The 144,179-nt window shown below is 41.8% G+C and overlaps 2 protein-coding genes and 6 pseudogenes across 2 annotated transcripts; 4 read left to right on the forward strand and 4 right to left on the reverse strand.

The window, feature by feature from the left end:
• Positions 1-13,172: 13,172 nt before the first annotated feature.
• Positions 13,173-14,232, forward strand: LOC117703698 (ribosome biogenesis regulatory protein homolog; annotated as a pseudogene).
• A 19,195-nt stretch (positions 14,233-33,427) lies between these two features.
• LOC117702791 (uncharacterized) lies at positions 33,428-50,873 on the forward strand (annotated as a pseudogene).
• Positions 50,874-61,604: 10,731 nt separating this feature from the next.
• On the forward strand, positions 61,605-62,661 carry LOC117703699 (ribosome biogenesis regulatory protein homolog; annotated as a pseudogene).
• Positions 62,662-65,091: 2,430 nt separating this feature from the next.
• Positions 65,092-83,100, forward strand: LOC117702792 (uncharacterized). Its single transcript, XM_076928208.1, has 6 exons — positions 65,092-65,209; positions 66,041-66,200; positions 67,363-67,494; positions 68,181-68,367; positions 82,437-82,609; positions 83,016-83,100. Exons 1-6 carry the CDS (start codon positions 65,092-65,094, stop codon positions 83,098-83,100), a joined length of 855 nt encoding a protein of 284 aa, XP_076784323.1.
• Positions 83,101-88,472: 5,372 nt separating this feature from the next.
• Positions 88,473-97,194, reverse strand: LOC143441128 (disks large homolog 5-like). Its single transcript, XM_076928228.1, has 5 exons — positions 97,007-97,194; positions 96,013-96,175; positions 94,705-94,836; positions 93,832-94,018; positions 88,473-89,247 (listed from the first exon to the last, which is right to left on the reverse strand). The coding sequence occupies exons 1-5, from the start codon at positions 97,122-97,124 to the stop codon at positions 89,242-89,244; spliced, it is 606 nt and encodes a 201-aa protein (XP_076784343.1). The 5' UTR covers positions 97,125-97,194; the 3' UTR covers positions 88,473-89,241.
• Positions 97,195-99,526: 2,332 nt separating this feature from the next.
• LOC117702631 (ribosome biogenesis regulatory protein homolog) lies at positions 99,527-100,584 on the reverse strand (annotated as a pseudogene).
• Positions 100,585-102,474: 1,890 nt separating this feature from the next.
• On the reverse strand, positions 102,475-139,089 carry LOC117702793 (disks large homolog 5-like; annotated as a pseudogene).
• Positions 139,090-139,224: 135 nt separating this feature from the next.
• Positions 139,225-140,302, reverse strand: LOC117702923 (ribosome biogenesis regulatory protein homolog; annotated as a pseudogene).
• Between the last annotated feature and the right edge of the window lie 3,877 nt (positions 140,303-144,179).

Raw genomic sequence — 144,179 nt, forward strand, 5'->3', positions numbered from 1 at the left:
CTTGCTCTCACACACTGCTTCCCTCTGGCTTTAAGAGAAACACTTTTCTCCAAAAGGAGCTCTCTTAACCACAGAGCAATGAGGTCAGGAAACTAGAAAATCTTCATAAACAGGAGGCAAAGTAAAATTTTAATCACTGTAAGGTGATTTTTATCAGGGATTTGATTGGCTAACAGAAGGCTGATGATCTCATGTCCAAATGATGTATGATTTCATACCGAAATATATTTCATGGAAGGGCTGGACCACATTGTACATTTTCATTCTTTGACTGATGAACATTAAGATAATCTCAATTTGGGGCTGCTCTGAGGAATGCTGCTAAAATCCAAATATCCCCTAGTTTCTGTGTGGACACCCACTTCTCATTCTGGAATCACTGGGTCACCTGGAGACTGTAGTTAAACTTTCTGAAGAATGGTACATGACTTCTGGAAGGGCTCTATCATGCACTGCCAACAGCAATATCTGAAGGGTCCTCATCTTCCCCAAATTTCCAGGAAGTCAATTTTAACACAGTGTGAACATGTTTGGGATAAAAGAAGGTACTGAGTGCTGCAGACACAGAGCTTTAGTGTATCAGGAGCCTAAGTGGGCTGCACTGCACTGAGACAGACCTGTTCTCACACCTCACCATGGCTATGTGAATTCCGCTTGTATTGGAAGCACCTGCAAGCACAGGGCTACTCTAATCTCTAAAAGAACAAAATGCAGGCCAAGTTCTAAAGACAGGATAACTGATTCAGTGTTAGGCAAAGGTGGAAATAAAATGCTAGCTGGCATTGGGAATGAGAAAAAACAGGTTGTAGGGGAGATACAGTGAACCCCTGACCATCCAGTGAGCTGTTACCATTTACCCAGGATAGAGAAGGGACACAACATCACAGCTACCCTTTCTGCCTCCCCTGGACCTTGATTTGCCACAGCAGCCTCCTCCTAACCTTTGTGTACCCCATTGCTGTGGTTTCCACCAAATGATTTTATTGTAAATGAACATATTTTGCCTCTACAAACTCCGGAGAACTTTTATATTTACAATTACAGGTTTTGTTTGTTCCAGGGTGGACATGTAAAAAGTTGGGTGGCTTCATGCAATGTTTGATACAGAGTGGTAAAAACCTGAGTGGCCATAGTACTTTCTCACTTAAGGTGGGTACAATCATTGTTAAAGATGTTCCTTCCATGAGCAAGTGAACATGAACATGTGCAGAAAACCACAAACATGTGTATGAGAAAATACATAGAAACACAGTCAGACAGTCAGACAGTCAGTCAGACAGACAGACAGACACATACACACACATTCAAACATACAGAAGCAACCACAACCACAAAAGCTCATACAGGCATCCACACCTACACTTATACTCAACATGAGGACACAGATGCTCACCCACACTTGGGAAAGAACATATATGTGAATGCATGTGTGCTCATACACACATACAATATTGTACAAAGACCTTCACACATGGCCATATGTGCACACACAGATACACACATTCACAAAAACACATAGAGAGAGGCTCCCATCTATACTCATATACCCACATGAACACCATTGGTAATGCACTAAGATCAAGAATTGAAAAATGAGACCTCATAAAATTGCAAAACTTCTGTAAGCCAAAGGAGACTGTTAATAGGGAAAAAATTGCAACCAACAGATTGGGAAAACATCTTTACTAACTCTGCATTTGAAAGAGGGCTAATAATACAAAGAACTCAAGAAGATGGAATTGAGAATCAAATAACCATATTAATAAATGGGATACAGAGTTAAAGAAAGAATTCTCAACTGTGGAATACCAGGTGGCTGAGAAGCACCTAAAGAAATGTTCAACATCCACTACTGGGCATATACACAAAAGATGCTCCAACATATAAGAAAGACACAGGCTCTACTATGTTTGTAGCAGCCTTATTTATAAAAGCCAGAATCTGGAAAGAACCCAGATTCCTTTCAATAGATGAATGGATACAGAAAATGTGGTACATTTACACAATGGAGTACTACTCAGCTATTAAAAACAATGACTTCATGAAATTCTTAGGCAAATGGATGGAACTAGAATATGTCATCCTGAGAGATGTAACCCAATCACAAAGAATCACATGTGGTATTCTCTCACTGATCAATGGATATTATCTCCAAAGCTGGAAATACCCAAGATTTAATTTGCATACAAGATGAAGTTCAAGAAGAAGGAAGACCAAAATGTGGATACTTTGGTCCTTAGAAAAGGGGACAAAATACACATGGGAGTAGATACAGAGAAAAAACTGTGGAGCAGTGACTAAAGAAAATGCCATGCAGAGACTGCCCCACCTGGAGTTTCATCCCACATACAGTTACCCAACCCAGACACTATTATTGATGCTAAGATAGAGGATATAACTGTGATCAACACCCTGCCTCTTGCAGACTTTCTCTGCTGAACTAACTCTATGCCTAGCTACAAAAGGAAGGTCTTAGGTCTCCACCACATCTGGCTGGACTGTAGCTTCCCCTCCAGTTTAATGGAGCAGGGACCTTGAATGAGTCCTTATACTTTCATTTTAAGCCCAGCCCACCCTTCCCAAATCTTACCATGTGACCTCAGACTCCCTTTCCAGCCCTTCCCTCATTCATTACAAATTCCTATCCCTGGGTTGGTAGGCCCACCCATTTGCGGAACAACCAGGGAGCAAACATGGTACTCATGGAACCAGAACAGGATATGGGGCACAAAGGGGTGCTCAACAACAGCTGCACATATGAGACAAAAGTTGTTTTCAAGGTTTTGGTGGTCCTATTTAAATGACCCTTTGGAAACTGAACACCAGCCTCTCATTCTCAAAAGGGACTATGAGGCTCTTAGAGGGAAGAGGGCAACAGTCCAGGAACCCCAGTGGCACATAGGATGGTTCCCTAGTCTGGTGGGAAAGCAGTGGATTTGGTTGACTGACCACTGAGGCCATCTTACCTGGGTTCTTATAACTGGCCATCTGTTGGTCTTCAGTATCCAGTGGCCCCAGATACCAAGCTTCTGCCAGAATCTCCAAGTCTGGGTCCCTCCATGACCCAGGGACTTTCACACAGCACTCTTCCTCTCAATGCATACCATATGGTGGCAGCAAGAGGAGCATCTGCATCTCCAACACTCAGGTCATGGGACAGGTGCCCCGGCTGGAAATGACCTTCCTGGCTGTTTCTGCAAGAGCCTCTCTCTCTCTGCTCTACCTCCTAGGCTGCCAATGCTACACTATCACTCTAGGCAGAGGAGCTCCTGGTCCTGTGACCACCACCCCTTCCAGCTCTATGGAATGAAGAGGTGTCTAAGGATGCCACTTCCAGAATTATCTAAGACCCAGATCATCCCTCCTGCTCTATGGTGCCTCAGTCAGAGTGGCTCTGGTCCAGCCTTCTCCCAGGACAGAAAGAAAGGTACCCAATTCATTGTTTTGTAATTAGAGTCTTTTATAATAAAAAGTTTTAAAATATACTTATTATAAAAATACAAAGTTAGACTTCTTTGCCTATCCTGTACTGAGATAACACCCTGGAAATTCATGGTGTGTCTTATTGGCTTCACCATGAGGATTCATGAAATCCTACAGTGCATCCCTCTGCTAACATTGTTTTGCTGAGTATTTCATGGACATGACTTTGCTTCAGGACACTTCTCCCTCACAGTTTTGTAGAGTGCTGCATTTCAGAGAAATCACTGCATGCTAATTCCTTAGCTTGCTTTGAACGTCATTAGGGATGTTTTAATATCACATGAACTGTAATGTGTTGTAAAGTTCATGGATAATAAACATGACTAACTGTCTTTTTAATGGTGCTACCAGGGTCTTCTGAGAGGGAGCCAAGGTAGGTTTAGAGAGCAGAATATGTTTCTACTTGAAGCTTCCTGGAGGATGTTCTTGAAACCCTCTTTTTTTAGTATCCTGAATTGTGTGGACCAGCCTATCTGTATAGAGCTTATTAATTCTTGTAGGATCAGCAAGTATCTGCATGGGAAAAGTTCCTGAAACAGAAATAAGTACAGGCCTGACCAGCAGAGCCTGGGTTTGTCTAAGAGCCTACTACACAGCTTAGGTCCAACTCCCTTCTCAAGTGTCAGGAAATGTGCTGAAACATAGCAATCTTTGGATTGATGTGTTTGTCTCTGTGTGTTTCTGTGTGTGTCTCTGTGTGTGTGTCTGTGTGCTTTTGTCCATGTGTGTGTTAGCAGTTTTATGTTGTGTATTTCTGTATTGGTAGGTGCTTGTTTTAGGTGTTTGTAGTATGGTTTCTTGTACATACAAGTGTGTTTTTAGGTATGTCTCTGTGTGTGCATGTGTGTGTGTGTGCATGTACGAAGGCATGAACTTTTTTGTTTCTGAACATATGTGTACATATTCATATGTATCTATACATATATACACTTGGTCAGCAAACATCTTAAATGATAACACAGTCCAGCTTTAATGAGAAAGTACTCTATCAGTTCACTTTGCATCACAGAAACATCAAATACAGTAGCAGGTCATCATGCCTCTCCACCTAACTCAATAGAACTAAAGGAGACAGATAATGGTGTAAAGTCAGATATTCAACAGTTGGTAGAGAAAAACTATTCATCACTATTGAAACTGGTTGTAGAGCAAATCTATTTATCTATATTGAAATCATTTGTAGGAAAATAAAAGACTGTGGTACATGGAGGTGAGTAGGAGGCTGCCATGTCAAATCCATGAGCTTGAGAGTCAACAAGGCTGGCTAAGGGTCTTTGTCCCATCTCTGCTCTTCTCTCTTAGCAGTTGTATCACTTCTTTCTTCATTAATATCTCTTTTGCAGTTCAATGCTTTCTTCTGTGAAGATTTGTATACTGCACATTCTTGCTGATTATAGTGTCTCTTCAGTGAGCATGGATTCTGGGAGATGGATTCTCTGGGGATTCAGAGATGGAGGGGTTCACAAGAGGAACCCAGGCAGGTTCCTGCACTCTAGATATAATAACAGCCTTCACTTGAATGGTTGCTAGGCTCCCTAGAAGACCTCTGTACAGTGCTCTATTCAGACATTGTTATGCAGTTATTTTTCAATATACTATATATGGACTATTGGAGAAATGTGGTGTTTTATTTTAGCTCCAGCACAGTGTGTAGTTCACAATTAACTTGTAAGCTGTGTATTAAATCTGAGAAAAAATTTTAGGCCCAGATGCTCTGTGGCACTGCTTCTTTGGGGATACAAGGAAAGACCTTAGCTCAAAGGTCATACTGGATTGTCCTGCTGAATAAGCCTGGTGTTTGCTGGATAGCTGACATGACAGGTCCTCACCAGGCCTTTATGTCTTGCTCCCCTATGTCTGAAATACTCCAACAGAAACTCAAACAGGGCACAGAATAGGTCAAGGTATCCCACAGACACAATTCTTCACCAGGAGCACTGATTGTGCAAAGCAAATGAACCACCATTGCATCTCATCCCTATAACCATAGAAATCTTGGGCTGAATTTTTTTCCTTTCTTTGGGTAAGTATATATCATAAAGGCCTTTATTTTGTCTAGCCTCTGTTTCTGCAAGAGTGCATGTTTGGAAGGCTTCAGAGATGTGCTGAGGGTCATTAAGATCTGCTGGTCATCCTGGAGGGGCCTGAGAATGCAAATTTTGCTTGTCCTCATGGGTCATCCTGAATAATTTTATGGAGATAAGTCAAGCAAAGTTTAAAGACTTTGAGGTATTGTCTGAATCATGACTCCTGCTTTGCCTTGCAAAGACTTGTCCAACAGCACCCCACCCCAATTGGGGCATAGCTACATTCATCTTGAAGACATTATTACCATTAGTCACAGCCTTTGCACTATATTTCTAAGGCCATCAACAGACATTTCCTTGAAATGTAGCATCGCTTATAACTGCACAGCAGAGATCATGAATTCCAAGATATTTGGTAGATGTTAGGATATTTGTTTGTTTGTTTGTTTTGTTTTGGTGTTGGTGTTGTTCTACTGATGACGAATTTTGTTCTCTTGTCCTGGACAATGTATTTGATGATATTTATTAATTTGGTTAGGGTGTTGTTTCTGTTTTTGCATTATTTCATTTATGTGTATGGGTGTTTTTCCTGCTGTATGTCTATACACTACATGCATGCAATTCTCCTGAGGCCAGAAGAGGTCAATAGATTACACCTGGAGCAGAAGTGACGGAGGCTTTTTTTTTAATTTTTATCTCATGTGCATTGGTGTTTTGCCTGCATGTATGTCTGTGAAAGTGCCAGATCATGTAGTTATAGATGGTTGTAAGTTGGCATGTGGATGCTGGGAATTGAACTTGTGTCCTCTGGAAGAACAGTCAGTGCTCTTACCTGCTGAGCTATCTCTCCAGCACCCGAGATGGAGGATTCTTAATGCCACTCTTTAGATCTTCTAAGAAACAAAGTCTCAAATGGATAAGCCATCTATCCAGCACCTGCCTGGACTTTTTTCTTTCCTTGTGTGGTGTATCAGCTGCACTGGATCACACCCAACCAAAGACAGAAGATTCTTGAGACCTCTAGGGTCACATACTTGGGGTAGGCATGCTCAGTGTTTAAACTCTGAGGCCTGCATGTAGGGCATTAGAGTGGGTTCCTGATCATGCCTCAGGATCTCTTTTTGTCAGGGTTGGAGCAGATCTCTCCTGTCTCATCCTGCATGACAATGCACATTAGGCTTTATTAGATGAATTGCATAATTGAAAACTCTCCTAAAGGTGGAGGTGGTAAATAAATCATGTTGAAGTACAATCAAAACAGTGTTTAGATTAAGCTTCAGACAAGTCCAGGGGGATGGAACCTGCAGCAGAGGATACAAGTCTGTGATGGTAAATATTTCAGTTCAAGGCTAGCAGGGAGAGGGATGGTAGATGTTGCCTGTATCTTTGCTCTACCTACTGCCTTTACTCTGGGTAGTGACTGTGCTACCAGGCCCCTCTTAGCTTCCCTTAAATCTGAGCCTAACACAAACACAAACACACACCCACACAATTTTACAAAAATACTTTATCTCAAAAAGATTAGGGCATCCCATACCCACCATGACCTTTTACTCTTGACAGTATATTGATCTGTAAGTACAACCAGAAGTTAGAAATGTATAAGGCATTCAGTGATTAGCGACAGGCTTTGGTCCTGGCTGAACCCCAAGGCTGTACAAAGCATTCCTGATCTGCTTGCCATGCTATTTTCTTTCCCAGCAGCCACATCTCCTGCTCAGTGTCATCATGATTTTCTCCAATGCTGCACAGCAATTGTCCTGTCATCTCCTTAAAGTCAGAAGTCCTACTGAGATTTGTTGAAGGTTTCCTCTTATTTTGTGTCAATAATCAAAGGAAGGTAGTCTAGAATAAAACCTGCAATTGGGTCATCTCCAGTTAGACCTCTTTTATGCCAGCTAGCAAAAGACAAAGTGTCTTGACCTTGATCTTCACTTATTGCCAACCCCGGTTATGCATGCTGACCTCTGCAGGTGTCTTTATACTAAAGGCTCACCCCTATATTCTACATTCATTGACTCAAAACTCCAAGAATGTGACTGAGGCATAGGTGTCTTCAACAAAACTCTAATGGTCATTCTAATGCTCAGGCATTGCTGTAAGCCACAATATTACCTTCTCCCTCATTAGAGCAGTATTCTCTAATACCAAGAAATACAGTTTTGGTGCAAACTAATAAGAGGTCATCAGGTCTTTGAGACAGTTGGTCTAGGGAGGAAAGGGCAGGATTAGAAATTTTGCATCTGGCTCTCTTCAGGGGTGTTCATCATTTCAAAAAATTTAAAAGCCCTTATACAAAGAGCAAAGACACAAATCTGGTGTATTTTAGAGGAAAAAAAAACAGATCCTCTGTCAGTGCAAGCTGACATCACTGGTAGTATGGTCAGAGAGCACCTCGCCATCAGATCCCATGGTCAAGGGGGTGAGTCCCGGGTGTCCTTTGCAGGCAACTTGCTCCTCTCATCTGCAGGCCTTGGGAATCTGCTCAGGGCTGAGGAGGGGTGAGGCAGGTCTCAGGAGTAGGCAATCGGGCAGTGGTGCTCCAGGCAGCCCAGGTCTGATCGCCCCTTCAACCCCTCCCAGCTCTAGGCAAGCCCCTCAGGGAGCAGGTCTCTTGGTCCTGGTGCTAGAGCATAGGGTGCTGGTCAACTTTGCAGTCAAACTGGGTTCCACCACTAAAGTTTGCCAACTTGGTAGTTTCCAAAAGTTTGCCTAGATGGATGAATGACTGGTACCTCATTGTACCATTTGGGCTGGTTTCCTAAATTGTAGATTTTCTTTCATTTTAAGTCCTTGGAACACCAGTCCTACTCTTTCGGGATCTGGGTAGGATTCAGGGTTTCTCCAAAATAGTCAATACTTTTAAAGATTGCACTCTGGTGAAAGCAACTAACAGGCATTTGTAGTGGTGGAATTTAAGTCCACTTCAAATTTGGTTATGGTGTTCTCTTGGGGTAGGGCATGCATCCCATCCACATCTCGATATTAAATCAAGGCAATGTATTTAATATTAACATTAAGCATATGGGGAAGTAACGCTTTAAGAAACAGCACTTCTGTGAACAGCTTCCCATCTTCCAATACTTAATTGTGACAAAGCAAAAAAACATTTGAAACACTCATGAGACATGTGCTGCAAACCACTATGTATTCCAGTCATTGGGTTTCTTGGAATCTAAACTCCTGGCCATACACAAGAGTCTGTGGGGCTGTGTCAACATTTAGTAGCAACAGCAAGCCAGCCATCCTATTCCAGCAAAACAGAATTCACTGTTTAACTTGGAAGGAGGCTGGTGCGTGTTGGTTCAACTCTGGGAATTCTTGACATCTCTGCACTATGATGTTTCCTGCTGGGTTTGCTGTGCAGACTGATGAAACCTTCTCTCCTGTAGAAGTTCAATGATAGTTTTAGCTAATGTCTGGTGAAAGAAGGCATGTTTCATTCAACTGGTACTTTGGTTTCTCAGTTTGGGGCACACAGTCAACAATCACCCTTACTGACATGGGTTCTATTCCTTAGTGATGTTCCTCAGCATGGTACCATGCAGACATATGGCTGGGCATCTCTTCTGGGCCACTCTGGCCTTCCACCCACAATCTCTAGGTAGTGGCTGTCTGTCAGCAAGCACCACAACTCGCTGCAGGTCACCACCTGTCTATAAAGTGTCATCCTTTAAGATGCATTGCATTACCACACAGTTCTTGCTGGACTGTTTGCCTGTCCTGCACCAAAAGGTTTTTGAGAACAGACATATCATTTGACTTTGTATTTGCTGTGTCTCCCATCATTGTTCAGTTTGGTTAAGAAATTAACAGTGAACACCTATATATTTATGCATCACTGTCTGCCAGCTTGAACCACCAGACTTAAAATACACTCTAAACTTAGAGTAAACTGTTTCTTATACTTTAGTACAATGCATGCTACTCTATTCCTAGGTACCTCATGCCAAACCACTCACTTTATAGTATTGGTTAAAGTCAGCAAATGACATGGAGTAATATATCCTGAAGACAGACTGTAAGCGTCTCACAGGCAGGCTTGAACTCTCATTCTCTTTCTCCTCTTTAATGCCTATGTAATAATCAACCTTCTAAGAACTTGTTGAATGGCATAGATTTTACCCAGAAGTCTTTCAATGGCAATGGTCAATACACAACTGGACACAAGCAATCAGTCAAACAAAAAAGAGGAAGGTATTAACTATGTAACTGAGTGAGAAGTGACCTGTCTCCCGGTGCTTAAACTATTGCCAGCAGGATTTCTCACTGCCCTTCTTTATTTCTTGTTTGGCTTTTCTGTGTTTGCTTTCTTGTGTTCACGTGAAGACATCTTTTGTCTTACATGGGTAGCGTTTTAACTTAGCAAACATGTTAAGGGTATCACTTTATTCTCTTCCACTGGAGATGATATCAGAAGAGGACTGTAACTTACCAACTAGATTTGGCTGCCATCCCTAAGCATCTCAGTGTGATCACAGGAGTTAACTCTTGATGGCCAGGCCTGTGTCATTTGCTTGTTTCTATAACCAGAGGATGGCTGTTACATGGGACAATCAAACCAGATTTGTGGATCTTACATTCCAAATCAGCACTTAGAACCACAAATATTTTGTGTGGTAGGGCTTTTTAAAATCTGTGGATTTTAATATGTAACATACAAATGTAATAATTTATATAATCAAAATAAGAGACCTTGCAGATAAGATAAAAGTTTAAACAGGAAGCTCATACAGGCTTTGCTTACACTTTATATAAATATGCTTAGCCTGAAGATAATTTAATATACATATTATGACTTACTGTCAGATGTGGTGGTACACTCTTTTAATCCCAGCACGTGGGAGGCAGAGACAAGTGGATCTCTGAGTTGGAGGTCTGCTATCCATAGCAAGTTCCAAGTCAGCAAGGACTATATACTGAGAAGCTACTATAAAAATGTACAATTAGAATATATTTACTATGCCTGAAATTTCTGTGCAAACCCTCATGTGAGGTCCACTTGTGTTTCCATGAAGAGACTCCCGTTTTGCACTTTGGAGCATTTCAACACTGTGAGTTTTCACGTGAGGGATGCTCAACCTATAGTCTCCTCCAGAATGTTCCAAGATAGGGAACTCTGGAATTCCCAGAGCACCTTAGTAAGAAAATACACGATACTGCTGTCAGGGAAAAAGGTGACCTTTAGAACTTGGAAACATTCTAAGTATTATAATCTACTCCTGAAAATAACTTTCCACTCAATAAGGCCTCACAGGTGGTCCAAAATCCCAAAGTATTTGGAATATTTTCGAACAACCTACCTGTTGTGTGCCTAACTTGTTTTTCTTTCATTGGCCAAGGTACAGATGGGAGGTATAACCTTCTAGAAGTGAATTACAGCTCATTAAAAATGATGGAGTCTTTGACCTCCTGTTTGTCATGCATAAGATGTGCAAAGCCAAGACTAGATCAGGCTCAATGAAGTTCTTAAGGAATAATTTTCTTGGTTTGGGAAAATTTTTAACAAGCTCCTCTCCACAGGGTTGACTGAGAACGTGGGCTTGTCAGTGACTGAACACAACTTATTACCCATCGGAAATAGATGAGCAGCCACTTTTACTAACAGGAATTGTCCAAAGAACACTTTGGCAGTGCAGCCTTTTGTGCCTTGAAGTAACTATTGGGATTCAGCTTCATGATTGTATCTTTTCTCTTTCCTACCTTCAGGAACGTTTCAGCATACAAAGCAGTTCATTTTTCTCACAGATTCCATCATTAACGTGGAAGCCTAGGAAACATTATCTTCCTGAAGTTCTCTATCAACTGCCTCAAGCCTTGATGATAGAATCAATGCCAAAACTGAAAAATCCATTCCTAATTCCATTTATCTTTAAGGGGAGCAGGCTTTTGTCTAATTGAGAACTTGGAGTAAAATCTTCCTGTAGAAAAGAGAAACAGGCAATCCTATATGTTTCCTATAAGTAACAGGTCTCTCATTGAACGAATAATTGACATTAGTGAACTGGTTGAAGGCTAATTAAATGTGTAGCTTATTTACTATTTGAATTTTAATTGTGTTTTTCTATTCTGGTTCTCAACTGAGTAAGTACTTTACATTGTTCCATCAAACAAAAGTATTGTTTGTGGACAATGGTGGTGTATGCCTTTAGTCCCAGCACTTGAGAGAGAGACACAGACATATCTCTGAGGCTGAAGTCAGCCTGGTCTACAGAGCAAGGTTCAGGACAGCCAGGGATACACAGAGAAGAGAAGCCCTGTCTCAAATACAAACCAACAACAAAACAATAGTATCATAAAGGGAACAGACTTCCATTTTCTTTCTTTGGTGGCTGAGGCCACAATATTTTATAGCATTCATGGGGGTCAGTAAAGATATTACAAACCCAGAACAACTGTGGAAAATGAAGCCTCAGCAGAACCTGGAAGATGACAGTTACTTGGTAAAATAATGCCTTTAAATGGTAATAAATAAAATCTATATACTTCAAGTGTATTCTGAATCTCCTAGTGTTGGGAAGGGCACTCTTTTCTAATCTGCTGATCTCTGTGCTCAGGTGCCTGTAGGTGAAGCTTTATAGTACAATTGAAGTGACTTGACCAATTATCAGTGCTTAGCTGTATAACCTCCATGGGTCCCTGAAAACCCTGTGTCCTGCATTTCTATGAATCAACTGGACCAGAACATCCCCAGAGCCTTTGGGTCCTTTCTAACACCTGTGCTTCTGAGTTTGAAAGCAAAAGTCATGATGGCCTGTATAATAGTAGTTTTGTAAGCATTTTATAGGTAGATTACTAGAGAGTTCATCATGTAATCAGTGACTGACTGCTTCAACCAAATAAACTGTTTTGTGTAAAGAATCAGTTGTCTCACTTTAGATCAATAGCAATGTTTCTTGCTACATCATTTAAAAGGTGGCAGGAATTTTTGGTGCCAAACAGTTACCGTTTGAAAATATTCAATGTGCAATTCTAAAAGTCACAAGCATATACGCCATAAAACAAAATTATTTTCATTTTTCCATTTTGCTCTCTTACTTGGTGTAAGGTAATGTTTAATCAGAAAACTGTCTTTGCTGGTTCACTCAGGCTGTTTTAAAATGCAGGAATTACAGAGCCATTTTCTTTCTGGGTGGCGTGATTAGAAAGATATTGGATAGAAGAATGATTTATGTCAGGTGACAAGAGAACTCATCCTTAGACACTGGCAACTGTGGGTACTGTGGGGATGATTCTGTGTGCAATGAGGAGGAGAGCCTGAACATCTGACAGCAGTGGAAGCTTCTCCTCCAGCACACTTGGAGCTATGAGAAAAGACGTAAGTATGCAAGCGGTTCAAAAAGAACATGATAGGAAACACTCTGTGGAATTCATTTGAGTCTTTAAAATTTTTATTTCTCGTTATTCCCTGTGGAAACAACAAATTGTTCAACACACTTTTTATGAATTGCTGACTGGCACAAAACACGGTGGACAGAGAAGTATAATTTGTTGGAAAGCAGATTGTGTCTGCAGGAGTTCACTAGATAGTTAAATAGCTTTTTCTAAACTTTCTGATCATTAATTCATCTCTTTTAGAAATATAAAACAGAGTATCGCTGTAGTAGGGACACATTCTGCTGTTGCCCCAAAGTGAGGGAACACAGGTGTGCATCAGGAGCCATGGATGGCAAGAGAGTGGAGGAGCTGCTGGCCAAGGCAGAGCAAGAGGAGGCGGAGAAGCTGCAGCTCATCAAGGTGCACAAGGAGCTAGAGCTGGAATTCGACCTGGGCAACTTGCTGGCTTAGGACCACAATCCCCGGACAGTGCTGCGCCAGGCTGGACCCTCACTGGATGCTGAGCTGCGGGCCCTGGCTACGGACAACATGCAGCTTCTCATCAACCAGCTACTGGCAGCTGCAGACCATGGAGTGCATGGAGGAGGCGGTGGTAGTGCGCTTGCTGGAGCCTGCCATATGCCTGCCCTGCGAGAACCTGCTGCCCTGGCCCCTGCCCCTCACCCGCTGGCCTTAAGGGCATCCCATCCATTCCCAAAAGAAGACCAACCTCGTGTGGGACGAGGTGAGTGGCCAGTGGCGGTGCCTTAGGGCTACAAGCGCACACAGGATGACACTAAGGAATGGCTCATCAAGGTGCCTGGGAGCGCGGACCCCATGGAAGACCAGTTCACCAAGAGGATTCAGGCCAAGAAAGAACGCGTGGCCAAGAAAGAGATGAACCTTCTGTGGAACCTGGCCCGCGAGCACAAGATGCAGATGCCCAGCTCAGCTGGGCTGCACCCTAAGGGACACCAGAGTAAGGAGGAGCTTCGGTGGGAAGCTTCCAGGAGCGACTCCCCAAGGAGAAAGCACCCTGACCCTCTGGCAAGAAGAGGAAGTTTCAGCCCCCCTTTGGGTACTTCCCAGCCAAGAAAAAGAATCAGTGGGAGCTACTTCGAATCATGAACAGTAATAAACCTCAGCTGGAGGTGACAAGGGCCACCAACAAGCAGATGAGGGAAGAGGTCCAAGAGGAGCCTGCTAAGAGGAGGAAGATGAGCCAAATGGCAAGAGAAAGAGGGGCTGGCCAGGACCTTCCTGCAAGAGAAAGGGCAGCCTGCCTGCTGGGTCAGGGAGAGAAAAGGAAAGGAGGCCTGGGAGGCAAGAAGCATTCCAGGCCACCTGAGTCAGGGGGCAAGAAGACAGGAGTGCCCCCCCCCAAGGTGGGAAGAGGAGGAAGTAGTGTTGTAACCTCTGGACCTTTTCTGAAAAGCTAGGACTGTACTAAAGGTTAAGTTGTGCGTGCTGCAGGCTGGCTCAGGAGGTGGCTGCTGTCCTCAGTGAGATTGACATTGAAGTGACAGGTTTGCCTTCCCAAGAGAGTCAGTGCTGGACTATGAACTAATGGAGATGCTGACTGGAAGTTAGTGTATTTTGGAACGTGAGAATTATAGAAATGATATGGTCAGAACCAGGAGTAAGTTAAGGCCTGCATTTTTTATCTTGACTTTGGATAGTGGGTAAGAGTTGATCAGATTTCTGAGTTATAGTAGATTGGTTTCAACATTTTTGCATTATTTTTGTAACAAACCTTATATATTTATCAAAGCAAAGGAGGATGGGGGAAAATTACGTCCACCTGTGATTTACAAGTATTGTAAAGGTATGCTTTAACCTGATGTTGCTTTTAACTTTTACTGTTGGTAGGGGTTGTATGTGAAGTCAGTAACCTGGGTACCAGTACGGAGTGTGCTTGAGAAAAACAAAGTTTATAAAAACAATGGTTATAAAAAGACCCCTCCCTGGGCAGTGGTAGCCCATGCCTTTAATCCCAGCACTGGGAGGCAGAAGCAGGCTGATTTCTGAGTTCGAGACCAGCCTGGTCTACAGAGTGAGTTCCAGGACAGCCAGGGCTACACAGAGAAACCCTTTCTCAGAAAAAAACGATGAATAAATAAATAAATAAATAAATAAATAAATAAATAATAAAAAATAAAAAGACCCCTTGTATTAGGAAAACTTTGCCACTCACAATTAATATTAAAAGTATAGTGCTTTCTGATATTGGTTCAGGTTGTGGATTTGGCCAGTGAATTGCTTTAAGTGATATATTGGAACCACACTAAGTAATGGCAATTAACCTTGTAATGGTAATTAACTCCAGAAAATGGTTGTCATTTTGTTTGTAACTGATGGCTTTTGTTTAATTGGCTTGAGTTTACCAAGTGCTGGTTTGGAATTCAGTATGTAGCCAAGGCTGAGGTTAGAGAGGAGCATCCACACCCAGCAGAAGACTTCATGTTTATTTCTGTCCTGGATGTTTTTCCCCATTTCATCCATTTCATTGTTTTATTTTTGGTCTTAATAAACTTATCTTTGCAAAATTATATATATATATATATATATATATGTATATATATATATATATATACATATATATATATATATATGCAAAGAGTAAGACTATACAATGAAATTCATACTTTCATTTATTGAAATCACCCTGCTATTCCTGCTGTTCTCATAAAACCACAAGCACATAAAGGAAATTCATTTCTATACTAGGATTGACTATTATTCCAAATCCTTTTCATTTTACCTAATAAATCCACTGCTGTTTCTCTGCAGAATTGCCACCTTTGATCATTGTCACAGTGATACTACCTGGCTGAAGGAAGTAGCCCAGGACAACACAAACAATTTGGAAAGGACTTACATGATTTTTTCACTCTTACACCTGAGAGGTTAGGTCACATTGTACCATAGATTCAGAAGTCAGAAGCCACAGATGACAGTGCCAAACACAGTCCTTCCTGAACTACTGGACACATTTAAATGGAGGTTTCACTGGATCTCAGTGAACTCTTGAGTTCTCACTGGAACACAGAAAGGTAGATATTGGAGAAGTGATGGCTAATGGAACTACAGAGCAGCAATCCAATGTCCCTGTTGACCTTTGCTCAAGATGCCTACTATGTCTGGTTGTAATGGAGAAAGGGAGAAAGTGGGGTTTTATCTTCTGAAGAAGAGACATAAACTTTACAATTGGATATTCCCTTGGACCTGAACTCCTTCCTATATTGCCATGAACAAGGGAGTTTACATTGCAAAAATGGGATTGTGGAAACACATGTCTGAATATATTGAAACAATGTCTCCTCTCAAGGCATGTGCACAATAATTAGATATAATCCAACTTGCATACAATTAAAAGTGCAGGAGAACCATTGTTGCATTTGGGAACCAGGACACCCTGGTGAACTGGACTGTGGTACATGAATGGTGCCTAAGGGTAGATTTATCATGGAGAAGAATCTCCCTCAAGCAAGGACCCTAGACCTTTGGTACTAACAAAGATGAGCTGCCCATGCCAAGGCCCTAACAAACTCTCCCGTCCAAAGTGCTTGCCTTGTAATGAAGCAGAGAGAAATCTCTAGCTTTGAAGGAAACGTTGTCATTGTATATCCCCTGAGTCAAAAGAGAGACTCCAGGAAAGGGCACCTCAGAAACTGGTCAATGTGGGGCAAGCTGGTCAGCAGGTAGGCCATGGCAGTTTCCAGTGATATCATCAGTCGTCACTTCCCTGGACAATCTCTTGTATCCAGGAAAACCCGAGAATCTTCTGTGATGTCACCAGTGTTGTGGTGACACCAACTGCCTGTGGGGTATTCCTTCAGAGCCTCTGGGTTCACAAGCAGTCATGTTGTCCATGCTGCTCAGGCAGTTTCATAGGGACAATACAATACAACCAGAGACCAGACCTAGGCAGAAGGCATTCTGTAAAGCAGGAAGAAGGAGATGGCCCTGGGGAAGACACAGTGAGTCCTAGGCAGTTCATGGGGAAGCTTCCTGGAGGAGGGGTGCTTGAGCAGGTCCTTACAGGAGAAGTGCTTACCATCTGGAGCCTCAAAATTTCTCAATGGCAGACTCAGAGTCCAGAATTTCTGATGATTACTTTCGCAGAGATCCAGGAATTGACAAGCCTTCAGTTGCTTTGCTGAGAGATCTGAATTTCCTGCTGAGTAGCAAAGGATGCCAGGAGAAAGTTCTGTGAGAATAACAAAGCCTTACTCTCAGGATAGAGTGCTGAAGCATTTCATCCTCAATAGATTCCTGTAGGTTACATGAATATGTGATGCCAAGAACAGAGAGGGATAATCCCCTTGTCAAGTATCAAGGTCTCAGAGACTTTGGTCTGGAACACACATGATGTGGGCTGAATTACAGTCTGGGATAAGTGTAGTAGTGTGTGGTTTCTCATCATGCATTTAAGAAGCAAGGATAGGTGTTGGCTTGTGGGAGATGTTTCGTGCTGGTGTTTATGGTCAATTTTTTTTTGTGCTAAGCAGTACAGACTACATCTTCAGATATAAACTGACAATGCCCTCAATTTCTTCTTGACTGGGAAAGCTTAAGCACTTCAGGGTTAGTGGGACTGCAGTAGGGACTGAGCCATATGTTTAGTGATGTTGGTTGGGAGCAGGGACATAGGTGAGGAGTCCAGCTTGAAGATAGTGAGTGGATTTCTGGCAAGTCATCACTGCTTTTTTCTAATACTGTTCATTTTACACTGAGATAATGTCACATCACTGTATGTACTTGACATTGTGATAGTCTATGTGTGTATGTGTGTGTGTGTGTGTGTGTGTATGTGTGTGTATTTATGTCTGTGTGTGTGTATTCCACATATGATCCAGGGAGTCTGTGTAGTGTGATGGGGCTGGAGACTTTACCTGACTGACTTTTTAGGTAATGATAGTGATGAGGCCATGGAGGGTCACTTGTAGCATCACAGCACATGATCTCTGTGTGCACCTCTGATGGGCATTAGAAAATCTGGATATAGGCAGTAAAACCTTTTCCCTGTAAATACTGAAGTGTGGAATTTATGTAGTGATAGAACCAAAGATTGAGAAAACCTTGTCTACAAGGTGAAAAAGTGTCATCACAGGATTAATTTGGACTCAGAACTGTGTCATAGGCTCCTGGAAAGTTCTTGGAGACCTAATCTATTCCTTCAAGACCCCTCATGGAGCCAAAGCAGGTCAGCTCCCATTTTTTAGTTCCCTAGCTCACTGTGCCCAGATCAAGTGTAACAAGTTTAATAAGCACCAAGAGGACCCAGTACAAAGGCATTAGGTTGTGGTATATATGGGCTGGGGTAGTTCACGATTCAACTTGAATTGATGTAATCCTTGAATCCTTAGTTCAGGGATTATTTGCTCCTTGGGCCACACCCTTCCACAGGTTTAACTTTGAGATGATCATGCTGGAGATACAACACAACCAGGTGACGCGCGATCTCAAAAACATTCCGCAGCAGATCAGTGAGTTCTTGTATAAGTGCCAGGACTTGACTAAAAATAATCAACTTTATAGGTGAGTGACTAACACTGTTTTTTCCCAAGCACTAGACACAGAATGTGTCTGCTCATCATTTTCTTTAAAACAAAGTGAGGACTCTGGTTCTATACTGTTTGCCTCTCAACAGGAAGCTTCCTCCCTCAAAGAAAGGCTCTAGGATTGTGATCTTTTGAAATCATTTTGATCAAGTGTGATGACTCTGTGAGCCCCTCCAATCATTGTCCTTTCCAAGTCAGTATCCTCTAAATAGAAAAGGTGTGCACCTTGATGGAGACATCAATCAACCTTGAGTCTCTGGGGCACTGAAAACACATTTACAGATCTGGCTTGCATGAGACACATAGAATGATGTGTACCTGTTGGGTCTTCTCTCTTCTAGAGAAGCTTTGCCTTTTCTCTACCTAGAGGTGGTTCTCTAATACCAAAGACATATATGCAATCATGGGTCCCATGTCCTCTTCTGGGAGATACATGAGTCCCTGTTGGTGTCAGGGATTTCAGAAGTACCTTGAGTCTTCTGGAATGTTGCTTTCTTCTGGATTTGACTTTCCTATATGTGAGGTCCCATGGCTACTCTGGTCTGTAGTCTGGGGCTGTCTGGGAATCAGGGCCCATGATGAGAAGGGATGGTACTTGGAGAAGTGGGAGGAAGATGGATGGTGCCTGGGAATAATCACCATTTCTTCTTTGTGGTTCAGCATCAGGAACTGTCACCTCCTGACAGAATCTCTTCATATGAAGAGTGAAGTAAAAATGCTCTGGAATGAAAACAGGCAGCTGCTTAAGGAGCAGATTACACTGGAAGTGTGTTCTAAGGAAACAAGGAGGCTATGTGTGGAGGCCAGCATGAAGATCTATGACAAATTTTCCAAGCATATCCAACAGGTAAGATGCATGGAGGATGCTTAGGAGCAGGTTGCCCTCATGTCTAACCATAAACAATGTCAAGCCCAGATAACCATCCTCCACCTTGTCCAGGCATTCTCCTAATTCTTATCCTTTGTTCTGTGATCATTTACAAGATATTCTGTGGAGTTAGGCTCTCTCAAAAACTGGATGATTAGCAAGCACACACTCCTGATCAACTACAAGCTGAAGTTCATTAAGATAGATGGGGTGAACACACATTACACACCTACATGCCATTGTACTAGAGGGGTTCTATGTGGCTGCCTCCTTTGCAGTAGCACAGAACATTGGGTGAGGAAGTCAGGGCCTGTAGCTCGTTTGCTTTGGACCCATGGCTCCAGCTGCATATGTAGGGGAGGATGACCTTTTCAGACGTAGGTAGGAGAGGAGGTCCTTGGTCCCATGAAGGCTAGATGCCCCAGTGTAGGGGGGAATTCAAGTGCATGTAGCTGTATGGTAGGCTCAGTGGTGGTACATCCTCATTGAAGGAGGAGGAGGGAGATGAGATAGGGGGTTTCTGGGTGGGGAAGATGAAGAATGGGGATAACATCTGAAATGTAATAAAATATCTAACAAAAATTATTTAAGAAAAAAAGGTGGGGGGAGAGGTCTTATATCTTTTCTCTTCCTCAACCCTGCATTGCAAGATGGTCTCCTAACTGAGCCTAGACCTTGGTTCATACTGACAGAGCCTGACAGATAGCTCATCCATCAGTCCTGGTTTCTGTCATTGTTGCTAGAGTTCTTTCCTATAGCTTGTATTCAGGAGCTGACTGGATGAACAGGGGTGTTTGAAAGACTTCTCTCAGGCTGAGGGTTGGGTTGAGAGATGTGAGGCTTCAAGAAAAAGATTTCTCAAACTCTCTCAACCTAGTCTGCAGAAGTTACTAATTTTTTTTAGTCCACACGGAATGGATTACAGAGTCCTGGGTCTCACATGTAACATCATATATTTACAGTCTACATTCAGTGGTTCCTCCTGCATTTTGGTCTCCTTACTGTTTCCTGCTAACTTATGATTTCTGGTATGTGTGTGTGGGGAGGGGGGAGTCATATGCATGTCTGTGACAATATGTATATAGATGTGCCTGTTGAGAGGCCAGTTAAATACGTGTGGTTTTGATCAGTCTTTCTGTTTTGGTTAAGCTGTCTGACCAGCATCTTTGAATCTTCTGTCACCTCCCAGGCAGAGCTCCTCCAATTGCTTTGTCTCAAGTAACTGCTACAAGGTTTCATAACTCACAGAGAGGAAGAACATGTTTATATGTTTCATTGTTTTTATTTTTCTTGTTGCTGTTGTAAGAAAACAATTTCTTAACTTAGAAGAAGCTAATGCTGTCTGCTCCACGTGTCAGATACACAACTTGGACACTGTGCTTTCTTATGAGCTTTCTTGTCATTCAGTTGAAATCAGCAGAGAAAGGAGGAGGGCGTTTGTTTGCCAGGATGGGTCTTACCCAAGACACCTAGGCTCACATAACCCACAGTTGAGTTAATCAACCCTTTATCAAACAAACAGAACCCATGTTGCCAACACTTAAAAGTCAATAATTTCAGATTTAGCCCAGCCCACCCTTCTGAAATCTTACCATGTGACTTCAGTTTCTACTTCCCAGTCCTTCCTTCATTCATTACAATTTCCTAGCCTGGGTTTGGAGGCCCACCCATGTAAGGAACAACCACAAAGCAGACATGTAACTCCTGTAACCACAGCAGGATATGGGGCACAAAGGGCTGCTCAGCAACAGCTGGGTGCACACATGAGAGAAAAGGTGGCCCCAAGGTGGTCCTATTCAAAGGAAACTTATGGACATGAACACCAGGCTCTTGTTCTAAGATGGGAATGTGGGGCTCACCACATTGTCAGTGTCAGTTCACTTTGCATCAAGGAAATATGAAACAGAGCAGCAGGTCATCCTGCTGCTACACCTAGCTCAATAGAACAAAAGGAGACAAATAGTGGTGTAAAGTCTGATTGTCAATCATTGGTAGTGGGAAATCTATTTATCACTATTGAAACTGGTTATAGAGGGAAATCTATTTACCCATATTGAAATCATTTATAAGAAAAAAAGTACTTTAGTACATGGAGGTGAGTAGGAGGCTGCTGTGTCAAATCCATGGGCCTGAGAGTCAACAAGGCTGGCTAAGGGTCTGTGTCCGCCTCTCTGCTCTTGGTGGATAGTGACTGCCTGCTGGAAGGTCAGGTGGCTCATTGCATCTTCTCAGCATCCTAGTTTGTTTTCCTCATTACCTCCTACCATTTTTTCCAGCTTTGCCTAAGCTTGACTCAGTTATCTTTGGCCATGGATTTTGTCCTGGGTATAACTCTGTGAAACACTGAGTTGCTTAGTGTTGCATCTGCATCAAGCAGAAGGCCCATACCTATGATGAGGTGCTAGAACAGGGCTGCCTCAGACAGCCCCTTAGGCTCCTGGTAGTCTAAAGCACTCACCCTGTGTTCTGTCTGTAGCACTCTGTAAAGGCTGTCATTAAAAAATGATCTCCTTTGAGTTAAAATCATCCTCAAGTAGAGCTAGAGTAAATGAGGAACTTCAGACATGGCTGATGATATAAAATGGGGCAGCCCTGTGAAAAGCCATGTCCAACTCTTCAGAAACTGTATAGTTTCTGTAGTCCCCATTGACCTACCGACTCCAGAAAAAGATGTAGGTGTCCACAGAGAAGTTAGGGCAATTCATGGTTGTAGTGGTACTCCACAGAGGTGCCCTGAAGTAGAAACTATCCAGATGTTCTTCAGTCAAGGAGTGAACAAGTATACTGTAGTCCAGCCCTTCCATGAACTATTGCCTAGGATGATCACACCTTTTGGTCTTGAAGTACTCAGACTTATTTTCCACAAAATATCCCTGACAGAATCTCCTTATGTGAAAAAAAGTCTCCCTTTCATCCTGGTTACAGAGATTTCCTAGTTGTCTGGGCTCATAGCTTTGGTTACAAAGCCACACAGGCTGTGGAAAATGGAGGGTCTGTTGGAAGATGCTGTTTACTTTAGAGTCCCTGAGAAACAGTGAGCAAGATGAAGGAACTGGCTTGTCCTCCCTGATCCCATATGCCTTTGCTGGGAACCAAGCCTACTGTGCACAGCCTTAGGAACTTCCTAAGCAGGCTTGCATACCAGGCCAAAACTCCATATTTCCATCCTTTGTTTATTAGGGAAAAGCATTTATTTTATTGAGCTGTCTATAGGCTATGACTACCATGTTCATGTCCCATTCAAGGTTTTCTTTTCTTTTTTCTTTTTTTTTTAATTTACTCAGATTATGTTTGTGAGTACACTGTCTCTCTCATCAGACACACCAGAAGAGGGCATCTGATTTTACTAAGATGGTTTGTAGGCTACCTTGCGGTTTTGGGGAATTCTACTGAAGACTTTCAGAAGACAAATCAGTGCTCTAATGGCTGAGATATCTCTCCAGGATTTTGTCAATTCAAGGGTTTATTTCTTATGGCTTTATAGTGTCCTGGATGATGTCTTATATTAACATGATCAGGGAAAGTCAAAATGTTTCTGCAACTGTATGTATGAACATGTGCTTGTGTGTTCAGGAATGTGTGTGTCTGTTTTTGGGTGTGATTGTGCGTGTGTCTATGTATGTGTTAGTGTGTGTGTGTGTGTGTGTGTGTGTGTGTGTGTGTCCATTGCTGTGCTCAAACAATGCAGGATCATTTTTCTGTCTCTGAGGTATGAGGTACTAGGATGGGATAGCAGGAGCCAAGAAGATTTCCTATACCTGTATAACTGTATTTTTGGGTCTCAGGCCTTCCACATGATTCTCTGCCTCAGTCACCTAGGAGCAGCTCAGAATATTGTTCTGATCTAGTTTAAAAGAAATCCTGTCCATGATCATTCTTGTGATCCACAGAGTTTGTGTCGATTGTGTACTCTTCACTTCTTCACTTCTGAGCTCTCTGGTATGACCTGAGCCTATTGTCCCTTAAGTCACCCCACACATAATACCACAGTATCTATAAATATAGCAGGTGTATCCTTTGTTCTTCATGAATATTTGTTTTAAAGTTCAAGGCTTTCCCTTGGGAAGATTTGCATGCAGCACACTTTTGCTGATTATAGTATCTCTTCAGTGAGCATGGATTTCCTGTGAGATGGATTCTCTAGGGATTCACAGATAGAAGGATTCACAAGTAGAACCAGGCAGGTTCCTGCACTGCAGATATAATAAGAGCCTTCACTTCAATGGTAGCTAGGTTCCCAGAAGGCCTCTGTATTGTGTTTGATTCAGACATTGCTACACAGTTATTTTTCAGTATAATATATATGGACCATTGGAGAAATGTGGTGTTTTATTTTAACTCCAGCACAGTGTGTAGTTCACTGTTCACTTTCAAGACATTTTTTAAATCTGAGAAAAATCCCAGGCCAAGGTGCTCTGTGGCTCTTCTCCTCTGGAGATACAGTGAATCATCTTAGGCTGAAAGGTCATACTGGATTGTCCTGTTCAATAAAGCTGGTGTTTGCTGGATAGCTGACATGGCAGGTCCTCAACAGGCCTTTGTCTCTTCCTCCCCTAGGTCTGAAATACTCCTCCTGAAGCTCAAACAGGCAGACCAGGTCAAGATTTCCCTCAGACACAACTCTTCACAAGGAGAACACATGTTGAAGAGATTATTACCATCGTTGGCAGCCTTTGGACAATATGTCCAAGGCCAGTAACAGGCTGTAGGTCTGTGCTGTAAAATCTGCAGCTAAAGAATGCTTCTTAGTTTAATTATAATGTTTTGGATTTGGTTAGAATTTTGATTGCTTTGAGTATATGGTTTCTTTGTTTTCATTTGTAGTTTTGTTGTTTTTTTATTTTTTTGTTATGTTACTAATTTGTTGTTTTACTAATTTTATATACTATATATATTGAATCCCCCCACTTTAAGTTGGTATTCAATAAATTTAATGTATTTTCGTGGATAAAAATGTAATCACTAATTTTTCCCTCATGAGACCTTCTGTATTCACATGTTTTTCACTGTCCTATAACACTGTAAGTATCAGGCAGGAATGGACATCTTCAATTAGCATGTGGCTTTGGCTTCATTATTAGTTCCCAGCCAGTCACAGCTACACAGAAAATTGTGCTTTGGATATGGATAGTGTGTCAAAGTCTGTGGATCTCAACTTCATGATAAAAAATGTATCCATGCTGTAACTTTGTTGTTATAAATTTAGCTATTTAAAAATGTACTACTATGTGGATGTTTAAGTTGAACAAAGTATAAACACAAATGTATTTCTCTAATACATCCCAAGAAATAAAAATATTCAATAAAGGAGTATAAAAGAAATCAGTAATCATGGAGCTGTATGCGTCTTGCTTTCTTGAAATATAGCATCACTTATGAATCACCAACAGAGATAATGAATTTCAAGACCCTTTTGGAGATGTTGGTTATTTTTTTCCAGGTTTTATTTTTTAATCCTTTGTTTTTTTATTGTTGTTCTAATGATAATGATGGTTTCTTTTTCTTTTGGCTCTTGGTTTGGACAATGTATTTGATGCTTTTATAAAAAAATGTGTTTTTTATAAAGAAATTTTTGAGGCATTGTTTCTGTTTTTGAGTTATTTCTTTTATATGTATGGGTGTTTTTCCTGCTGTAGGTTTTTGCACTACATGCTTGCAACTCCCCAGAGCCCAGGACAGAAGAGGTCATTCCACCTGGAACTGAAGTGACAGGGGATTGTTAATCATTGCTCTTTAGGTCCTCTGAGAAACAAATTCTCAAGCGGATAAGCCATCTGTCAAACTACTGCCTGGACTTTTGTCCTTCCTTGAGTGGTGTAATATCATGCCCAACCAAAGAGAGAAGATTCTTGAGATCTGTAGGGTCACATTCTTGAGGTAGGCATGCTCAGAGTTTAAACTTTGAGCCCTTCATGTAGGGCATTAGAGTGGCTTCCTGATCTCTTATTGTCAGGATTGGAGTTGATCTCTCATGTCTCTTCCTGCTTGACAATGCAGATTGGGTTTATCAGATGAACTGCAGAATTGAGAACTCTCCTAAAGGTGGTAAATAAATCATGTTGAAGTACCATCAAATCAGTGTTTAGAGTAAGCTTCATACAAACCCAGGGGATGGTGCCTCCTCTCTTATACACTTCATTAGCACACCACATCACCCCCAACTTAGACCATTTATATAAATCCTTGTGGTTCAGATTAACCACATACTATCTATCATTATTCTCTCCAGTGGGATTCATGACTGCATGGCAAATAATTTGTAGTGTCCTTAGGTTCTGTTTTCCACCAAGATTCAGCAAATGTTGATTAATCTGAGAAGTTGAATTTGTCTTTCACATTGATATTTTGGCCATCTGAGGCTCATGTATGAATCTCATCAGCTGCAAGTACAACACTGGCTGAAAGCTCAGGTCATTCTCCCTGAAGGTCATGTTTGTTGTTGTTGTCCAGTTGTACTGTCACATGATTCACAAGTGAATCCCATATATGATTCCTTTATTCTTAGCTGGATCTCATCAGAATTTCTGGGTCTGGGAGGCACCATCTTTGCCCTGAATGTAGTTCATCATGCTGCCTCTGGATACTTTTGGAATGGTGCCTGCTGTGTACATGCCTTTAAGCTGATTTCACATTATCTCACAATACTCAACATAGTCCTTGAGTGTCAGGGAGTTACCTGAAATTTCCCAGCCAAATAATTGTTTGTTCCTACAGGGTTTATCATTGAATATACTTTATTGACCTAAGGGATGCTTTTTGATAATTTATTGATAATTTATTTCTTCTGGCATAATATATAAAGCATTTGCTAGCTGCTCTGTGAGGAAAGATTATATCTTCAGCAGGGTATTCCTGTAAATATGTTGACCATTGTGTGAATTTTTTCAGCCAATACTTTCATGCCTGTGTGGTAATTCAAGATCCAAAATTTCCATGGGATTACCTTCTGTCCAAAGAGGTCAAATGTGAGTCTGAAGTACTCTCTAAATACTTTCCAGGATCAGTCAATGCCAATGACTTTAGCTTTAGCATCCTAGTAATGGGTAAATACAAACAGGCAGCCATTAGCTGTAAATGATAGAGCTGCTGACTAGGGTAGCTTCAGATACTAACGGGGTCTACTGCCAAAGGCAACCAGTGATTAAACATGTTACTCAACAGACTTTTTTCCTGAGGTCATTAAATCTAATTTACTGGTAATAACACCCTGTGGCCAGTGCATAATCTATGAAGTTTTTTAACTCCTTGGGGCAAGTGAAAAAAGGAAATAGAAAAAATTCACATATACACACAGATACACACACACACAGACACACACACACTGAATGAATGAATGAATGAATGAATGAAGCCAAGGGCAGAATCTAATAAGTTTTACATACAGTTATATATGCATGGATACACATGCACACACACACACACACACACACACACACATGTATACGGACCTACAGATAGATATGTCTATATTCACACACTGAAACATTAGAGCAAAGCTCCAAAACCAGGTTCCAAATATTCCACACATATATACATATATCAGTAAACACAATTGGTGGAGAGTAGGAACAATGTTCTAATCCCCTTTAACACAACCTTTACATGGACACTCATAGTTGATGGATGGAAGACACAGTTCTCCAGCCACACCACACCATGCTTTATCCTTTCATCCATTATTTATATATCCCAGCAAACTCTTTCAAGCAGTAAAAAATTACAATGTGAATATGTTTCAGTTTCCTTCCAATAAATGATTATGATAAAAAAACAATGTGTTAATACATCATTAGTATTAAAGGAAATAACATTATGTATTAAGGTTAAAAAAATGAAGTTATTCTTATAAACCCACGTACATCCATAACCAAGCAACTTATTATAGATTAACAAAATGTAAGCAAGAATGATAAGTTTCTCAGGTAGTTTCCCTTACTGGAAGGGAGCAATTGGCATTTATAAAGAAAGAAGGAATTGTTTTATTATTTATCTTTAAAAGTAATCTTGTAAAATTCTTAAAAGAAACAAATCTAAACATTTATATAATAATCAGTCATATCTACCTTAAATCCTCAAAATGCATATCTACTCATTAGCAATTCTTAGTAAACCATATCAGGAAGCTGAAGTCAAAATAAAGGTATAAGTAATCAATTAACCCCCTTCCACCCTCAGTGAGGGTCCTGTAAGCCAGTGCTACCATGGTTTTGTTCTCTGAACACAAAAAGGTCCAGAGCTTTAACTAATAAAAGTACGGTTTTGTGATCTTCATAGTGTTCCCTAAGGTTTTTTACATTAGAGCCAGTAGTAAAAAACATGGCTACAGACCTTCAGTAAAGACTTTATTGTTCCAAAGTTTTTCTAAGTGTGGTGGTCATTGTCGACAATCTACATTTTCTTTAGGGTGGGGACTGAATCATGATGTGCTTCACCACCAATGTCTGATAGAAATCAAGCATTACTATTGTGAATGCCAGAGACACTGTCAGGTGGGGGACAGGAAACACTCCTAATGTTTTCAAATAACTCATAGATTAAGAGGGATGTAAGGGCAGGAAGCAGAGCAGTACTTCATAACAGCATACTGTCCTCAGGACACAGAGTCTTCATGGCCATGCCACACCAAGGCTTACCCCTGTGGCTGTGGTAACCCATGGGCTGCATTCCATAAGTTTTAAGTCTTTTGTCCTTCCTCCTGCATGGTTCTTGGCAAGTCACTTCACACAAGCTGTGAAACTGGAGAATCTCCAGTTGTTTGACTTTGGAAGAGCAAAGGACTAATACAACGAGAGAGGAACTGTTCTCACCTCTAACCTACATTATCTTCAGCAACACTTGTGAATAATATGGGAACCACTTCAACACAGATCAGAAGAGATAATATGATGCTACTGGTGTTTACTCTGTCAGGGTAGCATCATGATAGCATCACAGTATACCATGCTGGATTATCCACAACATATGGACAGCTGAGAACCATGCAAATGTTAAGAAACCCAAAAAGGACAAAGATATAGGGGACTCACTTGGTTTTACCTCATCCTCCCAGCCTGTACTCTTCAGTTCCTTTGGAGGACATTGAAGGGATGCTGCAGTTTTACTGCCAAGTTTTTTGAGTAGGTGACCAACTCCTTCAGCTTCAGCAGAAACTACAGGCATTCCTTGAGTCTTTCCTGCCCTTGTTCAATAGATAATTGTGATTTGGTGGAGGGTTATAAGCACTTGTGTGTTTGTGTGTGCACACACACATGTGCACAGATACATAAACACTCATGAACATACAAACACAAGTACATGTGTGAACACATGTGAGCACACTGTCACCTGTTTAGTTTCAAATTAATGCAAATGCAAGTGGCAATAACCTGTACTACTGTAGAAAAGAAAGTTAACTTCTGTGCATGGAGAAAGAACACAGTGTGCAGAGGAGGTAAAGAACTCTGGCAAAGTGCACAGACAAGGTGACGCTTGGAAGTCCTTGTCCTTGTAGCAAAGCCCACTTAGTAAGTTCTCCAGGCTGTATAGTAAAGGCTTGGTTCCCCAGAAAGACCCAGCCCCTTGCTCTCACCCACTGCTTCCCTGTTGCTTCAAGATAAACATTTTTCTCCAAAAGGAGCTCTCTTAACCATGGAATGCCTTACTTCGTGCACAAAGCAATGATGTCAGGAAACTAGAAAATCTTCATACAAAATCTTTAATTCCTATAAGGTGATTGTATCAGCAACTTGGTTGGCTAACAGAAGGCTGATGATCTCATGGCCAAATGATGTATGATTTCATACCACAATATATTCCATGGAAGGGCTGGCCATATTGTACATTTTCATTCTTTGACTGATGAACATTTAGCTAATCTCAATTTGGGGCTGCTCTGAGGAATACTGCTAAAACCCAAATGTCTCCTAGATTTTCTGTGGGCACCCAAGTCTCATTCTGGAATCACTGGATAACCCAGAGTCTACAGTTCAACTTTCTGAAGAAAAAGAAGTCTTTACATAACTTCTGCCAGGGCACTATCATTTAATGCCAACAGCCATACCTGCAGGGTCCTCATCTCTCCCAAATTTCCGTAAAGTCAATTTTAACACAGTGTGCACAAGTTTGGGATAAAAGGAGTGACTGAGTGCTGCGAACACAGAGCTTTAGTGCATCAGGAGCCTAAGTGGGCTGCACTGCACTGAGACAGACCTGTTCTCACACCTCAGCATGGCTGTGGGAATTCTGCTTCTGTTGGAAGCAGCTGCAAGCACACTGCTTTTCAGAATGTCTCAAAGAACATAATCCAGGCCAAGTTCCACAATCAAGGATAACTGAGCCAGTGTTAGGCAAAGGTGGAAAGAAAATGCCAGCTAGCATTGAGGATGAGAAGAAAACAGGCTGTAGGGGAGAAACAGTAAAGCCCTGACCTTCCAGTGAGCTTTTATCATTCACCTAGGACAGAGAAGGGACACAACTGCCCAGCCAGCCTTTCTGCCTCCCTGGCAACTTGATTTGCCACAGCAGCCTACTAACCTTCATGTACCCAATTCCTTTGGTTTCCACCAAATGATTTTATTGTGGATGAATAGTTTTTTGCCTCTATAAACTCCCGAGAACTTTTATATTTACAATTACAGACTTTTTGCTCCTTTGTTCCAAGGTGGACATACAAAAAGTTGGGAGGCTTCATGCAATGTTCGATGGATACAAAGTGGTAAGAACCTGAGCGACCATACCACTTTCTTATCTAAGTTGGGTGGAATCTTTGTTAAAGATGTTTCTTCCATGAGCAAGTGACCATACATAAGTATGAAGAAAAACACAACCATGTTTATGAGAACACAGATACAAACACAGACAAACAGACAACCAAACAGACAGACAGACAGACAGAAACACACACATTCATACATACAAGCAACCACCCCTTCACATATGCTCAACATGAGTACACAGATGTTCAACCATACCTGGGTAAGCACATATATATGAATGTATGTGTGCTCATAAACACAGACAATATTGTACAAAGACCTACTCACATGGCCATATGTGCACATGCAGATATACACATACATTTACAAACATACAGACACACATACTGAGAGGCTCAGATCCATACTCATACACCCACATGAATACATAAAAACACACCACAAATACAAGCACAAACAACAACACATACAAAAATCACTTGTATGCACACACACACACAAACAGACACACACACACACACACACACACACACACACGCACACACACACATCCCTTCATTACCCAGAGAGGCAAAAGAGAAGACTGGTTTCTTTCAGCAATCTTTCTGTTTCAGGAAGAGTTATTCGGTTTTCTGTGCTGTCTACAAGGTTCTTAGATTCAGCCAGGCTCTCCTGCCCTAGCTTACACATTATTTCCCCTTTCAAAACTTTTTGATCTTGAGATATGTAATTCTAATTGAAAGTTACAATCTCTGCACAGCAAAGCTGGATCATTCAACAGCAATCCTTCATGAATGTCTCCTAACAAAACCTCTAGCTAACTTCAAGTTGATCCATCATAGTCTGCTCACAAAACCTGCCACAGATGAGTTTGATTTGAACAGAAGGAAAGAAATGTGACCCACAGTCATTATCCAGCAGCTTTGAATGGATTGCATTGTTAAAAAAGAAAATATGAAAAGAGCACCCAGGTCAGTTCATAGGTGGCTAGGAAGTCTGAAAACAGTGATCAAATTCTACTACAAAATCCTGTAATCAACAACACTGGAAAATATGGATGTGATGGTCTTAAACCACACAAAGATCCAATGAAGAAAGAGAACTTCAGACCAATTTCACTTATGAATATTGATGCAAACATATTCAATAAAATTCTTGCAAGCCAAAACCAAAAACACATCAAAACAACCTGATACATCAAGATCAAGTAGGCTTCATACCAGAGATGTAGGGATGGTTCAATATATGGAAATCCATCAATTTAATCCTCTTTAAACAAACTCAAAGAATAAAAAACACATGATCATTTAACTAGATCCTGAGAAAGCATGTGACAAAGCCAAAACTCCTTTATGACAAAAGGCTTGGAAAAATCAGGAATCAAGGCCCATACCTAAACAGACTAAAAGCACTATACAGCAAACCAGTAGCCAACATTAAACTACATGAAGAGAACCTCAAAGCAATTCCACTAAAATCAGAGACTTGACAAAGCTGCCCTCTCTCCCCACCTATTCAATATACTACACAAGTCCTGAACAGAACACCACTGGTAATGCACTAAGATCAAGAATTGAAAAATGAGACCTCATAAAATTGTAAAACTTCTGTAAGCCAAAGACACTGTTAATAGAAAAAAAATTGCAACCAACTGATGGGGAAAATATCTTTGCTAACTCTACATTTGAAAAGACGGCTAATATCCAATAAATACAAAGAAATCAAGAAGCTAGAATCAAGAACCAAATAACCATATTAATAAATGGGGTAAAGAGTTAAACAAAGAATTCTCAACTGAGGAATACCAGCGGACTGAGAACTACAAAACAATGTCAAATGTCCTTAGTTCTCAGGGAATTGCTAATCAAAACAACCCTCAGATTCCACCTCAAACCAGTCAAAATGGCTAAGATCAAAAACTTAGGTGATAGCAGATGCTGGCAAGGATGTAGAGAAAGAGGAACACTCCTCCATTTTTTGGTGAGTTTATAAGCAGCTACAACAACCCTGGAAATCAGTGTGGCAGTTCCTCCGGAAATTAGACATAGTAGTACCTGAGGATCCATCTTTACCACTCCTGGGCATATATCAAATAGATGCTCCAACACAGAAGTAGGACACATGCTCCACTGTGTTCATAGCAGCCTTATTTATAAAATCCAGAATCTGGAAAGAACCCAGATTCCCTTCAAAGAGGAATGGATAATGAAAATGTGGTACATTGATACAATGAAGTACTACTCAGCTATTAAAAACAATGACTTCATGAAATTCTTAGGCAAATGGATGGAACTAGAAAATACCATGCTGAGCAAGGTGACCCAGTCACAAAGGAACACACATGGTACTCACACACTGATCAATGGATATAATCCCCAAAGCTCAGAACACCCAAGATGTAATTCGCATACCAGATGAAGCTCAAGAAGAAGGAAAACCAAAATGTGGATATTTTGGTCCTTCTTAGAAGGGGGAACAAAATAGTCATGAAGGAGAGACAGAGAAATATTGTTGGTCAGAGACTGAAGAAAAGGCCATCCAGGAACTGCCCCACCTGGGGATTCATCCCACATACAGTTCCCCACTCAGACACTATTGTTGATGCCAAGAACACTTTCTGACAGGAGTCTGATATAGCTGTCTCCTGAGAGGATCTGCCAGAGCCTGACAAATACAGAGGAGGATACTTGCAGCCAACCATTGCACTGAGAATGGGGTCACAAATGGAGGTGTTAGGGAAAGGACTCAGGCAGCTGAAGGGGTTTGCAGCCCCATTGGAGAGGCAAAAATATGAACCAACCAGAAGCCATAGCTCCCAGACACTAAACCACAAACCTGTGTACACATGGAGAGAGCCATGGCTCCAGCTGCATATGTAGCAGAGGATGGCCTTGTGGAACACCAACAGAGGACCTTGGTCCTGTGAAAGCTCAATGCCCCAGTGGAGGGGAATCACAGGATGGTAAGTAGAAATGGGTGGGTGGGTGGGTGGAGGGGACACAACTTAAAAGCAAGGGATGGGAAAATGGTATAGAGGGTGTTCAGAGGGGAATCCAGGAAAAAGGATAGCATGTGAAATGTAAATAAATTATCAAATTTTAAAAAACAGAAGAGAAGACATCATTGATGTCTGTTACAGAAACTTGTGGCACAGACTCATGGAAACTTCTTAAAGAACTATTCTGTTCTGTGAGGTCCACTGTGAGATCACTTGAATGTCAGCTACCTCCATCTGTTCCCCATCTGTTCTCTGCTGTTCCTGGCCCAGCATTATAAGTTTAATATGGAGCAAGAGAACCCAGTTCAAAGTATCAAGGGTATGTCAAATACCAGGCTGGGTAGTCCAGGATACAGCCTGAATCCATGTAATTCTTGAATCCTTAGTTCATAGAGATATTTTCACATTGGTCCAAACCCTATGACAGGCTGAATATTAAATTCAGGATGCTTCATTTACAACATGAGAAGACAACGATGAACATGCAGAAAATGAAAAATCGGATGTGTGATGCCATGGAGAACTGCAAGAAGCTGATTGAAGAGAACTATTCCTACAGGTGAGTCACTGACACAGTTGAGACCACACCACTAGGCAGGGGATGTTCTGCCCTTCTAAGACTTTAAACAAATGTCAGGGCTCTGATTCTATACTGTCTGCCTTTAACAGGAGGATCTGTCTCTAGGCAAGGGTCTTGGATTTGTACCCTTTGAACTCAGTTGTCCTAGGTTTGAACAGTGTCTCAGACAATCCAGTCATTATTCTTCCCAACTCAGGATTCTGTAGATAGAAAAGATTTGCACCATGATGGGAATATTAATCAAACCTCAGCCTCTAGAGCTCAGACAGGAAATGGATAGTTCTGGGATCCATGAGACACATGGAAAGTTTGCATATATTTGAAACTCCTATCCACTCTCAGAGGGGATTGGTCCTCTAACTGCTGATGGTTTTATAATACCACAGACATATAAGCACCCACGTGGATGATGGTCTCTTTTTTGAAGTACATGAAAGCCTCTTGGTTGCAGGGTTTTCAGAAGTACTTTGAGCCTTGTGGAATGTGGCTGGTCTCAGTATTTGACAGGCTTCTATTTGGTGTCGACAAGTAAACTGTGTCCCCTAGTCTGCAGCTGTCTGGGGATCAGGGTCCTTGCAGGAAGCATGGTACTTGGAGGAGTTTTGGGCAAATTGAAGTTGGCAGGAAATTTGATTTTGGGTTGTTTGTTCAGCAGCAGGCACTGAATGAGTGTACTCAGCTGAAGCACAAAGTAAAGATGTAGTGGAATAAGAACAGAAAGCTACTGGGGGAGCAGATTGAACTTCAAGTGCACTGTGAGGAAACAATGTAGCTCTGTGAAGAGGCCAACAAGGAGACCTATGGTCTTCTGCCAAGCAGCATCAGGTAGAATGTGACATCAGGGTCCGATTGCCCTCATGTCTAACCATAAACACGGACAAACCCATGTATCTGTCCACAGACTTATCCTGCTACTCACCTATGTCTCATTTAATTCTTCACTTATTTAATCATTTACATTCTATGCAAGTAGCCTCTTTCATAAGGTGTGTTAAGCAAATGCTCCTGCTATGCATGAATCTGCAGTTCATGAGGGAGATAGACTGATCACACTTCAAGCACCTACATGCCACTAAGTTACAGGAATGCCATGCAGTATATTCTCTTTACAGTAGCATGGATCTTACAAGGAGGAAATAAAGGGCCATTGCTCACTTGCTTTATGGGAATCTCAGGCAGGAAGCAATTTTCAAGGTTGAGAGACAAGGGAAAATGCCAAATGAATAGTTCTAATTATTGTCTTTGGGCATCTTTGGATCCTTTTCCTTTTCCTTGTATCCCAAGATGGTCACTTCTACACTATGTAGGTCAAGGGACACAATGACAGAGCCTGAATAGCAGCTTGTCAGTCATGTTTTTTTGTGAGTGCTGCTGGAGAGTTCATTCCTGGCTCTTGAATTCTGAAGCTGGCTGCATGAATTGGAGTTTACTGCTGTGAGCTGAAACCATGACCAAGGTAATTCTTTCAAGGACATTTAATTGGGGGCTAGCTTAAAGGTTAGAGTCTTAGTATTTTATCATCAAGGCTGGGACATGGAAGCATCAAGGGAGGCATGATGTGGGAGTAGCTGACAGTTCTACATCTGCATCTGAAAGCTGCAATTTGAATATTGACTTTCAGGTAGCTAAGAGGAGGGTCTTAAAGCCCACAACCACAGTGACACACCTACTCCATCAGGGCCACACCTTGTAATAGTGCAACTCCCTAGGAATATCATACAAAAACCATCACACCGGGATATGGGAAAGGGTTTTCACAAGCTGAGGGTTACTGTGAGAGATTTGACGCTACAAGAGAAAAAAAATTACTCCAATCATACCAACCAAATCTGAACAAGAATTGTGCTTCCTAGTCCTTCCTAAGTCACCAGGAAGGATGACTGAGAGGGTGGTGGTCTCACTTGGCATATTTGCATTGGACAGCCTAAATTCAATTGCTCCCCCTGCATGATGAATTCCACATTGCTTTCTGAAGGATTGTTATAACCAGCATCACTGTGAAGAAATAAAGAAAATCTTTCTATAATTCAACGAAAACAAAGACGCAGCATACCCAAAATTTTGAGACACAAGAAAAGCAGTGTTAAGGGGAAAATTCACAGCACTGAGTGCTTTCATAATCAATCTGGTGTCATCTTCTCCCAGCAACTTAACAGCACACCTGAGGTCTCTAGGACAAAAAGAAGCAAAGGTATCTAAGAGGAGTGGATAGCAGGAAATACTCAAACTCAGTGCTGAAATCAACCAAATAGAAACAAATAGCTAGATACAAAGTGTCAACAAGAGCAAGAGCTGGTTCTTGGAGAAAATCAACAGGATAGATAACCCTTAGCCACACTAAGTAAAGGGCACTGAGACAGTACCCAAACTAACAAAATCTGAAATGAAAATGGAGATATAACAACAAAAACAAAAAATTAAAAATTCATCATGTTTTACTAGAAAAGCTTATACTCAACACATCTGGAAAATCTAGATGAAATGGATGGTTTTATAGACAGATACCACATACCCAATTAAATCAAGATAAGGTAAACTATCTAAACAGTCCAATAACCCCTATAGAAATAGAAGGAATCATAAACAACCTCCTAACAAAAACTTCCCAGCACATATGAGGACATTGGTTCTCTAATCTGGAATGAGTCTGCACAAATCATCTTTGAGGCTTTGAAGACAGGCGATTTTGGTTCCAACACTAGCACTTCCAGAAACCTCCAAACCTTTTCATCTACAGGCCCATGAAACAAAAGCTACTGCAAAGGGTGTGGAACCACACATTTTAGGCCATGGAATCACAGTGTACTACACCTGTCCAAGCTATTGGACCATGTACTACCAGGCTTGTCCACTTGTTTAAGAGCTGTGGTGGCTACCAGTATTCTAGTGAAAGAAGCAGAGAAGTTAACTCTGGGTTATCATCTTATACTTACATTCAGCCCATGCAGTTGAGGCTCTTCTCAAAGGAACACGGGAACCCCGGCTGTTTAATGCACATGTGAAAAAGTAGCAGGTAGCAATTATGATTGGCAGTTCATTAAGATAGACAGGCTGAACACACATTACATACCCACATGCCATTATGCTACAGGGGTTCCTTTTGTGTGCTTCTTTGACTGGAGCACAGAGATTTGAGTGATGTAGTCAGGGACTGCAGCTCATTTGCTTTGTAGGGGTTATGTGAGGTCACAGGTAGGAAGCATTTGTAATTCTTAGAGCCCAGTGAAATTGCAAAATGAGTGGTTCTCATTGTCTTTTGGGGGGAGGTGCGTTTTGTATATTTTCTCTCCCTTTTCCCCTGCATTGCAAAATGGTCTTTTAACCCAGCCTAGAACTTGGTTCACATTGACAGAGCCTGAGCAGCAGCTTGTGAGTCCTGTTTCATGTCAGTGTTGCTAGGGTTCTTTCCTGGAGCTTCTATCCAGGAGCTGACTGGATGAACAGGGATGTGTGAAGAAAGGCTTCTCTCTGGCTCAAGGTTAGTGGGAGAGATGTGAGGCTTCAAGAAAAAAATTTCTCCAACTCTCTCAACCTAGTCTGCAGAAGAAGTTGCTCACTAAGCATTTTTAGTCCCCAAGGGATGGATAGCAGACTCCTGGGTCTCACTTGAAACATCAGCTATTCTACATTCAATGGTTTCTCCAGTCTTGAGGTCTCCTTATTGTTTCCTGCTCACTTATGATTTCTGGTGTGTCTTTGGAAGGGGGATATGCATGTCTGTGCCAATATGTATATTGGTGGGTGTGCTGAGAGGCCAGTTAACTACATGTGGTTTTGCAGTCCTTCTGTGACACAGTTTCTTTAGCCCAGGTCTCTCACTGAATCTGAAACTTCCTGTTTTGGTTAAGCTGTCTGACCAGCATTTTTTAATCTTTTGTCACCTCCCAGCAGAGCTCCTGGTATTGTCTGGTCTCAAGGCACTGCTACAAGGGTAAGTAACTCATAGAGAGGAAGAACATGGTGGCTGTCTCCACACTTTTACATATTTTATTGTTTTGGGTTTTGTTGTTGTAAAAAACAGTTTATTAACATGGACGAAGGCAATGCTGTCTGTTCCAGGTGTCAGACACACAACTTGGCCCACTGTACTTTCTCATGAGCTTTCTTGTCATTAGGCTGAAATCCCTAGGAAGAGGGAGGAGGGTGTTGGTGACCCAGGATGGGTCTTATCCTACAAACCTAGGCTCCACATAACCCACATGTGAGTTTTCCAACCCAATAAACCTTTATTAAACAAACAGAACAGATGTTGCCAACACTTAAAAGTAAATAATTTCATATTTTTCCCAGCCCACCCTTCCCAAATCTTGCCATGTGACCTCTTATTCCTTTTCCTAGTCCTTCCCACATTCATTACAACTTCCTAACCCTGGGTTTAGAGGCCCACCCATGTGCGGAACAACCATGAAGCAGACATGGTACTCTTGGAACCAGAGTGAGTTATGGGGTGTAAAGGGGTGTTCAACAATAGCTAGCTGCACATGTGAGACCAACGTTGTCTCCAAGGATTTGGTGTCCTATTTAAACGACCCTTAGGAACCTGAACACCAGCCTCTCATTCTCAAAAGGGAGTATGAGGTTCTTAGAGGGAAGACGGCAAGAGTCCAGAAACCCCAGTGTCACATAGGATGGTTCCCTAGTCTTGTGGGAAAGCAATGGGTTTGGTTGACTGACCACTGAGGCCATCTCACCTGGGTTCTTATAACTGGCCATCTACTGGTCTTCCGAATCCAGTGGCCCCAGATACCAAGCTTCTTCCAGAATCTCCAGGTCAGGGTCCCTCCATGGCTCAGGGACTTTCACACAGCACTCTTCCTCTCACCTGCCTACCATATAGTGGCAGCAAGTGGAGCAGCTGCATCTCAAACACTCAGGTCATGGGGACAGGCGCCCAGGCTGGAAGTGACCCTCCTGGCTGCTTCTTCAAGGTCCTCTCCCTCTGCTCTACCTCCCAGGCCATCAATGCTACCCTATCACTCTAGGCAGAGGAGCTCCTGGTCCTGTGACCACCACCTCTTCCAGCACTATGGTATGGAGAGGTGTCTAAGGATGCCACTTTTGGAATTATGTAGGACCCAGGTCCTACTGCCTGCTCTATGGTACCTCACTCAGAGAGGCTCCAGTCCAGCCCTCTCACAGGACAGAAAGCAAGGCTTCCATTTTACTGTTTTGTAATTAGAGTCTTTCATAATAAAGACTAGAGATTGACATCATTAATCTGTAGAAATCCCTCGTTTTGCTCTCTGAAGTGATCCTCCAAAAATGCAAAGGACATTATTGGACTTGATTTACTCTTTTACAATAGAAAAGACTGTGAAGTGGTCTAGACTGTGTACAGCCCTAAAGACGAATGTTGCTTTTACATAGATGAAGACAGGGATGGTTAAAGAGAACATGAGGGACAAAGATGAGAGCTTGTACAAGAATTGGTTTTCAACCCCTCCATGACTGTTAACCGTACTTCTTTTCATTTTAAGACGATTACTTGGGATATTTTTACTTGTTCCTTTTGGTTTCTGGGCCTTACATAGGCTGACTAACTTTGTGAAACAAAAGGTAGATAATTTGATAGCAAAATCTATTCAGATACATTATCATAAGTTAGCTATGGAAGACCATGAGACACAGGACAAAGTTGTTACACTATCCAGGGTATTCACTACTCAACCTAAAAGAGGGGACTCCCACCTATAGACCAAGCAGAGAGGAGCCACCCAGAACTCCCTCTGACTGGCTGTCTAAATTCTTGCTTAGGCTCTGAGGCTAAGCACTGCAAGGGAATATAAATAAAAATTTAAAATATCTTTCTGTGTTTCCTGAGGGACAAGCCTGATTGCATAGGGGTTAATGTTAAAAGCATCTCATCTCCAGGAAAAAGACATCTGGATAGGTCTGGCCCTCATGCCTCACTGGACAATGACAAGAGGATCAGAGCCATTACAGGGTCCCCTTTAATTACTGGAGGTCAGGCTTCTATTCCTGTCTTTGCAAGATTAGAATTGCCATGGTCTTTCTATACTTGGAGAAGGGAGGAGATGTCAGGGGCAGCCTTGCTTATACACTGAAGGCCTAAAATCAGCCATAGGTCTAAGTCAGCCTGCTAACACAAAGTCCTGGTTTCTGTGGAAAAACAATGAGCAGATGGCTATAAGATCTTGTAAACAAGTAGTCTTGGTGGAAATTTATCAGCCTGGATAGTCATAGACCTTGTGGATAGGTAGCCTTGGTAGATAGTACCAACTTAGATAAGGACAAGTGAATCATCGACAATCATAGTGGCCTGTTCCCTGAACCTTTGCCCAGGTGATACCCTGTACTTCCCCTGAAAAACTACAGTCCTGCACCTTCCCCTTTCCCACATTCTACCTTTATGTGTTTATAACACCTGTGTGAAAAAGTAAAAATTAGGATTTGATCAGACTATAGGCAAATCATCCTTTGCATTTGGCTGTTTTTGTCGATTCTCTCTTTCAGGTTATCTCCCAGACACTGTTTACTGCCCTGCAGGACAAACCACAGAACAAAAAGTAGGAGTACACAGGCTCCCCACAAATAATACTAGAGTAGCTATAAGCATAGTGGTGTCCTTTCTTTTTTTATTAATATCCCTTTTAAAGTTCAGTGCTTTCCCTTGGGAAGATTTGCATGCCGCACACTCTTGCTGATTATAGTATCTCTTCAGTGAGCATGGATTTCCTGAGAGATGGTTTCTCTGGGGATTCACAGATGGAGATTTGCACAAGTGGAATCCAGGCAGATTCCTGCACTCCAGCTATAATAACAGCCTTCAATTAAATGGTGGCTAGGCTCCCTTGAAGGCGTCTGTATAGTGCCTGATTCAGACATTGCTACACAGTTATTTTTCAATACATTATATATGGATTATTGGAGACATGTGGCCTTTTATTTAGCACAGTGTGTAGTTCACAGTTCACTTTCAAGCCATTTATTAAATCTGAGAAAAAGTTCCAGTCCCAGGTGTTCTCTGGCCCTTCTTCTTTGGGAATATAGGGAATGACCTTAGCTCAAAGATCATAATGGATTGTCCTGCTGAATAAGCCTGGTGTTTGCTGGAAAACTGACATGGCAGGCTCTCACAAGGCCTTTGTCTCTTCCTCCCCTAGGTCCAAAATGTTCCACCAGAAGCTCAAATAGGGCACAGTACAGGTCAAGATCTCCCTCAGACACAACTCTTCACCAGGAGCACTGAGTGTGCAAAGCAATGAACCACCATTGTATCTCATCCCTATATCCATGGCAATCTTGGGCTGCATTTTCTTCCTTTCATTGGGTTCCTATATGTCACAAGGCCTTCATTTTGTCTAGCCTCTGGTCCAGCAAGAGTGCATGTATGGAAGGCTTCAGAAGTGCTGAGGGACATCAAGATCTGTTGGTCATCCAGGAGGAGCCCAAGAATGTAAATTTTTGCTTGTCCTCATGGTTCATCAACAATAATTTCAGGGAGATCAGTCAAGCAAATTTTAAAGACTGAGGTATTGTCTGTAACATGACTCATGCTTTGCCTTGGAAGAAATTGGCCAACAGCAAACCCCCACCCCAATGGGCACACCTACATTCATCTTGAAGAGATTGTTACCATTGCTGACTGCCTTTGTACTATATTTCCAAGGCAAGGAACAGGCTATAGGTTAGTGCAGCAAATTCTACAGCAAGGGAATGCTGCTTAGCTTAATTATTGTGTTTTGATAATGGTTAGAGTTTTGATTGCCTTGAGTACATGGTTTTCTTTCTTTTCCTTTGAAGTTTTGTTATTTATTATTTTTTGTTACTGCAATTTGCTGTTTTGCTAAGGCTGTATAATGTATACTTTGACTCCTCCACTTTAAGCTGGTATTGAATAAAATTAATATATTTTAATGGATAAAAAGGCAATCTCTAATTTTTATCTCATAATAATTGTCTGTATTCATGTGTGGTTCACAGTCTTGTAACAGTAGAAGTATCAGGTAGGAATGGACATCTTAAAATGTAAAGTGTCCTAGGCTTTGTTATTAGTTCCCAACCAGTCAGAGCTACAGAAGGAATTGTGCTTATGATGTGGATAGTGTGACATACTTTGTGGATCCCAAATTCAGGCTGAAAAACACATCCATGCTGTATCTTTGTGGTCATAAATTCAGCTATGTTAAAATGGACTACTCCTTGGATGCTCATGATGAACAAACAGAGGAGAAACACAAGAGTGTTTCTCTAATACATCCCAAGAAATAAAATTATTCACTAAGGGAGTATCAAAGAAGTTATTAACCACAGAGCTGTATGCCTCTTGTTTCCTTGAAAGGTAGCATCACTTATAACTGCACAGCAGAGATCATGAATTCCAAGACCTATTGGGAGATGTTGGGTTTTGTTTGTTTGTGTGTTTTGTTTTTGGTGGTGTTATTGTTGTGCTGATGATGATTTTTGTCCTCTTGTCCTGGAAAACGTATTTGATGCCTTTTTAAAATTTGGTTAGAGGGTTGTTTCTGTTTTTGCATTATTTCTCTTATGTGTATGGATGTTTTACCTGCTGTGTGTCTGTATACTACATGCATGCAATTCCCCTGAGGCCAGAGGAGGTCAGTGTATTCCACCTGGAACTGAAGTGACTAGGATTGTTAATCATTGTTCTTAGGTCCTCTGAGAAACAAAGTCTCAAATGGATAAGCCATCTATCCAGCCCCTGCTTGGACTTTTCTCCTTCCTGTGTGGTGTGTTAGTTGCACTGGATCACACCCAAGGCCAGGGTAATGGAACATTCAGCAGAGGACACAGGACTGTGGGGTGAATATTTCAGCTCAAACCTAGCAAGAGAAAGGGATGGTAGATGTTGTCTGTATCTTTGCTCTGCCTTCTACCTTTACTCTGGCAAGTGACTTTGCTGTGAGGACCCTCCTAGATTCCCTTAAATCTGAGGCTAAAACACAGACAGAAAGACAGACACACACACAGACACACAGAAACACACACACACACACACACACTGTTGTTCATTTTCTACTTTTTCTCTTGGGGTTGTACTATCTCCAGACTGGAAAACAGTGTCTTCATCAATTTCTTATCTCAACCTCTCCCACCTCCCCTACATTTTAACTTTCAGTCACATCCATCCCCTGCTAATTGCCCTGACCACCTGCCTGTAGGAGCAGACTTGATGGCCACTTTATTTTGATACCTCACATTGCTGCATTGTTCTTCTTTCACCAAAGCATGCACCCTTTCCTTTGGATCAGTTTTGCTCCAGGGACCTGTACCTTCTGCCCAGCAATTAGCCTATGGCTTTGTTTACTGAGAGGTCAAGTAACAATTGAGAACAGGACCTTAACATCAGAACTGCCCCCTACAGGTAGACGGTGTGCTGTTACCATAGTAGATCCCACAGTATATTAGAAAATGTTTCTTCAGATGAGAAACTGATTCTGCTGAATCTCCCCTGAATTGTGTGACTTCTGAGATTGTGGAGGAAGTAATCCTGTGCATCTCCAGACTGGTGTTGCCAAATCCAAGAGCAAAAAGAATCACCTCTTTATGAGTGATGGGAAGACATACACAGAGAACTTCAGTATAGACACAGAGCTTCTTCAGTTCCATGACTGAGGTGATCAGGTGGTTTGCAGTCTCAACAAGTACAGTCCTTTGTGCCAACTCTCCAAACCAGGGCTCCTTCCCTTATTCCTACATGGTTGAAGGAAAGAGCAGACCACCTACAAATTGTCCTCTGATTTTAATGTTGGGGTTGCAGTGCGTTACTCCCCACTCCAAACTTCAGTGTTTTGCTGTTAGGTTTCTTAACTGCACTCATTTCGTTAATAATTACCACTTTGTCTTAATCTTACATTTTCTCAAACACTTTTCTACATCTATTTGCTCTACATTTTACTTCTAATTCTCACTGTAAACCTCATTAAATGTGGTCAATACAGATCATTTCATGCAGTCTTGGAATTTCTTCTGTCATGTTAATTCATCTTTTATTTTTGAATTTAGCTTCACTCAAAATTTCAAACTGAAAGAAGAATGCAGCTAGTTTTTTCTTTCTTTTCTAGTTTTTGTTTATTAAAAGTGTTTTTTTATAAACACATTCTGATTGTTTTCCTCTAAATCAACTCTTCTAAGACCCTCTCTTCGTCTCCTTCTATCTGAATTCACACTCTTTAAAATCTCTCTTAGTAAACAAATAGCCTTTTAGATAATATTGATAAATCAGGCTGCCTCCATCTTAGGCTTGAAAACAATTTTATAGTAAAGAAAAATTATGTTCATTGCTGTTTATGATTAAATAAGTTTCTCAAGGTTTGGCCTACACCTTATCAATAACCTTAGCTCAAATGGCTGTCTACTACCTGTTCCAGAATGACAAAAATACCTTTGTTTCTTCTAAAAATAATTATGAACACATGTTGTTGTGACCACCTGTTGTGACCACTTTGCTCTGAGGCTCACCTTCAAACCATGTTTCTGTATCAGGTGGTTGTTATGATGCACTTGTTAGGTTTATGTTCTGCTTCTGCAGCAACACTCATTTGCCTGGAACTCACTAAACATAGGCAGAAACATAGTAGGAGAAACTGAAGCAGATGCTATGGAGAGGCATTGCTTACTGGCTTACTCTTCATGAAGCCTACTTTCTTTTACAACTCAGAACAATGCCTGGGTTGGCAACACACACAGTGGGCTGGAATCATCCACATTAATAATTGTTCAGGAAACAGTCTAATAAAGTTGCCTGTTGGCCAATTTTATGGAGGCATTTTCTCAATTGAGGGTCTCTCTTCCCAAACTGATTCTAGCTTATATCAAGTTGACCATAAACTAATCAGCATATTTAACAATAATTTATATGCTGAGAAAGAATTAAGGAAACAATTTCATTCACAGCAGCATAAGAAAGAGAATATTTGGAGTAAACCTAACCAAGGACATAAAAGCCATCTGAAATGAATACTAAAGCACTGAAGAAATTGAAGAAGACACTAGAACATAGAAAGATATCCCATGACCAGAGATTGGTAGGATTAATACTATAAACATGGTCATTCTACAAAATGTAATCTATAAACAAAATGCAATATCAATGAATTGCCAATTTTTATTCTTCACAGAATTAGAAAACAATTTTAAAGTTCATGTGGAAGCACAAAAGACATGGCTGGTCAAAGCAGTTGGGAAGAATAAGAACACCATTGAAAGTAACTCAGTACCTGAGTTCAACTTATCCAAGTCTGACTCAGACAAATAGTTATCATCCTTTGGTCTTCTTTTGGATTTTAATTTTGGGTATATGCATTTTATCTTTTTTCTTTGAACTGCTAAGTCATTTCTCTCTTTGGGTTGAGGGACTCTATTTGGTTTGGCTTCCTTCCTACTACAGAAATGTACAGTTAGAATATATTTACTATGTGTGAATTATCCATGCAAACAGTTGTGGTACCATGAAGAGACTCCAGTTTTTCACTTTGGAGCATTTCAACACTGTGTGTTTTCACATGAGGGATGCTCAACCTATAGTCTCCTCCTGAATGTTCCAAGATAGGGAACTCTGGAATTCCCAGAGCACCTTAGTAAGAAAAAACACAATACTGCTGTCAGGGAAAGGCTGACCTTTAAAACTTGGAAACATTCTAAGTATTATAATCTACTCCTGAAAATAATTTGCCACTTAATAAGTCAACACAGGTGTCCAAAATCCCAAAGTATTTGAAATATTTTCCAGCAACCTACCCGTTGTGTATTTAACTAGTTTTTCTTTCATTGGAGAAGGCACAGATTGGAGGTATAACCTTCTAGAAGTGAATTAAAACTCAATAAAAATGATGGAGACTATTATGTCCTGTTTGTCATGCATAAGATGTGCAAAGCCAAGACTGGATCAGGCTCCATGAAGCTCTTAAGGAATAATTTTCTTTGTTTGGGGCAATTTTTAACAAGCTCCTCTCCACAGGGTTGACTGAGAAAGTGGGCTTGTCAGTGACTGAACACAACTCAATACCCCATTGGAAATAGATGAGCAGCCACTTTTACCAACAGGGCTTCTCCAAAGAATACTCTGGCAGTGGAGCCTTTTGGCCCTTGAAGCAACTATTGGCATTCAGCTTCATAATTGTATCTCTTCTCTTTCTACCTTTAAGAATGTTTCAACATACAAGCTAGTTCACTTTTGTTTCAGATTCCATCATTAACTCTGGAAGCCTAGGAAATATTATCTTCCTGAAGTTCTCTATCAACTGCCTCGAGCCTTGAGGATACCATCATTACCCAATACTGAAAAATGCATTCCTAATTCCATTTACCTTTAAGGGTAGCAGGCTTTTATATAACTGAGAATTTGGAGTAAAGTCTTCCTAAAGAAAAGAGGAACAGCTAATCCTTTATGTTTCATATAAATAACAGGCCATTAATTGAACAAATAATTGACTGGTTGAAGTCTATCTAAATGTGTAGCTTATTCACTATTTGAATCTTATTTGTGTTTTTCTGAATATTAATTCATCCCATTTAGAAATATAAAATCAAAGAGCAAGACTATACAATGAAATTCATACTTTCCTTTATTGAAATCACCCTGTTATTCCTGCTGTTTTCTTAAAACCACAACCACATAATGAAATTCATTTCTATACTAGGATTGACTATTATTCCAAATTTTTTTATTTTACCTAATAAATTCACTACTGTTTCTCTGCATAATTGCCACCTTTGATCATTGTCATAGTGATACTACATGGCTGAAGGCAGTAGCTCAGGACAACACAATCAATTTGGAAAGGACTTACATGATTTTTCCACTCTCATACCTGAGCAGTTAAGTCATATTGTACCATAGATTCAGCATACCCAGCTCAAGAAGGCAGAAGCCACAGTTGACAGTGGCAAACACAGTCCTTCCTGAACTTATGGAATCATTTAAATTGAGGTTTCACTGGATCAGAGGCCTTTTCTTCTCCTGTCCATCCTACGGAGTCCTGGGTATCTTATAAATACAAGATCATTGTTCAAGCGCCAACACGCCCAGGCCTGGAACTGGGAACTCAGAAAGGTAGATATTGGAGAAGTGATGGTTAATGGAACTACAGAGCAGCAATCCAATGTCCCTGTTGACCTTTGCTCAAGATGCCTACTTTGTCTGCTTGTTTTGGAGAAAGGGAGAAAGGGGGATTTTATCTTTTGAAGAAGAGACATAAACTTTATAATTTGATATTCCCCTGGATGTGAACTCCTTCTTATATTGCAAAAATGGGATTGTGGAAACACATGTCTGAATATATTGAAACAATGTCTCCTCTCAAGGCATGAGCAAAATAAGAAAATATAACCCCAATTGAATAAAATTAAAGGTACAGGAGAATGATGGTTGCCTCTGGGAACCAGGACACCCTGGGGAACTGGACTGTAGTACATGAAGAGAGCACAGGAGGAGATTTATCATGGAGAAGAATCTCCTCAAGCAAGGACCCTAGACCTTTAGGTACTAACAAAGATGAGCTGCCCATGCCAAGGCCCTAACAAACTCTCCCATCCAAAGTGCTTGTCTTGTAATGAAGCAGAGAGAAATCTCTAGATTTGAAGGAAAAGTTGCCAGGGTGTATCCCCTGAGTCAAAAGAGAGACTCCAGGAAAGGGCACCTCAGAAACTGGTCAATGTGGGGCAAGCTGGTCTGCAGGTAGGTCATGGCTGTTTTCAGTGACATCATCAGCAGTCACTTCCCTGGACAATCTCTTGTATCCAGAAGAACCCTAGAAGCTTCTGTGATGTCACCAGTGTTGTGGTGACACCAACTGCCTGTGGGGTATTCCTTCAGAGCCTCTGGGTTCACAAGCAGTCACGTTTTCCATGCTGCTCAGGCTATTTCAGAGGGACAATACAGTACAACCAGAGACCAGACCTAGGCAGAAGGCTGTTTGTAAGGCAGGGAGAAGGAGATGGCCCTGGGGAAGACACAGTGAGTCCTGGGCAGTGCATGGGGGAGCTTCCTGGAGGAGGGGGCCTTGAGCAGGTCCTTACAGGAGAAGGGCTTAGCATCTGGAGCCTTGACATTCCTCAATGGCAGACCCAGAGTCCAGAATTTCTGATGATTAGTTTGGCAGAGATCCAGGAATTGACAAACCTGCAGTTGCTTTGCTGACAGATCTGAAATTCCTGCTGAGTGGCAAAGGATGCCAGGAGGAAGTTTTGTGAGAATAACAAAGCCTTGCTCTCAGGGTAGAGTGCTGAAGCATTTCATCCTCAATAGATTCCTGTAGGTTACATGAATATGTGATGCCAAGAACAGAGAGGGATAATCCCCTTGTCAAATATCAATGTCTCAGAGACTCTGGTCTTGAACACAAGTGATGTGGGCTGAATCACAGTCTGGGGTAAGTGACTTGTGTATGATCTCTCATCATGCATCTAAGAAGCATAGATAGGTGTTGGCTTGTGGGACACACTTGGTGCTGGTGTTTATGGTCAATATGTTTGGGCTAAGCAGTACAGACTACATTGTCAGGTCGAAGCTGACAATGTCCTCAATTTCTTCTTGACTGGGAAAGCTTAAGCACTTCAGGGTTAGTGGGACTGCAGTAGGAACTGAGCCATATGTTTAGTGATGGTGGTTGGGAGCAGGGACATAGGTGAGGAGTCCAGGTTGAAGATAGCTTTCCTGCTCTTTCAGGGATTCACTGTGTCTCTAGAATTCCCTCTTCAGGCTTCTGTGTGGGACTCAGCATGGTTTCTCCTTTCCCTGTCCTATTTTCCCTACAAGTTTACTTTTGTTTCTCTACCTGAAGGGTCTGTTGGGAAAGAGTCCTTCCAAGCCTTCACCATCAGTTAGCAGGAGCAGAGAGTGAAGAGGTTGGAGAAGCTCAAAAATGACTTTGAGAAGATGAAGAATGAGAGAGACGAACTCCGGGGTATCCTGGCACATTATACTGACAAGTATTTGAAAAACAGGTAGTCATTATGCCCAGTTCTCAGCTGACTATCTTGGGCCCTCTCTGTTGACCCTAGATTTCCACATATCATAGGAGGCTACAACTTCAGGCTGTCCTCATGTCCAAATTCATTTTGCTGATTGGATATTCGACACAGAACTTGAAGTTCAGATAAGAGTGAGATGGGGTCATAGGCCATTTTAGTTCCTCCAATGTAAATCAGAGCCCTTGGCAGGAATCACAGTCTTCAATTAAAGGTAGTACTGGGTGAGCTCTCATCAGTCATTTTGAGAAGCCTGGACTGCTGTTGCTTTGTGGGAGACACCAGCTACTGTGTGTTTATGGTCAATCATTTTTGTAATTTCCTGGAGGTGCTTGGGGTCATTAAGTCCTGTCAAGAGCCTAAAGGACCTGGTTCTACATACTGCCCCTCAGTGACTGGATTTGCTGCAAGTCATCTGTTCAAAATACACTGAGATACTGCCACATCACTGTATTTATTTGGGATTCTGAGTGTGTGTGTGTGTGTGTGTGTGTGTGTGTGTGTGTGTATGTGTGTGTGTGTGTGTGTGAGAGAGAGAGAGAGAGAGAGAAAGAGAGAGTTTGTGTGTATTCAATTTAAGATCCAAGGAGTCTGTGTAGTGTGATGGGGCCTGAGGATTTACCTGACTCACTTTTCAGGTAATGATAGTGAGGAGGCCTTGGAGCTTCACTTGTAGCAGCAGAGCATGTGACCTCTGTGCTCACCTCTGATGGACATTGGAAACTCCTGATATATGTAATAAACCCTTTTCCCTGTAAATTCTGAATATGTTCTCTGGTAATTAATGTAGCAATAGACACAAGGATTTAAAAATTCTTGTCAATAAACAGAAAAAGAGTTATTATGGCTTTAAGTTGGACCCAGGCCTGTGGCACAGGCTCTTGGAAAGTTCTAGGAGACCTAATCTATTTCTTCAAGCCCCATCAGGGAGGTAAAGCAGGTCAGCTTTCTTCTTTTATTTCCCTAGCTCTACTGGGCCCAAACCAAGTGTGACAAGTTTAATAAGCACCAAGAGGACCCAGTACAAAGGCGCCAGGATGTGGCATATGTGAGCTGGGGTTGTCCACGATTCAACTTGAATTGATATAATCCTTGAATCCCCAGTTCAGGTCTTATTTGCTCCATGGACCATGCCCTCCCACAGGTTCAACTTTGAGACCATGATGCTGGAGATGCAACACCACGAGGTGATGACCTATCTCAAGAAAATTCCTCAGGAGATCAGTGAGGCCTTGTAAAAAGTGCCAATAGCCGACTAAAGAAAATCAACTTTACTGGTGAGTGACTAACTGGTGTGTGACTAACACTGTAGTTTCCCCCAGCTGTAGACACAGAATGTGTATGGACATCATTGTCTTTGAAACAAATCCCAAATAAATATACTGGTTCCATACTGTTTGCCTCTCAATAGGAAGCTTGCCTCCCTCAAAGAAAGACTCTAGGATTGTTACCTCTTGGACTCATTTTGATCAAGTGTGATGAGTCTGTGAGCCCCTCCAATCATTGTCCTTCCCATCTGAGTATCCTCTAGATAGAAAAGGTGTGCACCTTGCTGGAGACATCAATCTACCTTGAGTCTTTGGGGCACTGAAAATAGATTTATAGACCTGGTTTGCATGAGACACATAGGAAGATGTGTACCTGTTGGGTCTGTTCTCTCCTAGAGAAGGTTTACACTGTCTCTACCTACAGGTGGTTTTCTAATACCAATGACATATATGCAGTTGTGTGGCCCATGTCCTCTTCTGGGAGATACATGAGTCCCTGTTGGTGTCAGGATTTTCAGAAGTACCTAGAGTCTTCTGGAATGTTGCTGTCTTCTGAATTTGACGTTCCTATATGTGAGGTCCCATGGCTACTCTGGTCTGTAGTCCGGGGCTCTCTGGGGATCAGGGCCCATCATGAGAAAAGATGGTACTTGGAGAAGCGGGAGGAAGATGGATGCTGCCTAGGAATCACCATTTCTTCTCTGTGCTTCAGCATCAGGAACTGTCACCTCCTTACAGAATCTCTTCTTATGAAGACTCAAGTAAAAATCCTATGGAACAAGAACAGGCAGGTGCTTAGGGAGCAGATTACACTGGATGTGTTCTAAGGAAACAAAGAGGCTGTGTGTGGAGGCCAGCATGAACATATATGACAAATACACCAAGCAGCAGCAGGTAGGATGCACTAAGGATGACCGGGGGCAGGTTGCCCTCATGTTTCACCATAAACACAGTCAAGCTCAGAAAACCATCCTCCACCTCGTCCAGGCACTCTCCTATGTCTTATCCAGTTGTTCATTTCAGGGATCATTTACAAGACTTTCTGTGGAGTTACGCTCTTTCAAGAAGCTGGAAGATTGGCAAGCAAACCCTCTGACTCAACTACAAGCTACAGTTCGTTAAGATAGATAGGGTGAACACACATTACCTACCAACTTGCAATTATTCTAGATGGGCTCTATGTGGCTGCCTCCTTTGTAGTGGCACAGAACACTGAGTGATGAAGTCAGCGCCTGTAGCTTGTTAGCTTTGTACCCATGGCTCCAGCTGCATATGTAGGGGAGGATGGCCTTGTGAGACATAGGTGGGAGACGAGGTCTTTGTTTCTAAAAGGCTGCATGCCCAGTGTGAGAGAATTCAAGGGCAGCTAGATGTATTAGGGGGCTCAGTGGAGGGTATCCTAATTGAAGTAGGAGGAGGAGCAATGGGATAGAGGGTTTCTGGTTGGCAGCAATGAAGAAAAGGGATAACATTTAAAATGTAATAAAGTATCTACAAAAAATTATTTTTTAAAAAAGAGGTGGGTTGGGGTCTTGTATCTTTTCTCTCTCCCTCATTGCATTGCAAGATGGTCTCTTAACCTAACCTAGATCTTGGGTCACACTAACAGGGCCTGAAAAGCAGCTGGTCAGTCCTGGTTTCTGGCACTGTTGCTAGAGTTCTTTCCTGGAGCTTGTATTCTGGAGTTGACTGGATGAACAGGGATGTCTGAAAGGCTTCTCTCAGGCTGAGGATTTGGATGAGAGATGTGAGGCTTCAAGAGAAAAACTTCTCCAACTGTCTCATACTAGTCGGCATAAGTTACTAAATTTTTTTTAGTCCACAAGAGATAGATTACAGAGTCCTGGGTCTCACATGAAATATCAGCTTTTAACAGTCTACATTCAATGGTTCCTCCAGAATTGTGGTCTCCTTCTTGTTTCCTGCTCACTTATGGTGTGTGTGGGGGGAGAAGGTCATATGCATGTCTATGTCAATATATATATATTGATGGGTGTGTTGAGAGGCCAGTTAATTACATGTGTTTTTGATCAGTCTTTCTGCAACATAGCCCAGGACTGTCACTGAATCTAAAACTTACTATTTTGGTTAAGCAGTCTGACCAGCATCTTTAAGTTTTCTATCACCTCCAAGGAAGAGCTCCTGGAATTGTTTGTATCAAGTATTTGCTACAAGGTTTAATTACCACAGAGAGGAAGAACATTTTTACATATTTCATTGTTTTGGGTTTTCTTGTTGCTGTTGTAAGAAAACAATTTATTAACATGAAGAAGCCAGTGCTGTCTGCTCCAGGTGTCAGATACACAACTTGGCCCCCTGTGCCTTCTCATGAACTTTCTTGTCATTTTGTTTGAAATCATCAGGGAAAGGAGGAGGGTGTTTGTGGGTCAGGATGGGTCTTACCCAAGACACCTGGACTCCACATAACCCACAGTTCAGTTATTCAACCCTATAATATTTTATCAAACAGAACCCATGTTGCCAACACTTAAAAGTCAATAATTTCATGTTTAGCCCAGACCAGCCTTCCCAAATCTTACCATGTGACCTTAGTTTCCCCTTCCCAGTCCTTCCTTCATTCATTACAACTTCCTAACCCTGGGTTTGGAGGCCCACACATGTGAGGAACAACCACAAAGCAGACATGTAGCTCTTGTAACCACAGCAGGATATGGGGCACAAAGGGGTGCTCAGCAACAGCTGGCTGCACACATGAGACAAAAGGTGGCCCCAAGGTGGTCCTATTCAAAGGAAACTTATGGACCTGAACTCCAGCCTCTTGTTCTAAGATGAGAGTGTGGGGCTCACCACAGTGTCAGTGTCAGTTCACTTTGCATCAAGGAAACATGAAACAGAGCAGCAGCTCATCATGCTGCTACACTTAGCTCAATAGAACAAAAGGAGACAAACAGTGGTGTAAAGTCAGATTGTGAACTATTCATAGTGGGAAAATTCTTTATCAATATTGCAAGTGGTCATAGAGGGTAATCTATTTACCCATATTGAAATCATTTGTAGGAAAACCAAAGACTGTGGTACATGGAGGTGAGTAGGAGGCTGCTGTGTCAAATCCATGGGCCCATGAGTCAACAAGGCTGGCTAAGAGTCTGTGTGCCCTCTCTGCTCTTGGTGGATAGTGACTGCCTGATGGAAGGTCAGGTGGCTCATTGCATTTTCTCAGCATCCTAGTTTGTTTTCCTCATCACCTCCTACCATTTTCTTTCCAACTTTGCCTAAGCTTGACTCAGTTATCTTTGGTTCTGTAGTTTGTCCTGCATATTACTCTTTGAAAAACTGAGTTGCTTGGTGTTGCATCTGCATCTAGCAGAAGGCCCATAAGTATGGTGAGGTGCTAGAACAGGGCTACCTCAGACAGCCCCTTGGGCTCTTGGTAGTCTAAAGCACTCACTCTGTGTTCTGCCTGTAACACTCTGTAAAGGCTGTCATTCAAAAGTGATTTGGTTTGAGTTAAAATCATCCTCAAGGAGGGCTGGAAGAAAAGAAGAATTTCAGACATTGCTGATGCTATAAAATGGGGCAGCCCTGTCAGAAGCCATATACATCTTTCAGAAAGATATACTGTAGTCCCCATTGACCCAGCGATTCCAGAACAAAAAGTAGGTGTCCACAGAGAAGTTAGGGCAAATCATGTTTGTAGTGGTACTCCACAGAGCTATCTTGAAGTAGGAACTATCCAGATGTCCATTAGTCAAGTACAGTGTAGTCCAGCCCTTCCATGGTCTAGGGTGATAATACATGCCGCCATTTGGTCTTGATCTAGTCAGACTTATTTTCTACAAAATATCCTTGACAGAATCCCCTTACATGGAGAAAAGTCTCACTTTGTATCCTGGTTATAGAGATTTACTACTTGCTTGGGCTCATAGCTTTGGTTACAAAGCCACACAGACTGTGGAAAATGGAGGGCCTATTGGAAGATGCTGCTAACTTTGGAGTCCCTGAGAAGCAGTGAGCAAGAGCCAGGATCCTGCTTGTCCACTCCAATCCCATGATCCTATTTGCCTTTGCTGTGAACCAAGCCAACTGTGCACAGCCTTGGGAACTTGCTAAGCAGGCTTGGATACCAAGCCCTAGCCCCATATTTCCATCCTTTGTTTATTAGGAGAAAGCATTTATTTTATTGACCTGTCTATACGCTATGCCTACTATTTTCTTATCCCATTCATGGATTTTTTCTTTCTTTTTTGAAAAATTTATGCAGTTATGTATGTGAGTACACTAGCTCTCTCTTCAGATACACCAGAGTAGGGCATCTGATTTTACTAAAGATGATTTATAAGCTACCATGAGGTTCTTGGGATTTGAACTCAGGACTTCCAGAAGACAAGTCAGTGCACCTAGAGGCTGAGCCATCTCTCCAGGCTTTTGTTCAACTCAAGGGTTTATTTCTTATGCCTTTATACTATCCTGGATGACCTCTTATGCTATCATGAATTGGGAAATCAAAATGTTTCTGCAATGAACTACACTTGTATGTGTGAACATGTACTTGTGTGTGTTCAGTAATGTGTGTGTCTGTCTCTTCCTCTCTGTGTGATTGTGGTGTGTGTGTGTGTGTGTGTGTGTGTGTGTGTGTGTGTGTGTGTCCGTGGCCTGGCTGAAACAATGGAGCATCATTTTGCTGTCTCTGAGATGAGGAACTAGGACAGGATAGCAGGAGCCAAGGAGATTTCCTTTACCTGTCTAACTGCATTTTTGGGTCTCAGTCCTTCCACATGACTCTCTCCTCAGACATCTAAGAACAGCTCAGAATATTGTTCTGATCCAGCTTTAAAGAACTCCTGTCTATGAAACATTTGTGATCCACAGAATTTGTGTCAATTGTGTACACTTTCTTCACTTTTGAACTCTCTGGTATGACCTGAGGCGATTGTCCCTTAAGTCATCCCACAGATAATACTACAGTATCTATACACAGAGCATGGGTATCCTTCTTCCTTCATGAATATTCATTTTAGAGTTCAAGGCTTATCCTTGGGAAGATTTATATGTAGCACACTTGCTGATTATAGTATCTCTTCAGTGAGCAAGAATTTCCTGTGAGATGGTTTCTCTGGGGATTCACAGATGGTGGGGCTCAAAAGTAGAACCATGCAGGTTCCTGCACTCCAGATATAATAAGAGCCTTCACTTCAATAATAATTAGGGCCCCTAGATATTCCCTAGTATATTCCTCCTCCTCCTCTTTTTCATCCTCCTCCTCTTCTTCTTTCTCTTATTCTTTCTCCTCCTCCTCTTCCTTTTCTTTCTTCTCCTCCTCCTCCTATTCCTCCTCTTCTTCCTATTCCTTTTCCTCCTCTTCTTCCTCCTCCCCCTTCTTCCTCCTCCTCCTCCTCCTCTTCTTCTTCCTCCCATTCTTCTTCCTCCTCTTCAACTTCCTCCTACTTCTCCTCTTCTTCCTCTGCCTTTTTTCTATCTCTGTCTTTATATGTATCTATTCCTGTCTCTCTTCTCTCTTCTCCTTGTGGTCCCTGCCTCTGACACCCTCCCACTCCCACAACCCAGTAACTCAAACTCCACCTCCCTCTATTCCCTGAAGTTATTCGCAGTGTGTTAAAATGCACTACTCCATGGATGCTCATGATGAACAAACAGAGGAGAAACACAAGAGTGTTTCTCTAATACATCCAAGAAATAAAATTCACTAAGGGAATATCAAAGAAATTAGTAACCTCAGAGCTGTATGACTTTTATTTCCTTGAATGTTAGCATCACTTATAACTGCAAAGCAGAGATCATAAATTCCAAGATCATTTGGCAGATGTTAGGATTTTTGTTTGTTTGTTTGTTTGGTTTGTTTTGGTGGTGGTGTTGTTCTACTGATGATGAATTTTGTTCTCTTGGCCTGGACAATGTATATGATGATAATCTTTAATTTGGTTAGGGCGTTGTTTCTGTTTTTGCATTATTTCATTTATGTGTATGGGTGTTTTTCATGCTGTCTGTCTGCACACTACATGCATGCAATTCTCCCGAGGCCAGAAGAGGTCAATGGATTACACCTGGAGCAGAAGTGATGGAGGATTTTTTTTTTTATTTTTATCTTATGTGCATTGGTGTTTTGCCTGCATGTATGTCTGTGAAAGTGGCAGATCATGTAGTTATAGATGGTTGTAAGTTGACATGTGGATGCTGGGAATTGAACCTGGGTCCTCTGGAAGAACAGTCAGTGCTCTTACCTGCTGAGCTATCTCTCCAGCACCTGAGATGGAGGATTCTTAATGGCACTTTTTAGATCTTCTAAGAAACAAAGTCTCAAATGGATAAGCCATCTATCGAGCACTTGCCTGGACTTTTGTCTTTCCTTGTGTGGTGTATCAGCTGCACTGGATTACACCCAACCAAAGACAGAAGATTCTTGAGACCTCTAGGGTCACATACTTGGGGTAGGCATGCTCAGTGTTTAAACTCTGAGGCCTGCATGTAGGGCATTAGAGTGGGTTCCTGATCATGCCTCAGGATCTCTTTTTGTCAGGGTTGGAGCAGATCTCTCCTGTCTCATCCTGCATGACAATGCAGATTAGGCTTTATTAGATGAATTGCAGAATTGAAAACTCTCCTAAAGGTGGAGGTGGTAAATAAATCATATTGAAGTACAATCAAAACAGTGTTTAGATTAAGCTTCAGACAAGCCCAGGAGGATGGAACCTGCAGCAGAGGATACAAGTCTGTGATGATAAATATTTCTGTTCAAGGCTAGCAGGGAGAGGGATGGTAGATGTTGCTTGTATCTTTGCTCTACCTACTGCCTTTACTCTGGGTAGTGACTGTGCTATCAGGCCCCTCCTAGCTTCCCTTAAATCTGAGGCTAACACAAACACAAACACAAACACATACCCACACAATTTTACAAAAATACTTTATCTCAAAAAGATTATGGCATCACATACCCACCATGACCTTCTATTCTTGAGAGTATATTGATCTGTAAGTACAACCAGAAGTTAGAAATGTATAAGGCATTCAGTGATTAGTGACAGGCTTTGGTCCTGGCTGAACCCCAAGGCTGTACAAAGCATTCCTGATCTGCTTGCCATGCTATTTTCTTTCCCAGCAGCCACATCTGTTGCTCAGTTTCATCATGATTTTCTCCAATGCTGCACAGCAATTGTCCTGTCATCTCCTTAATGTCGGAAGTCCTACTGAGATTTGTTGAAGGTTTCCTCTTATTTTGTATCAATAATCAAAGGAAGGTAGTCTAGAATAAAGCCTGCAATGGGGTCATCTCCAGTTAGATCTCTTTTATGCCAGCTAGCAAAAGATAAAGTGTCTTGCCCTTGATCTCCACTTATTGCCAACCGTTTTTATGCATGCTGACCTCTGCAGGTGTCTTTATACTAAAGGCTCACCCCTATATTCTACATTCATTGACTCAAAACTCCAAGAATGTGACTGAGGCATAGGTGTCTTCAACAAAACTCTAATGGTCATTCTAATGCTCAGGCATTGCTGTAAGCCACAATATTACCTTCTCACTCATTAGAGCAGTATTCTGTAATACCAAGAAATACAGTTTTGGTGCAAACTAATAAGAGGTCATCAGGACTTTGAGACAGTTGGTCTAGGGAGGAAAAGGCAGAATTAGAAATTTTGCATCTGGCCCTCTTCAGGGGTTTTCATCTTTTCAAAAAATTTAAAAGCCCTTATACAAAGAGCAAAGACACAAGTCTGGTGTATTTTAGAGGAAAAAAACATATCCTCTGTCAGTGGAAGCTGACATCACTGGTAGTATGGTCAGCAAGCACCTCGCCATCAGATCCCATGGTCAAGGAGGTGAGTCCCGGGTCTTCTTTGCAGGCAATTTGCTCCTCTAATCCGCAGGCCTTCGGAATCTCTTCCGGACCAAGGAGGGGTGATGCAGGTCTCAGGAGTAGGCAATCGGGCAGTGGTACTCCAGGCAGCCCAGGTCTGATCGCCACTTCAACCCCTCCCGGCTCTAGGAAAGCCCCTTAGGGAGCAGGTCTCTTGGTCCTGGTGCTAGAGCATAGGGTGCTGGTCAACTTTGCAGTCAAACTGGGTTCCACCACTAAAGTTTGCCAACTTGGCAGTTTCCAAAAGTTTGCCTAGATGGAAGAATTACTGGTACCTCATTGTGCCACTTGGGCTGGTTTCCTAAATTGTGGATTTTCTTTCATTTTAAGTCCTTGGAACACCGGTCCTACTCTTTCGGGATCTGGGTAGGATTCAGGATTTCTCCAAAATAGTCAATACTTTTTAAAAAGGCACTCTGGTGAAAGCAACTAACAGGCATTTGTAGTGGTGGAATTTAAGCCCACTTCAAATTTGGTTATGCTGTTCCCTTGGGGTGGGGCATGCATTCACATCTCGATATTAAATCAAGGCAATGTATTTAATATTAACATTAAGCACATGGGGAATTAACGCTTTAAGAAACAGCACTTCTGTGAACAGCTTCCCATCTTCTAAAACTTAATTGTGACAAAGCAAAAATACATTTGAAACACTCATGAGACATGTGCTGCAAACCACTATGTATTCCAGTCATTGGGTTTCTTGGAATCAAAAACTCCTGGCCATACACATGTGTCTGTGGGGCTGTGTCAACATTTAGTAGCAACAGCAAGCCAGCCATCCTATGCCAGCAAAACAGAATTCACTGTTTAACTTGGAAGGAGGCTGGTACGTGTTGGTTCAACTCTGGGAATTCTTGACATCTCTGCACTATGATGTTTCCTGCTGGGTTTGCTGTGCAGACTGATGAAAGCTTCTCTCCTGTAGAAGTTCAATTATAGGTTTAGCTAATGTCTGGTGAAAGAAGGCATGTTTCATTTAACTGGTACTTTGGTTTCTCAGTTGGGGGCACACAGTCAACAATCACCCTTACTGACATGGGTTCTTTTCCTTAGTGATGTCCCTCAGCATGGTACCATGCAGACATATGGCTGGTCATCTCTTCTGGGCCACTCTGGCCTTCCACCCACAATCTCTAGGCAGTGGCTGTCTGTCAGCAAGCACCAACAACTCGCTGCAGGTCACCATCTGTCTATAAAGTGTCATCCTTTAAGATGCATGGCATTACCACACAGTTCTTGCTGGACTGTTTGCCTGTCCTGCACCAAAAGGTTTTTGAGAACAGACATAGCATTTGACTTTGTATTTGCTGTGTCTCCCATCATTGTTCAGTTTGGTTAAGAAATTAACAGTGAACACCTATATATTTATGCATCACTGTCTGCCAGCTTGAACCACCAGACTTAAAATACACTCTAAACTTAGCGTAAACTGTTTCTTATACTTTAGTACAATGCATGCTACTCGATTCCTAGGTACCTCATGCCAAACCACTCACTTTATAGTATTGGTTAAAGTCAGCAAATGGCATGGAGTAATATATCCTGAAGACAGACTGTAAGCGTCTCACAAGCAGGCTTGAACTCTCATTCTCTTTCTCCTCTTTAATGCCTATGTAATAATCAGCCTTCTAAGAACTTGTTGAATGGCATAGATTTTACCCAGAAGTCTTTCAATGGCAATGGTCAATACACAACTCAACACAAGCAATCAGAGAAAGAAAAAAGAGGAAGGTATTAACTATGTAACTGAGTGAGAAGTCACCTGGCTTCCAGTGCTTAAGCTATTGCCAGCAAGATTTCTCACTGCCCTTCTTTATTTCTTGTTTGGCTTTTCTGTGTTTGCTTTCTTGTGTTCACGTGAAGACATCTTTTTTCTTACATGGGTAGCGTTCTAACTTAGCAAACATGTTAAGGGTATCACTTTATTCTCTTCCACTGGAGATGATATCAGAAGAGGACTGTAACTTACCAACTAGATTTGGCTGCCATCCCTAAGCAACTCAGTGTGATCACAGGAGTTAACTCTTGATGGCCAGGCTTGTGTCATTTGCTTGTTTCTATAACCAGAGGATGGCTGTTACATGGGACGATCAAAACAGATTTGTGTATTTTACATTCCAAATCAGCACTTAGAACCACAAATATTTTGTGTGGTAGGGCTTTTTAAAATCTGTGGATTTTAATATGTAACATACAAATGTAATAATTTATATAGTCAAAGTAAGAGACCTTGCAGATAAAATAAAAGTTTAAACAGGAAGCTCATACAGGTTTTGCTTACACTTTATATAAATATGCTTAGCCTGAAGATAATTTAATATACATATTATGACTTACTGTCAGATGTGGTGTTACACGCTTTTAATCCCAGCATTTGGGAGGCAGAGACAAGTGGATCTCTGAGTTGGAGGTCTGCTATCCATAGCAAGTTCCAAGTCAGCAAGGACTATATACTGAGAAGCTACTATAGAAATGTACAATTAGAATATATTTACTATGCCTGAAATTTCTGTGCAAACCCTCATGTGAGGTCCACTTGTGTTTCCATGAAGAGACTCCCGTTTTGCACTTTGGAGCATCTCAACACTGTGAGTTTTCACGTGAGGGATGCTCAACCTATAGTCTCCTCCAGAATGTTCCAAGATAGGGAACTCTGGAATTCCCAGAGCACCTTAGTAAGAAAATACACAATACTGCTGTCAGGGAAAATGCTGACCTTTAGAACTTTGAAACATTCTAAGTATTATAATCTACTCCTGAAAATAACTTTCCACTCAATAAGGCCTCACAGGTGGTCCAAAATCCCAAAGTATTTGGAATATTTTCCAACAACCTACCTGTTGTGTGCCCAACTTGTTTTTCTTTCATTGGACAAGGCACAGATTGGAGGTATAACCTTCTAGAAGTGAATTAGAGCTCATTAAAAATGATGGAGACTATGATGTCCTGTTTGTCATGCATAAGATGTGCAAAGCCAAGACTGGATCAGGCTCATGAAGTTCTTAAGGAATAATTTTCTTGGTTTGGGAAAAATTTTAACAAGCTCCTCTCCACAGGGTTGACTGAGAACGTGGGCTTGTCAGTGACTGAACACAACTTATTACCCATCAGAAATAGATGAGCAGCCACTTTTACCAACAGGACTTGTCCAAAGGGCACTCTGGCAGTGCAGCCTTTTGTGCCTTGAAGTAACTATTGGGATTCAGCTTCATGAGTGTATCTTTTCTCTTTCCAACCTTCAGGAATATTTCAGCATACAAAGCAGATCATTTTTTGCTACAGATTTCACAATTAACCTGGAAGCCTAGGAAACATTATCTTCCTGAAGTTCTCTATCAACTTCCTCAAGCCTTGACAAAATTATTTTCATTTTTTCATTTAGCTCTCTTACTTGGTGTAAGGTAATGTTTAGTCAGAAAACTGTCCTTGCTGGTTCACTCAGGCTGTTTTAAAATGCAGGAATTACAGAGCCATTTTCTTTCTGGGTGGCGTGATTAGAAAGATATTGGATAGAAGAATGATTTATGTCAGGTGACAAGAGAACTCATCCTTAGACACTGGCAACTGTGGGTACTGTGGGGATGATTCTGTGTGCAATGAGGAGGAGAGCCTGAACATCTGACAGCAGTGGAAGCTTCTCCTCCAGCACACTTGGAGCTATGAAAAAAAAGACTTAAATAAGCAAGCAGTTCAAAAACAACATGATAGGAAACACTCTGTGGAATTCATTTGAGTCTTTAAAATTTTTATTTCTCGTTATTCCCTGTGGAAACAACAAATTGTTCAACACACTTTTTATGAATTGCTGACTGGCACAAAACACGGTGGACAGAGAAGTATAATTTGTTGGAAAGCAGATTGTGTCTGCAGGAGTTCACTAGATAGTTAAATAGCTTTTTTCTAAACTTTCTGATCATTAATTCATCTCTTTTAGAAATATAAAACAGAGTATTGCTGTAGTAGGGACACATTCTGCTGTTGCCCCAAAGTGAGGGAACACAGGTGTGCATCAGGAGCCATGGATGGCAAGAGAGTGGAGGAGCTGCTGGCCAAGGCAGAGCAAGAGGAGGCAAAGAAGCTGCAGCTCATCAAGGTGCACAAGGAGCTAGAGCTGGAATTCGACCTGGGCAACTTGCTGGCTTAGGACCACAATCCCCGGACAGTGCTGTGCCAGGCCGGACCCTCACTGGATGCTGAGCTGAGGGCCCTGGCTAAGGACAACATGCAGCTTCTCATCAACCAGCTACTGGCAGCGGCAGAACATGGAGTGCATGGAGGAGGCAGTGGTAGTGTGCTTGCTAGAGCCTGCCACACGCCTGCCCAGTGAGAAGCTGCTGCCCTGGCCACGCCCCTCACCCGCTGGCCTTAAGGGCATCCCATCCATCCCCAAAAGAAGACTAACCTCCTGTGGGACGAGGTGAGTGGCCAGTGGCAGTGCCTTGGGGCTACAAGCACGCACAGGATGACACTAAGGAATGGCTCATCAAGGTGCCTGGGAGCGCCAACCCCATGGAAGACCAGTTCACCAAGAGTATTCAGGCCAAGAAAGAACGCGTGGCCAAGAAAGAGATGAACCTTCTGTGGAACCTGGCCCGCGAGCACAAGATGCAGATGCCCAGCTCAGCTGGGCTGCACCCTAAGGGACACCAGAGTAAGGAGGAGCTTCGGTGGGAAGCTTCCAGGAGCGCCTCCCCAAGGAGAAAGCACCCAGACCCTCTGGCAAGAAGAGGAAATTTCAGCCCCCCTTTGGGGACTTCCCAGCCAAGAAAAAGAACCAGTGGGAGCTACTTCGAATCATGAACAGTAATAAACCTCAGCTGGACGTGACAAGGGCCACCAACAAGCAGATGAGGGAAGAGGTCCAAGAGGAACCTGCGAAGAGGACAAAGATGAGCCAAAAGGCAAGAGAAAAGGGGGCCAGCAGGGACCTTCCTGCAAGAGAAAGGGCAGCCTGCCTGCTGTGTCAGGGAGAGAAAAGGAAAGGAGGCCTGGGAGGCAAGAAGCATTCCAGGCCACCTGAGTCAGGGGGCAAGAAGACAGGAGTGCCCCCCCAAGGTGGGAAGAGGAGGAAGTAGTGTTCTCCCCTCTGGACCTGTTCTGAAAAGCTAGGACTGTACTAAAGGTTAAGTTGTGCGTGCTGCAGGCTGGGTCAGGAGGTGGCTGCTGTCCTCAGTGAGATTGACATTGAAGTGACAGGTTTGCCTTCCCAAGAGAGTCAGTGCTGGACTACGAACTAATGGAGACACTGACTGGCAGTTAGTGTATTTTGGAACATGAGAATTATAGAAATGATATGGTCAGAACCAGGAGTAAGTTAAGGCCTGCCTTTTTTATCTTGACTTTGGATACTGAGTAAGAGTTGATCAGATTTCTGAGTTATAGTAGATTGGTTTCAACATTTTTGCATTATTTTTGTAACAAAGCTTATATATTTATCAAAGCAAAGGAGGATGGGGGAAAATTACGTCCACCTGTGATTTACAAGTATTGTAAAGGTATGCTTTAACCTGATGTTGCTTTTAACTTTTACTGTTGGTAGGAGTTGTATGTGAAGTCAGTAACCTGGGTACCAGTACGGAGTGTGCTTGAGAAAAACAAATTAGTTATAATGGTTATAAAAGACCCCTCCCTGGGTGGTGGTAGCCCATGCCTTTAATCCCAGCACTGGGAGGCAGAGGCAGGCTGATTTCTGAGTTCCAGGTCAGCCTGGTCTACAGAGTGAGTTCCAGGATAGCCAGGGCTACACAGAGAAACCCTTTCTCAGAAAAAAACCAAAAAGAAACAAATAAATAAATAAATAAATAAATAAATAAATAAATAAATAAATAAATAATAAGAAATAAAAAGACCCCTTGTATTAGGAAAACTTTGCCACTAACTATTAATATTAAAAGTATAGTGCTTTTTGATGTTGGTTCAGGTTGTGCATTTGGCCAGTGAATTGCTTTAAGTGATATATTGGAACCACACTAAGTAATGGTAATTAACCCAAGAAAATGGTTGTCATTTTGTTTGTAACTGATGGCTTTTGTTTAATTGGCTTGAGTTTACCAAGTGCTGGTCTGGAATTCAGTATGGAACCAAGGCTGAGGTTAGAGAGGAGCAGCCACACCCAGCAGAGGACTTCATGTTTATTTCTGTCCTGGATGTTTTTCCCTGTTTCATTGTTTTATTTTTGGTCTTAATAAACTTTTCTTTGCAAAATTAAATTATATATATATATATATATATATATATATATATATATATATATATGCAAAGAGTAAGACTATAAAATGAAATTCATACATTCATTGATTGAAATCACCCTGCTATTCCTGCTGTTCTCATAAAACCACAAGCACATAATGAAATTCATTTCTATACTAGGATTGACTATTATTCCAAATCCTTTTCATTTTACCTAATAAATCCACTGCTGTTTCTCTGCAGAATTGCCACCTTTGATCATTGTCATAGTGATACTACCTGGCTGAAGGAAGTAGCCCAGGACAACACAAACAATTTGGAAAGGACTTACATGATTTTTTCACTCTTACACCTGAGAGGTTAGGTCACATTGTACCATAGATTCAGAAGGCAGAAGCCACAGATGACAGTGCCAAACACAGTCCTTCCTGAACTACTGGACACATTTAAATGGAGGTTTCACTGGATCTCAGTGAACTCTTGAGTTCTCACTGGATCTCAGAAAGGTAGATATTGGAGAAGTGATGGCTAATGGAACTACAGAGCAGCAATCCAATGTCCCTGTTGACCTTTGCTCAAGATGCCTACTGTGTCTGGTTGTAATGGAGAAAGGGAGAAAGTGGGGTTTTATCTTCTGAAGAAGAGACATAAACTTTACAATTGGATATTCCCTTGGACCTGAAATCCTTCCTATATTGCCATGAACAAGTGAGTTCACATTGCAAAAATGTGATTGTGGAAACACATGTCTGAGTATATTGAAACAATATCTCCCCTCAAGGCATGTGCACAATAATTAGATATAATCCAACTTGCATAAAATTAAAGGTGCAGAAGAACCATTGTTGTATTTGGGAACCAGGACACCCTGGGGAACTGGACTGTGGTACATGAATGGTGCCTAAGGGTAGATTTATCATGGAGAAGAATCTCCCTCAAGCAAGGACCCTAGACCTTTAGGTACTAACAAAGATGAGCTGCTCATGCCAAGGCCCTAACAAACTCTTCCGTCCAAAGTGCTTGCCTTGTAATGAAGCAGAGAGAAATCTCTAGCTTTGAAGGGAAAGTTGCCAAGGTGTATTCCCCGAGTCAAAAGAGAGACTCCAGGAAAGGGCACCTCAGAAACTGGTCAATGTGGGGCAAGCTGGTCAGCAGGTAGGCCATGGCAGTTTCCAGAGACATCATCAGTAGTCACTTCCCTGGAAAATCTCTTGTATCCAGGAAAACCCGAGAATCTTCTGTGATGTCACCAGTGTTGTGGTGACACCAACTGCCTGTGGGGTATTCCTTCAGAGCCTCTGGGTTCACAAGCAGTCATGTTGTCCATGCTTCTCAGGCTGTTTCATAGGGACAGTACAATAAAACCAGAGACCAGACCTAGGCAGAAGGCATTCTGTAAAGCAGGAAGAAGGAGATGGCCCTGGGGAAGACACAGTGAGTCCTGGGCAGTGAATGGGGAAGCTTCCTGGAGGAAGGGCGATTGAGCAGGTCCTTACAGGAGAAGGGCTTAACATCTGGAGCCTCAACATTTCTCAATAGCAGACCCAGAGTCTGGAATTTCTGATGATTACTTTAACAGAGATCCAGGAATTGACAAGACTTCAGTTGCTTTGCTGAGAGATCTGAATTTCCTGCTGAGTGGCAAAGGATGCCAGGAGAAAGTTCTGTGAGAATAACAAAGCCTTGCTCTCAGGATAGAGTGCTGAAGCATTTCATCCTCAATAGGTTCCTGTAGGTTACATGAATATGTGATATCAAGAGCAGAGAGGGATAATCCCCTTGTCAAGTATCAAGGTCTCAGAGACTTTGGTCTGGAACACACATGATGTGGGCTGAATTACAGTCTGGGATAAGTGTAGTAGTGTGTGGTATCTCATCATGCATTTAAGAAGCAAGGATAGGTGTTGGCTTGTGGGAGATGTTTGGTGCTGGTGTTTATGGTCAATTTTTTTTGTGCTAAGCAGTACAGACTACATCTTCAGATAGAAGCTGACAATGCCCTCAATTTCTTCTTGACTGGGAAAGCTTAAGCACTTCAGGGTTAGTGGGACTGCAGTAGGGACTGAGCCATATGTTTAGTGATGGTGGTTGGGAGCAGGGACATAGGTGAGGAGTCCAGCTTGAAGATAGCTTTCCTGCTCTTTAAGGAATTCACTGTGTCTCTAGAATTCCCTCTTCCTCAGGCTTCTCTGTGGGAGTAAGTATGGTTTCTCCTTTTCCTGTCGTATTTTCCCTACAAGTTTCCTTGTGTTTCTCTACCTGAAGGGTCTGTTGGGAAAGAGTCCTCCCAAGCCTACACCATCAGTGAGCAGGAGCAGAGAATGAAGAGGTTGGAGAAGCTCAAAAGGGACATTGAAAGAATGAACGAGAGAGACGAACTCCGGGGTATCCTGGCACATTATAATGTCAAGGATTTGAACAACAGGTAATCATTATGCCCAGTTCTCAGTTGACTATCTTGGGCCCTCTCTGTTGACCCTAGATATCCACATATCACAGGAGGCTACAACTCCAGGCTATCCTCGTGTCCAAATGCATTTTGTTGATTGGATATTAGACACAGAACTTGAAGTTCAGACAGGAGTGAGATGGGGTCACAAGCTCTTTTGATTCCTCCAAAAGAAAACTATAGCCTGTGGCATGAATCATTAACGAAATAGCAGTATTAGTGTGTGAGCTCTTATCATGCATTTTAAGATGCCTGGACTAGTATTGCTTTGTGGGAGATGCTAGCTGCTGAGTGTTTGTTGTGAATCATTTTTTAATTTTCTGGAGCTCCTTTGGGTTCATTTAGTCCTGTCAACAACTGGGAGGACCTGGTTCTATATGCTGCCCCTCAGTGTGAGTGGATTTCTGGCAAGTCATCACTGCTTTTCTCAAATTCTGTTCAGTTTACACTGAGATAATGTCACATCAATGTATGTACTTGACATTGTGATAGTGTATGTGTGTGTGTGTGTGTGTGTGTGTGTGTGTGTGTGTGTGTGTGTATGTGTGTGTATGTATGTCTGTGTGTGTGTATTCCACTTAAGATCCAGGGAGTCTGTGTAGTGTGATGGGGCTGGAGACTACCTGACTGACTTTTTAGGTAATGATAGTGATGAGGCCATGGAGGGTCACTTGTAGCATCACAGCACATGATCTCTGTGTGCACCTCTGATTGACATTAGAAAATCCTGATATAGGCAGTAAAACCTTTTCCCTGTAAATACTGAAGTGTGGAATTTATGTAGTGCTAGAACCAAGGATTGAGAAAACCTTGTCTACAAGGTGAAAAAGTGTCATCACAGGATTAATTTTGACTCAGGACTGTGGCACAGGCTCCTGGAAAGTTCTTAGAGACCTAATCTATTCCTTCAAGACCACTCATGGATCCAAAGCAGGTCAGCTCCCATTTTTTAGTTCCCTAGCTCTACTGTGCCCAGATCAAGTGTAACAAGTTTAATAAGCACCAAGAGGACCCAGTGCAAAGGCATTAGGTTGTGGCATATATGGGCTGGGGTAGTTCATGATTCAACTTGAATTGATGTAATCCTTGAATCCTTAGTTCAGGGATTATTTGCTCCTTGGGCCACACCCTTCCACAGGTTCAACTTTGAGACGATCATGCTGGAGATGCAACACGACCAGGTGACGCGCGATCTCAAAAACATTCCACAGCAGATCAGTGAGGCCTTGTATAAGTGCCAGGAGTTGACTAAATTTAATCAACTTTACAGGTGAGTGACTCACACTGTTGTTTCCCCAACACTAGGTACAGAATGTGTCTGCCCATCATTTTCTTTAAAACAAAGTGAGGACTCTGGTTCTATACTGTTTGCCTCTCAACAGGAAGCTTCCTCCCTCAAAGAAAGGCTCTAGGATTGTGATCTTTTAAAATCATTTTGATCAAGTGTTATGAGTCTGTGATCCCCTCCAATCATTTTCCTTCCCAAGTCAGTATCCTCTAAATAGAAAAGGTGTGCACCTTGATGGAGACATCAATCAACCTTGAGTCTCTGGGGCACTGAAAACACATTTACAGATCTGGTTTGCATGAGACGTATAGAATAATGTGTACCTGTTGGGTCTCCTCTCTTCTCCTAGAGAAGCTTTGACCTGTCTCTACCTAGAGGTGGTTCTCTAATACCAAAGACATACATGCAGTCATTGGTCCCATGTCCTCTTCTGGGAGATACATGAGTCCCTGTTGGTGTCAGGGATTTCAGAAGTACCTTGAGTCTTTTGGAATGTTGCTTTCTTCTGGATTTGACTTTCCTATATGTGAGGTCCCATGGCTACTCTGGTCTGTAGTCTGGGGCTGTCTGGGGATCAGGGCCCATGATGAGAAGGGATGGTACTTGGAGAAGTGGGAGGAAGATGGATGGTGCCCGGGAATAATCACCATTTCTACTTTGTGGTTCAGCATCAGGAACTGTCACCTCCTAACAGAATCTCTTCATATGAAGAGTGAAGTAAAAATGCTCTGGAATGAAAACAGGCAGCTGCTTAAGGAGCAGATTACACTGGAAGTGTGTTCTAAGGAAACAAGGAGGCTATGTGTGGAGGCCAGCATGAAGATCTATGACAAATTTTCCAAGCATATCCAACAGGTAAGATGCATGGAGGATGCTTAGGAGCAGGTTGCCCTCATGTCTAACCATAAACAATGTCAAGCCCAGATAACCATCCTCCACCTTGTCCAGGCACTCACCTAATTCTTATCCAGTTGTTCTGTGATCATTTACAAGACTTTCTGTAGAGTTAGGCTCTCTCAAAAACTGGATGTTTGGCAAGCACACCCTCCTGATCAACTACAAGATGAATTTCATTAAGATAGATGGGGTGAACACACATTACACACCTACATGCCATTGTACTAGAGGGGTTCTATGTGGCTGCCTCCTTTGCAGTAGCACAGAACATTGAGTGATGAAGTCAGGGCCTGTAGCTCATTTGCTTTGGACCCATGGCTCCAGCTGCATATGTAGGGAAGCGTGGCCTTTTCAGATATAGGTGGGAGAGGAGGTCCTTGGTCCCATGAAGGCTAGATGCCCCAGTGTGGGAGAATTCAAGGGCATGTAGGTGTATGGCGGGCTCAGTGGTGGTACATCCTCATTGAAGGAGGAGGAGGGAGATGGGATAGGGGGTTTCTGGGTGGGGAAGATGAAGATTGGGGATAACATCTGAAATGTAATAAAATATCTAACAAAAATTATTTAAGAAAAAAAGGTGGGGGGAGAGGTCTTGTGTCTTTTCTCTTCCTCAACCCTGCATTGCAACATGTCTCCTAACTGAGCCTAGACCTTGGTTCATACTGACAAAGCCTGACAGATAGCTCATCCATCAGTCCTGGTTTCTGTCATTGTTGCTAGAGTTCTTTCCTGTAGCCTGTATTCTGGAGCTGACTGGATGAACAGGGATGTTTGAAAGACTTCTCTCAGGCTGAGGGTTGGGGTGAGAGATGTGAGGCTTCAAGAAAAAGATTTCTCAAACTCTCTCAACCTAGTCTGCAGAAGTTACTAAGTTTTATTTAGTCCCCACAGGATAGATTACAGAGTCCTGGGTCTCTCATGAAACATCAGATATTCATAGTCTACATTCAGTGGTTCCTCCTGCATTTTGGTCTCCTTACTGTTTCCTGCACACTTATGATATCTGGTATGTGTGTGTGGGGAGGGGGGAGTCATATGCATGTCTGTGACAATATGTATATAGATGTGCCTGTTGAGAGGCCAGTTAATTGCATGTGGTTTTGATCAGTCTTTCTGTTTTGGTTAAGCTGTCTGACCAGCATCTTTGAATCTTCTGTCACCTCCCAGGCAGAGCTCCTCGAATTGCTTTGTCTCAAGTAACTGCTACAAGCTTTCATAACTCACAGAGAGGAAGAACATGTTTATATGTTTCATTGTTTTGAGTTTTCTTGTTGCTGTTGTAAGAAAACAATTTCTTAACTTAGAAGAAGCTAATGCTGTCTGCTCCAGGTGTCAGACACACAACTTGGCCCACTGTGCTTTCTTATGAGCTTTCTTGTCATTCAGCTGAAATCAGCAGGGAAAGGAGGAGGGCGTTTGTTTGCCAGGATGGGTCTTACCCAAGACACCTAGGCTCACATAACCCACTGTTGAGTTATTCAACCCTTTAACAAACAAACAGAACCCATGTTGCCAACACTTAAAAGTCAATAATTTCACATTTAGCCCAGCCCACCCTTCTGAAATCTTAACATATGACTTCAGTTTCTACTTCCCAGTCCTTCCTTCATTCATTACAGTTTCCTAGCCTGTGGTTTGGAGGCCCACCCATGTGAGGAACAACCACAAAGCAGACATGTAACTCCTGTAACCACAGCAGGATATGGGGCACAAAGGGGTGCTCAGCAACAGCTGGCTGCACACATGAGACAAAAGGTGGCCCCAAGGTGGTCCTATTCAAAGGAAACTTATGGACCTGAACGCCAGCCTCTTGTTCTAAGATGGGAGTGTGGGGCTCACCACAGTGTCAGTGTCAGTTCACTTTGCATCAAGGAAACATGAAACAGAGCAGCAGGATGACCTGCTGCTACACCTAGCTCATTAGAACAAAAGGAGAAAATTGTGGTGTAAAGTCAGATTGTCAGTCATTGGTAGTGGGAAATCTATTTATCACTATTGAAACTGGTTATAGAGGGAAATCTATTTACCCATATTGAAATCACTTGTAAGAAAAACAAACACTTTAGTACATGGAGGTGAGTAGGAGGCTGCTGTGTCAAATCCATGGGCCTGAGAGTCAACAAGGCTGCTTAAAGGTCTGTGTCCACCTCTCTGCTCTTGGTGGATAGTGACTGCCTGCTGGAAGGTCAGGTGGCTCATTGCATCTTCTCAGCATCCTGGTTTGTTTTCCTCATTACCTCCTACCATTTTTCCAACTTTGGCCTTGGAGTTATCCTGGAGTTATCTTTGGCCTTGGAGTTTGTCCTGGGTATAACTCTGTGAAACACTGAGTTGCTTGGTGTTGCATCTGCATCAAGCAGATGGCCCATACCTCTGATGAGGTGCTAGAACAGGGCTGCCTCAGACAGCCCCTTAGGCTCCTGGTAGTCTAAAGCACTCACCCTGTGTTCTGTCTGTAGCACTTTGTAAAGGCTGCCATTCAAAAGTGATTTGTTTTGAGTTAAAATCATCCTCAAGGAGGGCTGGAAGAAATGAGGAACTTCAGACATGGCTGATGATATAAAATGGGGCAGCCCTGTGAAAAGCCATGTCCAACTCTTTAGAAACTGTATAATTTCTGTAGTCCCCATTGACCCACCGACTCCAGAACAAGATGTAGGTGTCCACAGAGAAGTTAGGGCAAATCATGGTTGTAGTGGTACTCCACAGAGTTGCCCTGAAGTAGAAACTATCCAGGTGTTCTTCAGTCAAGGAGTGAACAAGTATACTGTAGTCCAGCCCTTCCATGTACTATTGCCTAGGGTGATCATACATACCACCTTTTGGTCTTGAAGTACTCAGACTTATTTTCCACAAAATATCCCTGACAGAATCTCCTTATGTGAGAAAAAGTCTCACTTTGCATCCTGGTTACAGAGATTTCCTAGTTGCCTGGGCTCATAGCTTTGGTTACCAAGCCACACAGGCTGTGGAAAATGGAGGGCCTGTTGGAAGATGCTGCTAACTTTAGAGTTCCTGAGAAATAGTGAGCAAGATGCAGGAACTGGCTTGTCCACCCTGATCCCATGTGCCTTTGCTGGGAACCAAGCTGACTGTTCACAGCCTTAGGAACTTCCTAAGGAGGCTTGCATATCAGGCCAAAACTCCATATTTCTATCCCTTGTTTATTAGGGAAAAGCATTTATTTTACTGAGCTGTCTATAGGCTATGACTACCATGTTCGTGTCCCATTCAAGGTTTTCTTTTCTTTTTTCTTTTTTTTAAATTTACTCAGATTATGTTTGTGAGTACACTGTCTCTCTCATCAGACACACCAGAAGAGGGCATCTGACTTTACTAAGATGGTTTGTAGCCTACCTTGTGGTTTTGGAAAATTGAACTGATGACTTCCAGAAGACAAATCAGTGCTCTAATAGCTGAGATATCTCTCCAGGATTTTGTCAATTCAAGGGTTTATTTCTTATGGCTTTATAGTGTCCTGGATGATCTCTTATATTAACATGAACAGGGAAAGTCAAAATGTTTCTGCAACTGTATGTATGAACATGTGCTTGTGTGTGTTCAGGAATGTGTGTGTCTGTCTTTGGGTATGATTGTGTGTGTGTCTATGTATGTGTTAGTGTGTATGTGTGTGTGTGTGTCCATTGCTGTGCTCAAACAATGCAGGATCATTTTGTTGTCTCTGAGATATGAGGTACTAGGATGGGATAGCAGGAGCCAAGATGATTTCCTATACCTGTATAACTGTATTTTTGGATCTCAGGCCTTCCACATGATTCTCTGCCTCACTCACCTAGGAGCAGCTCAGAATATTGTTTGTGATCTAGTTTAAAAGAACTCCTGTTCATGATCATTCTTGTGATCCACAGAGTTTGTGTTGATTGGGTACTCTTTCTTCCCTTCTGAGCTGTCTGGTATGACCTGAGCCTATTGTCCCTTAAGTCACCCCACAAATAATACCACAGCAACTATAAATATAGCAGGGGTATCCTTTGTCCTTCATGAATATTTGTTTTAAAGTTCAAGGCTTTCCCTTGGGAAGATTTGCATGCAGCACACTTTTGCTGATTATAGTATCTCTTCAGTGAGCATAGATTTCCTGGGAGATGGTTTCTCTGGGGATTCACAGATGGAAGGGTTCACAAGTAGAACCAGGCAGGTTCCTGCACTCCAGATATAATAATAGCCTTTTGTCAATGGTAGCTAGATTCCCTAGAAGGCCTCTGTATAGTGTTTGATTCAGACATTGCTACACAGTTATTTTTCAGTATAATATATATGGACCATTGAAGAAATGTGATGGTTTATTTTAACTCCAGCGGAGTGTGTAGTTCACTGTTCACTTTCAAGCCATTTTTTAAATCTGAGAAAAAATCCCAGAACCAGGTGCTCTGTGGCCCTTCTCTTTTGGGGATACAGGGAATGACCATAGGCTGAAAAGTCATACTGGATTGTCCTGCTCAATAAAGCTGGTGTTTGCTGGATAGCTGACATGGCAGGTCCTCAACAGGCCTTTGTCTCTTCCTCCCCTAGGTCTGAAATACTCCTCCTGAAGCTCAAACAGGCAGACCAGGTCAAGATTGCCCTCAGACACAACTCTTCACAAGGAAAACACATGTTGAAGAGATTATTACCATCGTTGGCAGACTTTGGACAATATGTCCAAGGCCAGTAACAGGCTGTAGGTCTGTGCTCTAAAATCTGCAGCTAAAGAATGCTTCTTAGTTTAATTATAATGTTTTGGATTTGGTTAGAATTTTGATTGCTTTGAGTATATGGTTTCTTTGTTTTCATTTGTAGTTTTGTTGTTTATTTATTTTTTGTTATGTTACTAATTTGCTGTTTTACTAATTTATATACTATATATATTGACTCCCCCACTTTAAGTTGGTATTCAATAAATTTAATGTATTTTCGTGGATAAAAATGTAATCACTAATTTTTCCCTCATGAGACCTTCTGTATTCATGTGTGGTTCACTGTCTTCTAACACTGGAAGTATCAGGCGGGAATGGACATCTTCAAGTAGCATGTGGCTTAGGCTTCATTATTAGTTCCCAGCCAGTCACAGCTACACAGAAAATTGTGCTTTGGATATGGATAGTGTGTCAAAGTCTGTGGATCTCAACTTCATGATAAAAATGTATCCATGCTGTATCTTTGTTGTTATAAATTTAGCTATGTTAAAATGTACTACTATGTGGATGTTTAAGTTGAACAAAGTATAAACACAAATGTATTTCTCTACTACATCCCAAGAAACAAAAATATTCAATAAAGGAGTATAAAAGAAATCAGTAAACATGGAGCTGTATGCCGCTTGTTTTCTTGAAATATAGCATCACTTATGAGTTCCCAACAGAGATAATGAATTTCAAGACCCTTTTGGAGATGTTGGTTATTTTTTTCCAGGTTTTATTTTTTTATCCTTTGTTTTTTTATTGTTGTTCTAATGATAATGATGGTTTCTTTTCTTTTGGCTCTTGGTCTGGACAATGTATTTGATGCTTTTATAAAAAATTGTTTTTTATAAAGAAATTTTGGAGGCATTGTTTCTGTTTTTGAGTTCTTTTATATGTATGGGTGTTTTTCCTGCTGTAGGTTTTTGCACTACATGCTTGCAAGTCCCCACAGGCCAGGACTGAAGAGGTCAGTGGATTCCACCTGGAACTGAAGTGACAGGGGATTGTTAATCATTGCTCTTTAGGTCCTCTGAGAAACAAATTCTCAAGCGTATAAGCCATCTGTCAAACCACTGCCTGGACTTTTGTCCTTCCTTGAGTGGTGTATTATCATGCCCAACCAAAGAGAGAAGATTCTTGAGACCTGTAGGGTCACATTCTTGAGGTAGGCATGCTCAGAGTTAAACTTTGAGCCCTCCATGTAGGGCATTAGAGTGGCTTCCTGATCTCTTATTGTCAGGGTTGGAGTTGATCTCTCATGTCTCACTTCCTGCATGACAATGCAGATTGGGTTTATCAGATGAATTGCAGAATTGAGAACTCTCCTAAAGGTGGTAAATAAATCATATTGAAGTACCATCAAATCAGTGTTTAGAGTAAGCTTCATACAAACCCAGGGGATGGTGCCTCCTCTCTTATACACTTCATTAGCACACCACATCACCCCTAACTTAGACCATTTACAAACATCCTTGTGGTTCAGATTAACCACATACTATCTATCATTATTCTCTCCAGTGGAATTCATGACTGCATGGTAAATAATTTGTAGTGTCCTTAGGTTCTGTTTTCCACCAAGATTCAGCAAATGTTGATTAATCTGAGAAGTTGAATTTGTCTTTCACATTGATATTTTGGCCATCTGAGGTTCATGTATGAATCTCATCAGCTGCAAGTACAACACTGGCTGAAAGCTTAGGTCATTCTCCCTGAAGGTCATGTTTGTTGTTGTTGTCCAGTTGTACTGTCACATGATTCACAAGTGAATCCCATATATGATTCCTTTATTCTTAGCTGGATCTCATCAGAATTTCTGGGTCTGGGAGGCACCATCTTTGCCCTGAAAGTAGTTCATCATGCTGCCTCTGGATACTTTTGGAATGGTGCCTGCTGTGCACATGCTTTTAAGCTGATTTCACATTATCTCACAATACTCAACATAGTCCTTGAGTGTCAGGGAGTTACCTGAAATTTCCCAGCCAAATAATTGTTTTTTCCTACAGGGTTTATCATTGAATATACTTTATTGACCTAAGGGATGCTTTTTGATAATTTATTGATAATTTATTTCTTCTGGCATAATATATAAAGCATTTGTTAGCTGCTCTGTGAGGAAGGATTATATCTTCAGCAGGGTATTCCTGTAAATATGTTGACCATTGTGTGATTTTTCAGCCAATACTTTCATGCCTGTGTGCTAATTCAAGATCCAAAATTTCCATGGGATTATCTTCTGTCCAAAGAGGTCAAATGTGAGTCTGAAGTACTCCCTAAATACTTTCCAGGACCAGTCAATGCCAATGACTCTAGCTTTAGCATCCTAGTAATGGGTAAATAGAAACAGGCAGCCATTAGCTGTAAATGATAGAGCTGTTGACTGGGGTAGCTTCAGATACTAATGGGGTCTGCTGCCAAAGGCAACCAGTGATTAAACATGTTACTCAACAGACTTTTTTCCTGAGGTCAGAAAATCTAATTTACTGGAAATAACACTCTGTGGCAAGTGCATAATCTATGAAGTTTTTTAACTCCTTGGGGCAAGTGAAAAAAGGAAATAGAAAAAATTCACATATACACACAGATACACACACACACTGAATGAATGAATGAGTGAATGAAGCAAAGGGCAGAATCTAATAAGTTTATACATACAGTTATACATGCATGGATACACATGCACACACACACACACACACACACACACACACACACACACACACGTATACGGACCTACAGATAGATATGTCTATATTCACACACTGAAACATTAGAGCAAAGCTCCAAAAGCAGGTTCCAAGTATTCCACACATATATACATATATCAGTAAACACAATTGGTGGAGAGTAGGAACAATGTTCTAATCCCCTTTAACACAACCTTTACATGGACACACATAGTTGATGGATGGAAGACACGGTTCTCCAGCCACACCACACCATGCTTTATCCTTTCATCCATCATTTATATATCCCAGCAAACTCTTTCAAGCAGTATACAATTAAATGTGAATATGTTTCAGTTTCCTTGCAATAAATGATTATGATAAAAAAACAATGTGTTAATACATCATTAGCATTAAAGGAAATAACATTATGTATTAAGGTTAAAAAAATGAAGTTATTCTTATAAACCCACGTACATCCATAACCAAGCAACTTATTATAGATTAACAAAATGTAAGCAAGAATGGAAAGTTTCTCAGCTAGTTTCCCTTACTGGAAGGGAGCAATTGGCATTAATAAAGAAAGAAGTAATTGTTTTATTATTTATCTTTAAAAGTAATCTTGTAAAATTCTTAAAAGAATCACAAATCTAAACATTTATATAATAATCAGTCATATCTACCTTAAATCCTCAAAATGCATATCTACTCATTAGCAATTCTTAGTAAACCATATCAGGAAGCTGAAGTCAAAATAAGGGTATAAGTAATCAATTAACCCCCTTCCACCCTCAGTGAGGGTCCTGTAAGCCAGTGCTACCATGGTTTTGTTCTCTGAACACAAAAAGGTCCAGACCTTTAACTAATAAAAGTACGGCTTTGTGATCTTCATAGTGTTCCCTAAGGTTTTTTACATTAGAGCCAGTAGTAAAAAACACGGCTACAGACCTTCAGTAAAGACTTTACTGTTCCAAAGGTTTCTAAGTGTGGTGGTCATTGTGGACAATCTACATTTTCTTTAGGGTGGGGAGTGAATCATGATGTGCTCCACCAGCAATGTCTGATAGAAATCAAGCATTAATATTGTGAATGCCAGAGACACTGTCAGGTGGGGGACAGGAATCACTCCTAATGTTTTCAAATAACTCATAGATTAAGAGGGAATGTAAGGGCAGGAAGCAGAGCAGTACTTCATAACAGCATAATGTCCTCAGGACACGGAGTCTTCATGGCCATGCCACACCAATCCTACCACTGTGGCTGTGGTAACCCATGGGCTGCATTCCATAAGTTTTAAGTCTTTTGTCCTTCCTCCTGCATGGTTCTTGGCAAGTCACTTCACACAAGCTGTGAAACTGGAGAATCTCCAGTTGTTTGCCTTTGGAAGAGCAAACGACTAATACAACGAGAGAGGAACTGTCCTCACCTCTAAAGTACATTATCTTCAGCAACACTTGTGAATAATACAAGGCCACTTCAACACAGATTGGAAGAGGTAGTATGATGCTATTGTGTTTACTCAGTCAGGGTAGCATCATGATAGCATCACAGTATACCATGCTGGATTATCCACAATATATGGACAGCTGAGAACCATGTAAATGGTAAGAAACTCAAAAAGGACAAAGATGTAGGGGACTCACTTGGTTTTACCCCATCTTCCCAGCCTGTGCTCTTCAGTTCCTTTGGAGGACATTGAAGGGATGCTGCAGTTTTACTGCCAAGTTTTTTTGAGTAGGTGACCAACTCCTTCTGCTTCAGCAGGAACTACAGGCATTCCTCAAGTCTTTCCTGCTCTTGTTCAATAGATAATTGTGATTTGGTAGAGGGTTATAAGCACTTGTGTGTTTGTGTGTGCACACACACATGTGCACATATACATACACACTCATGAACATACACACACAAGTACATGTGTGAACACACACAAGCACACTGTCACCTGTTTAGTTTCCCTATTAATGCAAATGCAAGTGGCAATAACCTGTACTACTGTAGAAAAGAAAGTTAACTTCTGTTGCATGGAGAAAGATCACAGTGTGCAGAGGAGGTAAAGAACTCTGGCAAAGTGCACAGACAAGGTGACGCTTGGAAGTCCTTGTCCTTGTAGCAAAGCTCACTTAGTAAGTTCTCCAGGCTGTATAGTAAAGGCTTGGTTCCCCAGAAAGACCCAGCCCCTTGCTCTCACCCACTGCTTCCCTGTTGCTTCAAGATAAACATTTTTCTCCAAAAGGAGCTCTCTTAACCATGGAATGCCTTACTTCGTGCACAAAGCAATGATGTCAGGAAACTAGAAAATCTTCATACAAAATCTTTAATTCCTATAAGGTGATTGTATCAGGGATTTGATTGGCTAACAGAAGGCTGATGATCTCATGGCCAAATGATGTATGATTTCATACCACAATATATTCCATGGAAGGGCTGGACCATTTTGTACATTTTCATTCTTTGACTGATGAACATTTACCTACTCTCAATTTGGGGCTGCTCTGAGGAATACTGCTAAAACCCAAATGTCTCCTAGGTTTTCTGTGGGCACCCAAGTCTTATTCTGGAATCACTGGATAACCCAGAGACTACAGTTCAACTTTCTGAAGAAAAAGAAGTCTGTACATAACTTCTGCCAGGCCACTATCATTTAATGCCAACAGCCATACCTGCAGGGTCCTCATCTCTCACAAATTTCCATAAAGTCAATTTTAACACAGTGTGCACAAGTTTGGGATAAGAGGAGTGACTGAGTGCTGCAAACACAGAGCTTTAGTGCATCAGGAGCCTAAGTGGGCTGCACTGCACTGAGACAGACCTGTTCTCACACCTCAGCATGGCTGTGGGAATTCTGCTTCTGTTGGAAGCATTGCAAGCACACTGCTTTTCAGAATGTCTCAAAGAACATAATCCAGGCCAAGTTCCAGAACCAAGGATAACTGAGCCAGGGCTAGGCAAAGGTGGAAAGAAAATACTAGCTAGCATTGAGGATGAGAAGAAAACAGGCTGTAGGGGAGAAACAGTAAACCCCTGACCTTCCAGTGAGCTGTTATCATTCACCCAGGACAGAGAAGGGACACAACTGCCCAGCCAGCCTTTCTGCCTCCCTGCCACCTTGATTTGCCACAGCAGCCTACTAACCTTCATGTACCCAATTCCTTTGGTTTCCACCAAATGATTTTATTGTGGATGAATAGTTTTTTGCCTCTATAAACTCCTGAGAACTTTTATATTTACAATTACAGACTTTTTGCTCCTTTGTTCCAAGGTGGACATACAAAAAGTTGGGAGGCTTCATGCAATGTTCGATGGATACAAAGTGGTAAGAACCTGAGCGACCATACCACTTTCTTATCTAAGTTGGGTGGAATCTTTGTTAAAGATGTTTCTTCCATGAGCAAGTGACCATACATAAGTATGAAGAAAAACACAACCATGTCTATGAGAACACAGATACAAACACAGACAAACAGACAACCAAACAGACAGACAGGCAGACACAAACACACACATTCATACATACAAGCAACCACCCCTTCACATATGCTCAACATGAGTACACAGATGTTCAACCATACCTAGGTACGCACATATATATGAATGTATGTGTGCTCATAAACACAGAAAATATTGTACAAAGACCTACTCACATGGCCATATGTGCACATGCAGATATACACATACATTTACAAACATACAGACACACATACTGAGAGGCTCAGATCCATACTCATACACACACATGAATACATAAAACCACACCACAAATACAAGCACAAACAACAACACATACAAAAATCACTTGCATGCACACACAGACAAAACAGACAGACAAACACACACACACACACACACACACACACACACGCACACACACATCCCTTCATTACCCAGAGAGGCAAAAGAGAAGACTGGTTTGTTTCTGCAATCTTTCAGCTTCAGGAAGAGTTATTGAGTTTTCTGTGCTGTCTACAAGGTTCTTAGATTCATCCAGGCTCTCCTGCTCTGGCTTACACATTATTTCCCCTTTCAAAACTTTTTGATCTTGAGATATGTAATTCTAATTGGAAGTTACAATCTCTGCACAGCAAAGCTGGACCATGCAACAGCAATCCTTCATGAACGTCTCCTAACAAAACCTCTAGCTAACTTCAAGTTGATCCATCATAGTCTGCTCACAAAACCTGCCACAGATGAGTTTGATTTGAGCAGAAGGAAAGAAATGTGACCCACAGTCATTATCCAGCAACTTTGAATGGATTGCATTGTAAAAAAAATATGAAAGGAGCACCCAGGTCAGTCAGTAGGTGGCTAGGAAGTCTGAAAACAGTGATCAAATTCTACTACAAAATCCTGTAATCAACAACACTGGAAAATATGGTTGTGATGGACCTAAACCACACAAAGACTCAACCAAGAAAGAGAACGTCAGACCAATTTCACTTATGAATATTGATGCAAACATATTCAATAAAATTTTTGCAAGCCAAAACCAAAAACACATCAAAACAACCTGATACACCAAGATCAAGTAGGCTTCATACCAGAGATGTAGGGATGGTTCAATATATGGAAATCCATCAATATAGTCCTCTATAAACAAACTCAAAAAATAAAAAACACATGATCATTTCATTAGATCCTGAGAAAGCATGTGACAAAGCCAAAACTCCTTTATGACAAAAGTCTTAGAAAAATCAGGAATCAAGGCCCATACCTAAACAGACTAAAAACACTATATAGCAAACCAGTAGCCAACATTAAACTACATGAAGAGGACCTCAAAGCAATTCCACTAAAATCAGAGACTTGACAAAGGTGCCCTCTCTCCCCACCTATTCAATATACTACACAAGTCCTGAACAGAACACCACTGGTAATGCACTAAGATCAAGAATTGAAAAATGAGACCTCATAAAATTGTAAAACTTCTGTAAGCCAAAGACACTGTTAATAGAAAAAATTGCAACCAACTGATGGGGAAAAGATCTTTGCTAACTCTACATTTGAAAAGACGGCTAATATCCAATAAATACAAAGAAATCAAGAAGCTAGAATCGAGAACCAAATAACCATATTAATAAATGGGGTAAAGAATTAAACAAAGAATTCTCAACTGAGGAATACCAGATGACTGAGAACCACAAAAGAATGTCAAATGTCCTTAGTCCTCAGGGAATTGCTAATCAAAACAACCCTCAGATTCCACCTCAAAACAGTCAAAATGGCTAAGAACAAAAACTTAGGTGATAGCAGATGCTGGCAAGGATGTAGAGAAAGAGGAACACTCCTCCATATTTTGGTGAGTTTATAAGCAGCTACAACAACCCTGGAAATCAGTGTGGCAGTTCCTCCGAAAATTGGACATAGTATTACCTGAGAATCCATCTTTACCACTCCAACACAGAAGAAGGACACAGGCTCCACTGTGTTCATAGCAGCCTTATTTATAAAATCCAGAATCTGGAAAGAACCCAGATTCCCTTCAAAGAGGAATGGATAATGAAAATGTGGTACATTGATACAATGAAGTACTACTCAGCTATTAAAAACAATGACTTCATGAAATTCTTAGGCAAATGGATGGAACTAGAAAATACCATGCTGAGCAAGGTGACCCAGTCACAAAGGAACACACATGGTATTCACACACTGATCAATGGATATTATCCCCAAAGCTCAGAACACCCAATATATAATTTGAATACCAGATGAAGCTCAAGAAGAAGGAAAACCAAAATGTGGATATTTTGGTCCTTCTTAAAAGGGGGAAAAATACTCATGAAGGAGAGACAGAGAAATATTGTGGGTCAGAGACTGAAGAAAAGGCCATCCAGGAACTGCCCCACCTGGGGATTCATCCCACATACAGTTCCCCACTCAGACACTATTGTTGATGCCAAGAACACTTTCTGACAGGAGTCTGATATAGCTGTCTCCTGAGAGGATCTGCCAGAGCCTGACAAATACAGAGGAGGATACTTGCAGCCAACCATTGCACTGAGAATGGGGTCACAAATGGAGGTGCTAGGAAAAGTACCCAGGCAGCTGAAGGGGTTCGTAGCCCCATTGGAGAGGCAAAAATATGAACCAACCAGAAGCCATAGCTCCCAGACACTAAACAACAAACCTGTGTACACATGGAGGGAGCCATGACTCCAGCTGCATATGTAGCAGAGGATGGCCTTGTGGAACACCAATGGGAGCAGAGGCCCTGGGTCCTGTGAAAGCTCAATGCCCCAGTGGAGGGGAATCACAGGATTGTAAGTAGAAATGGGTGGGTGTGTGGCTGGGTGGAGGGGACACACACTTAAAAGCAGGGGATGGGAAAATGGTATAGGGGGTGTTCAGAGGGGAATCCAGGAAGAAGGATAGCATGTGAAATGTAAATAAATTATCAAATTTAAAAAAACAGAAGAGAAGACATCATTGATGTCTGTTACAGAAATTTGTGGCACAGACTCATGGAAACTTCTAAAAGAACTACTCTGTTCTGTGAGGTCCACTGTGAGATCACTTGAATGTCAGCTACCTCCATCTGTTCCCCATCCGTTCTCTGCTGTTTCTTGCCCAGCATTATAAGTTTAATATGGAGCAAGAGAACCCAGTTCAAAGTAGCAAGGGTATGGCATATACCAGGCTGGGGTAGTCCAGGATACAGCCTGAATCCATGTAATTCTTGAATCCTTAGTTCATAGAGATATTTTCTCCTTTGTACAAACCCTATGACAAGCTGAATATTAAATTCAGGATGCTTCATTTACAACATGAGAAGACAACGATGAACATGCAGAAAATGACCAGCAGGATGTGTGATGCCATAGAGAATTGCAAGAAGCTTATTGAAGAGAACAATTCCTACAGGTGAGTCACTGTCACAGTTGAGACCACACCACTAGGCAGGGGATGTTCTGCCCTTCTAAGACTTTAAACAAATGTCAGGGCTCTGATTCTATACTGTCTGCCTTTAACAGGAGGCCTGCCTCTAGGCAAGGGTCTTGGATTTGTACCCTTTGAACTCAGTTGTCCTAGGTTTGAACAGTGTCTCAGACAATGCAATCATTATTCTTCCCAACTCAGGATTCTGTAGATAGAAATGATTTGCACCATGATGGGAATATGAATCAAACCTCAGCCTCTAGAGCTCAGACAGGAAATGGATAGTTCTGAAATCCATGAGACACATGGAAAGTTTGCATATATTTGAAACTCCTATCCACTCTCAGAGGGGATTTGTCCTCTAACTGCTGATGGTTTTCTAATACCACAGACATATAAGCACCCATGTGGACGATGGTCTCTTCCTTGAAGTACATGAAACCCTCTTGGTTGCAGGGTTTTCAGAAGTACTTTGAGGCTTGTGGAATGTGGCTGGTCTCTGGATTTGACAGGCTTCTATTTGGTGTCGACAAGTAAACTGTGGCCCCTAGTCTGCAGCTGTCTGGGGATCAGGGTCCTTGCAGGAAGGATGGTACTTGGAGGAGTGTTGGGCAAATTGAAGTTGGCAGGAAATCGTGGTTTTGGGTTGTTTGTTCAGCAGCAGGCACTGCCATCTCCTGAGTGAGTGTACTCACCTGAAGCACAAAGTAAAGATGTAGTGGAATAAGAACAGAAAGCTACTGGGGGAGCAGATTGAACTTCAAGTGCACTGTGAGGAAACAATGTAGCTCTGTGTGGAGGCCAACAAGAAGATCTATGATCTTCTGCCAAGCAACAGCAGGTAGAATGTGACATCAGGGTCCGATTGCCCTCATGTCTAACCATACACATGGACAAATCCATGTATCTGTCCACAGACTTATCCAGCTACTCACCTATGTCTCACTTAATTCTTCACTTATTTAATCATTTACATTCTATGCAAGTAGCCTCTTTCATAAGGTTTGGTAAGCAAATGCTCCTGCTCTGCAAGAATCTGCAGCTCATGAGGGAGATAGACTGATCACACTTCAAGCACCTACATGCCACTAAGTTACAGGAATGCCATGTGGTATATTCTCTTTACAGTAGCATGGATCTTAGAAGGAGGAAATAAAGGGCCATTGCTCACTTGCTTTATGGGAATCTCAGGCAGGAAGCAATTTTCAAGGTTGAGAGACAAGGGAAAATGCCAAATGAATAGTTCTAATTATTGTCTTTGGGGGTCGTTGGTTCTTTCTCCTTTTCCTTGTATCCCAAGATGGTCTCTTCACACTATGTAGGTCTAGGGACACAATGACAGAGCATGAATAGCACCTTGTCAGTCATGTTTTTGTGAGTGCTGCTGGAGAGTTCATTCCTGGTTCTTGAATTCTGAAGCTGGCTGAATGAACTGGAGTTTACTGCTGTGAGCTGAAACCCTGACCAAGGTAATTTGTTCAACGACATTTAATTGGGGCTAGCCTTAAAGGTTAGAGGCTTAGTATTTATCATCAATGCTGGGACATGGAAGCATCAAGGGAGGCATGATGCAGGAGTAGCTGAGGGTTCTACATCTGCATCTGAAGGCTGCAATTCGAATATTGACTTTCAGGTAGCTAAGAGGAGGGTCTTAAAGCCCACAACCACAGTGACACACCTACTCCATCAGGGCCACACCTTGTAATAATGCAACTCCCTAGGAATATCATACAAAAGCCATCACACCGGGATATGGGAAAGTGTGGAAAGCTTCTGCTGTGCCCTAAAGATGGAGCCTACTGCCTTAGCCCTCTTGGGGGAAGAAGTCCTTATTTGGTGAGGAGGTTGCACTTTGCCGGTAGCCTGATCTCTCGTCATGAGTGTGAACCTATGGTGGAGCAAAACGTAGTATGGGCTGATGGGCAGTCCACTGGAGGCTACTTAAGCTGCACTCACGGGAGGCAAGGGGGCACACCCCTTGATCTTGTAACTGAAAGGCAATTCCTGAGTAAAACTGTCTCTGGAAGGAACTGGTGTGCTAGTCTTTCTTCCCTGCTGGTCAGGGTGGTCGGCGCGGCACAGATGGGGTCTTACAAGGGTCAGATGGATCTGTGCTTAGTCACTATTTTCATTTTTGAAACCAAATTCCTGACAAAAAGCAAGTTAGGACAAGTCTTATTTTGGTTCACTATTGGGTCATCATGGTGGGGAAGATGTGATGACAGGCATGTAAAGCTGCTTGCTCATTTCTTAGCCAATTAGGAGAAGGGGTAAATGGAATTCCAGCACACAGCTAACTTTCTAGCTTTCTCCTTGTCTCCTTCTGAATTGTGTTTTTAATTAAAATATATCTATAACATTCCTTCCTCTTCACTTCAACTACACCTGTGTGTCCTACTCACTATCAACTACACACTTTTTAAAAATTACGCTTGTTATACACACTAGAATAAATATATAAGTATAGCCTGATAAGTCCATGCATTGATGTCTACTTGTTGATGTTTTGTTATTCTATTAGAGATGTCTATTGTGTAATAAATAACCAGTTGGGGGCTCATGCTGGAGAACACTAATTCTACCTCTCTTAGCTGCTGTAAATTGCCCACAGCTCTTTATTTAGATCTGGAGCCATGTGAGACTACTCCATCCATGTTGGCATGTCAGCAGATGTTATCATTGTCCAGGTCTCATTTGAGCAGCCATATTGTTGATTCACCATGGATGTGGCTTCCCTGTGATATCAAGAAGACAAAGTCTCACAGCAGACTTGCTAGTCCTCAGACATTTACAACCTTTCTGCCCCCACTTCTGAGATGACCCCACAGCCTAATGTATAGGGATTGTGTTGTACATGTATCAAATGGTGCTGGGCAGCCTAGAGTCAGTGGTTACCTGCATTTTGATGAGTATGGTCTTTGTCTCCTGCAATAAGAAGCTTCCTTAATAAAGGGTGAGAGCCTTACTTATCCCTGGATAGAAGGATAAGTACTCAGAATACAGTTGGGATTTGTGCTGGTTTAGGAAAGCGGCAGTAGCATGTTCCCCAAGACCCATGTCCTGACTACTCACAAACAGTTGGCTAGGTTGACAGTTGTCATTTCCCTCCTGTTGAGCACTCCTTGAGTCCAATTAGACAGTTGTTGGTTACCCCCAAGATATAAGTACCACTTTTACATCTTTGGAGAGAACTTGCCATGTTGTGGTTCACTGGCTTTGTAGGTAGAAGTATTGACTGCTTTCCTGTCTTTACAGCTTGCATTTCATCCAGTGGTTGTGTGAAAACTACTCAGAGTGGAAGCTCTGCGTCAGAACTTGCTTGAATTCTTTAAGTCTTATGTTAAAATCTGTAGTATCTTCAGCAATGGGGACTTACCTTCAGATCCTGGGAGGCAACCAACGACAACATCTGCTATTCAGTTTCTGACTACCTACCCATAGTGTCCTAATCAGCCTACAACTGATCATAATTAGTGGATCTAGAGATGAGAAGCAAGGTGGATGGAAAGAACAAAAGAGATGTTAGGCTGCATTGAGAGTGTTAAAACAGACTCTAGGGAGGCATCTTTAGTGAGACAGCACATTTAAGGGGAGATCAAAGGCTATTTAAACCTTTGGAGGGTGAGTAAAAGCTTTCAGGTTGAGTGTATATCATTGGCTGTGGCCAGTGTGCTGAAGATGCCTCATTAGCACAAGGAGGAATTCCAGGTTGTGCTGGACATGACCTTATAAGTTAAAGGGAAGTTTACCCTGTCTATTTAGCTATATGATCTCCTATTGTGGGCAAATGTGAGGGCATGGATCTACATGCACTGCGACAATTAGGCTTGGTCATTTTCACAATATTAATCTTACCAGTCTGTGGTTCTGTGAGATCTTTCTACCCTCTAGTGTCATCTTCAATGTCTTCAGTGTTTTAGACTTTAGATGTCTTTTATGTACTTGGTTAGGTTTACTCCAAAATATCATTTGCTTTTGTAGGCTGTTGTGAATCCAATTGTTTCCTTGATTTCTTTCTCAGGGTATATTTATCATTGTTAATTATGCTGGCTACTTTATTATCAACTTGACATTAGCTAGAAACAATCTGAAAAAGAGAGACCCTCAACTGAGAAAATGCCTCCATAAAGGTGGCCTATATGCAACTTTATTGGACAATTTCCTGATTAATTATTGTTAGGAGTGGGTCCAGCCCACTGTGGGTGTTGCCACCTGAAGGCCTGGTTCTGAATATTATAAGAAAGTAGGTTCCATAAGGAGTAAGCCAGTGAGCAATGTTTCTCCACGGGTTCTATTTAAGTTTCTTGCTCCATGTTTTTGCCTATGTTTAGACCATAGTCTTCCTAGTGACTTCCAGGCAAATGAGTGTTGTTACAGAAGCAGAACCTAAACATAACAAGTGGATCATGAAAACCACTTGAGACAAAACATGGTTGCAAGGTGAGCATCATGACAAAGTGGTCATAACAGGTGGTCATCAACAGAGGTGTTGGTGATTTTCTTTAGAATAAACAAAGGCATTTTTGCCATTCTGAAACAGCTAGTACAGAACCATTTGAGTTAAGGTTATTGGTTGAGCATAGCCCAATCCTTGAGATATATTTAATCCTATCCAGCAATGAAAATAATTTTCCTTCCCTATAAAATGGTTTTCAAGACTAAAATGGAGGCAGGCTGGGTGATCAATATTATCTCTAAACGGCTATTTGTTGTCTAGGAGAGATTTGAAAATGTGTGAATTCCAATAGGAGTGGGAGAGAGGATCTTAAAAGAGTTGCAGGAGAGGAAACCATAATCTGAATGTATTGTATTAAAAACATTTTCAATAAAAAACCGTAGAAAAAGAAAGAAAAATATGTCTGCATTCTACTTTCAATTTTAAGTTATAAATAAAGCTAAATTCAAAACTAAAAGATGGCAGATGAAATTTCCAGACCACATGAAAAATATCCTGGCAACATCTACCATCACTCTCACTTGCTAGTCTTGAACTGAAATACTCACCACCACAGTCCTGTGTCCTCTGCTGCAGGCTCCATCCCCTGGGTTTGTATGGAGCTTACTCTAAACACTGTTTTGATGGTACTTCAACATGATTTATTTACCACCTTTAGGAGAGTTCTCAATTCTGCAGTTCATCTGATAAACCCAATCTGCATTGTCAAGCAGCAAGTGGGACATGAGAGATCAACTCCAACCCTAACAATAAGATATCCAGAGGCATGATCAGGAAGCCACTCTAATGCCCTACATGGAGGCCTCAAAGTTTAAACACTGAGCATGCATACCCCAGGAATGTGACTCTACAGGTCTCAAGAATCTTCTCTCTTTGGTTGGGTGTGATCCAGTGCAGATAATACACCATTCAAGGAAGGACAAAAGTCCAGGCAGTGGTTTGACAGATGGCTTATCCACTTGAGAATTTGTTTCTCAGAGAACCTAAAGAGCAATGATTAACAATCCTCTGTCACTTCAGTTCCAGGTGGAATCCACTGACCTCTTCTGGCCTGGCCTCTGGGGACTTGCAAGCATGTAGTGCAAAAGCCTACAGCAGGAAAAACACCCATACATATAAAAGAAATAACTCAAAAACAGAAACAATGCCTCCAAATTTTTTTTATAAAAAACAAATTTTTATAAAAGCATCAAATACATTGTCCAGACCAAGAGCAAAAAAGAAAAAGAAACCATCATTATCATTAGAACAACAATAAAAAAAAACAAAGGACAAAAAAATCCAACCTGGAAAAAAAATAACCAACATCTCCAAAAGGGTCTTGAAATTCATTATCTCTGTTGGGAATTCATAAATGATGCTATATTTCAAGAAAACAAGAGGCATACAGCTCCATGTTTACTGATTTCTTTTATACTCATTTATTGAATATTTTTATTTCTTGGGATGTATTAGAGAAATACACTTGTGTTTCTACTTTATTCAAGTTAATCATCCACATGGTAGTACATTTTTAAATAGCGAAATTTATAACAACAAAGTTACAGCATGAATACATTTTTCATCATGAAGTTGAGATCCACAGATTTTGACACACTATCCATATCAAAAGCACAATTTTCTGTGTAGCTGTGACTGGCTGGGAACTAATAATGAGGCCTAAGCCACATGCTACTTGAAGAGGTCCATTCCTGCCTGATACTTGCAGTGTTAGAAGACAGACAACCACACATGAATACAGAAGGTCTCATGAGGGAAAAATTAGTGATTACATTTTTATCCATGAAAATACATTAAATTTATTCAATACCAACTTAAAGTGGGGGAGTCAATATATATAGTATATAAAATTAGTAAAACAACAAATTAATAACATAACAAAAAATAAATAAACAGCAAAACTTCAAATTAAACAAAGAAACCATATACTCAAAGCAATCAAAATTCTAACCAAATCCAAAACATTATAATTAAACTAAGAAGCATTCTTTAGCTGCAGATTTTACAGCACAGACCTACAGCCTGTTACTGGCCTTGAAAATATTGTCCAAAGGCTGCCAACGATGGTAATAATCTCTTCAACATGTGTTCTCCTTGTGAAGAGTTGTGTCTGAGGGCAATCTTGACCTGGTCTGCCTGTTTGAGCTTCAGGAGGAGTATTTCAGACCTAGGGGAAGAAGAGACAAAGGCTTGTTGGGGACCTGCCATGTCAGCTATCCAGCAAACACCAGCTTTATTGAGCAGGACAATCCAGTATGACCTTTCAGCCTAAGATCATTCCCAGTATCCCCAAAGGAGAAGAGCCACAGAGCACCTGGGCCTGGGACTTTTCTCATATTTAAAAAATGGCTTGAAAGTTAACAGTGAACTACACACTGTGCTGGAGCTAAAATAAAACACCACATTTCTCCAATGGTCCATATATATTATACTGAAAATTAACTGTGTAGCAATTCTAAATCAAACACTATACAGAGGCCTTCTAGGGAACCTAGCCACCATTGAAGTGAAGGCTCTTATGATATCTGGAGTGCAGGAACCTACCTGGTTCTACTTGTGAACCCCTCCATCTGTGAATCCCCAGAGAAACCATCTCACAGGAAATCCATGCTCACTGAAGAGATACTATAATCAGCAAGAGTGTGCTGCATGCAAATCTTCCCAAGGGAAAGCCTTGAACTTTAAAACAAATATTCATGAAGGACAAAGGATACCCCTGCTATATTTATAGTTACTGCAGTATTATTTGTGGGGTGACTTAAGGGACAATAGGCTCAGGTCATACCAGAGAGCTCAGAAGTGAAGAAAGAGTACATAATCGACACAAACTCTGTGGATCACAAGAATGATCATGGACAGGATTTCTTTTAAACTGGATCAGAACAATATTCTGAGCTGCTCCTAGGTGACTGAGGCAGAGAATCATGTGGAAGGCCTGAGACCCAAAAATACAGTTATACAGGTATAGGAAATCTTCTTGGCTCCTGCTATCTCATCCTAGTACCTCATATCTCAGAGACAGCAAAATGTTCCTGCATTGTTTGAGCACAGCAATGGACACACACACACACACACACACACACACACACACAAACTAACACATACATAGACACACACACAATCACACCCTTAGACAGACACACACATTCCTGAACACACAAAAGCACATGTTCATACATACAGTTTCAGGAACATTTTGACTTTCCCTGTTCATGTTAATATAAGAGATCATCCAGGACACTATAAAGCCATAAGAAATAAACACTTGAATTGAAAAATCCTGGAGACATATCTCAGCGATTAGGAGCACTGATTTGTCTTTTGGAAGTCCTCAGGTCAATTCCCCAAAACCGCAAGGTACCCTACAAACCATCTTAGTAAAATTAGATGCCCTCTTCTTGTGTGTCTGATGAGAGAGACAGTGTACTCACAAACATAATCTGAGTAAATTTAAAAAAAGAAAAGAAAAAAAGAAAAAAATCCTTGAATGGGACATGAACATTGTAGTCATAGCCTATAAACAGCTCAATAAAATAAATGCTTTTCCCTAATAAACAAAGGATGGAAATATGGAGTTTTGGCCTGGTATGCAAGCCTGCTTAGGCAGTTCCCAAGGCTCTGCACAGTCGGCTTGGTTCCCAGCAAAGGCACATGGGATCAGGGTGGACAAGCCAGTTCCTGCCTCTGGCTCCCTGTTTCTCAGGGACTCTAAAGTTAGCAGCATCTTCCAATAGGCCCTCCATTTTCCACAGCCTGTGTGGCTTTGTAACCAAAGCTATGAGCCCAGACAACTAGGAAATCTCTGTAACCAGGATGAAAAGTGAGACCTTTTTTCAGTTAAGGAGATTCTGTCAGGGATATTTTGTGGAAAATAAGTCTGAGTACTTCAAGACCAAAAGGTGGTATGTATGATCACCCTAGGCAATAGTTCATGGAAGGGCTGGATTACAGTATACTTGTTCACTCCTTGACTGAAGAACATCTGGATAGTTTCTACTTCAGGGCAGCTCTGTGGAGTACCACTACAACCATGATTTGCCCTAATTTCTCTGTGAACAACTACTTCTTGTTCTGATCTCACTGGGTAAATGGGGAGTACAGAAACTGTACAGTTTCTGAAGAGTTGGACATGGCTTCTCACAGGGCTGCCACATTTTATACCATCAGCCATGTCTGAAGTTCCTCTTTTCTTCCAGCCCTCCTTGAGGATGATTTTAACTCAAACCAAATCACTTTTGAATGACAGCCTTTACAGAGTGCTACAGACAGAACACAGGGTGAGTGCTTTAGACTACCAGGAGCCTAAGGGGCTGTCTGAGGCAGCCCTGTTCTAGCACCTCATCATATGTATGGGCCTTCTGCTTGATGCAGATGCAACACCAAGCAACTCAGTGTTTCACAGAGTTATACCCAGGACAAACTCCAAGGCCAAAGTTAACTGAGTCAAGCTTAGGCAAAGTTGGAAAAAATGGTAGGAGGTAATGAGGAAAACGAACTAGGATGCTGAGAAGATGCAATGAGCCACCTGACCTTCCAGCAGGCAGTCACTATCCACCAAGAGCAGAGAGGTGGACAAAGACTCATAGCCAGCCTTGTTGACTCTCAGGCCCATGGATTTGACACAGCAGCCTCCTACTCACCTCCATGTACTAAAGTGCTTTTTTTTTCTTATATATGATTTCAATATGGGTAAATAGATTTCCCTCTATAATCAGTTTCAATAGTGATAAATAGATTTCCCACTACCAATGATTGACAATCTTACTTTACACCACTATTTGTCTCCTTTTGTTCTATTGAGCTAGGTGTAGCAGCTTGATGACCTGCTGCTCTGTTTCATGTTTCCCTGATGCAAAGTGAACTGACACTGACACTGTGGTGAGCCCCACACTCCCATCTTAGAACAAGAGGCTGGTGTTTAGGTCCATAAGTTTCCTTTGAATAGGACCACCTTGGGGCCACCTTTTGTCTCATGTGTGCAGCCAGCTGTTGCTGAGCACCCCTTTGTGCCCCATATCCTGCTGTGGTTACAGGAGTTACATGTCTGCTTTGTGGTTGTTCCTCATGTGGGTGGGCCTCCAAACCACAGGCTAGGAAACTGTAATGAATGAAGGAAGGACTGGGAAGTAGAAACTGAAGTCACATGGTAAGATTTCAGAAGGGTGGGCTGGGCTAAATGTGAAATTATTGACTTTTAAGTGTTGGCAACATGGGTTCTGTTTGTTTGATAAAGGGTTGATTAACTCAACTGTGGGTTATGTGGAGCCTAGGTGTCTTGGGTAAGACCCATCCTGGCAAACGAACGCCCTCCTCCTTTCCCTGCTGATTTCAACTGAATGACAAGAAAGCTCATAAGAAAGCACAGTGGGCCAAGTTGTGTATCTGACACGTGGAGCAGACAGCATTAGCTTCTTCTAAGTTAAGAAATTGTTTTCTTAAAACAGCAACAAGAAAACTCAAAACAATGAAACATATAAACATGTTCTTCCTCTCTGTGAGTTATGAAAGCTTGTAGCAGTTACATGAGACAAAGCAATTGGAGGAGCTCTGCCTGGGAGGTGACAGAAGATTCAAAGATGCTGGTAAGACAGCTTAACCAAATCAGAAAGACTGATCAAAACCACATGTAATTAACTGGCCTCTCAACAGGCACATCTATATACATATTGTCACAGACATGTATATGACTCCCCTCTCCCCACACACACATACCAGAAATCATAAGTTAGCAGGAAACAAAAAGGAGACCAAATTGCAGGAGGAACCACTGAATGTAGACTGTAAATATATGATGTTACATGTGAGACCCAGGACTCTGTAATCCATCCCGTGTGGACTAAAAAAAATTAGTAACTTCTGCAGACTAGGTTGAGAGAGTTTGAGAAATCTTTTTCTTGAAGCCTCACATCTCTCACCCCAACCCTCAGCCTGAGAGAAGTCTTTCAAACACCCCTGTTCATCCAGTCAGCTCCTGAATACAAGCTACAGGAAAGAACTCTAGCAACAATGACAGAAACCAGGACTGATCTGTCAGGCTCTGTCAGTATGAACCAAGGTCTAGGCTCAGTTAGGAGACCATCTTGCAATGCAGGGTTGAGGAAGAGAAAAGACACAAGACCTCTCCCCCCACCTTTTTTTCTTGAATAATTTTTGTTAGATACTTTATTACATTTCAGACGTTATCCCCATTCTTCATCTTCCCCACCCAGAAACCCCCTATCCCACCTCCCTCCTCCTCCTTCAATGAGGATGTAGCACCACTGAGCCCGCCATACACCTACATGCACTTGAATTCCCCCCTACACTGGGGCATCTAGCCTTCATGGGACCAAGGACCTCCTCTCCCACCTACTTCTGAAAAGGACATCCTCCCCTACATATGCAGCTGGAGCCATGGGCCCAAAGCAAACTACCTACAGGCCCTGACTTCATCACTCAATGTTCTGTGCTACTGCAAAGGAGGCAGCCACATAGAACCCCTCTAGTACAATGGCATGTAGGTGTGTAATGTGTGTTCACCCCATCTATCTTGATGAACTTCAGCTTGTAGTTGATCAGGAGGGTGTGCTTGCCAATCATCCAGTTTTTGAGACAGCCTAACTCCACAGAAAGTCTTGTAAATGATCACAGAACAACTGGATAAGAATTAGGAGAGTGCCTGGACAAGGTGGAGGATGGTTATCTGGGCTTGACATTGTTTATGGTTAGACATGAGGGCAACCTGCTCCTAAGCATCCTCCATGCATCTTACCTGTTGGATATGCTTGGAAAATTTGTCATAGATCTTCATGCTGGCCTCCACACATAGCCTCCTTGTTTCCTTAGAACACACTTTCAGTGTAATCTGCTCCTTAAGCAGCTGCCTGTTTTCATTCCAGAGCATTTTTACTTCACTCTTCATATGAAGAGATTCTGTCAGGAGGTGACAGTTCCTGATGCTGAACCACAAAGAAGAAATGGTGATTATTCCCAGGCACCATCCATCTTCCTCCCACTTCTCCAAGTACCATCCCTTCTCATCATGGGCCCTGATCCCCAGACAGCCCCAGACTACAGACCAGAGTAGCCATGGGACCTCACATATAGGAAAGTCAAATCCAGAAGAAAGCAACATTCCAAAAGACTGAAGGTACTTCTGAAATCCCTGACACCAACAGGGACTCATGTATCTCCCAGAAGAGGACATGGGACCCATGACTGCATATATGTCTTTGGTATTAGAGAACCACCTCTAGGTAGAGACAAGGCAAAGCTTCTCTAGGAGAAGAGAGAAGACCCAACAGGTACACATCTTTCTATGTGTCTCATGCAAACCAGATCTGTAAATGTGTTTTCACTGCCCCAGAGACTCAAGGTTGATTGATGTCTCCATCAAGGTGCACATCTTTTCTATTTAGAGGATACTGACTTGGGAAGGACAATGATTGGAGGGGCTCACAGACTCATCACACATGATCAAAATGATTTCAAGAGATCACAATCCCAGAGCCTTTCTTTGGGGGAGGAAGCTTCCTGTTGAGAGGCAAACAGTATAGAACCAGAGTCCTCACTTTGTTTTAAAGAAAATGATGGGCAGACACATTCTGTGCCTAGTGCTGGGGAAACAACAGTGTGAGTCACTCACCTGTAAAGTTGATTATTTTTAGTCAACTCCTGGCACTTATACAAGGCCTCACTGATCTGCTGTGGAATGTTTTTGAGATCGCGAGTCACCTGGTCGTGTTGCATCTCCAGCATGATCGTCTCAAAGTTGAACCTGTGGAAGGGTGTGGCCCAAGGAGCAAATAATCCCTGAACTAAGGATTTAAAGTTTACATCAATTCAAGTTGAATCGTGAACTACCCCAGCCCATATATGCCACAACCTAATGCCTTTGTACTGGGTCCTCTTGGTGCTTATTAAACTTGTTACACTTGATCTGGGCACAGTAGAGCTAGGGAACTAAAAAATGGGAGCTGACCTGCTTTGGCTCCATGAGTGGTCTTGAAGGAATAGATTAGGTCTCCAAGAACTTTCCAGGAGCCTATGCCAGAGTCCTGAGTCCAAATTAAACCTGTGAGGACACTTCTTCACCTTGTAGACAAGGTTTTCTCAATCCTTGGTTCTAGCACTACATAAATTCCACACTTCAGTATTTACAGGGAAAAGGGTTTACTGCCTATATCCGGATTTTCTAATGCCCATCAGAGGTGCTCACAGAGATTATGTGCTCTGATGCTACAAGTGACCCTCCATGGCCTCATCACTATCATTACCTAAAAAGTCAGTCAGGTAAAGTCTCCAGCCCCATCACACTACACAGACTCCCTGGATCTTAAGTGGAATACACACACACAGACATACATACACACACATACAAACATACATACATACACACACACACACACACACACACACACACACATACACACATACACTATCGCAATGCCAAATACATACAGTGATGTGACATTATCTCAGTGTAAACTGAACAGAATTTGAAAAAAGCAGTGATGACTTGCCAGAAATCCAGTCACAATGAGGGGCAGCATATAGAACCAGGTCCTCCCAGTTGTTAACAGGACTAAATGGACCCAAAGCAACTCCAGAAAATTACAAAAATGATTCACCATAAACACACAGCAGCTAGCATCTCCCACAAAGCAATACCAGTCCAGGCATCTTAAAATGCATGATAAGAGCTCACACACTAATACTGCTATTTCCTGAATGATTCATGCCACAGGCTATAGTTTTCTTTTGGAGGAATCAAAAGAGCTTGTGACCCCATCTCACTCCTGTCTGAACTTCAAGTTCTGTGTTGAATATTCAATAGCAAAATGCATTTTAACATGAAGACAGCCTGGAGTTGTAGCCTCCTGTGATAAGTTGAAATCTAGGGTAAACAGAGAGGGCCCAAGATAGTCAACTGAGAACTGGGCATAATGATTACCTCTTGTTCAAATCCTTGACATTATAATGTGCCAGGATTCCCCGGAGTTCGTCTCTCTCATTACTCATTCTTTCGAGGTCCCTTTTGAGCTTCTCCAACCTCTTCATTCTCTGCTCCTGCTCACTGATGGTGTAGGCTTGGGAGGACTCTTTCCCAACAGACCCTTCAGGTAGAGAAACACAAGGAAACTTGTAGGGAAAATACGACAGGAAAAGGAGAAACCATACTTACTCCCACAGAGAAGCCTGAGGAAGAGGGAATTCAAGAGACACAGTGAATTCCTGAAAGAGCAGGAAAGCTATCTTCAAGCTGGACTCCTCACCTATGTCCCTGCTCCCAACCAACATCACTAAACATATGGCTCAGTCTCTACTGCAGTCCTACTAACCCTGAAGTGCTTAAGCTTTCCCAGTCAAGAAGAAATTGAGGGCATTGTCAGTTTATATCTGAAGACGTAGTCTGTACTTCTTAGCACAAAAAAAATTGACCATAAACACCAGCACCAAACATCTCCCACAAGCCAACACCTATCCTTGCTTCTTAAATGCATGATGAGAAACCACACACTCCTACACTTATCCCAGACTGTAATTCAGCCCACATCATGTGTGTTTGAGACCAGAGTCTCTGAGACCTTGATACTTGACAAGGGGATTATCCCTCTCTGTTCTTGGCATCACATATTCATGTAACCTACAGGAATCTATTGAGGATGAAATGCTTCAGCACTCTATCCTGAGAGCAAGGCTTTGTTATTCTCACAGAACTTTCTCCTGGCATGCTTTGCCACTCAGCAGGAAATTCAGATCTCTCAGCAAAGCAACTGAAGGCTTGTCAGTTCCTGGATCTCTGCGAAAGTAATCATCAGAAATTCTGGACTCTGGGTCTGCCATTGAGAAACGTTGAGGCTCCAGATGCTAAGCCCTTCTCCTGTAAGGACCTGCTCAAGCGCCCCTCCTCCAGGAAGCTTCCCCATGCACTGCCCAGGACTCACTGTGTCTTCCCCAGGGCCATCTCCTTCTTCCTGCTTTACAGAATGCCTTCTGCCTAGGTCTGGTCTCTAGTTGTATTGTATTGTCCCTATGAAACAGCCTGAGCAGCATGGACAACATGACTGCTTGTGAACCCAGAGGCTCTGAAGGAATACCCCACAGGCAGTTGGTGTCTCCACAACACTGGTGACATCACAGAAGATTCTCGGGTTCTCCTGGATACAAGAGATTGTTCCAGGAAGTGACTACTGATGATGTCACTGGAAACTGCCATGGCATACCTGCTGACCAGCTTGCCCCACATTGACCAGTTTCTGAGGTGCCCTTTCCTGGAGTCTCTCTTTTGACTCAGAGGATACACCTTGGCAACTTTTCCTTCAAAGCTAGAGATTTCTCTCTGCTTCATTACAAGGCAAGCACTTTGGACGGGAGAGTTTGTTAGGGCCTTGGCATGAGCAGCTCATCTTTGTTGGTACCTAAAGGTCTAGGGTCCTTGCTTGAGGGAGATTCTTCTCCATGATAAATCTACCCTTAGGCACCATTCATGTACCACAGTCCAGTTCCCCAGGGTGTCCTGGTTCCCAGAGGCAACAATGGTTCTCCTGCACCTTTAATTGTATGAAAGTTGGATTATATCTAATTATTGTGCACATGCCTTGAGAGGAGACATTGTTTCAATATATTCAGACATGTGTTTCCACAATCCCATTTTTGCAATGTAAACTCCCTTGCTCATGGCAATATAAGAAGGAGTTCAGGTCCAAGGGAATATCCAATTGTAAAGTTTATGTCTCTTCTTCAGAAGATAAAACCCCACTTTCTCCCTTTCTCCATTACAACCAGACATAGTAGGCATCTTGAACAAAGGTCAACAGGGACATTGGATTGCTGCTCTGTAGTTACATTAGCCATCACTTCTCCAATATCTACCTTTCTGAGTTCCAGTGAGAACTCAAGAGTTCACTGAGATCCAGTGAAACCTCCATTTAAATGTGTCCAGTAGTTCAGGAAGGACTGTGTTTGGCACTGTTATCTGTGGCTTCTGCCTTCTGAATCTATGGTACAATGTGACCTAACCTCTCAGGTGTAAGAGTGAAAAAATCATGTAAGTCCTTTCCAAATTGTTTGTGTTGTCCTGGGCTACTTCCTTCAGCCAGGTAGTATCACTATGACAATGATCAAAGGTGGCAATTCTGCAGAGAAACAGCAGGGGATTTATTAGGTAAAATGAAAAGGATTTGGAATAATAGTCAATCCTAGTATAGAAATGAATTTCATTATGTGCTTGTGGTTTTATGAGAACAGCAGGAATAGCAGGGTGATTTCAATCAATGAAAGTATGAATTTCATTGTATAGTCTTACTCTTTGCATATATATATATATATATATATATATATATATATATATATATAAATTTTGCAAAGATAAGTTTATTAAGACCAAAATTAAAACAATGAAACAGGGAAAAACATCCAGGACAGAAATAAACATGAAGTCTTCTGCTGGGTGTGGCTGCTCCTCTCTAACCTCAGCCTTGGCTCCATACTGAATTCCAGACCAGCACTTGCTAAACTCAAGCCAATTAAACAAAAGCCATCAGTTACAAACAAAATGACAACCATTTTCTTGAGTTAATTACCATTACAAGGTTAATTACCATTACTTAGTGTGGTTCTAATATATCACTTAAAGCAATTCACTGGCCAAATGCACAACCTGAACCAACATCAAAAAGCAATATACTTTTAATATTAATAGTTAGTGGCAAAGTTTTTCTAATACAAGGGTTCTTTTTATTATTTATTTACTTTTTATTTATTTATTTATTGTTTTTTTTTTTTCTGAGAAAGGGTTTCTCTGGCTGTCCTGGAACTCACTCTGTAGTCCAGGCTGGCCTCGAACTCAGAAATCAGCCTACCTCTGCCTCCCAGTGCTAGGATTAAAGGCATGGGCTACCACTGCCCACGGAGAGGTCTTTTTATAACCATTGTAACTACTTTGTTTTTCTCAAGCACACTCCGTACTGGTACCCAGGTTACTGACTTCACATACAACCCCTACCAACAGTAAAAGTTAAAAGCAACATCAGGTTAAAACATACCTTTACAATACTTGTAAATCACAGGTGGATGTAATTTTCCCCCATCCTCCTTTGCTTTGATAAATATATAAGCTTTGTTACAAAAATAATGCAAAAATGTTGAAACCAATCTACTATAACTCAGAAATCTGAACAACTCTTACCCAGTATCCAAAGTCAAGATAAAAAAGGCAGGCCTTAACTTACTCCTGGTTCTGACCATATCATTTCTATAATTCTCACATTCCAAAATACACTAACTGCCAGTCAGCGTCTCCATTACTTCATAGTCCAGCACTGACTCTCTTGGGGAGGCAAACCTGTCACTTCAATGTCAATCTCACTGAGGACAGCAGCCACCTCCTGAGCCAGCCTGCAGCATGCACAACTTAACCTTTAGTACAGTCCTAGCTTTTCAGAACAGGTCCAGAGGGGAGAACACTACTTCCTCCTCTTCCCACTTTGGCGAGGCACTCCTGTCTTCTTGCCCCCTGACTCAGGTGGCCTGGAATGCTTCTTGCCTCCCAGGCTGCCTTTCCTTTTCTCTCACTGACCCAGCAGGCAGGCTGCCCTTTCTCCTGCAGGAAGGTCCTGGCCAGCCCCCTTTTCTCTTGCCTTTCTGGCTCATCTTCCTCCTCTTGGCAGGTTCCTCTTGGACCTCTTCCCTCATCTGCTTGTTGGTGGCCCTTGTCACTTTCAGCTGAGGTTTATTACTGTTCATGATTCGAAGTAGCTCCCACTGGTTCTTTTTCTTGGCTGGGAAGTCCCCAAAGGGGGGCTGAAACTTCCTCTTCTTGCCAGAGGGTCGGGAATTTTCTCCTTTGGGAGGCGCTCCTGGAAGCTTCCCACTGAAGCTCCTCCTTACTCTGGTGTCCCTTAGGGTGCAGCCCAGCTGAGCTGGGCATCTGCATCTTGTGCTCATGGGCCAGGTTCCACAGAAGGTTCATCTCTTTCTTGGCCACGCGTTCTTTCTTGGCCTGAATCCTCTTGGTGAACTGGTCTTCCATGGGGTTGGCGCTCCCAGGCACCTTGATGAGCCATTCCTTAGTGTTATCCTGTGCACGCTTGTAGCCCCAAGGCACCACCACTGGCCACTCACCTCGTCCCACAGGAGGTTGGTCTTCGTTTGGGGACGGATGGGATGCCCTTAAGGCCAGTGGGTGAGGGGCAGGAGCCAGGGCAGCAGCTTCTCACCGGGCAGGTGTGTGGCAGGCTCCAGCAAGCGCAGTACCACTGGTTCTTCCATGTGCTCCATTGTCGGCAGCTGCCAGTAGCTGGTTGATGAGAAGCTGCATGTTGTCCTGTGCCAGGGCCCGCAGCTCAGCCTCCAGCGAGGGCCCAGCCTGGTGCAGCACTGTCTGGGAATTTTGGTCCTAAGCCAGCAAGTTGCCCAGGTCGAATTCCAGCTCTAGCTCCTTGTGCACCTTGATGAGCTGCAGCTTCTCAGCCTCCTCTTGCTCTGCCTTGGCCAGCAGTTCCTCCACTCTCTTGCCATACATGGGTCTTGATGCACACCTGTGTTCCCTCACTTTGGGGCAACAGCAGAATGTGTCCCTACTACAGCGATACCCTCTGTTTTATATTTCTAAAAGAGATGAATTAATGATCAGAAAGTTTAGAAAAAGCTATTTAACTATCTAGTGAACTCCTGCAGACAAAATCTGCTTTCCAACAAATTATACTTCTCTGTCCACCGTGTTTTGTGCCAGTCAGCAATTCATAAAAAGTGTGTTGAACAATTTGTTGTTTCCACAGGGAATAACGAGAAATAAAAAATTTAAAGACTCAAATGAATTCCACAGAGTGTTTCCTATCATGTTCTTTTTGAACCGCTTGCTTATTTAAGTCTTTTCTCATAGCTCCAAGTGTGCTGGAGGAGAAGCTTCCACTGCTGTCAGATGTTCAGGCTCTCCTCCTCATTTCACACAGCATCATCCCCACAGTACCCACAGTTGCCAGTGTCTAAGGATGAGTTCTCTTGTCACCTGACATAAATCATTCTTCTATCCAATATCTTTCTAATCACGCCACCCAGAAAGAAAATGGCACTGTAATTCCTGCATTTTAAAACAGCCTATGTGAACCAGCAAGAAGAGTTTTCTGGCTAAACATTACATTACAGCAAGTAAGAGAGCTAAATGGAAAAATGAAAATAATTTTGTTTTATGGCGTATATGCTTGTGACTTTTAGAATTGCACATTGAATATTTTCAAATGGTAACTGTTTGGCACCAAAAATTCCTGCCACCTTTTAAATGATGTAGCAAGAAACATTGCTATTGATCTAAAGTGAGACAACTGATTCTTTACACAAAACAGTTTATTTGGTTGAAGCAGTCAGTCACTGATTACATGTTGACTCTCTAGTAATCTACCTATAAAAATGCTTACAAAACTACTATTATACAGGCCATCATGACTTTTGCTTTGAAACTCAGAAGCACAGGTGTTAGAAAGGACCCAAAGGCTCTGGGGATGTTCTGGTCCAGTTGATTCATAGAAATGTAGGACCCAGGGTTTTCAGGGACCCATGGAAGTTATACAGCTAAGCACTGATAATTGGTCAAGTCACTTCAATTGTACTATAGAGCTTCAGCTACAGGCACCTGAGCACAGAGATCAGCAGATTAGAAAAGAGTGCCCTTCCCAACACTGGGAGATTCAGAATACACTTGAAGTATATAGATTTTATTTATTACCTTTTAAAGGCATTATTTTACCAAGTAACTGTCATCTTCCAGGTTCTTCTGAGGCTTCATTTTCCACAGTTGTTCTGGGTTTGTAATATCTTTACTGACCCCCATGAATGCTATAAAATAGTGTGGCCTCAGCCACCTAAAGAAAGGAAATGGAAGTCTGTTCTCTTTATGATACTATTGTTTTGTTGTTGGTTTGTATTTGAGACAGGGCTTCTCTTCTCTGTGTATCCCTGGCTCTCCTGGACCTTGCTCTGTAGACCAGGGTGGCTTCAGCCTCAGAGATATGTCTGTGTCTCTCTCTCAAGTGCTGGGACTAAAGGCATACACCACCATTGTCCAAAAACAATACTTTCGTTTGATGGAACAATGTAAAGTACTTATTCAGTTGAGAACTAGAATAGAACAACACAATTAAAATTCAAATAGTAAATAAGCTACACATTTAACTACCTTCAACCAGTTCACTAATATCAATTATTCATTCATTGAGTCACCTGTTACTTATATGAAACATATAGGATTGCCTGTTTCTCTTTTCTACAGGAAGATTTTACCCCAAGTTCTCAATTAGACAAAAGCCTGTTCCCCTTAAAGATAAATGGAATTAGGAATGCATTTTTGAGTTTTGGCATTGATTCTATCATCAAGGCTTGAGGCAGTTGATAGAGAACTTCAGGAAGATAATGTTTCCTAGGCTTCCATGTTAATGATGGAATCTGTACCAAAAATGATCTGCTTTGTATGCTGAAACATTCCTGAAGGTAGGAAAGAGAAAAGATACAGTCATGAAGCTGAATCCCAATAGTTACTTCAAGGCACAAAAGGCTGCACTGCCAGAGTGTCCTTTGGACAAGCCCTGTTGGTAAAAGTGGCTGCTCATCTATTTCTGATGGGTATGAAGTTGTGTTCAGTCACTGACAAGCCCACTTTCTCAGTGAACCCTGTGGAGAGGAGCTTGTCAAAAATTTTTCCAAACCAAGAAAATTATTCCTTAAGAACTTCGTGGAGCCAAATCCAGTCTTGGCTTTGCACATCTTATGAATGATAAACAGGACATAATAGTCTCATCTATTTTTGATGGGTATTAAGTTGTGTTCAGTCACTGAGAAGCCCACTTTCTCAGTCAACCCTGTGGAGAGGAGCTTGTTAAAATTTTCCCAAACCAAGAAAATTATTCCTTTAGAGCTTCATGGAGCCTGATCCTGTCTTGGCTTTGCACATCTTATGCATGACAAACAGGAGGTTATAGTCTCCATCATTTTTAATGACCTGTAATTCACTTCTAGAAGGTTATACCTCCAATCTGTACCTTGGCCAATGAAAGAAAAACAAGTTAGGCACACAACAGGTAGGTTGTTGGAAAATATTCCAAGTACTTTGGATTTTGGACCACCTGTGAGGCCTTATTGAGTGGAAAGTTATTTTCAGGAGTAGATTATAATACTTAGAATGTTTCCAAGTTCTAAAGGTCAGCTTTTTCCCTGACAGCAGTATTGTATATTTTCTTATTAAGGTGCTCTGGGAATTCCAGAGTTCCCTATCTTGGAACATTCTGGAGGAGACTATAGGTTGAGCATCCCTCACTTGAAAACTCACAGTGTTGAAATGCTCCAAAGTGCAAAACTGGAGTCTCTTCATGGAAACACAAGTGGACCTCACATGAGGGTTTGCACAGAAATTTCAGGCATAGTAAATATATTCTAATTGTACATTTCTATAGTAGCTTCTCAGTATATAGTCCTTGCTGACTTGGAACTTGCTATGGATAGCAGACCTCCAACTCAGAGATCCACTTGTCTCTGCCTCCCAAGTGCTGGGATTAAAAGAGTGTACCACCACATCTGACAGTAAGTCATAATATGTATATTAAATTATCTTCAGGCTAAGCATATTTATATAAAGTATAAGCAAAGCTTGTATGAGCTTCCTGTTTAAACTTTTGTCTTATCTGCAAGGTCTCTTATTTTGATTATACATTTGTATGTTACATATGAGGATTTTAAAAAGCCCTACCACACAAAATATTTGTGGTTCTAAGTGCTGATTTGTAAAGTAAAGTACACAAATCTGTTTTGATTGTCCCATATAACAACCATCCTCTGGTTATAGAAACAAGCAACTGACACAGGCCTGGCCATCAAGAGTTAATTCCTGTGATCACACTGAGTTGCTTAGGGATGGCAGCCAAATCTAGTTGATAAGTTACAGTCCTCTTCTGATATCATCCCCAGTGGAAGAGAATAAAGTGATACCCTTAACATGTTTGCTAAGTTAGAATGTTGCCCATGTAAGAAAAAAGATGTCTTCATGTGAACACAAGGAAGAAAACACAGAAAAGCCAAACAAGAAATAAAGAAGGGCAGTGAGAAATCCTGCTGGCAATAGTTTAAGCAATGGAAGCCAGGTGACTTCTCACTCAGTTACATAGTTAATACCTTCCTCTTTTTTGTTTGACTGATTGCTTGTGTTTAGTTGTGTATTGACCATTGCCATTGAAAGAGTTCTGGGTAAAATCTCTGCCATTCAACAAGTTCTTAGAAGGCTGATTACTACATAGGCATTAAAGAGAAGAAAGAGAATGAGAGTTCAAGCCTGCCTGTGAGATGCTTACAGTCTGTCTTCAGGATATATTACTCCATGCCATTTGCTGACTTTAACCAATACTATAAAGTGAGTGGTTTGGCGTGAGGTACCTAGGAATAGAGTAGCATGCATTGTACTAAAGCATAAGAAACAGTTTACGCTAAGTTTAGAGTGTATTTTAAGTCTGGTGGTTCAAGCTGGCAGACAGTGATGCATAAATATATAGGTGTTCACTGTTAATTTCTTAACCAAACTGAACAATGATGGGAGACACAGCAAATACAAAGTCAAATGATATGTCTGTTCTCAAAAACCTTTTGGTGCAGGACAGGCAAACAGTCCAGCAAGAACTGTGTGGTAATGCCATGCATCTTAAAGGATGACACTTTATAGAGAGTTGGTGACCTGCAGAGAGTTGTTGGTGCTTGCTGACAGACAGCCACTGCCTAGAGATTGTGGGTGGAAGGCCAGAGTGGCCCAGAAGAGATGCCCAGCCATATGTCTGCATGGTACCATGCTGAGGGACATCACTAAGGAATAGAACCCATGTCAGTAAGGGTGATTGTTGACTGTGTGCCCACAACTGAGAAACCAAAGTACCAGTTAAATGAAACATGCCTTCTTTCACCAGACATTAGCTAAACCTATAATTGAACTTCTACAGGAGAGAAGGTTTCATTAATCTGCAAGGCAAACCCAGCAGGAAGCATCATAGTGCAGAGATGTCAAGAATTCCCAGAGTTGAACCAACATGTACCAGCCTCCTTCCAAGTTAAACAGTAAATTCTGTTTTGCTGGCATAGGATGGCTGGCTTGCTGTTGCTACTAAATGTTGACACAGCCCCACAGACTCATGTGTATGGCCAGGAGTTCAGATTCCAAGAAACCCAATGATTGGAATACATAGTGGTTTGCAGCACATGTCTCGTGAGTGTTTCAAATGTATTTTTGCTTTGTCACAATTAAGTATTAGATGATGGGAAGCTGTTCACAGAAGTGCTGTTTCTTAAAGCATTACTTCCCATGTGCTTAATGTTAATATTAAATACATTGCCTTGATTTAATATCGAGATGTGGATGGGATGCATGCCCCACCCCAAGAGAACAGCATAACCAAATTTGAAGTGGACTTAAATTCTACCACTACAAATGCCTGCTTATTGCTTTCACCAGAGTGCCTTCTTTAAAAGTATTGACTATTTTGGAGAAACCCTGAATCCTACCCAGATCCTGACAGAGTAGGACTGGTGTTCCAAGGATTTAAAATGAAAGAAAATCCACAATTTAGGAAACCAGCCCAAGTGGCACAATGAGGTACCAGTCATTCATCCATCTAGGCAAACTTTTGGAAACTGCCAAGTTGGCAAACTTTAGTGGTGGAACCCAGTTTGACTGCAAAGTTGACCAGCACCCTATGCTCTAGCACCAGGACCAAGAGACCTGTTCCCTGAGGGGATTGCCTAGAGCCGGGAGGGGTTGAAGGGGCGATCAGACCTGGGCTGCTTGCAGTACCACTGCCTGATTGCCTGCTCCTGAGACCTGCCTCACCCCTCCTCGGCCCGGAGCAGATTCCCAAGTCCTGCGGATGAGAGGACCAAGTTGCCTGCAAAGGAGACCCGGGACTCACCCCCTTGACCATAGGATCTGATGGCGAGGTGCTCGCTGACCGTACTACCAGTGATGTCAGCTTCCACTGACAGAGGATCTGGTTTTTTTTTCCTCTAAAATACACCAGATTTGTGTCTTTGCTCTTTGTATAAGGGCTTTTAAATGTTTTGAAAAGATGAACACCCCTGAAGAGGGCCAGATGCAAAATTTCTAATCCTGCCCTTTCCTCCCTAAACCAACTGTCTCAAAGTCCTGATGACCTCTTATTAGTTTGCACCAAAACTGTATTTCTTGGTATTAGAGAATACTGCTCTAATGAGGGAGAAGGTAATATTGTGGCTTACAGCAATGCCTGAGCATTAGAATGACCATTAGAGTTTTGTTGAAGACACCTATGCCTCAGTCACATTCTTGGAGTTTTGAGTCAATGAATGTAGAATATAGGGGTGAGCCTTTAGTATAAAGACACCTGCAGAGGTCAGCATGCATAACCAGGGTTGGCAATAAGTGGAGATCAAGGGCAAGACACTTTGTCTTTTGCTAGCTGGCATAAAAGAGATCTAACTGGAGATGACCCCATTGCAGGTTTTATTCTAGACTACCTTCTTTGGTTATTGATACAAAATAAGAGGAAACCTTCAACAAATCTCAGTAGGACTTCCGACTTTAAGGAGATGACAGGACAATTGCTGTACAGCATTGGAGAAAACCATGATGACACTGGGCAGCAGATGTGGCTGCTGGGAAAGAAAATAGCATGGCAAGCAGATCAGAAATGCTTTCTACAGCCTTGGGGTTCAGCCAGGACCAAAGCCTGTCACTAATCACTGAATGCCTTATACATTTCTAACTTCTGGTTGTAGTTACAGATCAATATACTCTCAAGAATAGAAGGTCATGGTGGGTATGTGATGCCCTAATCTTTTTGAGATAAAGTATTTTTGTAAAATTGTGTGGGTGTGTGTTTGTGTTTGTGTCAGCCTCAGATTTAAGGGAAGCTAGGTGGGGCCTGGTAGCACAGTTACTACCCAGAGTAAAGGCAGTAGGTAGAGCAAAGATACAGGCAACATCTACCATCCCTCTCCCTGCTAGCCTTGAACTGAAATATTTACCATCACAGACTTGTATCCTCTGCTGCAGGTTCCATCCCCCTGGGCTTGTCTGAAGCTTAATCTAAACACTGTTTTGATTGTACTTCAACATGATTTATTTACCACCTCCACCTTTAGGAGAGTTTTCAATTCTGCAATTCATCTAATAAAGCCTAATCTGCATTGTCATGCAGGATGAGACAGGAGAGATCTGCTCCAACCCTGACAAAAAGAGATCCTGAGGCATGATCAGGAACCAACCCTAATGCCCTACATGCAGGCCTCAAAGTTTAAACACTGAGCATGACTACCCCAAGTATGTGACCCTAGAGGTCTCAAGAATCTTCTGTCTTTGGTTGGGTGTGATCCAGTGCAGCTGATACACCACACAAGGAAAGACAAAAGTCCAGGCAGGTGCTGGATAGATGGCTTATCCATTTGAGACTTTGTTTCTTAGAAGATCTAAAGAGTGCCATTAAGAATCCTCCATCTCGGGTGATGGAGAGATAGCTCAGCAGGTAAGAGCACTGACTGTTCTTCCAGAGGACCCAGGTTCAATTCCCAGCCTCCTCATGTCAACTTAAAACCATCTATAACTACATGATCTGGCACTTTCACAGACATACATGCAGGCAAAACACCAATGCACATAAGATAAAAATAAAAAAAATCCTCCATCACTTCTGCTCCAGGTGTAATTCATTGACCTCTTCTGGCCTATGGAGAATTGCATGCATGTAGTGTACAGACATACAGCAGGAAAAACACCCATACACATAAATGAAATAATGCAAAAACAGAAACAACGCCCTAACCAAATTAAAAAATATCATCATATACATTGTCCAGGCCAAGAGAACAAAATTCATCATCAGTAGAACAACACCACCACCAAAACAAAACAAACAATCAAACAAAGAAAAATCCTAACATCTGCCAAATGATCTTGGAATTCATGATCTCTGCTTTGCAGTTATAAGTGATGCTACCATTCAAGGAAATAAAAGGCATACAGCTCTGTGGTTACTAATTTCTTTGATATTCCCTTAGTGAATTTTATTTCTTGGGATGTATTAGAGAAACACTCTTGTGTTTCTCCTCTGTTTGTTCATCATGAGCATCCATGGAGTAGTGCATTTTAACATAGCTGAATTTATGACCACAAAGATACAGCATGGATATGTTTTTCATCATGAAGTTAGGTCCACAGATTTTGACACACTATCCACACCAAAAGCACAATTCTCTGTGTAGCTGTGACTGTTTGGGAACGAATAATGAAGATTAAGCCACATTACACTCGAAGAGGTCCAATCCTACCTGATACTTCTAGTGTTACAAGACTGTGAACCACACATGAATACAGAAGGTTCTTATGAGATAAAAATTAGAGATTATGTTTTTATTCATAAGAATACATTACTTTTATTCAATACAAGCTTAAAGTAGGAGAGTCAAAGTATGTAGTACATAGCCTTAACAAAACAGCAAATTAATTATAGTAACAAAAACAAATAAATGACAAATCTTCAAATGAAAAGAAAGAAAATCATATACTCAAGGAAATCAAAAGTAACCAAAACCAATACACAGTTCTTAAGCTAAGCAGCATTCTATTGCTGTAGATTTTGCAACAGAGACCTACAGTCTGTTGATGGCCTTAGAAATATAGTGCAAAGGCTGTGAGTAGTGGTAATAATGTCTTCAAGATGAATGTAGCTATGCCCCAATTGGGGTGGGGTGCTGTTGGACAAGTCTTTGCAAGGCAAACCAGGAGTCATGTTACAGACAATACTTCAAAGTCTTTAAACTTCGCTTGACTTATCTCCATGAAATTATTCAGGATGACCCATGAGGACAAGCAAAATTTGCATTCTCAGGCCCCTCCAGGATGACCAGCAGATCTTAATGACCCTCAGCACTTCTCTGAAGCCTTCCAAACATGCACTCTTGCTGAACTAGAGGCTAGAGAAAATAAAGGCCTTTATGATATATACTTACCCAAAGAAAGGAAGAAAATTAAGCCCAAGATTTCCATAGTTGTAGGGATGAGATGCAATTGTGGTTCACTTGTTTTGCACAATCAGTGCTCCTGGTGAAGAATTGTATCTGTGGGATACCTTGACCTATTCTGTGCCCTGTTTGAGTTTCTGTTGGAGTATTTCAGACATAGGGGAGCAAGACATAAAGGCCTGGTGAGGACCTGTCATGTCAGCTATCCAGCAAACACCAGGCTTATTCAGCAGGACAATCCAGTATGACCTTTGAGCTAAGGTCTTTCCTTGTATCCTCAAAGAAGCAGTGCCACAGAGCATCTGGGCCTAAAATTTTTTCTCAGATTTAATAAACAGCTTACAAGTTAATTGTGAACTACACACTGTTCTGGAGCTAAAATAAAACACCACATTTCTCCAATAGTCCATATATATTATATTGAAAAATAACTGCATAACAATGTCTGAAAAGAGCACTGTACAGAGGTCTTCTAAGGAGCCTAGCAACCATTCAAGTGAAGGCTGTTATTATATCTAGAGTGCAGGAACCTGCCTGGGTTCCTCTTGTGAACCCCTCCATCTGCGAATCCCCAGAGAATCCATCTCCCAGAATCCATGCTCACTGAAGAGACACTATAATCAGCAAGAGTGTGCGGTATACAAATCTTCCCAAGAAAAAGCATTGAACTGTAAAAGGGATATTAATGAAGAAAGACGTGATACCACTGCTAATAGAGAAGAGCAGAGATGGGTCGCGGACCCTTATCCAGCCTTGTTGACTCTCAGGCTCAAGGATTTGACATGGCAGGCTCCTACTCACCTCCATGTACCACAGTCTTTTATTTTCCTACAAATGATTTCAATATAGATAAATAGATTTGCTCTACAACCTGTTTCAATAGTGATGAATAGTTTTTCTCTACCAACTGTTGAATATCTGACTTTACACCATTATCTGTCTCCTTTGGTTCTATTGAGTTAGGTGGAGAGGCATGATGACCTGCTACTGTATTTGATGTTTCTGTGATGCAAAGTGAACTGATAGAGTACTTTCTCATTAAAGCTGGACTTTATTATCATTTAAGATGTTTGCTGACCAAATGTATATATGTATAGATACATATGAATATGTACATATATGTTCAGAAACAAACAAGTTCATGCCTTCGTACATGCACACACACACATGCACACACAGAGACATACCTAAATACACACTTGTATGTACAAGAAACCATACTACAAACACCTAAAAAAAGCACCTACCAATACAGAAATACACAACATAAAACTGCTAGGACACACATGGACAAAAGCACACAGACACACACACAGAGACACACATAGAAACACACAGAGACAAACACATCAATCCAAAGATTGCTATGTTTCAGCACATTTCCTGACACTTGAGAAGGGAGTTGGACCTAAGCTGTGTAGTAGGCTCTTAGACAAACCCCGGCTCTGCTTGTCAGGCCTGTACTTATTTCTGTTTCAGGAACATTTCCCATGCAGATACTTGCTGATCCTACAAGAATTAATAAGCTCTATACAGATAGGCTGGTCCACACAATTCAAGATACTAAGAAAGTGGGTTTTAAGAACATCCTCCAGGAAGCTTCAAGTAGAAACATATTCTGCTCTCTAAACCTACCTTGGCTCCCTCTCAGAAGACCCTGGTAGCACCATTAAAAAGACAGTTAGTCATGTTTATTATCCATGAACTTTACAACACATTACAGTGCATGTGATATTAAAACATCCCTAATGACGTTCAAAGCAAGCTAGGGAATTAGCATGCAATGATTTCTCTGAAATGCAGCACTCTACAAAACTGTGAGGGGGAAGTGTCCTGAAGCAAAGTCATGTCCATGAAATACTCAGCAAAACAATGTCAGCAGAGGGATGCACTGTAGGATTTCATGAATCCTCATGGTGAAGCCAATAAGACACACCATGAATTTCCAGGGTGTTATCTCAGTATAGGATAGGCAAAGAAGTCTAACTTTTTATTTTTATAATAAGTATATTTTAAAACTTTTTATTATAAAAGACTCTAATTACAAAACAATAAATGGGGTGCCTTTCTTTCTGTCCTGGGAGAAGGCTGGACCAGAGCCTCTCTGAGTGAGGCACCATATAGCAGGAGGGATGATCTGGGTCCTAGATAATTCTGGAAGTGGCATCCTTAGACACCTCTTCATTCCATAAAGCTGGAAGGGTTGGTGGTCACAGGACCAGGAGCTCCTCTGTCAGGAGGGATAGGATAGCATTGGCAGCCTGGGAGGTAGAGCAGAGGCAGAGGCCCTTGCAGAAACAGCCAGGAAGGTCACTTCCAGCCGGGGCACCTGTCCCCATGACCTGAGTGTTGGAGATGCAGATGCTCCTCTTGCTGCCACCATATGGTAGGCATTGAGAGGAAGAGTGCTGTGTGAAAGTCTGTGGGTCATGGAGGACACAGACTTGGAGATTCTGGAAGAAGCTTGGTATCTGGGGCCACTGGATTCTGAAGACCAGTAGATGGCCAGTTATAAGAACCCAGGTGAGATGGCCTCAGTGGTCAGTCAACCAAACCCACTGCTTTTCCACCAGACTAGGGAACCATCCTATGTGCCACTGGGGTTCCTGGACTCTTGCCTTCTTCCCTCTAAGAACCTCATATTCCCTTTTGAGAATGAGAGGCTGGTGTTCAGGTTCCAAAGGGTCATTTAAATAGGACCACAAAATCCTTGGAGACAACTTTTGTCTCATATGTGCAGCTGTTGTTGAGCACCCCTTTGTGCCCCATATCCTGTTCTGGTTCCATGAGTACCATGTTTGCTTCCTGGTTGTTCCGCAAATGGGTGGGCCAACCAAGCCAGCAATAGAAAGTTGCAATGAATGAGGGAAGGGCTGGAAAGGGGAATCTGAGGTCACATGGTAAGATTTGGGAAGGGTGGGCTGGGCTAAAAATGAAATTATTCACTTTTAAGTTTTGGCAATATGGGTTCTGTTTGTTTAATAAGTATTATTGGGTTGGAAAACTCACCTGTGCTTTACATGGAGCCTAGGTTTGTAGGTTAAACTCATCCTGGGTCACCAACACCCTCCTCCCTCTCCCTAGGGATTTAAGCCTAATGACAAGAAATTCATGAGAAAGCACAGTGGGCCAAGTTGTGTGTCTTAACCTGGAACAGACAGAATTGGCTTCGTTCAAGTTAATAAAGTGGTTTTTTACAACAATAACAACAAACCGAAAACAATAAAATCTGTAAAAATGTGGAGAGAGCTACCATGTTCTTCCTCTCTATGAGTAGCTTATCCTTTTAGCAGTGACTTGAGACCAAATAATACCAGGAGCTCTGCTGGGAGGTGACAGATGATTCAAAGATGCTTGTCAGATAGCTTAACCAAAGCAGGAAGTTTCAGATTCAGTGAGAGACCTGGGCTTATGTTGCAGAAAGACTGCAAAACCACATGTAATTAACTGGCCTCTCAGCATACCCATCAATATACATATTGGCACAGACATGCATATCCCCCTCCCCCAGACACACCAGAAATCATAAGTGAGCAGGAAACAGTAAGGAGACCTCAATGCTGGAGGATCCATTGAATGTAAAAAACCTCAAGGTTCAAGTTAGCCCCAGGACTGTGCTATCCATCCCTTAGGGACTAAAAAGGCTTAGTGAGCAGCTTCTTCTGCAGACTAGGCTGAGAGAGTTGGAGAATTTCTTTTCTTGAAGCCTAACATGTTAACCCTAAGCCTCAGCCAGAGAGAAGCCTTTCTTCACACATCCCTGTTCATCCAGTAGGCTCTTGAATAGAAGCTCCAGGAAAGAACCCTAGCAACACTGACATGAAACAGGACTGACAAGCTGCTTCTCAGGCTCTGTCACTGTGAACCAAGGTCTAGACTGGATTAAGAGACCATTTTGCAATGCAGGGAAAAGGGAAAGAAAACATACAAATACCTTGCCCTGTGCCCACCCAGAAAAAAAAAAGATAATGAGAACCACTCATTTTGCAATTCCAGTGGGCACTAAAACTTGCAAATTGCTTCCTACCTGTGACATCATATGAACCTTACAAAGCAAATGAGCTACAGTCTCTGACTATATAACTCAAAGCTCTGTGCTCCTGTCAAGTAGGCACCCAAATAAAACCCCTCTAGCATAATGGCCTGTAGGTATGTAATGTGTGTTTAGCTTATCTATCTTAATGAACAGCAGTTTGTAATTGAGTAGGAGGGGTTGCTTGCCAATCATGCAGTTTCTTGAAAGAGGCTAACTCCACAAAAGTCTTGTAAATTATCACAGAACAACTGGATAAGACATAGGAGAGTGCCTAGATAAGGTGGAGGATGGTTCTATGGGCTTGACTTTGTTTATTATTAATGAGGGCAACCTGCCCCTGATGCTTCATGCATCGTACCTATTGCTGCTTGGTACATAGGTCATAGATCTTCACACAGCACCCTTCCATGTTACCTCTGGCCCTGAAGGAGTCATTAAGTCTATGTCCTCAGCATTGAAAGCAAGAAACTCATAAAGGAAGGCAAATAGTTTGGAGGAGAGCCAAGAATCCCTCTTTGTTATTAATGTCCTTCCCACCAGCTGCGATAAGCCCTCTTTCCTATAGATCATAACATCCACATATGCAGTAACTAAACCATAGTGACGTCCTGATACTTGATAACAGGTCTTCTTTTTCACCATATATTTGGCTATAAGTCTTAGGTCCAAATCGTTTCTGTTGTAATAAATGCTGCAGCCCCTGTGTACCTGGTTCCATGTTTAATGAAGATTTCCCACCCATCCTGAGTGATGCATCAGACTCTTACATGAAATCTGGGGGTTGCCATGCGTTCTAAACCGATCTCTTTCATCATGTTTGTTTCCTCTTACAGTTACTGATGAGCATCTGTGAGTCATCATCTGGCAAGATTGATGCCAGCGGGGTTTTCAAACCAGACTCCAGGATGGTTCAGAAATAGGACCTGCTATTGTTTCACAAGTGCATTAAACAGCCAGGGTTTTGGTGTTCCTTTGAGAAGAGTCTCAACTGCATGGGGTGAATGTAAGTATAAGATGCTAACCCAGAGTTAACTTCTCTGCTTCCTTCACTAGAATGCTTGTAGCCACCACAGCTCTTAAACAAGTAGACCAGCCTGACTATACAGGGTCCAATAGCTAGGACAAGTCTAGTAGACTGTGATTCCATGGGCCTACAATGTGTGGTTCCACACCCTTTGCAGTAACTTTTGTTTCATGGGCCTATAGATGAAAAAGTTTGGAAGTATCCTGAAGTGCTATGGTTAGAACCATAATCACCTGTCTTCAAAGCCTCAAAGATGATTTGTGCAGAGTCATTCCAGATTAGAAAACCAATGGCCTTATTTGTGCTGGGAATTTTTCATTGGGGTGTTTTTAATGATTCTTTCTACTCCTATAGGGGATATGGGATTGTTTAGATAGTTTACCTTATCTTGATTTGATTTGGGTATGTGGTATCTGTGTATAAAATCATCCATTTCATCTAGATTTTCCAGATTTGTTGAGTATAAGCTTGTCTAGTAAGACATGATGAATTTTAGATTTCCTGTTTTTGTTGTTATGTTTTCATTTTCATTTCAGATTTTGTTAATTTGGTTACTGTCTCAGTGCCCTTTACTTAGTTTGGCTAAGGGTTAATCTATCCTGTTGATTTTCTCAAAGAACCAGTTCTTGCTCTTGTTGACACTTTGCATCTAGCTCTTTGTTTGTATTTGGTTGTTTTCAGCCCAGAGTTTGAGTATTCCCTGCTATCTACTCCTCTTAGATAGGTTTGCCTCTTTTTGTCCTAGAGACCTCAGGTGTGTTGTTAAGTTGCTGGGCTAAGTTAACCTCAGATTCCTTATGAAAGCACTCAGTACTGTGATTTTTCCCCTTAACACTGCTTTTCTTGTGTCCCAAAACTTTGGGTATGCTGCATCTTTGTTTTCATTGAATTATAGAAAGTCTTTCTTTATTTCTTGCCTGTGACTCTGGTTATAACAATCCTGTGGGTGTATGGGTATGATAAGACCCTAGGAAGTACTCTACAAAAGGAGCAGGATGCTCTTATGACCCCTGTGTGTCATCACCTTTGTCATGTTTGTGGGCTTCTGTAGTGGTGCTATGAGCCCAGCTGGTAAGTCCTGTAAAAGATCCCTAGTGTCCCATTCTCTTTTTCTCTTTCAGGATACTAATGAGGGTAGATTTGATGAAAATATAGTCTTAATCCAAATAAGCATCCCATTAATTCTTGTGGACCATCTGGATGAAGCATCAAGTTCCCGGGTACTTCTGCATGAACTTGCCAAAGCCAGCAAACTGGAGCCAGAAGAAATCCAAGCAGAAGGCATCCATAACCAGCACTGCCAGCACTTCCCCAAGCACAGGGTAATGTGGCTTGAGTGGAAGAAGAGATGTTTTCAAGACAGCTGGCACTCCAGTATCATATCCAGTACCTATCATGTGTAGACCAGCACATAAAAGAGCATGAAGGAAGAGGCTTCACATAAATGATTGCCTGGGTCAGGCAGCAGTTCCTGTAGACTTTGGGTTTGCTGCTAGGCAGCCAGCACCTCTGAACTGACTGACACTTGCCCAGAGTCTTCTTTACTGCCATGCCACACAGTCACACTTAGAGCACAAATATGAGTGATGCAGGGGTGAAGAACCATAGGACCAAGACCCTTAGTGCACCTGCAGCACCAGCAAGATCACATTGACCATCAGCCATGCAGAAAAGAGCACACTGCCCATAATCAGAAAGGACCTAAGTTCCACTTAAGTGGATGGACAGAAACAATAGGACTCATTCAAGGTCCCTGCTCCATTAAACTGGAGGGGAAGCTACAATCCAGCCAGATGTGGTGGCCATTTCACAGCCAAGGAAGAAATATCATATCCAAGTCAGTGCTGCTGTGTGCAGTATGTGTCAGAAAAACAGGAGGGGAGCTATGGGTAAGCAGGACAAAGCATGAAGAATACTTAGGATGCTAGAAATTATAGTCTATGTTATATGGTGTATACTATATTATACAATGTGCTACAAAATTATTGCTGTACATCAAGAAGATGTTCATCTTCTTAGGAGTAGAAATATTTGAGCAGAAGTTCCAGATTGGCAGGGCAAGTGTGTTTCTACACAGAGGTGTGCAGGATACCCCTCTTGTTGTGCTTGCAGCAGGCAGGGCTTCAGACAGAGCAGAAGCACATCCATAGCTGCTCAGCATTCAGGAGAAAAAGTTCAAGAGTAAAAATTAATACTAGTTTTGATCTGTCTGCGATAATCTTTAAAGGAGATGAGTTAACTAAGGTTAAAAGTCTTTGAGCAAAAGCCTATAATAAGTTTCATCCTTAGCCTTGGGAAGGCTTCATCTAAAAAGGCCCTAAAGAGACATAGCAAAGAAAGTCTCCATAGCCTATTACCCCTGAAACTGCCTTTATACCCTGCCTTCAAGGCTGGCCACATGGTTTAGTTCACTACTGCTAAACTGCAGCAAGAGAACACTGCTCATAGTGATTTGTGTTTATTTGCTTGTTTGTTTGATTTTGGTTTGGGTTTTGTTTGGTTTGAGGTTTAGGCTTTTTGTTCCACTGGTTTGAGGTTTTGATATTTTTTTGTTGTTCTGGTCATTATTTTGGTATTTTTCTGTGGCTATATGCATTGGGTATATTGATCTAGCTGATTAGAGAAATGGCTGCATTTTTGTGAATTAGAAAACATCATTTTCAAAGCCTTCACACTTTGACAGCTCTTGTCACCACCTGTGTTGACACTGCTTTATTCCCGGAATTCACAGACAGAGATGGATGTCTATGAGCTTCAGGCTACATTGTGAATTCCCAGCCAGCTAGCCAGTTCTACAAAGTAGTTTTTAGGGGGCATGGAGATCATGGTCTACTCTGTGAATACCCACTTATTGATGAAAACTGTATCCACACCGTACCCTTTAGATCATATGTTTAGATACCCCTAAAATATGGTGCAGGCATTCACATGGTCCTGAAATAGTCATGCAAACAAAATTAATGAGAGCCACGACTGTATTGTTCTAAAGCCTCTTAGGAAAGGAGTATTCATTCAGAGTGTTTAAAAAAGAGAAATACAGAGCTATTTGCCTCTCATGTCCTTGAAGTACAGCCTCAGGGATGACTATAAAGTTGAAATAATGATTTCCCAGATAAAGACTTCCCAAATTTCCATGTTGAGAATTCCCACACATGTTGAGATGTGGCTTTATTTTTAGGTAATATTAGTGTGGCGACATATTTGGAGCTTTTAGGGTTTTGCTTGGTTTTGGAGTGTTGTTTGTTTACTTTGATTTATATGTATCTTTCCCTGCTGGATGTCTGTGCACCACATGCATGCAATTCCTCCCGAGGCCTGTAGGGGCTGAAGGGGCGTTCAGAGCTGGGCTGCCTTGAGTACCTCTGCATGCTTGCCCACTCCTGAGACCAGCCTCACCCCTCCTAGGCCCTAAGCAGATTCCCAAGGCCTATAAAGGCAGGTTGCATGGGGCCTGCGAAAGAGACTTGGGACTCACCCACTTCTCCGTGGGATCACAAGGCAAGGCACTTGGTGCCCTGACTAACAGTCCCATGTGGAGCCTGATTCTCACTGCAGAGCATAGACTGCTCCACAGACCCCGCCCCTCGGCCTCCATGTGCACATTGCCAACTGCTGGCAACTGCCAGCAGGGGTCCCCAGTAGTGATCCATCTCAAGGCAGGGCGACCCAGAATTAACTGGAGGGATCCCTGGAAACCTACTGACTCCTGGGATACATTCCATTCCAGGATCAGGTCTGGAAGAAATTTGCAGTTGTGCATTTCACCGATCGCCAGGTGATACTGTACTAATCCTAGATCACACTTGGAGACCAACTGCTCTGTAGCTAACATGTGCTTGGTGTCCAGACATGTAGCAGTTTCCCAGAGAACTGTTAGCACAGTCAAAGAATGAATCTGAGTTAGTGAGTGACTTTTACACCAGATTTACTCCTTCCCACCTCACCTTCCAATCTCTTCTATTAAGGACATCCAGGCGCACTCAAGTATTACGAACCAAAAAAAAAAAAAAATGTTTCTGTCAATAAAGTGAAAATATCAGAAGGAGGAAGTAGAGAAAGTGTCAGATTCAACACTGTAACTCCCAAGGTAGGTCTGGGTCTTGTTTTTAATTTGACCCTGGTTCCCAAACTTCCCCTCTTTCTGGTATCAGTCTGCTTCTGCCTCCTGAGTGCTGGGATCAAACAGATTTTCTGCACTCCACTGTTCTGCATATTTTAATGCTTCTTATATAATTTTTGAATTCCCTGACTTTCATCAGAGTGTAAAAGGTCTTTGATGATTATGTTACCCTGGGCTGACACCTTGTTGTCAGACTCTTGCAGCTTCTGTTTCTAAGGACGGAAGAAAAATCATTAAAAGGAGGGTTAGAGAAACTGCTGGTGACTGGGATAAGCCATACAACCACAGGGAAAAGGGTCCAGTTCTGAGCACACAGCTTGTCATTCAGTATCCCCATCGCTGGCTAGAATCTTTATAATAAAGTTGATACACCAGAAGTTTAAATAAATTAGCTCCTACAACTAAGTCTGTATACCTAAACTGCACTCAAATACTTTTATCACATTTATTTACTTATTGTAGGCATGTGGATGAATGACACTGTACTCATGTGTAGGTCTGATGATCACTCTGTGTGGTTGTCACAAGAAGCAAGTGTTGAGAGGACCTCAAAATAAACCTGTAGCTCCAATTCCAGAGACTTCTCCTCTCACCAGGAAGTTCTGCAGATTCAACTCAGACTCCAGAAACTGTAAGCCCAGTATGGGCAGTGGCTTGGTGCGCTTTTGCCTCTTGCACCTGCCCAGTTTAGTTGTTTACTTGTGGGAGCACCAGATGCCTTCGCCATCTTGTAATGGCGAATGTTGTCACCGCTTGCCGAGACTCCTAACAGAAATATGTTAGTATGGCTAAAGAATTAAAATTAAAAGGAGCTAGTTGGGGTACTGCTTAGCTCCAACACAGGTCTCCAAACCCTGACACAATCTGATTTTGTTTTTAATCACAGAGAAGTAGTTAAATGCTTTACCATAACTGAAAAACCACCCTAGCTGTAATAACACATCTCTTCCTCCCCAATCTCCCCTTCTTTCATCTCTCCCACTCCTTCTTTCCCCTCCTTTCCTTTCTTTCTGTTCTTTTTTTGGGGATGTGAGCCCAAGACTTCATGCGGAACTACTGATCTAGAACATGCAGGCACTAAGGAGTCTGATCAGGATCTGCTTTCTCTCATTGTGATGACGTCCTGGCAATAGTCATGTTTGGCCTTCATTCTACTTTGGGTAGCATTTGTTCATTTCCATGTATTTCTGCTTGCTCAGGGCCTTCACATTCATAAGAGAAGATCGATTGCTTACACACAGCAACACAGACCTCTTCTCAGCAGCTTTTCTGAGTTCTCATAGCACCTTAGCTCCCTATTTCGTGTTTTATTTAAACATAAAACTACCTAAGTGCTAATATGCATATTTTAAGGGTTTGCTCAGGTGCAATTGAAATGCTAAGTTCTGAACCCCAAGACCTGGTTGCTCCAAGATAAAAGGATCTTCATGTACACCAGCCTTTGTTGTGTAAACCTTGCTCCCCAATTTAAAACTATTGGTTAAATAAAACTGGCAAAAGCCAATTACTGGGGGGAAAAAGAGTGAGGTAAAATGTGAGTTATCAGGCTGTGGGGGTGGGGTGTGGGTCACAGGTAGGGACCACAAGGAGAAGAGAGGATTGAGATAGAAGGAGATAGTATAAAGATACAGATAGAAAAAAGGCAGGGGAGGAAGAGGAGGAGAAGGCAAAGGAGACAAAGAAAACAGGAGGTCTCCTTTAGTCCTGATGGACCAGCAGCAGGTGTCAGACTGTGATGCCTCTCCAGGATGCCAGACTGCTGCAGCATCAAGAACCCAGAAAATTTTCAACATCAAGTATTTGGGGAATACAGTGGTGTAGTAGCCAGATCTTGGGGGTCAGTATTTACCATTTGAATACATAGCAGTACCGGATCAACCCCCTATATATTCCTTCAGTCTATTAATAAGTACTTACTAAGAACACTGTGTTACAAGAAAACCTACAGAATCAACTAATGTGGGGTCATAGAAGCTCACAGAGACTGAACTGACAACCAGGAAGCCAGCATGGACCTGACCTAGGCAATTCTGCATATGTTATGGTTGTGTTTTCTTTGATCTTCTTGTGGTAATCCTAAGAGCAGGAGGGGAGGATGTCTCTATCTCTTTCTTTTGCCTCTTAAAGAACACTTTGACTCCTACTGTGTTTCGTAGTTCCAGCCTTGATATGAGGGGAGGTGCCTAATCTTGGTGCAACTTGATGTATGATGTTTGTTTGATATGCTGAGAGGCTTCCCTTTTTCTAAAGGGAAATGAAGGAGGAGTAGGTGCGCCAGAAGCAGAGATAAGGGGAGGATCAGGAAGGAGAGGAAACAAGGGCAACTCTGGCCAGGATGTAATAATATATGAGAGAACAAATAGTAAAAGAACACTGTGTAACATGCAGTGTTGTGGTAAAACCCGTAAATTCAACCTTGTTACTTAGAGTCCTGCAAAGACATTGTACTTGGAAGACAAATATCTGTAATCAAAGTGCAAGAAAACAGAAAACAGGAAATGAGGAATCTACATTTAATTTCACTCCAAGTTTGAACTTTCTATCAGCTTCATTTTGCTGCTTTGAAAGCGTTTGAAATGTGGGTATATATTCAGCATACTGATGCAAATCCTTCCGCATCCCTTAGAGGTAGTAGCCAATGACTGTTTGTCTGTAAGTGTCTATAAACATATGGAGAAATGACTGCATGACTCAGAGCTATGGTGAAACACATGACAGACTTTTGTTAAAGAGAAGAGGAAATGGAGACAAATCTGCTTCTCCATCTTCTCTTCCCTTACCTTGATGCAAAGCCCAACTGAGGCTGTGCACTGAGGAAGAACTGGGCAAAGGGCAGAGGGAGTTGTCACCATGGTCTTCCAGTAATCAAGAATGGTTTGAGAAAGAGAAAGGAGGTAGTTGGGGCAACAGTGGACTAACAGACTCAAGGATGGGAACACAATGAGAGAGGCATTCAAGATGGAAGGAAAAGTGAACAAGCAAGGCAGGCAGTGAAGAAAGGTAAGGTAAAGCCTTGTACAGTACAAGGATGTGTAAGAATGTAATTTCAGATCTCAGCTTGAACTTAAAATTAAAAAATTCTTAAGTTTGAGTCAAATATTAGCTGCCCCAGAGGCACATCCCAGGAAGAGCACATTCCAAAGACTCAAACAAACATTCCAGGAAAAAAAGACCCAAGATAGAAGTTTATGGGCCCATAACACAGTAAACCTGGATAAACAGAAGCTACTTAAACTGACCTTTTTTGTTGTAAAAAGATAAGGTGAAATTTTGAGTTACTTAGAAACCAGGCCTGGGAACAGAAACCATGCCTGGGAATGGCTGTTGGAGTTTGGCCTTTATGGTTATTGTTTAGGAATAATTGTATAACTACCCTCATAAATTTTGCAAAATAGTATGTAAGCTGCCCTTAGCTTTAATTTGGGGTTCTTCTTGCCTGCATGCAAGAGAACCCTAGTATCCTGGTTGTCATCTGGTAGTCTTATCATTAATAAATAAACCTCATATTATTGCAAGGAATCCTGTCCTTGAGTGTCTCTGGGGGAGCGTGTTCCCTGGTTTTGCATCTTTAGAGTCCAACAGATGGTCGTTGAGCAGAAGCTCAAAGTGTATGATTTTGTTGAATATGTTTTCTGTGCCATTGAACTTGTAATCTTCACCCTCTTCTATTTCTGTTATTCTAATATTTTTGATCTTTTCATTGTGTTCTGAATTTTCTGAATCTTTTGGGTTACAGGTATTTTACACTTTGTATTTTCTTTGACTGACTTGTCAATATCATCTGTGGTATCTCCTATGCCTGAGATTCTTGTTTCTATCTCTTGTATTCTGTTGATGTTGTTTGTATCTTTAGCTCCTGATCTCTGTTGTAAGTTGTCCATCCACAGGGTTGCCTACATCTGTGATTTCTCTAAGGTTCTTTTGCTCTTGTGTTTTCTTGTATTTTTTATTTCTTTATATTTCAAATGTTATCCCCCTCCACAGTTTCTCCTCCATAACACACTTTTATTCCACCTCCCCATGACTGTATGCAGGTGCAGCCTCACCCAGCAACCCATTCCTGCCTCAGCCCTTAGCATTTCCCTACCTTGCACATGGAGCTTCCACTGGACCAACCTCAGCTGCTCCTTTCCCAGAAAGGGTCTCTCAGAGCCTGGAGATCCTGTGGTTTACAACCAAGGGTATAGATCACAACACCCAAAGAATGATCCCATTATATAATTGCCATGATGGCAAACACTTAATGAAAATACACATATGGTCACAATTTATCTTTGATGACCCTTATTGTACTTCATCTTACCTTAGCCTCTGTATGTACTTTTTATTAACACATTAAATAGAGAAATTATCCTCTCATTAGTCATGATACATTTGTCCTACTCTGACAGTTGATACTGGGTCTGAAGAACACAGTGAATTACTTTTACCAGTTTTGAAAAACACAAGATTTCTGAAAGCTTTTTAAAAAATTATTATTTAGATTGCACCTCAAGGGAAAAGAACTCCAATGCCTGAAGCAATCATGCTAATTCCCCACACTACACAGCAATCTATTCTTCCCAGATAAATCCAGTTCTTCCTATTCCTCTTCATCCCAAGGTCAAACCTATCAAAGTATCATAGTGTAGAAAACACTATGACCCTCTAATAGATTGATTTGATTGATTTGTGAATTGAAGCCTCAGTCTCCTAAATCTGTAACCTTGTTTATTAATAAACTGTATAGTCCTTTAAATAAGAATGGACACCATAGGCTTATATGCTTGAATGATTAGTCACTGGAGATTGGCAGTATTTGAAAAGAATTAGGAGGTGCGGTCTTCTAGAAGATGGACTTTGAGGTTTCAAAAGCTCATGCTAGGCCCAGTTCTATACCTGCCTCTATGCCTACAGGTCACAATGTAGCTCTCTACCAGTCCTCCAGTGTCTGACAGCATATTGACATACTATCCACCAAGAGGATAATGTGCTAAACTCCTGAAACTGTAATCGAGCCCTCGATGAAATGCTTACTTTCACAAGAGTTGTGTTGGCTATGCATAGCACTCGAATATTATCTAGTACAGACAAATTAGAGTCATAACAATGTAAGATGGGGTCTTACAAGGGTCAGATGGATCTGTGCTTAGTCACTATTTTCGTTTTTGAAACCAAATTCCTGACAAAAAGCAAGTTAGGAAAAGTCTTATTTTGGTTCACTATTGGGTCATCATGGTGTGGAAGATGTGATGACAGGCATGTAAAGCTGCTTGCTCATTTCTTAGCCAATTAGGAGAAGGGGTAAATGGAATTCCAGCACACAGCTAACTGTCTAGCTTTCTCCCTGTCTCCTTCTGAATTGTGTTTTTGATTAAAATATATCTATAACATTCCCTCCTCTTCACTTCAACTACACCTGTGTGTCCTACTCACTATCAACTACACACTGTTTTTAAAAATTACGCTTGTTATACACACTAGAATAAATATATAAGTGTAGCCTGATAAGTCCATGTATTGTTGTCTACTTGTTGATGTTTTGTTATTCTATTAGAGATGTCTATTGTGTAATAGATAACCAGTAAGAGGGCTCATGCTGGGGAACACTAATTTTATCTCTCTCACCTGCTGTTAATTGCCCACAGCTCTTTATTTAGATCTGGAGCCATGTGAGACTACTCCATCCATGTTGGCATGTCAGCAGATGTCATCATTGTTCAGGTCTCATTTGAGCAGCCATATTGTTGAGATATCATGGATGTGGCTTCCCTGTGATATCAAGAAGACAAAGTCTCACAGCAGACTTGCTAGTCCTCAGACTCTTACAACCTTTCTGCCCCCACTTCTGAGATGGCCCCACAGCCTAATGTATAGGGATTGTGTTGTAGATGTATCAAATGGTGCTGGGCAGCCTACAGTCAGTGGTTACCTGCATTTTGATGAGTATGGTCTTTGTCTCCTGCAATAAGAAGCTTCTTTAATAAAGGGTGAGAGCCTTACTTATCCGTGGATAGAAAGATAAGTACTCAGAATACAGTTGGAATTTGTGCTGGTTTAGGAAAGCGGCAGTAGCATGTTCCCCAAGACTCATGTCCTGACTACTCACAAACAGTTGGCTAGGTTGACAGTTGTCATTTCCCTCCTGTTGAGCACTCCTTGAGTCCAATTAGACAGTTGTTGGTTACCCCCAAGATATAAGTACCACTTTTACATCTTTGGAGAGAACTTGCCATGTTGTTGTTCACTGGCTTTGTAGGTAGAAGTATTGAGTGCTTTCCTGTCTTTACAGCTTGGATTTCACCCTCTAGTAGTGTGAAAACTACTCAGAGTGGAAGCTCTGGGTCAGAACTTGCTTGAATTCTTTAAGTCTTATGTTAAAATCTGTAGTATGTTCAGCAATGGGGACTTACCTTCAGATCCTGGGAGGCAACCAAAGACAACATCTGCTATTCAGTTTCTGACTACCTACCCATAGTGTTCTAATCAGCCTACAACAGATCGTAATTAGTGGATCTAGAGATGAGAAGCAAGGTGGATGGAAAGAACAAAAGAGATGTCAGGCTGCATTGAGAGTGTTAAAACAGACTCTAGGGGGGGCAGCTTCAGTGAGACAGTGCACTTAAGGGGAGATCAAAGGCTATTTAAACCTTTGGAGGGTGAGTAAAAGCTTTCAGGTTGAGTGTATATCATTGGCTGGGGCCAGTGTGCTGAAGATGCCTCATTAGCACAAGGAGGAATTCCAGGTGGTGCTGGACATGACCTTATAAGGTAAAGGGAAGTTTACCCTGTCTATTTAGCTATATGATCTCCTATGGTGGGCAAATGTGAGGGCACGGATCTACATGCACTGCGACAATTAGGCTTGGTCATTTTCACAATATTAATCTTACCAGTCTGTGGATCTGTGAGATCTTTCTACCCTCTAGTGTCATCTTTAATTTCTTCAGTATTTTAGACTTTCGATGTCTTTTATGTACTTGGTTAGGTTTACTCCAAAATGTCATTTGCTTTTGTATGCTGTGTGAATCCAATTGTTTCCTTGATTTCTTTCTCAGGGTATATTTATCATTGTTAATTATGCTGGCTACTTTATTATCAACTTGACATTAGTTAGAAACAATCTGAAAAAGAGAGACCCTCAACTGAGAAAATGCCTCCATAAAAGTGGCCTATATGCAACTTTATTGGACAATTTCCTGATTAATTATTGTTAGGAGTGGGTCCAGCCCACTGTGGGTGTTGTCAACTGAAGGCCTGGTTCTGAATATTATAAGAAAGTAGGTTCCATAAGGACTAAGCCAGTGAGCAATGTTTCTCCACGGGTTCTATTTAAGTTTCTCGCTCCATGATTCTGCCTATGTTTAGACCATAGTCTTCCTAGTGACTTCCAGGCAAATGAGTGTTGTTACAGAAGCAGAACCTAAACATAACAAGTGGATCACGAAAACCACTTGAGACAAAACATGGTTGCAAGGTGAGCATCATGACAAAGTGGTCATAACAGGTGGTCATCAACAGAGGTGTTGGTGATTTTCTTTAGAATAAACAAAGGCATTTTTGCCATTCTGAAACAGCTAGTACAGAACCATTTGAGTTAAGGTTATTGGTTGAGCATAGCCCAATCCTTGAGATATATTTAATCCTAACCAGCAATGAAAATAATTTTCCTTCACTATAAAATGGTTTTCAAGACTAAGATGGAGGCAGGCTGGGTGATCAATATTATCTAAACGGCTATTTGTTGTCTAGGAGAGATTCGAAAATGTGTGAATTCCAATAGGAGTGGGAGAGAGGATCTTAAAAGAGTTGCAGGAGAGGAAACCATAATCTGAATGTATTGTATTAAAAACATTTTCAATAAAAAACATAGAAAAAGAAAGAAAAATATGTCTGCATTCTACTTTCAATTTTAAGTTATAAATAAGGCTAAATTCAAAACTAAAAGATGGCAGATGAAATTTCCAGACCACATGAAAAATATCCTGGCAACATCTACTATCACTCTCCCTTGCTAGTCTTGAACTGAAATACTCACCACCACAGTCCTGTGTCCTCTGCTGCAGGCTCCATCCCCTGGGTTTGTATGGAGCTTACTCTAAACACTGTTTTGATGGTACTTCAACATGATTTATTTACCACCTTTAGGAGAGTTCTCAATTCTGCAGTTCATCTGATAAACCCAATCTGCATTGTCAAGCAGGAAGTGAGACATGAGAGATCAACTCCAACCCTAACAATAAGATATCCAGAGGCATGATCAGGAAGCCACTCTAATGCCCTACATGGAGGCCTCAAAGTTTAAACACTGAGCATGCCTACCCCAGGAATGTGACCCTACAGGTCTCAAGAATCTTCTCTCTTTGGTTGGGTGTGATCCAGTGCAGATAATACACCACTCAAGGAAGGACAAAAGTCCAGGCAGTGGTTTGACAGATGGCTTATCCACTTGAGAATTTGTTTCTCAGAGAACCTAAAGAGCAATGATTAACAATCCTCTGTCACTTCAGTTTCAGGTGGAATCCACTGACCTCTTCTGGCCTGGCCTCTGGGGACTTGCAAGCATGTAGTGCAAAAACCTACAGCAGGAAAAACACCCATACATATAAAAGAAATAACTCAAAAACAGCAACAATGCCTCCAAATTTTCTTTATAAAAAACAAATTTTTATAAAAGCATCAAATACATTGTCCAGACCAAGAGCAAAAAAAGAAAAAGAAACCATTATTATAATTAGAACAACAATAAAAGAAACAAAGGATAAAAAAAATCCAACCTGGAAAAAAAATAACCAACATCTCCAAAAGGGTCTTGAAATTCATTATCTCTGTTGGGAATTCATAAGTGATGCTATATTTCAAGAAAACAAGAGGCATACAGCTCCATGATTACTGATTTCTTTTATACTCATTTATTGAATATTTTTATTTCTTGGGATGTATTAGAGAAGTACACTTGTGTTTCTAATTTATTCAACTTAATCATCCACATAGTAGTACATTTTTAAATAGTGAAATTTATAACAACAAAGATACAGCATGGATACATTTTTCATCATGAAGTTGAGATCCACAGATTTTGACACACTATCCATATCAAAAGTACAATTTTCTGTGTAGCTGTGACTGGCTGGGAACTAATAATGAAGCCTAAGCCACATGCTACTTGAAGATGTCCATTCCTACCTGATACTTCCAGTGTTATAGGACAGTGAAACACATGTGAATACAGAAGGTCTCATGAGGAAAAAATTGGTGATTACCTTTTTATCCACGAAAATACATTAAATTTATTCAATACCAACTTAAAGTGGGGGAGTCAATATATATATAGTATATAAAATTAGTAAAACAACAAATTAATAACATAACAAAAAAAAAAAACAACAAAACTTCAAAAAAAAAAAAAACCAAAGAAACCATATACTCAAAGCAATCAAAATTCTAACCAAATCCAAAACATTATAATTAAACTAAGAAGCATTCTTTAGCTGCAGATTTTACAGCACAGACCTACAGCCTGTTACTGGCCTTGGACATATTGTCCAAAGTCTGCCAACAATGGTAATAATCTCTTCAACATTTGCACTCCTTGTGAAGAGTTGCGTCTGAGGGAAATCTTGACCTGGTCTGCCTGTTTGAGCTTCAGGAGGAGTATTTCAGACCTAGGGGAGGAAGAGACAAAGGCCTGTTGAGGACCTGCCATGTCAGCTATCCAGCAAACACCAGCTTTATTGAACAGGACAATCCAGTATGACCTTTCAGCCTAAGATGATTCCCTGTATCCCCAAAGGAGAAGAGCCACAGAGCACCTGGGCCTGGGATTTTTCTCAGATTTAAAAAATGGCTTGAAAGTGAACAATAAACTACACACTGTGCTGGAGTTAAAATAAAACACCACATTTCTCCAATGGTCCATATATATTATACTGAAAAATAACTGTGTAGAAATGTCTGAATCAAACACAATACAGAGGCCTTCTGGGAACCTAGCCACCACTGAAGTGAAGGCTCTTATTATATCTAGAGTGCAGGAACCTGCCTGGTTCAGGTTCCTGAACCCCTGCATCTGTGACTCCCCAGAGAAACCATCTCACAGGAAATCCATGCTCACTGAAGAGGTACTATAATCAGCAAGAGTGTGCTGCATGCAAATCTTCCCAAGGGAAAGCCTTGAACTTTAAAACAAATATTCATGAAGGACAAAGGATACACCTGCTATATTTATAGTTGCTGTGGTATTATTTGTGGGGACTTAAGGGACAATAGGCTTAGGTCCAGAGAGCTCAGAAGGGAAGAAAGAGTACACAATAGACACAAACTCTGTGGATCACAAGAATGATGATCAAGGACAGGATTTCTTTTAAACTAGATCAGAACAATATTCTGAGCTGCTCCTAGGTGACTGAGGCAGAGAATCATGTGGAAGGCCTGAGACCCAAAAATACAGTTATACAGGTATAGGAAATCTTCTTGGCTCCTGCTATCCCATCCTAGTACCTCATATTTCAGAGACAGAAAAATGATCCTGCATTGTTTGAGCCCGGCAATGGACACACACACACACACACACACACACACACACACACACACACACTAACACATACATAGACACACAATCACACCCAAAGACAGACACACACATTCCTGAACACACACAAGCACATGTTCATACATACAGTTGCAGGGACATTTTGACTTTCCCTGTTCATGTTAATATAACAGATCATCCAGGACACTATAAAGCCATAAGAAATAAACCCTTGAAATGACAAAATCCTGTAGAGAGATCTCAGCAATTAGGAGCACTGATTTGTCTTTTGGAAGTCCTCAGTTCAATTCCCCAAAACCGCAAGGTAGCCTACAAACCATCTTAGTAAAATCAGATGCCCTCTTCTGGTGTGTCTGATGAGAGAGACAGTGTACTCACAAACATAATCTGAGTAAATTAAAAAAAGAAAAAAGAAAAAAAACCTTGAATGGGACATGAACATGGTAGTCATAGCCTATAGACAGCTCAATAAAATAAACGCTTTTCCCTAATAAACAAAGGATGGAAATATAGAGTTTTGGCCTGGTATGCAAGCCTGCTTAGGAAGTTCCCAAGGCTGTGCACAGTCGGCTTGGTTCCCAGCAAAGACACATGGGATCAGGGTGGACAAGCCAGTTCCTGCATCTTGCTCACTGTTTCCCAGGGACTCTAAAGTTAGCAGCATCTTCCAATAGGCCCTCCGTTTTCCACAGCCTGTGTGGCTTTGTAACCAAAGCTATGAACCCAGACAACTAGGAAATCTCTGTAACCAGGATGCAAAGTGAGGCTTTTCTTCACATAAGGAGTTTCTGTCTGGGTTATTTTGTGGAAAATAAGTCTGACTAGTTCAAGGCCAAAAGGTGGTTTCTATGATCACCCTAGGCAACAGTCCATAGAAGGGCTGGACTACAGTATACTTGTTCACTCCTTGACTGAAGAACATCTGGATAGTTTCTACTTCATGGCAACTCTGTGAAGTACCACTACAGCCATGATTTGCAATAATTTCCTCTGTGAACACCTACTTCTTGTTTTGGAGTGGCTGGGTCAATGGGGACTAGAGAAACTATACAGTTTCTGAAGAGTTGGACATTGCTTCTCACAGGGATGCCCCATTTTATATCATCAGCCATGTCTGAAGTTCCTCTTTTCTTCCAGCCCTCCTTGAGGAGGATTTTAACTCAAAGCAAATCACTTTTGAATGACAGCCTTTACAGAGTGCTACAGACAGAACACAGGGTGAGTGCTTTAGACTACCAGGAGCCTAAGGGGCTGTCTGAGGCAGCCCTGTTGAAGCACCTCACCATAGGTATGGGCCTTCTGCTTGATGCAGATGCAACACCAAGCAACTCAGTGTTTCACAGAGTTATACCCAGGACAAACTCCAAGGCCAAAGATAACTGAGTCAAGCTTAGGCAAAGTTGGAAAAAATGGTAGGAGGTAATGAGGAAAACAAACTAGGATGCTGAGAAGATGCAATGAGCCACCTGACCTTCCAGCAGGCAGTCACTATCCACCAAGAGCAGAGAGGTGGACACAGACCCTTAAGCAGCCTTGTTGACTCTTAGGCCCATGGATTTGACACAGCAGCCTCCTACTCACCTCTATGTACTAAAGTGTTTGGTTTTCTTACAAGTGATTTCAATATGGGTAAATAGATTTCCCTCTATAACCAGTTTCAATAGTGATAAATAGATTTCCCACTACCAATGGTTGACAATCTGACTTTACACCACTATTTGTCTCCTTTTGTTCTATTGAGCTAGGTGTAGCAGCTTGATGACCTCCTGCTCTGTTTCATGTTTCCTTGATGCAAAGTGAACTGACACTGACACTGTGGTGACCCCACACTCCCATCTTAGAACAAGAGGCTGATGTTCAGGTCCATAAGTTTCCTTTGAATAGGACCACCTTGGGGCCACCTTTTGTCTCATGTGTGCAGCCAGCTGTTGCTGAGCACCCCTTTGTGCCCCATATCCTGCTGTGGTTACAAGAGTTACATGTCTGCTTTGTGGTTGTTCCTCACATGGGTGGGCCTCCAAACCCCTGGCTAGGAAATTGTAATGAATGAAGGAAGGACTGGGAAGTAGAACCTGAAGTCACATGGTAAGATTTCAGAAGGGTGGGCTAGGCTAAATGTGAAATTATTGACTTTTAAGTGTTGGCAACATGGGTTCTGTTTGTTTGATAAAGGTTTGATTAACTCAACTGTGGGTTATGTGGAGCCTTTGTGTCTTGGGTAAGACCCATCCTGGCAAACAAACACCCTCCTCCTTTCCCTGCTGATTTGAGCTGAATGACAAGAAAGCTCATAAGATGGCATAGTTGGCCAAGTTGTGTATCTGACACACGGAGCAGACAGCAATAGCTTCTTCTAAGTTAAGAAATTGTTTTCTTACAACAGCAACAAGAAAACTCAAAACAATGAAACATATAAATATGTTCTTCCTCTCTGTGAGTTATGAAAGCTTGTAGCAGTTACTTGAGACAAAGCAATTCGAGGAGCTCTGCCTGGGAGGTGACAGAAGATTCAAAGATGCTGGTCAGACAGCTTAACCAAAACAGAAAGACTGATCAAAACCACATGTAATTAACTGGCCTCTCAACAGGCACATCTATATACATATTGTCACAGACATGCATATGACTCCCCCCTCCCCACACACACATACCAGAAATCATAAGTTAGCAGGAAACAGTAAGGAGACCAAAATGCAGGAGGAACCACTGAATGTAGACTGTAAATATATGATGTTACATGTGAGACCCAGGACTCTGTAATCCATCCCGTGTGGACTAAAAAAAATTAGTAACTTCTGCAGACTAGGTTGAGAGAGTTTGAGAAATCTTTTTCTTGAAGCCTCACATCTCTCACCCCAACTCTCAGCCTGAGAGAAGTCTTTCAAACATCCCTGTTCATCCAGTCAGCTCCTGAATACAAGCTACAGGAAAGAACTCTAGCAACAATGACAGAAACCAGGACTGATGGATGAGCTATCTGTCAGGCGCTGTCAGTATGAACCAAGGTCTAGGCTCAGTTAGGAGACATGTTGCAATGCAGGGTTGAGGAAGAGAAAAGACACAAGACCTCTACCCCCACCTTTTTTTCTTAAATAACTTTTGTTAGATATTTTATTACATTTCAGACGTTATCCCCATTCCTCATCTTCCCCATCCAGAAACTCCCTATCCCATCCCCCTCCTTCAATGAGGATGTACCACCACTGACGACCCCCATACACCTACATGCCCTTGAATTCCCCCCTAGACTGGGGCATCTAGCCTTCATTGGACCAAGGACCTCCTCTCCCACCTACGTCTGAATAGGCCATCCTCCCCTACATATGCAGCTGGAGCCATGGGTCCAAAGCAAACTACCTACAGGCCCTGACTTCATCACTCAATGTTCTGTGCTACTGCAAAGGAGGCAGCCACATAGAACCCCTCTAGTACAATGGCATGTAGGTGTGTAATGTGTGTTTACTCCATCTATCTTAATGAAATTCAGCTTGTAGTTGACCAGGAGGGTGTGATTGCCAATCATCCAGTTTTTGAGAGAGCCTAACTCCACAGAAAGTCTTGTAAATGATCACAGAACAACTGGATAAGAATTAGGGGAGTGCCTGGACAAGGTATAGGATGGTTATCTGGGCTTGACATTATTTATGGTTAGACATGAGGGCAACCTGCTCCTAAGCATCCTCCATGCATCTTACCTGTTGGATATGCTTGGAAAATTTGTCATAGATCTTCATGCTGGCCTCCACACATAGCCTCCTTGTTTCCTTAGAACACATCCAGTGTAATCTGCTCCTTAAGCAGCTGCCTGTTTTCATTCCAGAGCATTTTTACTTCACTCTTCATATGAAGAGACTCTGTCAGTAGGTGACAGTTCCTGATGCTGAACCACAAAGAAGAAATGGTGATTATTCCCAGGCACCATCCATCTTCCTCCCACTTCTCCAAGTACCATCCCTTCTCATCATGGGCCCTGATCCCCAGACAGCCCCAGACTACAGACCAGAGTAGCCATGGGACCTCACATATAGGAAGGTCAAATCCAGAAGACAGCAACATTCCGGAAGACTCAAGGTACTTCTGAAAACCCTGACACCAACAGGGACTCATGTATCTCCCAGAAGAGGACATGGGACCCATGATTGCATATACGTCTTTGGTATTAGAGAACCACCTCTAGGTAGAGACAAGGCAAAGCTTCTCTAGAAGAGAGAAGACCCAACAGATACACATCATTCTATGTGTCTCATGCAAACCAGATCTGTAAATGTGTTTTCAGTGCCCCAGAGACTCAAGGTTGATTGATGTCTCCATCAAGGTGCACACCTTTTCTATTTAGAGGATACTGACTTGGGAAGGAAAATGATTGGAGGGGCTCACAGACTCATAACACTTGATCAAAATGATTTCAAAAGATCACAATCCTAGAGCCTTTCTTTGAGGGAGGAAGCTTCCTGTTGAGAGGCAAACAGTATAGAACCAGAGTCCTCACTTTGTTTTAAAGAAAATGATGGGCAGACACATTCTGTGCCTAGTGCTGGGGAAACAACAGTGTTAGTCACTCACCTGTAAAGTTGATTATTTTTAGTCAACTCCTGGCACTTATACAAGGCCTCACTGATCTGCTGCGGAATGTTTTTGAGATCGCGAGTCACCTGGTCATGTTGCATCTCCAGCATGATCGTCTCAAAGTTGAACCTGTGGAAGGGTGTGGCCCGAGGCACAAATAATCCCTGAACTAAGGATTCAAGGATTACATCAATTCAAGTTGAATTGTGAACTACCCCAGCCCATATATGCCACAACCTAATGCCTTTGTACTGGGTAGTCTTGGTGCTTATTAAACTTGTTACACTTGATCTGGCCACAGTAGAGCTAGGGAACTAAAAAATGGGAGCTGACCTGCTTTGGCTCCATGAGTGGTCTTGAAGGAATAGATTAGGTCTCCAAGAACTTTCCAGGAGCCTATGCCAGAGTCCTGAGTCCAAATTAAACCTGTGATGACACTTCTTCACCTTGTAGACAAGGTTTTCTCAATCCTTGGTTCTATCACTATATAAATTCCACACTTCAGTATTTACAGGGAAAAGGGTTTACTGCCTATATCCGGATTTTCTAATGTCAATCAGAGGTGCACACAGAGATCATCTGCTGTGATGCTACAAGTGACCCTCCATGGCCTCATCACTGTCATTACCTAAAAAGTCAGTCAGGTAAAGTCTCCAGCCCCATCACACTACACAGACTCCCTGGATCTTAAGTGGAATACACACACAGAGACATACATAAACACACACACACACACACACATACACACATACACTATCACAATGTCAAGTACATACAGTGATGTGACATTATCTCAGTGTAAACTGAACAGAATATGAAAAAAGCAGTGATGACTTGCCAGAAATCCACTCACACTGAGGGGCAGCAAATAGAATCAGGTCCTCCCAGTTGTTAACAGGACTAAATGGACCCAAAGCAGCTCCAGAAAATTACAAAAATGATTCACCATAAACACACAGCAGCTAGCATCTCCCACAAAGCAATACCAGTCCAGGCATCTTAAAAATGCATGATAAGAGCTCACACACTAATACTGCTATTTCCTGAGTGATTCATGCCACAGGCTATAGTTTTCTTTTAGAGGAATCAAAAGAGCTTGTGACCCCATCTCACTCCTATCTGAACTTCAAGTTCTGTGTCGAATATCCAATCAGCAAAATGCATTTGGACATGAGGATAGCCTGGAGTTGTAGCCTCCTGTGATATGTGGAAATCTAGGGTCAACAGAGATGGCCCAAGATAGTCAGCTGAGAACTGGGCATAATAATTACCTCTTGTTCAAATCCTTGTTAATATAATGTGCCAGGATTCCCCGGAGTTCGTCTCTCTCGTTCTTCATTCTTTCAAGGTCCCTTTTGAGCTTCTCCAACCTCTTCATTCTCTGCTCCTGCTCACTGATGGTGTAGGCTTGGGAGGACTCTTTCCCAACAGACCCTTCAGGTAGAGAAACACAAGGAAACTTGTAGGGAAAATACGACAGGAAAAGGAGAAACCATACTTACTCCCACAGAGAAGCCTGAGGAAGAGGGAATTCTAGAGACACAGTGAATTCCTGAAAGAGCAGGAAAGCTATCTTCAAGCTGGACTCCTGACCTATGTCCCTGCTCCCAACCACCATCACTAAACATAGGGCTCAGTCCCTACTGCAGTCCCATTAACCCTGAAGTGCTTAAGCTTTCCCAGTCAAGAAGAAATTGAGGGCATTGTCAGTTTATATCTGAAGATGTAGTCTGTACTGTTTAGCACAAAAAAGATTGACTATAAACACCAGCACGAAACATCTCCCACAAGCCAACACCTATCCTTGCTTCTTTTTTTTTTTACACTTTTTTTTAGTAGATCTTTCATTTACACTTCAGATGCCACCCCCTTTCCCCATTCCCCCCCCTTAGAAAACCCCTATCCCATGCCCCCTTTTCCTTTTTGCATTTATACATTTTTTTAAAAAATGTTAATCATAGGCTTTATGAGTTTGGTATTGTTCAATCAGAGGTATAACCCACTACCCAACCTAGATATATCTACTATCTTTGACTGGTGGAGATTCATGAACATCTGCTTCCCTGTCTCCCCCCTCTATCTCTCTTTCATCACCTAGCTTCTCCTCTCCTTCTTCTTCTCCTCCCACCTTAGCTCCTCCTACACATCACCCTTCCTGTTAAAAGGAAACTTTTCTCTCAAAATACAATTAGAGCATAATTATGCCAATTTGTACCAGTGAGGTACAAGATAGTCCTAATACCCAGTCCATCCTTTTGTTGACCTACCAGCACCTCTGTCATCTCTCCTAACTAAAACATTTAGTTCTGAACCTGGCTTTAGGATGAATGTCAGCTGACGACCATACACTCAGATCTTTTCTCTCAAGGTAAATAGCTATAAGTTTTCAACCCCGTCAGAAATCCAGAATGACTGAGTTGACTATAATTGTGGGAAGCACAAAGCATAGCTTCTAAAACTTAGCCAATTTATAGAGACCTCTGAACACCTGGACACTCGCTCTACTTCAAAATGTTGGAGCATCTGTTCTTCTGCCTTCTGGTTCAGGATCTTCTGACAGACCTTAGTGCTGCAGAATTATTAAGGGCTGATTACTCTGTCTAGGCAGATATAATCAGTCGACTATTCTGCAAGTGTGTCCTTTTCTGGACAGTAATTTGTCTGTAGAAGGAAAGTGGCAATTCTTGCCTAGTGGCTGTCTCACCACAACTGGAGTAACTCCAAGGATGCTCAATTTCTTCTTAGAATTTAACATAGGAAGCTGTCCGGAGCAGACAGGTCTCTAATGAAAATGAACATTAATACTGAAATGTTTGTCATGTCAATTCTAAGGATTTCTGATGTTTTGAAAACCAGCTATCCATGTAAGCTAATCTGGCTATCCTTGCTTCTTAAATGCATGATGAGATACCACACACTACTACACTTATCCCAGACTGTAATTCAGCCCACATCATGTGTGTTCCAGACCAAAGTCTCTGAGACCTTGATACTTGACAAGGGGATTATCCCTCTCTGTTCTTGGCATCACATATTCATGTAACCTACAGGAACCTATTGAGGATGAAATGCTTCAGCACTCTATCCTGAGAGCAAGGCTTTGTTATTCTCACAGAACTTTCTCCTGGCATCCTTTGCCACTCAGCAGGAAATTCAGATCTCTCAGCAAAGCAACTGAAGGCTTGTCAATTCCTGGATCTCTGCCAAAGTAATCATCAGAAATTCTGGACTCTGGGTCTACCATTGAGAAATGTTGAGACTCCAGATGCTAAGCCCTTCTCCTGTAAGGACCTGCTCAAGTGCCCCTCCTCCAGGAAGCTTCCCCATGCACTGCCCAGGACTCACTGTGTCTTCCCCAGGGCCATCTCCTTCTTCCTGCTTTACAGAATGCCTTCTGCCTAGGTCTGGTCTCTGGTTGTATTGTACTGTCCCTATGAAACAGCCTGAGCAGCATGGACAGCATGACTGCTTGTGAACCCAGAGGCTCTGAAAGAATTCCCCACAGGCAGTTGGTGTCACCACAACACTGGTGACATCACAGAAGATTCTCGGGTTCTCCTGGATACAAGAGATTGTCCAGGGAAGTGACTACTGATGATGTCACTGGAAACTGCCATGGCCTACCTGCTGACCAGCTTGCCCCACATTGACCAGTTTCTGAGGTGCCCTTTCCTGGAGTTTCTCTTTTGACTCAGAGGATACACCTTGGCAACTTTCCCTTCAAAGCTAGAGATTTCTCTCTGCTTCATTACAAGGCAAGCACTTTGGATGGGAGAGTTTGTTAGGGCCTTGGCATGGGCAGCTCATCTTTGTTAGTACCTAAAGGTCTAGGGTCCTTGCTTGAGGGAGATTCTTCTCCATGATAAATCTACCCTTAGGCACCATTCATGTACCACAGTCCAGTTCCCCAGGGTGTCCTGGTTCCCAAATGCAACAATGGTTCTCCTGCACCTTTAATTGTATGCAAGTTGGATTATATCTAATTATTGTGCACGTGCCTTGAGAGGAGACATTGTTTCAATATATTCAGACATGTGTTTCCACAATCCTATTTTTGCAATGTAAACTCCCTTGCTCATGGCAATATAGGAAGGAGTTCAGGTCCAAGGGAATATCCAATTGTAAAGTTTATGTCTCTTCTTCAGAAGATAAAACCCCACTTTCTCCCTTTCTCCATTACAACCAGACATAGTAGGCATCTTGAGCAAAGGTCAACAGGGACATTGGATTGCTGCTCTGTAGTTCCATTAGCCATCACTTCTCCAATATCTACCTTTCTGAGTACCAGTGAGACATCAAGAGTTCACTGAGATCCAGTGAAACCTCCATTTAAATGTGTCCAGTACTTCAGGAAGGACTGTGTTTGGCACTGTCATCTGTGGCTTCTGCCTTCTGAATCTATGGTACAATGTGACCTAACCTCTCAGGTGTAAGAGTGAAAAAATCATGTAAGTCCTTTCCAAATTGTTTGTGTTATCCTGGGCTACTTCCTTCAGCCAGGTAGTATCACTATGACAATGATCAAAGGTGGCAATTCTGCAGAGAAACAGCAGGGGATTTATTAGGTAAAATGAAAAGGATTTGGAATAATAGTCAATCCTAGTATAGAAATGAATTTCATTATGTGCTTGTGGTTTTATGAGAACAGCAGGAATAACAGGGTGATTTCAATCAATGAAAGTATGAATTTCATTGTATAGTCTTACTCTTTGCATATATATATATATATATATATATATATATATATATATATATATAATTTAATTTTGCAAAAATAAGTTTATTAAGACCAAAAATAAAACAATGAAACGGGGAAAAACATCCAGGACTGAAATTAACATGAAGTCTTCTGTTGGGTGTGGCTGCTCCTCTCTAACCTCAGCCTAGGCTCCATACTGAATTCCAGACCAGCACTTGCTAAACTCAAGCCAATTAAACAAAAGCCATCAGTTACAAACAAAATGACAACCATTTTCTGGAGTTAATTACCATTAAAAGGTTAATTACCATTACTTAGTGTGGTTCCAATATATCACTTAAAGCAATTCACTGGCCAAATGCACAACCTGAACCAACATCAAAAAGCACTATACTTTTAATATTAATAGTTAGTGGCAAAGTTTTCCTAACACAGGGGTCCTTTTATTTTTATTAGTTATTTATTTATTCATTTATTTATTTATTTATTTATTTTTGGTTTTTTTTCTGAGAAAGGGTTTCTCTGTGTAGCCCTGGATGTCCTGGAACTCACTCTGTAGACCAGGCTGGCCTCGAACTCAGAAATCAGCCTGCCTCTGCCTCCCAGTGCTGGGATTAAAGGCATGGGCTACCACTGCCCAGGGAGGGGTGTTTTTATAACCATTGTAACTACTTTGTTTTTCTCAAGCACACTCCGTACTGGTACCCAGGTTACTGACTTCACATACAACCCCTACCAACAGTAAAAGTTAAAAGCAACATCAGGTTAAAGCATACCTTTACAATACTTGTAAATCACAGGTGGACATAATTTTCCCCATCCTCCTTTGCTTTGATAAATATATAAGCTTTGTTACAAAAATAATGCAAAAATGTTGAAACCAATCTACTATAACTCAGAAATCTGATCAACTCTTACCCAGTATCCGAAGTCAAGATAAAAAAGGCAGGCCTTAACTTACTCCTGGTTCTGACCATATCATTTCTATAATTCTCACGTTCCAAAATACACTAACTTCCAGTCAGCGTCTCCATTAGTTCATAGTCCAGCACTGACTCTCTTGGAGAGGCAAACCTGTCACTTCAATGTCAATCTCACTGAGGACAGCAGCCACCTCCTGAGCCAGCCTGCAGCATGCACAACTTAACCTTTAGTACAGTCCTAGCTTTTCAGAACAGGTCCAGAGGGGAGAACACTACTTCCTCCTCTTCCCACCTTGGGGGTGGGGGCACATCTGTCTTCTTGCCCCCTGACTCAGGTGGCCTGGAATGCTTCTTGCCTCCCAGGCCTCCTTTCCTTTTCTCTCCCTGACTCAGCAGGCAGGCTGCACTTTCTCTTGCAGGAAGGTCCTGGCTGGCCCCCTTTTCTCTTGACTTTTGGCTCATCTTCCTCCTCTTGGCAGGCTCCTCTTGGACCTCTTCCCTCATCTGCTTGTTGATGGCCCTTGTCACTTCCAGCTGAGATTTATTACTGTTCATGATTCGAAGTAGCTCCCACTGGTTCTTTTTCTTGGCTGGGAAGTCCCCAAAGGGGGGCTGAAACTTCCTCTTCTTGCCAGAGGGTCCGGATGCTTTCTCCTTGGGGAGGCGCTCCTGGAAGCTTCCCAACAAAGCTCCTCCTTACTCTGGTGTCCCTTAGGGTGCAGCCCAGCTGAGTTGGGTATCTGCATCTTGTGCTCGCGGGTCAGGTTCCACAGAAGGTTCATCTCTTTCTTGGCCACGCGTTCTTTCTTGGCCTGAATCCTCTTGGTGAACTGGTCTTCCATGGGGTTGGCGCTCCCAGGCACCTTGATGAGCCATTCCTTAGTGTCATCCTGTGCGCGCTTGTAGCCCCAAGGCACCGCCAATGGCCACTCACCTCGTCCCACAGAAGGTTAGTCTTCTTTTGGGGATGGATGGGATGCCCTTAAGGCCAGCGTGCAGGGGCAAGGGCAGCAGCTTCTCGCAGGGCAGGCGTGTGGCAGGCTCCAGCAAGCACACTACCACCGCCTCCTCCATGTACTCCATGGTCTGCAGCTGCCCGTAGCTGGTTGATGAGAAGCTGCATGTTGTCTGGAGCCAGTGCCCGCAGCTCAGCCTCCAGTGAGGGTCCGGCCTGGTACAGCACTATCGGGGGATTGTGGTCCTAAGCCAGCAAGTTGCCCAGATCGAATTCCTCTAGCTCCTTGTGCACCTTGATGAGCTGCAGCTTCTCCACCTCCTCTTGCTCTGCCTTGGCCAGCAGCTCCTCCACTCTCTTGCCATCCATGGCTCTTGATGCACACCTGTGTTCCCTCACTTTGGGACAACAGCAGAATGTGTCTCTACTACAGCAACACTCTGATGTATATTTCTAAAAGAGATGAATTAATGATCAGAAAGTTTAGAAAAAGCTTTAACTATCTAGTGAACTCCTGCAGACACAATCTGCTTTCCAACAAATTATACTTCTCTGTCCACCGTGTTTTGTGCCAGTCAGCAATTCAAAAAAAAAAAAAAAAAAAAAAAAGCATGTTGAACAATTTGTTGTTTCCACAGGGAATAACGAGAGATAAAAATTTTAAAGACTCAAATGAATTCCACAGAGTGTTTCCTATCCTGTTCTTTTTGAACGGCTTGCTTATTTAAGTCTTTTCTCATAGCTCCAAGTGTGCTGGAGGAGAAGCTTCCACTGCTGTTAGATGTTCAGGCTCTCCTCCTCATTGCACACAGAATCATCCCCACAGTACCCACAGTTGCCAGTGTCTAAGGATGAGTTCTCTTGTCACCTGACATAAATCATTCTTCTATCCAATATCTTTCTAATCACGCCACCCAGAAAGAAAATGGCTCTGTAATTCCTGCATTTTAAAATAGCCTGAGTGAACCAGCAAGAAGAGTTTTCTGGCTAAACATTACATTACAGCAAGTAAGAGAGCTAAATGGAAAAATGAAAATAATTTTGTTTTATGGCGTATATGCTTGTGACTTTTAGAATTGCACATTGACTATTTTCAAATGGCAACTGTTTGGCACCAAAAATTCCTGCCACCTTTTAAATGATGTAGCAAGAAACATTGCTATTGATCTAAAGTGAGACAACTGATTCTTTACACAAAACAGTTTATTTGGTTGAAGCAGTCAGTCACTGATTACATGGTGAACTCTCTAGTAATCTACCTATAAAAATGCTTACAAAACTACTATTATACAGGCCATCATGACTTTTGCTTTGAAACTCAGAAGCACAGGTGTTAGAAAGGACCCAAAGGCTCTGGGGATGTTCTGGTCCAGTTGATTCATAGAAATGCAGGACCCAGGGTTTTCAGGGACCCATGGAGGTTATACAGCTAAGCACTGATAATTGGTCAAGTCACTTCAATTGTACTATAAAGCTTCACCTACAGGCACCTGAGCACAGAGATCAGCAGATTAGAAAGGAGTGCCCTTCCCAACACTAGGAGATTCAGAATACACTTGAAGTATATTGATTTTATTTATTAACTTTTAAAGGCATTATTTTACCAAGTAACTGTCATCTTGCAGGTTCTGCTGAGGCTTCATTTTCCACAGTTGTTCTGGGTTTGTAATATCTTTACTGACCCCCATGAATGCTATAAAATAGTGTGGCCTCAGCCACCCAAAGAAAGAAGACGGAAGTCTGTTCCCTTTATGATACTATTGTTTTGTTGTTGGTTTGTATTTGAGACAGGGCTTCTCTTCTCTGTGTATCCCTGGCTGTCCTGGACCTTGCTCTGTAGACCAGGCTGGCTTCAGCCTCAGAGATATGTCTGTGTCTCTCTCTCAAGTGCTGGGACTAAAGGCATACACCACCATTGCCCAAAAACAATACCTTTGTTTGATGGAACAATGTAAAGTACTTACTCATTTGAGAACTAGAATAGAAAAACACAATTAAAATTCAAATAGTAAATAAGCTACACATTTAACTAGCCTTCAACCAGTTCACTAATATCAATTATTCATTCAATGAGTGACCTGTTACTTATATGAAACATATAGGATTGCCTGTTTCTCTTTTCTACAGAAAGATTTTACTCCAAGTTCTCAATTAGACAAAAGTCTGCTCCCCTTAAAGATAAATGGAATTAGGAATGCATTTTTCACTTTTGGCATTGATTCTATCATCAAGGCTTGAGGCAATTGATAGAGAACTGCAGGAAGATAATGTTTCCTAGGCTTCCACATTAATGATGGAATCTGTAACAAAAATGATCTGCTTTGTATGCTGAAACATTCCTGAAGGTAGGAAAGAGAAAAGATACAATCATGAAGCTGAATCCCAATAGTTACTTCAAGGCACAAAAGGCTGCACTGCCAGAGTGTCCTTTGGACAATCCCTGTTGGTAAAAGTGGCTGCTCATCTATGTCCGATGGGTAATAAATTGTGTTCAGTCACTGACAAGCCCACTTTCTCAGTCAACCCTGTGGAGAGGAGCTTGTTAAAATTTTCCCAAACCAAGAAAATTATTCCTTAAGAGCTTCATGTAGCCTGATCCAGTCTTGGCTTTGCACATCTTATGCATGACAAACAGGACATCATAGTCTCCATCATTTTTAATGAGTTTTAATTCACTTCTAGAAGGTTATACCTCCAATCTGTACCTTGGCCAATGAAAGAAAAACAAGTTAGGCACACAACAGGTAGGTTGTTGGAAAATATTCCAAATACTTTGGGATTTTGGACCACCTGTGAGGCCTTATTGATTGGAAAGTTATTTTCAGGAGTAGATTATAATACTTAGAATGTTTCCAAGTTCTAAAGGTCAGCTTTTTCCCTGAGAGCAGTATCATGTATTTTCTTACTAAGGTGCTCTGGGAATTTCAGAGTTCCCTATCTTAGAACATTCTGGAGATACTATAGGTTGAGCATCCCTCATGTGAAAACTCACAGTGTTGAAATTCTCCAAAGTGCAAAACTGGAGTCTCTTCATGGAAACACAAGTGGACCTCACATGAGGATTTGCACAGAAATTTCAGACATAGTAAATATATTCTAATTGTACATTTCTATAGTAGCTTCTCAGTATATAGTCCTTGCTGACTTGGAACTTGCTAGGGATAGCAGACCTCCAACTCAGAGATCCACTTGTCTCTGCCTCCCAAGTGCTGGGATTAAAAGAGTGTACCACCACATCTGACAGTAAGTCATAATATGTATATTAAATTATCTTCAGGCTAAGCATATTTATGTAAAGTGTAAGCAAAGCCTGTATGAGCTTCCTGTTTAACCTTTTATCTTATCTGCAAGGTCTCTTATTTTGATTAGATAAATTGTTACATTTGTATGTTACATATTAAAATCCACAGATTTTAAAAAGCCCTACCACACAAAATATTTGTGGTTCTAAGTGCTTATTTGGAATGTAAGATACACAAATCTGTTTTGATTGTCCCATGTAACAACCATCCTCTGGTTATAGAAACAAGCAACTGACACAAGCCTGGCCATCAAGAGTTAACTCAAGTGATCACACTGAGTTGCTTAGGGATGTCAGCCAAATCTAGTTGGTAAGTTACAGTCCTCTTCTGATATCATCTCCAGTGGAAGAGAATAAAGTGATACCCTTAACATGTTTGCTAAGTTAGAACGCTACCCATGTAAGACAAAAGATGTCTTCACGTGAACACAAGAAAGCAAACACAGAAAAGCCAAACAAGAAATAAAGAAGGGCAGTGAGAAATCTTGCTGGCAATAGTTTAAGCACTGGAAGACAGGTTACTTCTCACTCAGTTACATAGTTAATACCTTCCTCTTTTTTATTTGACTGCTTGTGTTGAGTTGTGTATTGACCATTGCCATTGAAAGACTTCTGGGTAAAATCTATGCCATTCAACAAGTTCTTAGAAGGCTGATTACTACATAGGCATTAAAGAGAAGAAAGAGAATGAGAGTTCAAGCCTGCCTGTGAGACGCTTACAGTCTGGCTTCAGGATATATTACTCCATGCCAATTGCTGACTTTAACCAATATTATAAGGTGAGTGGTTTGGCATGAGGTACCTAGGAATAGAGTAGCATGCATTGTACTAAAGTATAAGAAACAGTTTACTCTAAGTTTAGAGTGTATGTTAAGTCTGGTGGTTCAAGCTGGCAGACAGTGATGCATAAATATATAGGTGTTCACTGTTAATTTCTTAACCAAA

The sequence above is a fragment of the Arvicanthis niloticus genome, chromosome 2 (assembly GCF_011762505.2).
Source record: "Arvicanthis niloticus isolate mArvNil1 chromosome 2, mArvNil1.pat.X, whole genome shotgun sequence".
In the NCBI taxonomy this organism is placed as follows: domain Eukaryota; kingdom Metazoa; phylum Chordata; class Mammalia; order Rodentia; family Muridae; genus Arvicanthis; species Arvicanthis niloticus.

What these genes read in the sequence shown, in the direction of transcription:
- LOC117702792 (XM_076928208.1), top strand. Translation starts at nt 65,092, where the DNA reads ATGTTGTCCATGCTTCTCAGGCTGTTTCATAGGGACAGTACAATAAAA. An exon ending in AAATTTAATCAACTTTACAG is followed by an intron (nt 67,495 to 68,180) that starts GTGAGTGACTCA and finishes TTTGTGGTTCAG; the next exon opens with CATCAGGAACTGTCACCTCC. An exon ending in GAAGAGAACAATTCCTACAG is followed by an intron (nt 82,610 to 83,015) that starts GTGAGTCACTGT and finishes CTAATACCACAG; the next exon opens with ACATATAAGCACCCATGTGG.
- LOC143441128 (XM_076928228.1), bottom strand. Translation starts at nt 97,124, where the DNA reads ATGTTGTCCATGCTGCTCAGGCTGTTTCATAGGGACAATACAATACAA. An exon ending in ATGGCCCTGGGGAAGACACA is followed by an intron (nt 96,176 to 97,006) that starts GTGAGTCCTGGG and finishes CTCTACCTGAAG; the next exon opens with GGTCTGTTGGGAAAGAGTCC. An exon ending in GTCAAGGATTTGAACAAGAG is followed by an intron (nt 94,837 to 96,012) that starts GTAATCATTATG and finishes ACCCTTCCACAG; the next exon opens with GTTCAACTTTGAGACGATCA.